The 139,059-nt window shown below is 49.4% G+C and overlaps 1 protein-coding gene across 1 annotated transcript; it reads right to left on the bottom strand.

Moving 5' to 3' along the window:
- Nucleotides 31,768-120,730, bottom strand: DENND5A (DENN domain containing 5A). The gene is given in 24 exon segments (XM_021062252.1): nt 31,768-32,714; nt 34,103-34,271; nt 34,828-34,951; nt 35,679-35,761; nt 36,580-36,761; nt 37,124-37,242; nt 37,894-38,039; nt 38,984-39,105; nt 42,307-42,435; nt 42,576-42,660; nt 44,429-44,513; nt 50,336-50,488; nt 53,964-54,095; nt 56,319-56,448; nt 57,065-57,215; nt 68,444-68,678; nt 69,193-69,408; nt 70,591-70,908; nt 77,052-77,239; nt 88,125-88,679; nt 88,682-88,778; nt 91,958-92,067; nt 93,223-93,294; nt 120,581-120,730. Coding segments are annotated over 24 exon segments (3,897 nt in total). The 5' UTR covers nt 120,693-120,730; the 3' UTR covers nt 31,768-32,530.

The following is a 139,059-nucleotide window of genomic DNA, read 5'->3' as shown; positions in this document are numbered from 1 at the left end:
GGGTCTGCGAGCAAGGCACCTTTACAAGGAAACACACCTACACAGGGGCACAGGTGACCAGAGCCGCCCCCCCAACCCCCAGCATCAGCCTCTCCCCAGGTAGCAGCAATTCCAAGGTGCGACAATCCACCGTACTCAGGGGTTTGCCTGTGCTTTGAGCTTCTCTGCATTTATTAAATTTTCCCTATGACTAGGTACATCCATACAGGTGTGTGTGTGTGTGTGTATACATTCCTTTGATAATCAGAAAAAAATAAACATCACAAAAAATCCCCACCGAGCTCAGGCACAAAACCTTATCTTCCTGGGGTCCACCGCCCTCCCCGGGCCCCCAGCCCCCTGCCCTCTCCGCTGCTGCCCCGCGGGGCTGGGACTGCCTCTTCGGGTCTTCATTGCTAGCGCCGCTGCTGTCTGCTGGAGAATCTGAGAAAATAAGAACTTTGCTGTGGTTGGTTTGTTTTTGTTTTTGTTTTGACCTCTTCATCCCCAGCGAAGGCAGGCAGGTTTTTTCTTTCCCTCCTCACTCTCGCCCCCTTTTGTTTGGTGCCAAGAGACACTCAGCTATTTCTAGTCCTAAGGGTGGTTTTACACATTTGTAAATCTTCACTAGGTGAACGGTTCTCTCCGTCTTTGTCTTTGTGTCCCTAACAGTGGCCATAAATTACCACCTTCTTTTCTCTCCGCTGCATTAAGCGTCATTGCTTTTGAAATGATCAAAGTTATTTTCCTTTAAAATCCAACCCAAAAGTGCCCACTGTGTGGCACAGACCATTTTGGCTCCAGTCAAAGCATCTAAATACACAAGGCTGCCCAGTCACCTCTCTAGGCGTCTTCTCCAGCCCCTTGTGCCGGGCAAGAAACCAGACACGCTATTCTTTGCCTTCACTGGTCCCCCGAGCTTATATTTTAGTAAGGATACAAAGTAGTTCTAAGACCCAATGTTTTTTTGCCTAAGAGAGTCAGTTTTTGTTGTGTTTCCTGGAAACGTTTACAGCTGGCACAGATCTCCAAAAATGTTCGGAATCCTATTTTGTTTGCCCTAACTTCCATACAGATGTGCTTTCAGCGGGTCAGCTCCTGGATTCCTGCGCAAACCTTTCTGACGCTTCCAATCAGTCAAGATGGTTAATAACTGGGAATTTCCATGGAGGGCTCCAGGGGAAATCTGTGCTCCAACGTCAGGGACCCGCTGCAGGAGGGGCTTGGCGGGCCCAGGGCCAGCGGCTGTCCGCCCTCTATTGTCCCCCTGAGGTCCCCGCATGGTTCCTGAACCTCCCTCTTCCCGCCCCAGGCTGAGAGGCCATGAACCAGACCGGAGGGGACAGGCAGCCCAGCCTGGCCGTCGCACTGGTGGGGGCCTGGGGCCCCAGGAAGACGGCGGAAGCGGAAACCACGTGCAGCTCAGGAGGACTCTGCGTTCGCTGCCCACCTCTCAGTGCCCCACTTTTTCGACTCTTCAGCAGCCTCTGGAAACTCCCTTTAGAAATGCTCTCTCCCTTGGCTCTTGTTTCCCTGCAGCAGGCAAGCTCCTGGTTGTCCTCCTAGCTCTCAGGAAATGCCTCCTCGGTCCTCTTCTGGGGATGCTCTTTCTACATCCTGGCCCTGATGCTCGCTCATTCCCGCGTTCCCGTGAGAGAAATCTCCAGCTCGGATCTCTCCTCTCAGCTTCAGTTCTCTGTATCCAGTTGTCTACTGGATGCCTCCAGCGTGAGCTCCCTCAGATCCAAGATGTTCAAGATGAGAGTTCCCTCTGCGGCACAAAGGGATCAGCAGCATCTCTGCAGCACCAGGATGCGGGTTCCATCCCCCATCCAGCACAGAGGGTTAAGAGGATCTGGTGTTGCTGCAGGATAGGTCACAACTGCTGCTCAGCTCTGATCCCCGGCCCCGGACTCCATATGCTGTGGGGCGGCCAAAAAAGCAAACAAACAAACAGATGTTCAAAGGGCAGTTCACCTTCTCCCTCGAACCCGCCCTTCTCGAGCGCTTCCGCGCTTATATAGAGAGGCCACCAGCATTCTGCAGACACAGCTCAGACACCTGCAGTCATCCCGACTCCACTGGCTCTCTTGGCACCAGAGTCAAACCCTCTCACGATCTCCCTAAACCGCTCTCCTCCTCCAGGCGGGCATCCAGAGCCCAGGGCCCAGCGTCCCTCACCTGGCCTGTTGCTCCTCGTGGGCGCGTCCTCATCCCCCTTTCAGTATCTTCCTCGGGGGCTGCCGGAGGAAGAGGCAAACCTCCTCCCAGCAAGCCCGGCCCCTTCAGGCTCAAGTGCAAACTCCCCTGCTGCAACCACTCTGCTGAACTGCTGGGCAAAATCTACTACAGCAAAACGGACAACCTCCTTCTACGCCTACGAGGAGCTACTTCATATGTTCACCCAAAGACACATGTAACACTGTCCATGACAGCTGTATTCACACTAGCACAGAACTGCAAATAACCCATACCGTCAACTAGACGGTGCAGGGAGTTCCCATCGTGCCTCAGTGGGAATGAATCCAACCAATATTCATGAGGATACAGGTTCGATCCCTGGCCTCGCTTAGTGGGTCTGGGATCCGGCGTTGCCATGAGCTCTGGTGTGGGTCTCGGACTTGGCTCAGATCCCGCATTGCTGTGGCTATGGTGTAGGTGGCTTCAATTCGACCCCTAGCCTGGGAACTTCCGTGTGCTGCAGGTGCAGCCCAGAAAAACACCATTCTCGCTAGTCAAAGGCCTTTGTGATCTGATCCCTTCCTGCCTTGGCAGCTTCTCCCCGCTGACCCCTCGCCCACAGGCCACGCTGATGCTCTCCAGCAACATCAGGCTACTGATACGAAGAGTCGGTGGTGTCCCCTCATCCTCGTTTCCTCTGCTCGTGCCTCTCCCACACCTGAGAGAGGGAGTGAGTCTCAAAATTGGAATAAACAAAGGGCAACGTCCTGATTAATAAATAAATACCACTGTCCGCCCCCCGCACAAGGGAAAAAGCTCTTGACAGCAGTGAGATGTGGGTGGAGGGGCCAGGGTCTGCAGGTCAGCAGGTCCTGAGGGCTAATCGGAAAGGGAAGCCCGTCCACTCTCGCGCACACACCCCGCAGGCGCTCCTCCCCAGACGGCCTTCGCATCTCCTGGAAAACCTTCCTGCCTCTCTGACCTGGAGGCAGTCCCACCTCAGGATTTCTGGGCTCTGGGCCAGTAGCTTCCTTATTATTTGCATTCTTTTTCCAAAATACAGATTTTAGTTTTATTTTTTAACTATATATATCTATATATATATCATAAAAATTACCATTTGAACCATTTTAAAGTGTACAGTTTAATGGCACTTAAAATTTACCATTTTATCATAAAATTTACCATTTTAACCATTTTAAAGTGTACAGTTTAATGGCATTGAGCACATTTACGAGTTTACTGCCCAAGTGTTGGCACTTCCTGTCACAGAGCTCACCCCGGAGCTAATCCTTGTGCAGATGCCGCAGGCAGGGAGGGACACCATGCATCTCAGGAGTGCCCCCCAGTGTCCTCCTTTCTTCTTGCTGCTGCCCCTGCCCCAGCTGCCAGTCTGGATTCTGTATTAGGATATGAGCTATTTGTGTTTGTCTGTTGTTTTTTGCTTCTTGGTCCCCTGCACCAGGGATCAGGTCTGAGCTGCAGCTGTGACCTAGGCCAGGCCAGGACTGAGCCTGCGTCCTGGGGCTTCAGAGACGCCGCTGGTCCCACTGGCCTGCAGAGCTAACCCCTGAACTTGTGTTCTTACTCTCATGGTAGCAAAGCCGTAGATACTGTCCAAAGAAAGGGAGGGAGAAGGACATCATAGAAGGATTTCGTTACAAAGGCAACTTATGAGAAGAAAATCCAAGATTTCTGAACAGCAGAAGAGCCATGGCCATAAAACTGGAAGAGAGAAGAATGCTGGAGGCTGAGAAACAAAGAACGTTGTTAAAGAGCTGCCCCGCCTCATAAACGCAGCAGGACTGGGTGATTTCACCGGAAAAATTCTAACAAACTGTTTTTTGAAAATTAAAGTGTGGTTGATTTACTACGTTATGTTAGTTTCTGGCGTTCGGCGAGGTGACTCGGTTACACACACACACGTTCCCCTTCGGTAACCGTGTGTTTTCCCGTCTGCGAGGCTGTTTCTGTTTTATAAAAAAGTTCATCTGTAGCATCTTGTTAGATCCACACATAAGCGATGTTCCTTGTGAAGACAACTTTTAAAGCATCACTAAAAATCATCCCAAAGAGAACTTGAAGAAGTAGGAATGTAACATATGCTCCTGGATAAGACACACAGCACCATAAAAACGCCAGTTCTCCATAACTTAATTTAAAACTTTAATGTGGTCTGGAGTTCCCATAGTGGCTCAGTGGTTAACAAACCCGACTAGCATCCATAAGAACGTGGGTTCGATCCCTGGCCTCGCTCAGCGGGTTAAGGATCCGGCGTTGGTGTGAGCTGTGGTGTAGGTCGCAGTCGTGGCTTGGATCCCGCGTGGCTATGGCTGTGGTGTAGGCTGGTGGCTACAGCTCCGATTTGACCCCTATCCTGGGAACCTCCATATGCCTTGGGTACAGCCCTAAAAAAAAAGACGGGGAAAAAAAAAAAAACCCAAAAAACAACAACAAAAAAAACTTTAATGTGATCCAAAGTCCCCCCCACAACTAAACTGATTCTCAAATTTACACAAAAAAGAAATGAGCAAGAATAGTGATTTAAAAGTATGAAAAAGGAGTTCCCATTGTGGCTCAGTGGGTTAAGAACCCGACGGTGTCTGTGAGGATGTGGGTTCAATCCCTGGCCTTACTCAGTGGGTTAAGGATCTGGCGTTGCCACGAGCTGCGGCATAGATCACAGATGCTGCCTCGGAGCCGGTGTTGCCATGGCTGTGGTGCAGGCCGGCAGCTGCAGCTCCAGTTCGACTCCGAGCCTGGGGACTCCCACATGCTGCGGGTGCAGCCGTGAAAAGAAAAAAGAAGTGTGACACGAGCAATGGCAGGCGAAGTTGAACGGTACTACTAGATAGGAAAAGATAGTACGAAGCCTTAGTAATCAGAGTGGGGAATGCTGGCTTATACACAGACAGACAGGCTCGTGCAGTAGAATATAATATCCAGAGATAGTTAGAAAGTCACGCAAAATACAATATAATAAAATTGACGTATCAAGCCACGGGGAAAAATACAGACCACAACTAAACGGGAGTGGAGCAGATGGGTAGCTGCTTAAACAAAAATGAAGTTGAATCCACTCCTCATGCCTCACTGAGTTAACTTCAGATGAATAAAAAATTTAGCTTTTTAAAAAACCTCAACAGTTCTAAAGGAAAACTGGGAAAATATCTTTACTCTTGCAGTAAGCATAAGTCTTTCTGTAGCCCCAAATCCAGAAGCCATGAAAGATTCCTAAGTTTAACCATACAAAGAAAGAGCGCTGATGCTTCAGAAACAGTGTAAGTCAAAGAATAAATAAATAATAAATTGTGAAGAATGTTTTCGCATCAGATCACAAAGGAGTCACCTCTTTCACAGGAAAACACCTCCAGCTGTCAGTAAGACCCACCTACCCAACAGAAAATGGGCCAAAGACCCGAGTTAAAAGAAGTATAAATGAATCTTAAGCCCACGAAACCGAAAGGACTGGAGTGGAGGTGGTTTCATTGCTGTAACCACCAGAGTAAAACCTAAAACTGAGTGAGGTCTGGATTCCTATCACTTTTGAAAATCATGGGAATTTCCAATGTGAGATTTTTCCATAGTTTATTTTCAGCCACAGAGTATAAGCACGTTTCTCCTGCTGCCTTAGAATTGTTGACACCGGATTATAGTCAGTTATCACCCTGAACCAGTTTAGGCTAAGCAGGTAACAGGTAACATCTGAATTCTTGTGGCCACATTTTTAACTATTGCCTAAAGCCGGTGGGAAGAGAAGGAGCAGCCCAAACACACACATACACACTTTGGTCGTTATTAAAATCATAGAAGATTGCCACTGTTAGTGATGCTGTAATCCTTTTCAATTAGCTCACAGAGGCCTATTAATAAGATGTGGCTGGTGATTCCTTGCAATCATCCATTTTGCAGTTTTATTGCCGGTAACTAGCTATACCCTTTTATTTATTAATAGCTCAACACAAGTCATTTTGTCAATTATCTCTTATTTCTGAAATATTGTTCATGTCAGTGCAATGAAAAAAAGAAAAGAAAGGAAAACGAAAATAGAACTCCTGTATCTTTTATCAAAACCTGGGCAGGATCTGTCATCAAAGCAGCAGGGACTTGACAATGACGTAAACACGGTCACAGAAAGCACAGCCCTTGCTTCCTCCTGCTACCGCCACACCAACGGGATGATGAGAGAGATCAGACAATGAACACAGATTATTTTCATCATTTAAAAAAGAGAAGAACTCGTTCATGTAAACGGTGGACCGTGAGACAGACCTGATGTTATCTGAGCGTCTCAGGCGAGTCGCGTCACCGGCTCAGAGTCCGTCGTCCCAAACGTCCACTGAGGGTGACCACGCCTGCCCTGCAGTGGTTTTGAGTCGTGGATGGGCTGACGTTTGTGGTGTTCGGAGCACAGGCTCTGGGGGAACGGGCACCCCGTGAAAGAGGCTCTCTCCCCACACACCGGTGGAGGAAGGACCCCTGGAAGCCAAGCCCGGCTGGTGCCCTGTGTCCTGGCGTCCTCTGTTGGGCTCTTCTGCAGCTGTGCCAGCGCACACGCTCTGGCCCCTGCTTGTCGGGAGAATCCTGGCTCTTAATCCACATGCCCAGAAACCGGGACTGGGGGAGACGAACTGGCTCTATGAGATCCCTGAAGGCTGTTCCCCTCATTATGTTTGTGAGGAGGTTTCAGTGCGGGAAACTGGAACGGCTGTGAAAGTATTTAACAGAGAAAACTGAGCACTTCGAAAACGTTTGGAAGAGCTGGAGGGGTGAGCGCTAAGCTGGACCTTCAGCAGCAATTCCCAGACCTAAGCCACCTGGGAAGCCACTGCCTCTGCACACTCTGGGCGCACCCGAGGAACGAATTCCTGCAGGTGAGCTTGAAAGGTCACTTGCTATCTACGTAACCTTGAACGGGTTACTCAAACCCTCGAGAATCAAGATGAAGACGCTGCCGTCACAGCAACTGCTTCTCGGTACCTGGAAATGGCTGTTGGACTTAGCTCCACAGTCTGGATCATGAGCAAACCCACGCGAACGAAGCCAGATACAGTTGGGAAGTGGCCTCCGCCTCCGTCCGCCTTCTCAAATCTTGAGCACGTACATTTCACGGGCAGGATGTAAGTCACATCCAGGGCCCCAGGGAGGCTGGAAGTTCTGTTGCAGCCGGGGTTTTTTGGCTTGTCAGACTATGCGGTGCAGAAAGGCACTGGAAAGACTTGGAAGTCAGTGCTAACGACCAAACAAGCAAATCCATCACAGGGAGGGTTACTGAGTTCCTGGGAAACTGGGAACTCAGTTCCCTGCCTACACCTGTTTGTGCTGCAGCGGCTCCGAGAGAAGGCAGGGCGTAAGCACACCGTGCTCACTGGAAAGTGAAGGCGCCACTCAAGCATCCCTCACCCATTATCTCCTCCTAACGATGCAGAGATGTTCACCCCTCATTTCACTCAGGGATCACCCCCACCCCCACCCCGAGCACGTGCTTTGGGAAACCGGCCCCATTCCCTCCCCCCACCCCTCACTGGTTTAGAGAAACCAGCACGTTCCAGCCTCTTGGCTGTGGTCCTTGGTACAAAGGCACGTCTCTCCCAAAAGAAGCGGCTTCAATCCACAGTCCTTCTCCACACAGCATCCGAACGGTGAGAGTAACTTACAACTTTTCTTCTTCAGCTGTCGACGTCTCTGCTGCTGCTTGTTCCTCGCCTACGCCGACATCCATTTCTCCTTTGTTGCCTTGCTCTGCGCCTTCTGTATACAGGCGTAACATGGAGGTTTATTCAGCCTGAGGAAGCAAGCGGATCCTGCCGTCTGCGAGTGTTAACGCCGGTGGGCCTGGAGGGCACTGGACGAAGAGAACTAAACCAGACATGGAGAGAGGAGGACCGCAGGAGCTCACACGCGTGTGCGGCCTGAACACCGAAAACAAAGCGAGTGGAGCGGCAGTTGCCAAGGGCAGCGACGAGGGGGGGGGGGGGGATGATGGTCAGAGGCCAGAGTCAGGGTTTCGCAGGATGCGTAAGGCCGGACATCGACGTGCAGCAGGACGCCTACAGTTAATTCTACGACATGCCGGAAATTTGCTTTTAAAAGTAGCTCTCAGGTGTTCTCACCACACACACACCTCAAAAACTTATGCCTAACAGAATAAAGGCAAACCACAGAACGGAAGAAATTACTGCAATATATACTACCAACTAATAGTCATATCCAGAATATACCAAGAACTAGTACAAGTCAATAGGAAAAAGATAGATAAATAAATACAAAAATGAGCAAGAAACTTAAATGGCTATTTAATACCAAAGGATATCCAAGTAGCAGATAACTTAAGAAGTACCATCAGTCACCATGGAAATGCAACGGAAGACCACAGTGAGAAACCACTGCACTCCTGCCAGAAGGGCTTACAAATAAAAAGATGGAGCAGGGAGGTGGCGTCCAGGACGCAGCGCAAAGAGCGCACTCGCGCCCCCTGCTGTTAGGAGTGAAAATTGGTGCCACTGCTGTGGAAAAGAGCTGGATATACGCTGCCTGCCAGCAGCTCCTCGCCCGCGGGTTTATTTCCAGCAGAAACGTTCGCACATTTTCAGCAAAATACTCCAAAGGAATGTCCTTAGTACCGTCACTCCTAACAGCCAAATACTGGGACTAGTCCAAACGACCGCCACCAGCAGAACAGATAAATAACTTCACACTCAACGGCAGAGTCATACTACTCAGAGTTGAAATGAACTTCAGCTACTTTTTCTAAAAGCATTAATTTCACAAGGTTAATTTTGAACAAAAAACACCATACACCAAAAAGGACAACGGTATGATTCCATTTGGTTTTAGCTAAAGAACCTAGGCCAGTGGTTCTCAGCAGCAGCACCTGATAACTTCTTAAGAAAATTCCAATACAGACCTACTGAATCAGAAACTCTGAAGTGAGCGCCAGCAATCTGTTTTAACAAATCTTCCGAAGTTCCCGTTGTGGCTCAGCAATAGCCGTGAGGATTCGGGTTTGGTCCCTGGCCTCGCTCAGTGGGTTAAGGATCCGGCGTTGCCGCGGTGCTGTAGGCCACAGAAGCGGCTCGGATCCTGCGCTGCTGTGGCTGTGGCGGAGGCTGGCAGCTGCAGCTCCGATTCAATCCCTAGCCTGGGACCCTCCGTATGCTGCGGGTGTGGCCCTAAAAAGGTGAAAAAACCCACCCCAAATCTTGCAGGTGAGGCTGATGTACACTAAAGCTTGAAAACAGTGGAAGTGAACTGTGGCGTCAGCAGTCCTGGTGACTGTCGCTGGGAGAAGAGGGAGTGGTGACCAGCGGGGCAGGAGGGGAGCAGCAGGAAACAGCAGCGCGCTATCCCCTGGCCGGGGGGGGGGAGTCATGCAAGAGTTTTCCGTTTCTGGAGAGCCACTGAGCTAAATGCACACTTGTGAGCTGTGCCCTTTGCTGTTTACCTGTCGGGTTTCATTTTAAAAACCTACTAGAAAAGAGCTAGATTACAAAACTGAGGAAATTGTCCAAAAATAAAAACAAAAAGACGGAAAAACAGGTAAGGGGTAAAACAAGGTACAGGACACACAGTGGCTCAGTAAGAGACATTCGGGAAAAGAAAACAGAAAAAGAAGGAGATGGAGACACCCACGGAATGACTGAGGAAAAAGCTTCCCGGGACGCGTCCCATGAACTTCCAAACGACTCGAAAGAGCCCCCACGTGCCTACAACGGATGAAAGAAAATATATATACACACATAGGCCATTTGTCATCAAAAACAAAAGAGATCCCACAAGCTTCCAGGAGGGAAAACAGGTCTCGAGAACAGGTCAGACTCCGGAGAGGCTTGGGACCTCCCAGTACCAACGCGGAAGCTAGGAGGCCTGAAGCAGCGCATTTCAAATCGAGAGAAAGGGCAGCTCCAATTAGATCCCTAGCCTGGGAACTCCATATGCTGCGGGCGCGGCCCTACAAGCAAAAAATAAAAAATAAAATAACGTAAAATTGAAAGTATTTCCAAGCTATTCGTCTGTGCTATTCCAAACTAGGAATCTGAGGACAGAGTAACACTCCCATGTGTAAGATCTCAAAAAGTGTACAGTCCACAACCGTACTTTCTGTGGCTGTCACTGGCAGAAGTGCAACAAGGACCACGCGAGGAAAGACGCAGGCGTGGGTACAGGGAAACAGTGTCTAACAGGGAAGCACAGTGACCAGAACCTCTGTACAGCGGGAAGCCCTGAGGCCCAGGGGGACAGTGAAAGGAAAGCCAGGACCACAGCAGCCCCACGAGCCCCCAGTCTAGCCTGGAGCAGCCCCGAGGGTCCAGGAGAGCTGCTCTAAGAGAGAAGTGCACTGACGATCTGGTGTAAACGAATGCCTTGAGAGATTTCTGACAACTTGCCGAGGATTTGGGTTGACCTGGTGATGAAGGCAAGGAAGCAAAACTACAGGGACGGCTCTGGAGTTCCACTCCGCTCCCGAGCTCCCAGGCCGCTGGTCAAGCCCGTGCTCGGCCCGCGTGAGTCTCGATTGCCTCCTCTCCCAGAACCTGGGTCCCGTCTGCTTCCCCCTCTCTCCGTTAGTACTGATCCTCCAGCACTTCCGAAAAACACCCTCCACGCTAAGGCCCGTCTCAGAGTTTGCTTTCTGGAAACACCAACCTGCAACAGAAGACAACTCCAGAAAAAAGGAAAACTGCGGTCAATAGCACCGACACACCTATAATGATGTTCACGCCACCTGCTCTGACCCCAACCGCCATATCCTTCTGCCAGGAGGACAGGAGAACAGGGAGGCGTGTGGGTGCCCTGGGAACACAGGAGGAAGGTGAGATCAATGCCCCATTTCCAGAACAAGAAATGAAGAGATGACACCAGAGGCGCAAGTGAACAAGTAGCAATTCTAGGCAGTTATTTAGAGGCACGGAGTAAATACCAAAATAATTAGCTTCATAGGAGGTGAAAGTGGTTGCCTCTGCTCCTGGGCAAAGAGGGAGGGTGGGTAGGGAACTGCTATTTTTCATAGCAAGTTTTATAGAATTATTTGACCCTTCCAACTATGAGCATGTCTAACTTTCATAAAAACATGGCTAAAATCAAAACATTAAGACTGGTTGTGTGATCAGGTGGCTTGACTGGTTTCTCCATACAAGATATTATTACACAGCCCCTCAAAATGATGCCAAGATAAATACTTATCAAAGCAGAAGGAAGCTCCTAAGGCCATGTCCGGTGGAAAAAGTGGACTTTAAGCTGAAGGGCACAGTAAATCGACTTTTAAAATTAGATACAGACGTGTATGTGTACACAGACAGAAGTCTGAGAGTATACACACCAAAATGTTTGAAGTTACTCTTCTACATGGTGTGGAGGGGGTACTTTTACTTCCCTGCCTTTGTTTACCTCCTAGCCAAGCCATCTGTGCACCTCCGTCTCCCAGCCTCTCAGTACTGTCCTTTCTTTCAACATTTAAATAAAAATGGCTGAAGCCTTCCTCCCGGGTACTATATATGTAAGCGTGTGTGTGCGTGTGCATGTGTGTCTGTGTGTGTGTGTGCATCTGTGTGTGTTTATGGAAGCGTGCACGTGTATGTATATGTGTGTGTGTGTGTATGCAATTCCAACACCCTCCCCCGACACTGGTGCACGTTTCCAGATGCCCCGTCCTCATGTTCACTGACTTCCTCTTCCTGCCCCCCTCAGTTGCCCTGGCCCCCCATTTCTGCAGCTGTTCCCTTCTCTGCCCCCAGTCAACACACACGTGGGACACTGTTCCCTTTCTGATTCCTCCGGCTATTATCTCACACAAGGCACTGCTGAGGGGCTGCAGCTCTGCGGGCAACGGTAGACCAACTTCGCCAGAGCATCCCCGTTCCACTGTGTCCTGGCTGACCCTGCTTCTAGGGGATCCTCACTGGACATTCTTCCTGACCCCTGCCTCTCACGGGGGGCGGGGTCCCCCACTTCTGCCCCTGGGCCCCATTCCTTCAGGTCCTTCAGTTTCCCATGCAGGGGAAAGGCCTCCCTCATGGAACATGCTTTCTCCAGCAGGAATATCCTGACCTTTCATATCCACAAGACCATGAAGAACCCTTTACAGAGTCACCTCTTCCAGCTGGAATGAGCAACCAGAGCCAATTCGTTCGTTTGTCTTTCCATTACATGTGCAGTGGCCATGCGTTCTCTATAATGACTCTTCTGCTTTTCTAATGAAATTATTTTCAGTTAGAGAAGCACCATGGGAGTTAGGAGTCCAGGCCATGAACAAGTGTAAACGTTCAGTCCCAGGAACCCAGCAACTGGCCGCGAGCTCCTGCTCCGCCAGCCTGAGGCGATGCCCTTTAGCGCAGCTTGGGCATGGGGCCATGGCAGGCCCGGAGGTGCACCAGGCTGCTGCGCCTCGTGTGGGCAGATCAGCAGCGGGATTGCAAGGAGACACGCGGCCAGTGCGGTCAAGGGAAGGGCCTTGCCCCCACTGACCGTGTCATCAGCCCAGGCCTCCCCAGAACCCTTCTCTGAGCCCTCTCTCCCAGCGGGTCCACTACTTTTCAGCTGTGGCAGGTTAGTCCACCTCCCTTGTGTCTCAGTTTCCTCATTTGTGACATGGGAACAATAATATCTGTAAGAACCAAAGGAGCAGTGCTCGTGAAGTGGTTGGAACGGTGCTTGCTCAGAGTCAGTGCTGCCCAGTGTTACCACCACCATTCCTGCCACCACGTCCACGGACTCCGCCCTTGACCAGGACGTCCTAGGGACGTGTCTCCCGGGGGAGAGCCTAGTGTGATCTAGCTCCGTTCTCCTCAAGCCAGCAGCCCCAGCATGGAACTCATGCCCACTGCCTACTTGATTAAAACTTTGGAGAGAAGAAACAGCCCAGCTGTTCTGCCCTGAAACCCACTTTGAGCTACTCTTTTATATGGTGCTAGGTAGGGATCTAACTTTATTTTGCACGTGGATATCCAGTTGTCCCAGAATATCTGTTAGAAAAAAAAAACGATTCACTCCCCATTGAATTATTTTGGCACCCCTGTTGACTACAGGGAGTTCCCTTCATGGCTCAGCGGTAACAAACACCACTAGTAACCATTAGGATGCAGGTTCAATCCCTGGCCTGGCTCATTGAGTTAAGGATCCGGCATTTCAGTGAGCTGTGGTCACAGAAGTGGCTCAGATCTGGCATTGCTGTGGCTGTGGCGTAGGCCAGCAGCTGCAACTCCAATTCCACCCCTACCCGGGGAACCTCCATATGCCGCAGGTGTGGTCTTAAAAAGCAAAAAAGAAAAGACAACTATATTCCATCAATCTATCCATTTAAGCTTATCCCAGTACCACAGTCTTCATTACTGGAGCTTTGAAGTAAGTTTCGAAATCAGGAAACTTGAGTCCTCTCCTTTTTTCTTCTTTTTCAAGCTTGGATTGGCTGTTCCGGGCCCCTTGAATTTCCATATGAATTTTAGGATCAATTTACCAATTCCTGTGAAATCAGATGGAATTTTGGTAGGAACTGCATTTAACTATAGATCAATTTAGGGAGCATTCCCATCTTACCAATTTGTTTTTCTTTCTTTCTTTTTTTTTTTTTTTTTTTTTTTTTTTTTTTTTTTTTTTAGGGCTGCACTTGCAGCATATGAAGGTTCCCAGGCTAGAGGTCCAATCGGAGCTGCAGCTGCCAGCCTACACCTCAGCCATGCCAGATCCAAGCTGTGTCTGCGACCTACACCACAGCTCACAGCAACGCTGGACCCTGAACCCATGGGGCGAGGCCAGTGATCAAACCCGCATCCTCGTGGATACTAGTTGGGTTTATAAGCAGCTGAGCCACAACAGGAACTCCCCATCGTACAAATATTGAGGCTTCTGATCCATGAACATGAATTCTATTTATTTACATCTTCTTTAACTCCCTTTAGTGACAATTGGCAGTTTTCAGGGTATACATTTTTGTTATACGTTCCTAAGAGTCTGATTTTTTGAAACTATTATAAATTATTTTATTAATTTTATTCTGTTCTGTTTATTGCTCTTGTAGAGGAATACAATTTATTTTTGTGTGCTGATCTCAAATCCTGCACCCGTGACAAGCTTATTAGTTCTCCTGGTTTTCAGTAGGTCATAAGGATTTTCTGTATACGAGACCGTGGCATCTGCAAATAGAGAAATGTTTACTTCGCCGCCCCAGCAGGAACGCCTGTCATTTCATTTTCTTGCTTAATGGCCATGGGCTTGTTTTAAAGGCATGTACTTGCTCGATCCTCTCAGCTTCAGCACACAGCAGCGGCACGAGGCTAAGGTGCGCATCTGACATGTGGGAAACCGAGGGACAGGAGGCACAGCGGCAGGCACGCGGTGCCACGGCGCTCAAAGCCCGCAGCCTCCGTGGCAGCAGCCCCGATGAAGGCCCGCCTTTGGAGGTGAGCAGCCTCTCCCCAGAGAAAGAAAGGACCACCCATGAGACGCCCCGCAGCCGTGAACTCGTGACGGGGGTCTGCTGCAAACAAGCCAGGCAGCAGTGTTAGTGCCGCTTTCTGACTGCTTCCTACTGCAGAGTTGCATAAACCCGTGTGGCCTCAGGATGCTAGAAGGTCCATAAGCTCAGCAAAGGGCACAACCTGGTGAGGTGCAGCTGTGGGCAGAGGTCATGTAATTCCCGCTCTTGCCAGAGTGACTCCAAATGCCAAACGGAAATAAAGAGGCACAAACACAAACCAGGAAGCTTCTCACAAAGTCTTACAAGATCTTGGCTACAGTTTCTCTACCGCAAAGCCTGAGCCTACTGTGCTCTGCGTTTTGTCTCGCGGGTGCAGCCTCACTGACAACAGTAACATCTTGGACCAAGGACATATAAGGCTCCAAAGAGCCCTCCGGCCCAGGAGGTCCCACAAGGCGGGGACGGTGCCGCCTGCCCCCAGGACAGAATTTACCAGGCAGAGCAGATCAGGAGCCAAGAGTTGGAACCAAGATGGAAAGGAGCATAGAGCCTGGCCCAGGAAGGCCGTGGCCCGGCTTTGGGGTCGCCTTTGAGCTCTCGGCAGCCAACCCTGCAGTTCCGAGGTTGCTGGAGCCGTTCCACACATGAAGCCTGAGTTAAAGGTCAGAGCCCACGATAAGCCTCGCTCGGAAGCTGAGATCGCTGTGACCCAAGCCTGAACAGACGTGTTCGGGGCCTGACCCAGGCGGAAGGAAAGGCAGAGCCAACCAGCAGGCAGGGAGGAACGGCGAGGTCCAGAGGTTCCCTCCGCAGCCGGGCGGCCTCCTGCCGGGTCAGGAGAGTAGAGGACGGTCCCAGAGCTCGAGGGCGGCCCCAGCTCCCACGCACACTTGCACCAGGCTGGGCTCCAGGCTGTGGAACACGCACCCCAAGGCCTAGGAGACAGGCGACAACCTTCCCCGCCCACATCAGTCGCCCCCAGGTCCTGTCATCCTGCCGGAGGCAACCCTGAGATCTGCCCTCCAACCTGCTGCCGCGGCCAAGCCACGCTCACCTCTCCTTTGGCCCCTGGCTGGAAGGTCCGTGTGCCTTCCTCCAAATGCCACACTGAGGTGTCACCCTCCCCCGCGAGACCTTTGCAGGACCTCTCAGGGCTCGATGGCAAAGACAAAACCCCTCCAGGTGGCCTCAGTGGAGCACAGCTGGGCTCCAGCAAGCGCTCCCCGCCAGCCTCTGCTCCAGCCGCAAGCCTGCCGGTGAGTCCTATGGGCTCCACGCACCTGCCCAGCACACACCTGGCAGGAGGTTGCTCCCTCCGCCCAGAAGTTTCTTCCCTCCCTCCCTCTGCGTCTGCCCAGTGAGCACCCGCCTTTAACCTCAGGGAAGTCCTGCTGGCCCCCTGACCAGGCCCAGCCCCTCCTGGAGGCTCATGGCATGTGGGTCTTCCCACAACTTTCACGGTTGCAGCCCGACCTCTGTGTGAGTTTAAAAATTAATAACTAGGAGTTCCCACCATGGCGCAGTGCTTAACGAATCCGACTAGGAACCATGAGGTTGCGGGTTCAATTCCTGCCCTTGCTCAGTGGGTTAACGATCCGGCGTTGTCGTGACCTGTGGTGTAGGTCGCAGATGCGGCTCGGATCCCGCATTGCTGTGGCTCTGGTGTAGGCCGGTGGCTACAGCTCCGATTAGACCCCTAGCCTGGGAACCTCCATATGCCGCGGGAGCGGCCCAAGAAATCGCAAAGAGACAAAAATAAATAAATAAATAAATGTCCTGACAAAAAAAAAAAAATTAGTAACTACCTCTGCAGCAGACCGCAAACTGCCTAGAGGCAAGAACTGTATGTATCTTAAAATCTTTTTATTATGGAAAGTTTCAAACACACCAAAGTAGAGAAACTGGCATAACGCACCTCACCCAGTTCACCAGTTAGAAACTCCAGGCCGAGCTGACCTCCTCTGTACTCCCGCCTCTCCCTTTACCTCGGTTACTTTGAAGGAATGCCCCTCGCTGTCTAGTATTTGCTCACAAGTGCTTTCTTTTCATTCCTTTTAGGGCTGCACCTGCAGCATATGAAGTTCCCAGGTGAGGGGTTGAATCGGAGCTGCAGCTGCCAGCCTACACCACAGCCACAGCCAACGCCAGATCCGGCCACGTCTGCGACCTGTGCCATAACTTGCAGCAACACCAGATCCTTAACTCACCGAGCAGGGCCAGAGATCAAATTCACATCCTCGCAGACACTGTGCCGGGTTCTTAACCTGCTGAGCCACAATGGAGACAGCCACGATTGCTTTCTCAGCGTCTAGAACAGCGGCTGGCACATAACTGAGACTCGCTAAGTTTTGTTGGATAAATGAATGGAAAAGTGAATGACACAATCTGTGTTGTTTTAAGGGTCAGAGGACTGGACACGCCGACCTACCCCACCGCCTGCGAAAAGACCTTTCCTCGGTGCAGGGTGGCCGCAGGCCCAGAGCCAGGGACTATCAGCAGAGACGATGCCCAGGATGAAGTCAAACCACAAAACGCCTAATCTGGGTCAGAACCCTTATTTCCTCCGAGATGGGTGTTCTGTTCACAACGAAAGGAAAACCACCCCAGGCCCTCACCGTGGAAGAGCACACCACGCACCTGAGATCACTCACACAGGACAACCCACTCCAAGGGGTATCTTAGCAAAATGACTCGACTTTAAAGCAAAGAAAAACTCCTCTGAGCATTTAGGCCAAAACAAACAAATAAATAAATAAAGGCATGTGACTTTAAAAAGAAATAAAGTGCTCACTAGACTTTTGACATAACGCCTCATGCCAGAGTGAGGCGTGTACTTCAGAAATCCAAAGGGAGAACATGTGAGCCAAGAACTTACGACCCAGCAAAACTGGCCCTCGGCTCTAACATGGAAGAACTCAGGGAGTAACATTCCTATGAGTCCTTCCTACGGAACTTATGAAGGAATAAGCATCAGACACCCGATGACTGAAGACCACGTGAGGTCACATGAGGAGCAGAAACATACAGTTGCTTCTAGAACTGACAACAGATGAGGTTGGAAGGTCGACCATTTAGTTTGCAATGGGTGCTGGCCATGGAGACGTGCCACTTACGGCTCCGTGGAGGCCAGCCGTGGGAGCACGGGGGAGGTGTCGCTGCGGCCAGGGGACCCACCAGAAGACACATGCCGAGGTGGGCCTGCCAGACACACCATCCCCCAAAGGCATGACTGCCTGGTGAGCAGGAGGTCCGCCCCACAAGGACAGTCAGGGACGGCTCTCCTGCAGGCCCGATGTTACAGAGGCGCCCACAGAGCCGGCTCCGAGACAGCCTGGAAATGATGGGCCCCCGGGAATGGAGGCCGCGGGGTGCAGCATCACCCCCAGGTGCCAGGAGGCCTTAAGCACCTTAAGCTTGCAAGGTCGGAAGGGCGGCCAAAGGAGCCTGGGCAGCACGGAGCTGCGAAAACGGTTCACAGAACATGAGGCCCCTGGGCGCCAAACAGCCCTCGGGGGGCTGCTTAACAGCCGCAACTAGAGTGAGGCCAAGACGGAGGAGCAGAGGGTGGTCATCTCAGCAGAAAGGCACGCTGCCTGGCTCAGGCCCCAGCTCTGAGCCAGCCCGGAGACCCAGAACCCACCGACCAAGAGAAGGCTGGTCCCGGGACCCAGTGACACACGTAGGGCATGAGGGTTCCTCCAGGAATCCAGAAGGAGCCCAGGCCACTTACCCAGGTGACTGTACACTGCAGAAAGGCAACGCCCAGGCATTGCAAGGACTGCTCGGCACAGGGCCTGAGCCGACACTCCCACAAAGACCCAAAGGGCCAGCGTGCCTCACCGCGACCCTCGTTAGAGTGGGGGCTTCCAGGGTCAGGCGGAGAGTCCCGGCGAAAGCCCAGGTGCAGTCCCCTGGGTCAACACCACCACCCAAGTACAGCACTCGACTCCCCTACCCCCCGAGTGGATGACTGGAGTTGACAGGCTGACAATCAGAGTGCGCCCACACTGAGCCCTCGGCCTGCCACCAGCACAGCCATAATGGAGAAAATCAGCAGAGGCCTCTGAAACTGCGCCCACCCTCTCCTGCCAATGCATTAAGTTAGAAAGAAAACAGTGGCTCGACTTATGGGGAGGAAGCTGGCAGACTGATGCCACCGCGAACGGCCTAGAGGATGCAGGGATGGTGGCCCCGTTATATGTCCATTTAATTCACCAGTCTGGGTCCTGGACAACCAGACGGACCCTGGAGAGTGACTGCAGAGGCCACCACAGTTCATCCAAGTAGGAGCCCTCGTGGGAGCTGCTGGGCTGGGTGCGCCGTCCCTGCTAGAGCAGCCTCGCCAGGCCTCGGATACAGAGTGTCCGCAGCCACTGGCGTGAACGTGGTTTTTCCATTTCAGCGGAAGGGAGGATCAGCAACAGTTCACGCGCACATGGAACGGACGATAACAGCTAGCTACACTTTCTCCCCAGGGTCACTTATCTCTCGCTTTCAGTCACAACAGAGAGAACTGGGCTGGGACGTCTCCTGCGGCACAGCGGGTTAGGAGCCCAGCATCATCACTGCCGCAGCTTAGCTCGCTGCTGTGGCACAGGTTCAGTCCCTGGCCTGGAACCTTCTACATGCCTCACAGCCCCCCAAACAAACAAACCAACCCAAAGAGATGTGAACCCTCTGAACATCCCACAGAATATCCCCCAGACCAGTCACAGTGACTGTGTCAGAAAAACAAGAAGTGGCTAGTTTATCAGAGACCTTAAGACACATGTGCCCCCAGGAGGTGGGCAACGCACCCTAGGAAGGCTCAGGGACCTACCTGCCACCTCAGTGAAGGTTTTAGGCGTCCAGTGGTCATGGCTGTGCCAGAATGTCCCCTTCAAACGAAGACAGACCAATGCCTCTTTCATCCTCTCCCACAACGAAGGAAGCGCAGCACCTGGACGCCTCTCTGGACTCTGGAAGCCACACATTCCGCACCAAGGAATCCTTCTCACAAAGCGCCAGCTCCTCTTTGGCGCCTGCAGCAGAAGAGGGCTCAATAAGAGGGGCAAGCTGCTAAACCAAGAGCCTGTCACTTGGGTCCTTGGGTCCAGCAGACTCTACAGTATGGATGTGACAGGGATGCGTCACGGCTGTCATCGGCAGCAGAGAATTAAGACACCTTTGCAGAAACGGCTCCCAGCGCGTGACTGGGCCCTGGTTTAAATGAAATGCCAGATGGTGAGAGCATCAGGTTAAATTCTTCGAGAACTCCTGCCATGAACTGAGTTTGAGCCATAAAGTCGATGCGGTCTGTAGTCCTTCTCTGTTTTGTTTGTTTGTTTGTTCTTTTTAGGGTCATGGCAGGTGGAGGTTCCCAGGCTGGGGGTCTAACTGGAGCGGTAGCCACCGGCCTACACCACAGCCACAGCCACGCCAGATCCGAGCTGCGTCTGCGACCTGCACCACAGCCCACGGCTGCACCGGATCCTTAACCCACTGAGCGAGGCCAGGGACCGAACCCGCATCGTCATGGATACTTGTCAGGCTCGTTACCACTGGGCCACACCAGGAACTCAGCGGTAGTCACTGGAAGCTGGAAACGGTGGCTGCATGACGATCACATTCGGGGGGTGCCCTGAAAGGCAGCGGGGAGCGAGGGAGGAACCCGCAGGGGAGCTGCCCCGGTCACGGAGCAGCGCTGTGTGCAGAGGCGAGCAGCGCCCTCCTCGCCGGGGTCAGGAGACAGGAAGGAAAGGATCTGGTTTCGGGAGACGCACGTGGGTGGACACGGGGGGGCCGGCAGGGTGAAGATTTCAGTGTCACACATCAGCACCCAGCACTGAAGAGAAGTGAACTAAGCAAATCAAACCTGAGCCACCCTGGAACTGGCCCGATAAGCATACGAATGGAGCGGGTCCCAAGACAGAAAGGGAGACTTCGCAGAGCCCAGCAGCACAGACTCCCACATACCTCATCCAGCCCTGCTGCCTTGGAGGGTCCCATCCGCCAGCAAGAAACCAACGCTGAGCCCCTGACACAAGGTTGTTCCTTGAGGAGCCCAAACAGCCGGGTGGGGGCAAATCGGCTAGTTCTATATACCGGGCGCCTTCCACCCCGGAAGGGCCAGCAGTCTGTCCTCACGGAGACACAAAGCTATCTGGAAACCAGTTTGCTTTTTCTGCCCACAGAACCTCGGCCAGCACCCATGTCCAGAAGCTTAGAGAACACCTGACCCTGAAGCGTGGAATCCCACCCAGCACGGCACACGGCCCGCACGCCCACTGCACAGAAAAGGAAGTTGGTGAGCGGGCCCAGGACGTTAGGGTTTTTACACATACACACAACCTCAAAGAGCACGGGGGTGGCGACTGAGGGGAGCGCCAGCTTAGTCATCTGCAGCAACTGTCTGTAAGGATGGGGTGCCATCCCTCAGGATCCAGTCTGCGCGATAAGTCAGAGATGTTCGTGTGGTGCTGTGTCCCTGAGGAGGAAGACGTGGCTCCAGGAACCGAGGAGCAGGAGTGGCCACACACACGGTCACGTGCTGCTTCCTGTTCCTGCAGCGCTGGGTCCTGCAGGGTCGGAAGCCCTGGTCTCCATAAGAGGCAGACTCTTGCCAGGGAACAAAGAACCCCATTCTGTGGGTCCTGGTGCATGGGACCACAGCCTCCGTCTGCCACCAGGGCACTTGGCACTCCCTGCGTCTGAGGATCAGCAGACAAGAAAGGAGTCACCATCTTGGCAGAGGAAAGTGAGCCTGAACAGCTGGAGGTGGTACCGCTGACTTTGCACGTGGGGGATGAGGCGAACACATGTGAGGAGAAATAGCTTCTTGGAGAACAGCTGATTCTAAGTTTAGGACAGAAGAGGAACCTGGGACATCTTGAAATGCCAAAAAGCAACCACTGGGGTTATGTCCAACAACTCAGGAGCCAACATGACGAGGCTCCCACCAACCAAGACGGGATAATAAAAATGACTGCAATGAAATGAAACCCATCAGATACGTTTCAATTAATGAGTTCATGATAATATTTTTAATAGCCATGTTCTGAGGAGAGCAGTGAACCAATCCAACTGATTATCTTAAAAGTTGAGTAAATAAAAGGAAGAATTAAGCACTTATTCTGCCTTTCCTACACAAACTCTCCTGAAAAATCAAATGCAAGAGGAGGCAGCATCTTCTCATAAATTATTCCATCTAACACATGAAAACAAAATATATATTAGAATATCCCCACTGAGACGGGATTAAGATAGAGTAGAAGGACTGGAGCTCACCTTCTCTCATAAAAGCAACAAAATTACAACTAACTGCCAAACAACCTTCAACCCAATAGACTGCAAACCATCAAAAAAGATATCCCACTCCAGGAGACAAAGAGGAGGCCACACTGAGATGGCGGGCGGGGGGGTGATTACGCGATGTAAGCAACCCCACCGCCGCCAGATGGGCGGCCCACAGACTGGAAAGTAACTGTATGGCAGAGTCTCACCCATGAGAGGAAGAGTTCTGAGCCCCACGTCAGCTTCCCACACCTGGGGGTCTGGCATTGGGCAGAGGAGCTCCCTGGAGCACCTGGGGTTGAGGGCCAGTGGGGGAGACGGAGACTCTACTCTTGAAAGGTACATACCCAGGTTTTCAGGTGCACTGGGTCCCAGGGCAAAGCTGAGGCTCCATAGGAATCTGGGTCGGACCTGACTGTGGTTTTTGTGGAATCTCTTGGGAAAACGAGTTGACTGTGGCTCATTGTGGAGGAAGGACACTAGAGGCAAAGGTCTCAGGAATATTCATCACAGTGTGTTCCTCTGGAGGTGGCCACTTTGGGAAAATCTTGCCCCACCCATTAGGGCTGAGAAGCCCAGGCCAAACAATAATCTGGGTGGGAACACAGCCCCACCCATCAGTAAACAACCTGCCTAAAGATCTCCCCACCCCAGGCACACAGCCACCTTTAATCTCACCCAGAGACAAAGCCCCAGTGGGCAGGCACCAGTCCCTCCCACCAGGAAACCTACAGCAAGCGCCTGTATCAACTTCAGCCACAAGGGGGCAGACATCAGAAGCAAGAGAGGCTACAACTCTATTGTCTGCAAAAAGGAGACCACACCAAAAATCTGTACAAAGTGAAAAGGCAGAGAACTATGACTCCAATAAAGGACCAAGAAAAAAAAAAACAATAAAAACATCTAAGTGATCTGGAGATTACCAACCTCCATGAAAAAGATTTTACACTGATGATAGTAAAGATCATTCAAGATCTTAGAAATAAACTGGAGGCAAAGATTTAAAAATTACAAGAAACACTGAGCAAAGAAATAGACGATTTAAGGATTAAGCAAGCAGTGATGCAAAATACAATAACTGAAGTAAAAAATTCACTAGAAGCAGCCAACATCAGAAAACAGAAGACAGAAGAATGAATAATTAAGGTGTGGTACAACTAGTGGAAATCACTGATATGAAATAGAAAAGAGAAAAAAAGATTGAAAAGAAACGAAGAGAGTCTCAGAGAACTCTGGGATAAAGTTAAACGCACCAACATCCATATTACCGGGGTGCCAGAAGGAGAAGAGAGAGAGAAGGGGACAGAAAAAATATTCCAAGAGATAATAGCTGAAAACTTCCCCAACATGGGGAAGGAACCATTCACTCAAATCCAGGAAGCACAACGTGTACCATACAAAATAAACCCAAGGAGGAACACCCCGAGACACATATTAATCAAACTGACCAAAATGAAAGACAAAGAGAAAATCTTGAAAGCAGCTAGGGAAAAGAAACAAGTAGCATACAAGGGAACCCCGATAAGGTTATCGGCAGATTTTTCAGCAGAAACTCTGCAGGCCAGAAGGGAGTGGCATGATTTACTTCACGTGATGCAAGGACAAAACCTCCAACCAAGATGACTCTACCCAGCAAGGCTCTCATGCAGATTTGAAGGAGAAATCAAAAGCTTTAGAGATGAGCAAAAGCCCAGAGAATTCAGCATCACTAAACCAGCTTTACAACAAATACTAAAGGAACTTCTCTATGTGGAAAACAAAAGGCCACAACTAGAGACAAAAACATGACAAATGACAAGGCTCATTGGTAAAGACACACATATAGTAAAGGTAGGAAATCATCCACATACAAATATGCCACCAAAGTCAGAAATCCTGAGAAGAGCAGGGTCCAGACGCAGGACACTGGGGAGGCATTTGCAATTAAGAGACCAACAATTTAAAACAATCTCCTATGTATACAAACTCCTATATCAAAACTTCAGGGTAACTGCAAACCAAAAACCTACAATAGGTACACACGCAAATAAGAAAAAGCAATCAAAATGCAACATTAAAGATAGTCATCAAATCGTAAGAGAACAAGAGAAGGGAAGGAAAAAGAGCAACAAAAACAAATCCAAAACACTTAATAAAATGGCAATAAGAACACACATATCAATACTTACCTTAAATGTAAATGGACTAAATGACCCAAACAAAAGACACAGGCTGGCTGAATGGATACAAAAACAAGACCCGTATATATGCTGTCTTCAAGAAACCCACTTCAGTTCTAGGGACACATACAAATTGAATGTGAGAGGATGGAAGAAAATATTCCACGCAAACGGAAATCAAAAGAAAAATGGAGTAGCAATGCTCATATCAACCAAAGAGACCTTAAAATAACAATTGTAAATATCTATGCACAGAACACAGGATCACCTCAATATATAAGGCAACTGCTAACAACTTTAAAAGGAGAAGTTGACAATAACACAATAAAGCGGGGGAATTTAACGTCCCACTTACAGCAATGGACAGATCATCCAGACAGAAAATCAACAAGGAAACACAGGCCCTAAATGAACCATTCGACCAGAGGACTTAACAGACATTTAGAGAACATTCCATCCAAAAGCAGCAGAATACACATTCTTGTCAAGTGCACATGGAACATTCTCTAGGATTGATCACATCCTGGGTCAAAAATCAAGCCTCGGTAACTTTAAGAAAATTGAAATCATACCTAGAATCTTTTCCGACTACAATGCTATATGACTAGAAATCAACAAGAAAAAAACTGCAAAAAACACAAACATGTGGAGACTAAACAACATGCTACTAAACAATCAGTGGATCACTGAAGAATCAAAGAGAAAATTAAAAAATACCTAGAAGCAAATGACAACATGGACACAACAATCCAAAACCTATGGGATGCAGCAAAAGAGGTTCTAAGAGGGAAGTTTATAGCAATACAAGCCTACCTGAGGAAATAAGAAAAAGCTCACACAACCTAACTTTACACCTAAAACAACTAGAGAGAGAAGAACAGACAAAACCCAAAGTCAGCAGAAGGAAAGAAATCACAAAGATCAGAGCACAAATCAATGAAATAGAAATGAAGAAAACCATAGAAAAGATCGATGAGACTCAAAGCTGGTTCTTTGAAAAGACCAACAAAATTAATAAACCCTTAGCCTGACTCATCAAGAACAAAAGAGAGGACTTGAATCGATAAAATCAGAAATGAAAAAGGAGAAGTACATCACAGAAATACAAAGGATCATAAGAGACTACTACAAGCAAGTACATGCCAATGAAATGTACAACCTAGAAGAAATGGACAAATTCTTAGAAAAGTACAATCTTCGAAGACTAAATCAAGATGAAATAGAAAAGATGAATGGACCAATCACAAGTACTGAAATTGAAACTGTGATTTTATAACTTGCAACAAACAAAAGTCCAGGATCAGATGGCTTCACAGGTGAATTCTATCAAACATTTAGAGAAGAGCTTACACCTATCCTTCTAAAACTCTTCCAAAAAATTGCAGAGGAAGGAACACTCCCAAACTCATTCTATGAGGCCACCGTCACACTAACCAGACCAAAACCAGATAGATACCACAAAAAAAAAAAAAAAAGAAAAGAAAATTACAGGCCAATATCCCTGATGAACATAGTGATAGCAAAAAGCTAACCAAATCCAGCAGTACATTAAAAGGACTGTACATCATGATCAAATGGGATTAATCCCAGGAATACAAGGATTCTTCAATATCCACAAATCAATCAATATGATACACCACATTAACAAACCATATGATCCTCTCAATAGAAACGCTTTTGACAAAATCCAACACCCAATTTCTGATAAAAACCTCCCGAAAGTGGGCATAGAGGGAACCTACCTCAACAAAATAAAGGCCATATATAACAAACCCACAGCAAACATCATTCTCAATGGTGAAAAGCTGAAAGAATTCCCGCTGAGATCAGGAACAAGACAAGGATGTCCGCTCTCACCACTGCTATTCAACATAGTTTTGGAAGTCCTAGCCATGGCAGTCAGAGAAGTAAAAGAGATAAAAGGAATCCAAATTGGAAATGAAGAAGTAAAACTATCACTATTTGCAGATGACATGATACTATACCTAGAGAACCCTAAAGACTCTACCAGAAAACTGTTAGAGCTCATCCATGAATTTGGCAAAGCTGCAGAATACAAAATTATTACACAGAAATAAACTGCATTTCTACATACTAACAATGAAAGAATAGAAAGAGAAATTAGGGAAACAACCCATTTACCATTGCATCAGAAAGAATAAAATACCTAGGAATAAACCTACCTCAAGAGACAAAAGACATGTACTCTGAAAACTATTAAGATGCTGATGAAAGAAATCAAAGATGACATAAACAGATGGAAAGACATACCATGCTCTTGGATTGGAAGAGTCAATATTATCAAAATGACTATACTACCCAAGGCAACCTACAGATTCAATGCAATCCCTATCAAATTGCCAAGGACATTTTTCACAGTACTGGAAGAAAAAGTTTGTTTGAAACACTAAAGACCCAGAATAGCCAAAGCCATCCTGAGAAAGAAAAATGGAGCTAGAGGAATCAGGCTCCTTGACTTCAGACTATACTACAAAGCTACAGTCATCAAAACAATATGGTACTGGAACAAAACAGAAATATACATCAGTGGAACAGGATAGACAGCCCAGAATTAAACCCAGGCACCTAGAGTCAATTACTCTGTGACAAAGGAGGCAAGAATATACAATGGAGAAAAGACAGTCCCTTCAAGAAGTGGTGCTGGGAAAACTGGACAGGTACATGTAAAAGAATGAATCTAGAACACTTCCTAACACCATATGCAAAAGTAAATTCCAAGTGGATTAAATGCCTGGATATAAGACCAGATACTATAAAACTCTTGGAGGAAAACATGGGCCGAATGCTCTCGGACATAAACCACAGCAATATCTTCTCAGATCCACCTCCTAGAGTAAAGACAATAAAAACAAAAATAAACAAATGGGACAGAATGGAGTTCCTGTCATGGCTCAGGAGTTAACCCAACTAGCATTCATGAGGCCACGGGTCAATCCCTGGCCTCACTAAGTGGGTTAAGGATCTGGTGTGCTATTAGCTGTGGTGTAGATCACAGAAACAGCTTGGATCCCACGCTGCTGTGGCTCTGGAAGAGGCCAGCGGCTACAGCTCCGATTGGACCTCTAGCCTGGGAACCTCCATATGCCACAAGGTGCAGCCCTAAAAAGACCCCCCCGCCAAAAAAGGGCAGAAGATCTAAACAGACAATTCTCCAAAGAAGACATACAGATGGCCAAAAAACATGAAAAGATGTTCAATACAGCTAATTATTAGAGAACTGCAAATCTACTATGAGGTACCACCTTACACCAGCCAGAACGGCCATCATCAAAAAGTCTACAAACAATAAATGCTGGAGAAGATGTGTGTGTGGAGAAAAGGGAACCCTATTACACTGCTGGTGGGATGTAAATTGGTGCAACCACTGTGGAAAACAGTATGGAGATTCCTCAGAAAACTAAAAATAGAATTACCATTTGATCCAGCAATCCCACTCCTGGGCATCTATCCAGAGAAAACCATGACTCAAAAAGATACATGTACCCCAATGTTCACTGCAGCACTATACACAATAGCCAAGACATGGAAGCAACCTCAATGTCCATCGACAGAGGAGTGGATAAAGAAGGTGTGGTACATAGACACAGTGGAATATTACTCAGCCATGAAAAGAAATGAAATAACGGCATTTGCAGCAACATGGATGGACCTAGAAATTATGCAAAGTGAAGTAGACAAACGTCATATGCTGTCACTTACATGTGAAATCTAAAAAAAGGATACAGTGACCTTTGCAGAACAGATACTGACTCACAGGCTGTGAAAAACTTAGTTACCAAAGGAGACAGGTTGCAGGGATGGGATAGGGATTTGGGATAGAAATACTATAAATCTGAGCTGTGATGATAGTTGTATAACTATAATAAAACTCATTGAGTTAAAAGCTAAAAGAAAAAAAAGAATTTCCCCACGTTGCAACCCCCAGAGAATTACTTACCGGATGCAGGCGTTGAGCACCAGTGGCTGCACCGATAAAAGTCAACAACAAGACCCAGCGGGCCTCCTGACTGACACGGAGCACACACACCTAGAGTCTCGTCGAGGGGTCCAACCTGAGGCGAATTGGGTGTCTGGATCCAGCTCCTGATTTGCAGGAGATCCAGAGAATACAGGAGCACGTTGAATTGCACCCCCAGAGCAAAATTAGCAAAATCCAGGCTATGGAAAAATACAGAGCAACTGGCCCAGGCTCCTCAACACACAAACTGTGAGGAAAAGCAAGGGTAGAGAAGACCCTTTGGATAAGAGACACAAGTGAAAAAGTAAAGCAGTAGGACTAAACTATACGGTGTAGGGACGCATCCTTGGGTGACAAACTCCAGAAGGCAATTTCTATAAAGGTCAAGGAATGGGGAGGAGGGAGATGGTGGGGTTGGGACGAAGAACGGGGAGCATGGAGGACGCTGGGGGGCTCGGAAAGCTCTCTTCCTGACCCACGTTGTGGGCCCGGGGTCGGTGGGGGGGGGGCCTCACTTCGTAGCAATTCACCAACTTCCCCTGCTTGCCTGTTTATTGGTCAGTCCCTGAAACCTGAGACTGAGGAGCGCGGGGTTAGCGCGAGAGCCACAGGCGAGGCAGGAAGGGCTGCTGGTGGCGCAAACGGAAAGCACCTGACTGCCCAGAGCTGCTGGAGAGGCAGCCGACTCGAGCGACTCAAACACGGAGCTGCTGACAGCGTCTGTTCTCTTGGATCCCACACCATTCCCAAAGGGATCTGCAGCGGATTATAAAACAAAACACAGTGAAAGTGAGACAGTCGCAGCACAAGCAGCTGTTAGAAGGAGCAGAGAAAGGCCTGGTTCCGGGAGCTTCCTGACTTATAAAACATGATTCACACTCACCTTCTCAGCAGCGTCTGCTGGGAAGAGTCTCCCCTGCTTCTGGTTGACCCAGGCCACCCGCACCCGCCACCAAAGTACTTGACCAATGCCGGTGTGGTGCATGCTTCCCCCTCCGCCAAGCCAAGCCAGGACCCGCTAGACTGTCTCACAGGCCAGGAGGGACGCTCACCTCTAACCGGCTCCAGCCCGGCTCAGGTAACGGGCATCCACAGCTGGAAGGTTAATGAAGACACGGCTCCCCTTGCTCCTCTGAGACCCACAGCCCCAACATGCGGAGTCCGACGAGCAGGCCACACGCTTTGGTGGTGAGTCCAGGCTGCGGGTGACTTGTTCAGGCCACATGCTGACCGGGGACCTGCAGTGGTGTCCCAGCCCAGCAGTCGTGCTCTGACCAGAGGCTTCCACTTCTCACGTCGGCCAAGGAGGGCCCAGCGCAGCAGGGACATCCTTGGCGGGTGTTCACGTGCACAAGGAATGCCCCAAGCGGTGGGGTGGCTTTGGTGTTCACGCCTGGAGCCGGTGTTCACTCATTCAGTCAGCCCACCTCTGCGGAGCGCCTGCAGGGCTCAGGGCCCCGGGCGCTGTCAGCCTTCCCCTTGCCCCTTGTCACTCACCTTGTGGGCAGGGCTGCACATCTGCCCTCCTTCCTGTCTCAGCCTCGACTCGAGCACGAGACTCGTGCCAGCCGCTCCCCCCCCCACCCCGGCAGACACCTTCACAACATCAGGCCTCTGGCCAGGCCGCCTGCTCCGCACGCGATACCCACTCCTCCGACAATCACCACCCTGAGCAGAACTCATCATGGTCCACACCCACGGGGTGTCACACTCCCCCCAGCACTGGGCTCTGAGCCCCCCGAGGAGTCTGCTCGCAGCCAGGAACCAGGCTGGGGTCGGACACAGCCACCGACATTTCTACACACCTGACCCTGTTCCCAGCGCACACTCGTCCACACGGCAACCCTGCGAGGCAGCCTGTGTTCTTGTTCTCACTTCCTCGACGGGTCAGCCAAGTCATGTGCCTGCTCTGGGTCTCAGCAGCAGGACACGGATTCAACCAAGGGACTTCGGCTCTACAGTTCCTGCCGATGAACCCATGCTTCCAGAGACACCTACTCAGTGCAAAACTCGCACGGTTCCTCCCTTATAAAACCTACACTCAGAATCAGCAAATAATCACAACAGCGGTGGTAAATGTTACAAAGAAAAATAAGCAGAATAAGGGATAGAAAGTGGCCGTATTTTACAGAGTTCAGGGGAAGTCTCTCTGAGGACATCTGAGCAGAGACCCAAACTCAAGGGAGCAGTACAAGACAAGAATAAAAAAGGAGTTCCTGCTGTGGCATAAGGATGAGGGTTCGATTCCCGGCCTCGCTCAGGGGGTTAAGGATCCAGCGTCGCCGCGAGCTGTAGTGTAGGTTGCAGACGTGGCTCGGATCCTGCGTTGCTGTGGCTGTGGTGCAGGCCGGTGGCTGCAGCTCCTAGCCTGGCAACCTCCACATGCCGCACCTGCTGCCTAAAAAGCAAAAAAGAAAGAAAGGAGTTGTACATGGAAAAGGCCCCGGCTTGGAGTGAGACAGCTGTGCAAATCACATACAGGACGTGCGGCGACAGGCAAGGACTTTCCTGCTCCAAGTGTCTGTGTCCTCGCCCAAAAACCGGGGACGATCCCAACGCACCAGAGCTGGGCGGTGAAGGGAGCCACGTCCTAGGTCTCCAACCTACGCCAGCCCCAGGGCACTGCCCACCCCCAGCCCTCACACAAGCCTGATGACGCCCGGCCCACTCGCACCCCCTGCTGGCAGGATGTGGCACAGCGGCCATTCCAGAGCCTCGGTCCCCCGCCCCCACCTCTTCCAAAAGCCTGACCTACGCACTGCCAGTCACAGGGTGGGGGGATGACAAGAGACCCCTCTGCCCTCTGGGAGCCCAGTCTAGAGAGCAAGTCCAACGTGAAGGCAGGCAACGACACCCCAAACAGGAGGTCCTAGGACCCAAGAAACGACGGGAGCCCGTGACACCAGAATTCGCCCATGACACCCAGAGGGTTAGCAGGTGACACCTAAGCACACTCTGAACAGTGAACAGAAGTGGACACAAGGGGAGGTCCTCCAGGCAGAGGGAACAGAAGATGCAAAATCCGGGAAGCATAAAAGAAGGCACTGGCCGGCCTGAAGCGCTGTGCTTGGTTGTGCCACACTTGTGGGGCTTCCTACCAAAGCGGCTTGATTGAAGAATAAAACCAAAGGAAGCTCGGGCGTTCTTGCTGTGGCACAGCAGAAGGAACCCGACTAGTATCCGTAAGGACTCGGGTTCGATCCCTGGCCTTGCTCAGTGGGTTCAAGGGTTGGGCGCTGCCATGAGCCGCAGCGTAGGTCGCAGATGCTGCTCAGATCCAGCGTTGCTGTGGGTGTGGTGCAGGCTGGCAGCTGCAGCTCCGATTAGACCCCTAGCTTGGGAACTTCTATATGCGGCAGGTGAGGCCCTACAAAGCAAAAAGAATCAGAACCAAAGAAAGCTGATTCCCAGGACCTCATACAGCTCGATCACCCACCATCCTGGGAAAAAACAAACTTCTCTCAAAAGAACCTTGTTCCACAGGAGCAGACAGGGTCTCACGCCCTGCGTTACCACAGAGGGTCAAGTGGCGGCCCGCCCTGCCCTGGTCAGGCGACAACCTCGGCAGCCCTGGCCAGTCTTCCCCTCTGTTTCTCAGCCCTCCTCTGAGCAGGGGAAATGAACCCTTGCCTGCATGCTCTGCACCCTGGAGACACGAGCCCCCCTCTGGGGCTGTCCTGGGTAGGGGTGGGGGGCGACACTACAGCCCAGTCCTCTCCCACAGCCAAACGGCACCCTCCGCCACCCACTGCTCAAGCCCTCGTGAAAGCCAGGGACCCACGCAGTTTTGTTTCAGGTGTTTTATTAAGTGGGCCATACTGCAGCTGGTTTCTAAGTTGCAAAACAACATAAATTTAACAATAATAACAGCCAGTTAGACTCTGACGAGCTTTTTCTTTCCGTAAAAAAAAGAAAAAAAGAAAAAGACTTAAAACATACAATGGAGGGTTAAATAAATAACATGTTAAAAAGAAAAAAGAAAAGGCAAAAGAAAGCCTGTGGAAACATGCATATGTTTACCTCCGTGGGCCGTGTGCCAAGAGGGACGCGACGTGCCACGACGGTCCCTCCCGCCGCCCGGCAAGACGCAGGCTGACTCGGGCGGCCCCGCCGAGGAACCCCGACGGGCCTGCTCAGCGCGCCTGTGTGGCCTGCGACAGCCAAACAGCCACAGCCATGTTAATATAGAAAACGGTGGTTTAAAAACAACGGGGAATGGCCTCGGCATCGTGGTGGGCGAGGACGTGGACGGCCCCGCAGGCGCCGCGGGCTCGGTCCAGGGAGGCCGCGGGCTCCACCACGGCGAGGGAGGGCCCGGCTTCAAAATAAGCCGCGCCGCCTCGGTCTCCCTCTGCTGATCTCCCTTTCACATGGAAGTGTGTGAAAAGCACATCGGCAAATAAACTCTAAAATAGATCATTTTCCCAAAAATCCTCTACGTGTCTGTTTACAGTGAGCGGACGTCCCAGGCCTGCACCTGCTCGGGGGGGGGCGGCAGGGGAGAGCCCCGGCACCCCCCCCCCGCCCTGCTGCCGGCAGCGCCGGCAGTCAGATATCGATGCCCTTGACCAAGGACGTCTCCAGCGTGATGTTGAACTCCTGCAGGGTCTGCAGCACGCGGATCAAGGAATTGACAAGCGTGTGGTCTTTGATGAGCGCCACGTCCTCATACATGTGTGCCGTGATGGGGCAGTCAGCCAGCAGGGCGATCCAGTGGTGCAGGAGGTGATCCCTGGCCGGGCGGGGTCGGTCCGGGGGGGTCAGATGGAAGCGGAAGGGAGACGTCAGTGTGAGGCCGAGGCCAAGGCGGGAACCTCCCCGTCACCCCTTGAACAAAGGCGGAGGCTGGAGAAGCAGGTGTCTCCCCACCGCCCCCTCCCCCTCCCCTGAGAGCACCTGGCACAGACACCCTTGCACGGCTCCGAAAGGCCCCCACCGAGGGTGCCCACACAGCCCAACCCAAAGAGGCACCGCCCGCTGCCACAGGGCTCACTCCACCTCTGCCTCCCCTGACCGCCAGCCGCCAGGTTGGGTCGGTACCACTCCCTCCACCCCAACAGCCCACCTCTCCCAGGGCAGCACGGCTCCTCCCCTGCCAGCAGCCACCACCAGACAAAGCGGTGCCCGCTGACATCCACACAGCACGCAGCACATGCCAGGCCTGTGGTAAGAGAGCCAACCTTCACGACGACCCTACGATATGGTCTGATCTACGATCCTCGTGCTTTTACCCATCACCCCCACGTTAACACGAAGACGAGGAGACTGAGGTGGACAGAGGCTGAGCAGCTCGTCCAAGAGCCCACGGCACGGAAGTGGCTGATCTGGACCTGGATCCAGAGTCTGGTTTTTGCCACCACACCGACTCCCTCCCTTCCACGGCCTCGATGAAAACCGCCTTGTCTGCCTGGGCTTCGGCCTCTCCCCTGACCCCCGAGAGAACCCCGAACGGCCTCGCCCCTCGGATGCGACAGTCGGTGAGGTCACGTCGCTCCCGTCGCGGTCCCGGATTAACACTCGGCTCCGCCCCAGCTCCTCAGGCCCATCCCTTCCCGAGCCTCCCACATTCCATCCACTCTTCCCAACCCCACGCCCTCTGCTCCCCTGGCCCCTCCGCTAGTGCTGCCTGCCTCGAGCCGCCTTCTCCTTCTACCGCCTGCTAAGGCTCCGCTCAAACACCGCGCCCTCCCCTTCTCCTCTGTTCTCAGCCGCCGCTGCGAACACGGACGTCTCCCAACCCCCAAGCCCTGCCTCGTGCTGCATTTACCTATAGGATGAGCGACCCTCTAAGCGCTAGACCCGTTTTATTCGGTCTACGTCCTCGCCTCCCACGAGGCCTGGCACATTCAGAGGTTTCCTCGAAGAGTGACCAGGGATCTACACGCTGCTCCGAACTTTGTCAGTGAGGTGCTTTTATCCCGTCCCATCAAAGCGCGGCCCCTCCTCCCCAGGGAGGCTTTCACCGCAGCCCCCACGGAGCCCCTGCAGACGCGGCAGGAAACTGAGGGCCTCTCTGGAAGCCTCACCTGCCGCGGGCACCCTGTCCTCAGCCAGTCCCGCCCCCTCCCACCCGGCCCCCAGCGCCACCTGCGAGGTGGGGTGCGCACGCGGTCGCAGTACCTGGCTCCCAGGCACACCAGCATCTGAAACTTGCCGTCCTTGCCGATGTTCCTCGGGGTGCTGTTGATGGCGGTGACAAAGCGGCAGAAGCTCCGGGCCCTCGTGTGCCAGTTCTCCTCTGGGACCAGTTCGTTCTGCTCCAAAGTCTCATAGTAGGTCTGTGCCTTTTCTGCAAAGAGGGAAAAGCTGGCCGGTGGCAAAGGCCTCAACACCGACCGCCCCGACTGCTGCGCGGGCAGTCGCCACAGGCGAGCACCTCCGTGACGGGAACCTGGGAATCCTTATGTCACAGCGACCCCAGGGTTCCCGCCTCTAGGTTTCACATTTCCTTAGGTGGCCCCTGACATAAAGACGGTCCTTTCTCTGCTCTGAAAATGAAACAAAGCTCTTGAGGGCAAAGCTTCGTGCCCAAAAACTCCGGTGGGAGCAGCACAGGGCCTGGACTGCAACGCCATCAATTGGCCTCTTGGACCCACGAGCAGGACGGGTGAGGCGTCGTGGCGAAGCTCACGTTACATAAAAGATGCCTACAAAGGACCCTTCCCGCCCAGGTCTCAGGAGGTCGGGGTGAAGGGTGGGACAGCTTCTGTTGTGACCTCCGAGAAGCCTGAGAGCCCCCGACCTGGCTCCTGCACCTCGGACGCTGCTGTCGGTGCCCACACTGGGTGGGGGATCCCACCACGGCCCCCCTGCATTGCCCACCCTCACACCCTAGCCCCACTCACCCAGGAAATCCCAGATGAAGACATTCTTGAAGAGCCGTGGCGATTTGAACCCATGCTGGAAAGCCTGCTCCAGGGCTGAGACGAGGCCACATTCCCCACAGAGCAACAGCGTCAGACTCCCCCGCTGCAGGAGCAAAGGGGAGTGTCAGCTCGGCCCCGTCCAGGTGCCCTCCCGCCACTGCACCCCGAGCCCACCACTCACACCCGAGAGGGCAGCAAGAGACAGGCAGGGACCTCGTCCAGTGCCCCCAGCACCTGGCAGGGCCTGGCTCAGAGCAGCTCTCAGTGAACAGCCTCTGAATGAAGAGACAATGGATCTGGGTCCCAACCAGGGACCAGAGCCCGTGTGGCCCTTGTTCAGGAGACCCAAACCAACTCAGAAGAGGACGGAAACAGGGAGCTCCCGAGGTGGCTCAGCAGAAACGAATCTGACTGGTATCCATGAGGATGCAGGTCCGATCCCTGGCCCTGCTCATCCGGCATTGCTGTGGTGTAGGTCACAGACGTGGCTCGGATCTGGTGTTGCTGTGGCTGTGGTGCAGGCCGGCCGCTGTAGCTCCAATTTGACCCCTAGCCTGGGAACCTCCACATGCCGCGGGTGCAGCCAGAAAAAAAAGAAGGAAGGAAGGAGGGAGAGAGGGAAAGGAAGGAAGGAAAGAAAGAAAGAAACACACCCTGCTCACTGGAGGCCTGGGACCCCGCTGAGTCAGCGGTGTGTAAGGAAAAGGGGGGAACCCTGGGCACGGCCCCCGAGGAAGGGTCTGCTTGACTGCCAACTGCACGAGGCACACGCTCTATGTGCCAGGCCACGAACAGCACGAGGCCCTGCGCTGGGGGGCACAGAGGCTCACCTCTTTCTCGGGCTTATGGAAGTGCTTCACGATGCCATTGACGGCCTCGCCGATGGACTCCTGGATCTGCCCAGTGTTCAGCTCTGATAAAAAAACCAACTGATCTCAGAGGAGGGCAGTGCTGAGCTTACGGAGCAAAAGACCGAGGACATGGAGACGCGGCCCCACCTGGACTGTGGGCAGCATGCCTTCTGCCTGCCCAACTCTGCTGAGCTTGCTTGTTTTAAAAGCTGGGGACTCCGAGTTCCCGTCGTGGCTCAGTGGCTAACGAATCCAATTACGAACCATGAGGTTGCAGGCTGGATCCCTGGCCTCCCTCAGGGGGTTAAGGATCCGGCGTTGCCGTGAGCTGTGGTGTAGGTTGCAGACGCGGTTCGGATCCCGCATTGCTGTGGCCCTGGTGTGGGCCGGTGGCTATAGTTCCGATTCGACCCCTAGCCTGGGAGCCTCCATATGCCGCGGGCGCAGCCCTGGAAAAGACAAAAATAAATAAGTAAATAAAAGCTTGGGACAAAATGCAAAAGCTATCCCCTCAGAGTTGTGTCTCTAAGGAATGCCGGTTAGGGTCACTCTCCACTTTGCCCTGGAACTTTCGGCAATGAAAAGAAGGCCAAGACTTGACGGTGAAACCCAGAAACCAGGAGGGGAGGGTCCAAAAGTTGCCCTCTCCTCTGTGGGCATCCACGGAGCACAGACCTCCCGGCTCAGCTCCCGGAGCTCTGCCCACCCCTTCCAGCCCGCCCAGGAGAGTGCCAAGTGCCCCCCGTGTCCCGAGAGGAGGGTGACACATGTCCCACCGGGTCCTGAGAGGAGAGTGACATGGGCCCGGGTGGCTGAGGAGGCCTGATCTGCCTCCCGTCTGGGCTCCCTGACATCAGCGCCCCCTCAGCCAGGCACTTACTGGGCTTGCTGTTGGGCGACACAGGCACGAGCCTCCGGATGACGCTGGGGGATGGCTGCAGGGGGGGCGTCCGGCACGGCCTCTCATCCACTTCCGGCTGGGACATGAGCAGCTCCCCAACAAGGACCCGCTCCAGGCTGCCGTCGTCCATGCCCTTCCCCAGCCACCGGCCACATGGGAACCTGAGTGTCAGCAGTGGCCTGTCAGAGTGGCCAGCTCCTCCGGCGTCCGTCCCCCTGCTGCTCAGCAGGAGCCATCCCCAAGCCACTCCCTGGGGACAGGGACCCCTCACCGCCCTGCCCACCATCCCACCTGCAACAGCAGCAGCGAGGCCCCTGGGGGGCTGGGCGGCCTGGAACCGCGTGGACGGGCGCCAGGCCTCATCGCGTGGAACTCGCGCCCACTCTTTTCAGGGCATGAGGCAGAACCAGACAGGAAGGTGCCTCCGCCCATCACAGCCTAAAGGTCTCCCTGAGAATCCTCCACACCTATGCATCAGCAAGTCCAGCCCCAGGCCCGAGGGCAGAGCTGAGCGAAGCCTTACTTGTAGGTGTGGCCGGTGACCCCGTTCCTGACCGTCACGTGCTCCACCAGCCACCGGGCGTACAGCCCGGCGTTGTCGTGGCCTATCTGCACCGTCGTGAGCTTCCCCAGGTTCTGGCACTGAGAGAAGAGCCCAAGAGAGGATGACGCAGGTCAGGGCGACAGGGGTGGGGCCCCTGCTGGCTCAGGGGGCCGGGGCCCCAGTGGTCACTGGGTACGACTGCGGTGCGGGTTCAATCCCTGGCCCGAGAACTTCCTCAAGCAGCAGGGCAGGAGGGAAGGTCAGGAGACGGTGGCACTCCTCAGAGGCACGGGTGGGACTGATGGCTGGCAACCTGGCCCCAGTACGAGCAGGGGCAGGGCACCCGGTCCCACGTGCTGCCGAGGCTGGCAGTACAGCACCACCTCAGGAGGCATGATGCTGAGAAAGGAGACCACACCTGCAGGGCCTGGCAGCAGCAGGCTCCAAAGGCCACGCGGCAGGCTGGGCTCTCCGTGAACACTTGGGCCATAGCTGCAAGAACCCTGGGGACCTCTCGACCCGCCGTGGACAGGGAGGCGGGCAGTGCAGACGGGTGTCTTCCCGCCAGGGACTACTCAGACGGGCAGGCGGGCGCCCCCTCCCCCGTCGGCCTCGGCTCTGGTCTCATCATCTCGGTGCAGGTCCAGCAGCCCAGCACTGCACAGACCCTGGCCTCGGGGCCACCCTCAGAAACCTGCCCTCCGCGGCTGCTGGAGCCCGGCCGGGGCTGCGGTCCGGGTCACACACACCTCGAAGGTCATCTCCAGCACGTTCCTGGGAATCTGCAGAATCTGTGTCTCCCCCAGTTCTCCCGAGATGCAGATCCACGGGTTGGCGGTGAACATGGAACCGCCCAGCTTCTTGCTCGGCACGATCAGGATGTGGTAAGGAATCACTGGTGAGGGGAAACCACAAAGGCACGGAGGGCTCAGGGCCCTGACCTGCCCCAGGGGTGCTCCCGGTCCAGGGCCTAGAGCAGCGGGCCCCGAGGACCCAGTCCCTGGCCAGCTGCGAATGTCAGCCGGTCTTCTCCTCAGTCTCACTCCTCTCAGGGTCGCCACCGAAACACCCAAACCCAAGGCAGCTGTCAGCTCAGAGCTAAGCAAGCCTGTTCCTTCAACGACATCACCAACTCAACCCTGCGCTGAACTGCTTTTCTGGGCACTTTTCTCGTGATCATCTCACGACTCTAACGACAGGCCAGGCAGGTGTCACAACGCATCTTCTGAGATGCTGAGAGGGCAACAGTTCCCCCCAGGTCTCCTCCATTTCAGCCCAGTGCTGCTTCGGCTAAAGCCCGACCCTTGCTCTGAGAGGGACGAGTCCATGCTGCTGGGGCAGACAATCAGCCGCAGGGCAAACCCAGACCCCGTCCCCGCACAGCATCTCTGGGCGCCGGAGAGACGAGACGCCAGGGGGCCTCCTCGGAGCGTTCTGAAGCCCCTTCCCAACTCTGCGGGCGGGAGACTGAGGCCCCCTGCAGGGCAGACACTGCTGGCAGACACATGAGGAGGGAGGGCAGGACGAGGCCTGGACCCAACCCGCCCGCTCTTTGCATCCCCGGGACCAGCCTGAAACCTGTGATGCTGCGCGATGCTCTCAGCCCCCAAGAGGGAGCGCGCCCCACAAAGCGTGCAGAGTGAGGCAGCCATGCCACCTGCTGCTGCTGCTTAGGCCTCAGAGCGGCTCCCAGGACCTCTGGGCCCACACGAGGCCGGGAGCTCCCTCCCCCAGAACAAGAGCAGGCAGCTCCAGGAGCAGCCCCGGAGGGCACGTGCACGCCGACTCTAACGGGGACGCCCCGGGCCTGCGGCGCTGGGGAAGCGTGGGGCTACTCACAGACGGTGGTGAAGACATTGGTGAAGCAGAAGTAATCCACGGCGCTGAAAGAGAGGAGGTGGTAGAGGAACTGCTCCTTCTCGTCGTCGCAGCGCAGGAAGGCATAGCGCTTGTACAGCTTCCTGCAGGAGGGAGGTGGCCGTCAGTCTCCGCCGAAAAAGAGCGAGAGGCCGGACTCTGCCGGCTCTGGAAGGAGGCCGCTGAGAGCACTTCAAGGCAAGCCCTGCAGAGGGGGCAGAGCCGGCACTCCGCCCGAGCGCTAGAGGGAGAGGGGCTGAAGCTCCCGCAGGAACCACGCTCTGCCTGTGTCCGAGGGCTGGACCTACTGTGATGTCAGCTGTCAGGACGCGGGCTGCGGACCCCTCAGGGATGCCGTGGGCACCGCCGGGGCGTGGTGCGTGGGGAGCAACGGCTGGTAGCAGGTCGGGGTCGGCACGCCTGCACCGCCAGTCTCGGGCCCCCAGCAGACCCGAGACCCGCAGGTCAGAGCACCCCTCTGAAAGTGAGCGGGAGCTGGGGACAGCTTCCAGGGAGAGGGACAGAGACTGGGGCTCCAGCAGGAAGAGCTGCAGGCCATCCCTTCCCTCGTCTGAAGCCTCCTCCAGTCCCACCTCGCCCGCTGCTCCTGCATCAGAGACCAGCCCCCTACTGGGCAGCGCAGGCCCCCTGCACCCACGGGGCCAGGCTCCCTCCCCAAGGAGCGAGGCCATGGAGGGCCGGATGCACAGGGAAGCCACACGGAGAACACAGGAAGGTCCCGTCCTGCCGGCCCAGACGGCCCTGGCCCTGCCCGAGAGCTCTGGGCCCCGGCAGACCAGGGCAGGGCCGCCCAGACGGCTGCTGAGACCCTTTCCACAGCTAATCCACCAGCCGAGGCCTCCTTTGCGCAGCTGCTACCCTTAAACACTGTAGCGGAGAATAAATCAGAAGAGGCTGCAGTAGAAGACGGCCCGCACCGAGCGGCCAGATGAAAAGCTCTCTCTGGGATTCAAAGAGCCATAAGCCAGAACGGGAGGGGCCTGAAGGACGCCACGGACTTAGACGGGGGTCGTCGAGGGGGACAGGGACAGAGCGGAAAAGCCCAGCTGGCTGGAGCTGCGGCTCTGAGAAGTGGTCCGTTCACGCGCTGGGAAGTTCCGCCAGGATCAATGACAGACCCTTGACACACAGGCGGAAGCACTGGCCATCGGCCCTCCAAGCGATGGATTTCTCCGAAGTGAAGGGAAGGCTGCGGCCAATTTCGAGAAGGGGCCTGAGGCGAAGCCCAGGCAGCGGCAGTGAGGGAGGGGCAGACAGAGCCGAGGCTGAGGACCGGGCACACGCAGGCGGGGTGCGGGGCTAGACAAGAGGTCATGCAGGATCCAAACTTTGACCCAGGTGGGCAGAAGGAGTGTGCGCTTCCTGCCGCCAAGGGAGCGAAGCTGACGATCGGACGCAGACCCAGGACGAGCACCCCGCCCAGCAGCGGGAGCAGGGCCACAAGGGAGAACCGACCAGGCCCTGAAAGGGCCAACAAAGCAGGAGGGTCTGAGGGGCTGGAGCTTCGTGCGAGCGAGCAGGGAGAGGGCGGAGCGAGGAGGACAGGCGGTGCCAAGTGCCCCCTTCCTCTCCCCGCGCCCGCCCCAAATGCCCCCTGTGGCAGCAAACCCTGCTCATTTTCCACTCACTGGAGAAGCGCGGGGGCAGACTCTCTCGTGAGAAGGTCTAGGCACTGAGTCAATTCTCAGCCTCTGTCCTCTAGCAAAACTATGGCTTAAAACAACAAACCAAACAGCGACCCCACGGCCTGTCCCTGGCTTGCTGCCGCCCAGGCCTTTAGGTTCACCGGCCACAGGCCTATCCGCTGCCCCTGCCTTCACAAAGCACCTGGGCCTGACCCCTCTCAGCCACCTGCAGCAGGAGACGCCCCCACAGCAGCAGGGTCGCGCCTGCCCCATCAGACCCTGGTGCCCACCCCGCCAGAGGCAGGCTGTGCCAGGACCACACCGGTCCTCTAGAACTTGGCACACAAACGATTCGCTTCCAAATGCCAGTTAAATGTTCACTGTTCTCTTTTAGTTGTTCCTTCAACTTCAAATTTTATTCTGAAGCCCTTTTGTCTCTAGAGGGAATCCAATGTAAGCACTTTAAGAACTGCCCTTGCATAACCTCTCAGAGTGAGCTCTCTAACCTTTCAAGGTTTTAAATCTGGTTTCTTGCTGTGGTTTAAACACACAACAAACAGTCTAAAAAACTACATTTTCACTTTGAATAAAAATAGATTCTGCAGGAGTTCCCGTTGTGGCTCAGTTGTTAACAAACCCAGCTAGTATCCATGAGGACACGGGTACAATCCCCGACCTCGCTCAGTCGGTTAAGGATCCAGTGTTGCCGGGAGCTGTAGTGTAGGTCACAGACTCGGCTCAAATCTGGTGTTGCTGTGGCTGTGGTGTAGGCTGGCAGCTGTAGCTCCGATTCGACCCCTGGCCTGGGAACCTCCATATGCCGTGGGGGCAGCCCTAAAAAGCAAAACAAAAGGTTCTGCAGATTTAGTCCATTATACAAATCTCCCCAAGGTTCACTCCCGTTGCATCATCCACAGGGGAGTCACATGATAAAGGGTATCGTGAAAAGATACCCAAGGAAACGAAAATCACAAGGGAACGTGCCCAACAGGCCTGCCGATGAAGAAAGAACCAAGCACGTTATACACGGAAAAAAAGCACAGAAGCCTCTAGGCTCACAGGCCACAGGCATAGCCTTGTCCCTGACTTCAGCAGTACAGGGGCCGGACCCTCTCAGCCCGCTCTCCGCCGGGGTAGCCCCTCCAGTGACTAAGGCCCGAGCAAACGCAAAGGACGTGAAATCGAGAGAGGGGACTGCGGTGGGAGGCGGGACATGCAGAGATATGCATCCGAGCTGGCCCCACGCTCAGGCGCGAACGGGACTTAACGGGACATCTCCGGGGGTCGTTTTCACTGTCCCATCCTTCTCCCCGCAAGACGGGAAGGAGACCAAGAAGATGCCCGTGAGGCGTACAAGTCGCGTGTGTGTCACAAGGAGAGAAGGACCCCCAGCTCGGAGGTGCCCACTGAGGGTCCACCCTTCTCACCACCTCTGTTCAGAAGGCTGTTGGGGGCACGCAGACGCAGAAGGCAGGGAGAACGGACGTAACATAAGCAGACACAGAAGAAGAAGAAATGCTGAGAAACGCTCAGCGGCTCCTTGAGCGTTGTCCCTGCATTGAGCAGTGGGGACAAACCCAACACCCCCTCCCCGTGGGGGTTGCCAGCCCCTCCGGCCACTCCCAGGAGCTGGCTCTACTCCAGGTGGAGTGGCCTTACTTGGTGAGCTCGTGGTCTGAGAGAAGCTGCTTCAGGTGTCTGGAAAGTAGCTTTTTTTCCATGGACAGCCGCACCCACGCTCTGGCTTTTCCCACGTCAGTCTTGATCTCCCCGATGTTCTGGATGTGCCTGAGCGGGGAGGGAAGAGGGAGGTGGAGGCGGGCAGAGGCGCCCACGGGGGAGACCCGAGCCCTCTGTTTAAAGGGGACACCTTGGCGACAACTGGAAACAGACTCTGAGGGGCTTATCACACCTGAGCCCCGCCTGACCTCATGTCCTGAATCAGGGACACTCTCAGGGGAGACATGGCTGAGCCGGCATCGGACTTCCTCCGCTCCGAATCAAGAAATATTCCTACGGCAAAAAAAAGGTGGTTAAGTCCAGAGATCTGACCCCCCAAACAGGGATGACCCTTCTCGTCTCAAATCACTAATTTCTACAGGAAGAGGCTGCTTGCTTTGGTAGCGCTTTCATCAGCCATTTCATGAATATTTATTAAGTACCTACTAGATATCAGACTTCATATTTTTATGCATGTTATCTCATTTAATTCTCTCACAACTTATGAGACAATCATGGAAAGTTATCACAAAGGAGGGAACTAAAATTCAGAAGAGTCAGCTGCCTCGCCCCAGTCACCCAAGTGGCAAAGCCAGGACTGGATGAAACGCAGATCCTCCGGCCCCTAACCCAGCATGTTCTCATCGTAAGTCACGGAAGCAGTGCTTCTACTTGGAGCTACTGCTCATGTCCTGCTTTTGCCTCAGAGAGCCCCAGGCCGTGCAAAGAACATGATCCAGAATGCTCAGCCCCCCTAGATCCTATGTCTTTCTAGCCTCGTGTCTGGCCCAGTGTTTAAAATTAGTTATTGTGGAGCTCCTGCCACGGCTCAGTGGAAACAAATCTGACTAGCATCCAAGAGAAAGCAGGTTCAATCCCTGGCCTTGCTCAGTGGGTTAAGGATCCGGCGTTGCTGTGAGCTGTGGTGAGGGTCGCAGACACGGCTCGGGTCCAGCATTGCTGTGGCTCTGGAGTAGGCCAGCAGCTGTAGCTCTGATTTGACCCCTAGCCTGGGCACCTCCATATGCCTCCAGTGTGGCCCTAAAAAGACAACAATAAATAAAATAAAATTAGTATCACCATCATTAGCTGCTGAGAACTTCTGGCCATGGTTTGTCCTTTGGCAATAACTTCTACAGCTTTTCCGAGAAGACTGCTCTCATACCCAGAAAGTAGACCAACAAACTCCTTAGAGAGTTTTGGTGCCTGGTTTTTAGCCAACTATTTCCCCCGTTTTCAGTGCCAGTTGAGATCAGCTAGTTCAAGGGCAAAGTTGACACTGAGTTCAGCCTACCTTTTCACTCACTTAAATCCATCTTTACCATGAGGATAAGAACATCCAGGAAAGGTAAAAAAAACTCCCTGGCAGAGAGAGGAGATGCTGCCGAGAAGCAGAAGGAGGAGGGACTGTCTGGAAGGGACACTGAGGACAGTGCAGTGAACAGACCCGGGGACCAGAGGCTCCTAGTCTGGCCTCCTTCTCCGTTCACTGTGTGGTCTCGAATAAATTCAATTCCTTTCTGGATCCCAGTTTCCTCCTCTTGTAAAATGAGGGCCGGACAAGATGAGCCCTGAGACCCCTGCCAACTCCGATATTTTTATTTAAAAAAAACGAAAACAAAAACCAGAAAGCAAGCGTACGGGGGTCATATACACCAGGCCTTGACTTTGAGGATTCCAAAGCTGGGCACTGACAAGCAGGCTCTCTGGACCGACACAGGATAGGTCATCTCAATGCCCATCTCAGAAGAAGAGCGTCTGCGCCAAGCACAGGGCATCCCAACTCATCTGAAACCCAAAGTCATTCCAGGACTGGGTTCCTGCTGATGTAAATCTCTCATCTCACTGATCAAAAGTCTCCAGAAACACATGATGGAAGCAAATCCCACGGCCTGGCACGCTCTGCGGCCCAGAGCCCTGCGGTGCAACATTTTCACAAGGAAAGGGGACAGCGCGAAGGCTTCACTGACCCGCGACAGTGACAGTCTGCGCAGACGCTGCCTTCAGGGGGCAGCGGGGCGCGCAGAGGGCGAGCGGTCCAGCGGCACAGAGACCGCCTTACCTGACGGGCCGACGCTTCCCGAGGCGAGTTTTCTCTGCTGGTTTTCCTGATAATGCAACAGGTGCGACCACAAGGCTGATTTCCCCTGGAACCAATGCAAGGAAGAAAGACCTCTCACTTTAGATTTCTGAGGGCACGGCATCCAGCCAACAGTCAGAGATCATTTGAACACACAGATGTGGGCTTTCGCTAAAAAGCATCTGTCCTGATTCTGATCTCAACCTTCCTGGACGCAGTGTACACAAACAGACACTCCCCCCCACTAAATCCAGGAGAAAGATAAAGAATGAAAGGGAACAGAACAAAGAAATGGGTCCTCCACGGAGAATAGGAAAGACGTGGCCAAAACAGACCCTGCCAATGGCCCACTGGGAAGGACGAAAGAAGCAAATGACCAATCAGTCTCTAAATGGTCTGCTGGCTAAAGGTCCGCTGGGCGAGCAGATGATGTGGCTTCTGCACAGAGGCGCTGAAACCCAGTCTACAAGACTCTATGACAGCTTCACATCCTGAAACATCTGAAGGTACGGCTGCCCCAGGGCCGCCACGGAGAGCAAGCCATCGCCAGGAGGATCTACTGCGGGCACTTGGAAAAGCTGCAGGAAAGGGGGCTGGCCCTTAGCTGCGAGCTGAGGCCCACCGAAGTCCACACAGCACAGCTGGGCATTTAAAAACCTAAGACACGCAGCTTCAACTGCTGGAGACACGCAGTGATCTGTCATTTCACCACGGTGCAATCTGAACAGCACGTTCGAGCCTGAAATAAGGGAACAACGTGCCTACAGCTAGTGGCCCAGCCGGCCGCCCAGCAACTGCTCTGTCTCTTTCTAGCGCACAGTGACGTTTGCCACAGGATATAAACTTTCTTTCAGATGCACGGGAGTTCTCTAGTGGCCCAGCAGGTTAAGGATGTGGGTTGTCACTGCAGCGGTTTCGGTTGATGCTGTGCGGCAGGCCTGCTCCCTGGCCCGGGAGCTTCCGCACGCCACAGGGGTGGCCAAAAAGTAAAAAGAAAACGAAAAGCAGATTCATGGTAAATCTTCCCATACAGTCAATAAAATATAAATGTAGTACACGTCTGATTTAGAAGTAGGATTTATTATGATCATTTATATTATGTGACTATTTTATGACGGAAGCTACAGAGCACGTCCTGGGGCTTGCTATGAACTAAGCACTGTGTTAAATTTTTAAAATACAGTGTTTTATTTAACGTTCCAAACAATCCTACAAGATCAGTAACCCTATCCTCGTGTTCTTTAGAAAAGAACAAACTGAGGGTCAGAAAAACGAAGTAACTTGTAGGAAAAGCACACGGCTAGGCAGGACAGTGCTGGGCCTCAGGTGCCGGAGGAGCTCGTGCTGGAACCATCGCCCTTCGAAGGGTGCCCTCCGCAGGCTCCTTCTGGAAGACAGTGTCTGAACTCCTAAAGTTACACTTTCTGAAGAAAATGTTAGGCTCTGCAATGAATGTGAGGATTTAAGGTCCCAGGATTTTCCCCAGGAGACTTTCAAGGATCTGTTTTATTTTTATCCACCAACTTGAGCTGTTTTGGGGGAAAAGAATTCAAGCATTTGAATGGGGAAAAAGACCCTCATCTATAGATCAGCAAACTCTTGACATAAACTTTCTGTATGTTTGGATTTCCTGTAAGATTAAACCAATGTAAAACCTCAATGACAGGTTTATAAAAAAAAAAAAGTTAAAACTAGAAAAGACTATTTCTTATTCACTGAAATACCAAATGTCTGAGAAAACACCTGGCCAACATCATCAGTGAGATTTACCCTCCTGTGCTGCTACCGACTGGTGCGGTAACACGGTGTACGTAGGAGACGCATGATGAGAGCTTAAAACATTCATGCTCTTGGAGTTCCCGTCGTGGCGCAGTGGACGCGAATCTGACTAGGAGCCATTAGGTTGAGGGTTCGATCCCTGGCCTTGCTCAGCGGGTCAAGGATCCGGTGTTGCCGTGAGCTGTGGTGTAGGTTGCAGACGTGGCTGGGGTCCTGCGTGGCTGTGGCTATGGCGTAGGCCAGCAGCTGTAGCTCCGATTCGACCCCTAGTCTGGGAACCTCCATATGCCGTAGGTGCTGTCCTAAAAAGCAAAAAAAAAAAATGCTCTTTGATTTAGAAATTCAACTTCTAGAAACCCATTCATCCATCCATTGACCGAAACCGCTGGAGCAGACTATCCCCAGAATCTAAGCAGATTAGGAAGGCAGCCGTCTGGATGTGACACAAGTTTGGCTGGTCACCGGAGTCCTTACATGCAGTGATGCCGCCAAAGGCAAGAGCGACACCAGGCCGCTGTGCCCGAGGCCGCCCGGGCACTCAGCCACTGCACTAGTGAGCAGGACAGCAAGGGCCAGGTGAGAGAGCAGCCGTGTGAGGCCTAGTGACAGGGCAAGGGGGGCGCTCTCGTTCAAGAGACGTGATTGTTCTTTTTCTTTGTTGGCAAAGGGGCTGATTGGGACTGCAAGATTCAGTACAGTCCGGCGAGCCATCTGGGAATGTGGCCACACGATTTACAGCACCAGATTCTCCAAGAATGTCACATGCATGAAAAATGAGAAACAATCCCTTTCACTAACCAGTCCTCAAATGGCAACAGTCAGAAAACCAGTGTGAAAAACCAAACCTCACCTCTAACTGTCACAAAACATACTAAAGAAGGAAGTCCACATCCTTGGGAAATGTCTCCAAAAGCCAGAGAGAGTGAGGAAAAGAGAGGCTCTTGTGAGCACCTGCTGCAGGCAGCCCTGCAGGCAGGCAGCTGACCTAGGAGGTTAGCAGCAAAGACTGCAGTTTGGGTTCTCCTTTGTTTTTTGAGGGTTTTTTGTCTTTTGAGGGCTGCACCTGCAGCATATGGAGGTTCCCAGGCTAGGGGTCTAATCGGAGATGTAGCTGCCGGCCTACACCACAGCCGAGCCACGTCTGAGACCTACACCACAGCTCACAGCAACGCTGGATCCTTAACTCACTAAGCCAGGCCAGGGATTGAACCTGCAACCTCATGGTTCCTAGTCGGATTCGTTTCCACTGCTCCACGACAGGAACTCTGCCCTGTGAATTCTTGAAGGATGTAGCTGCAAAGCCTCAGGGGACAGGTTAAAACATGTGATGATATGGTACTATTACTATTTATAATGCCTCACTAACTAACCCCATAAAGATTTTTATGGAGAATATTAAAAAGCTTGGGGGGGGGCATGCGTTTCACCAAAAAACTGAAAGACCTTAACTATATTGCCAGGCTTGCTAAGCCTGAAGGAAAATGATAAAATGAGTATGTATGTTCCACTCCTTTATTACAGAGAAAAGGAAAGAAACAGAAATTCTTCACGTCAGACCCAGCATAGTAATAGCTGTCACATGCTGCGTACCAACACGCTGAAACTTACTCTCACTGCATCTAATCACCATAACGACCCCGAAAGGCAGGTTTCATTAACTCTGTATTACAGATAAGGAAGATGAGACCTGAAATCACAAGTCATGTAAAGTCATCCACTGAAGCTAGGATGAAAATGCAAGTCCGGAGTTCCCACAGCAGAAATGAATCCGACTAGGAACCTTGAGGGTGCGGGTTTGATCCTGGCCTCGCTCAGTGGGTTAAGGATGCAGCATTGCCATGGGCTGTGGTGCAGGTCGCAGACATGGCTCAGATCTGGCGTTGCTGTGGCTCTGGCGTAGGCTGGCGGCTACAGCTCTGATTGGACCCCTAGCCTGGGAACCTCCATATGCTGCAGGTGTGGCCCTTAAAAGACAAAAAGACCAAAATAAATAAATAAACAAATAAATAAAATGCAAGTCCTTCTGAACCCAAAGCCCAAGGAGTTGCTACCATCCTGCAGCACTCCCAAAATTTTAGGGGTGTGATACACGATGATTAACATTCTTAAAAATCTGGGAGCTTCCTTGCAGTGTAGCAGGTTAAGGATCTAGTGCTGTCACCACAACAGCTTGGGTCACTGCTGTGGCGCAGGTTCAATCCCTGGCCCAGGAACTTGCACACGCCACAGGTGTGGCCAAAAAAAATCTGTAACCACAGTCTTGTCTATAATACTGAAAAATCAGAAATAACCCAAATGACCAAGGACTGATTCGTGCTGCAGATCTACACTGTGGCAACAGTAATTAAACCCGAGATTTCAGATGAAGAACACAAACATTCACAGAGAACCTCCCAGGCACCGGGCTTTACACAAATGACCTGACCACGTCCCCACCCGGATCCCACGGAGGTGAGTGCTTTCAAAACTCCACCACACACACGCGGAAACAGCTGAGGGGAGCTAGGCACCGCGTTCAGCCTCATAAACCTATCAACCGGGAATTAAAACCAGGACTCCCTGACTTAAAGTCTCGGCTCTGAAACACTCACTATGCTGTCACCTAAAGCTTCGTTAAGGACGTGCAAGAGGTATTTTGAGGGAGAAAAAACAGGTTCCTAGACATTATGCACAGTATGATCCCATTTGGATTTTTTAAAAAACAGCTTTACAGCTCACATAATTCGCGTCACCATAAAATTCACACTTACAAAGTGTACAATTTTCTGCACCAAAAACCTTTCTGGGGGGCGGGGGCTGCATGCCCTGGGCCAGAGAGCAAAGCCATACAGTTGCGACCTGCACCTTAACCACTGCACCACAAGGGAACTTCCAAAAAATCGGTTCTTTCGACTATTCACAGAGCCATGTACCTAATTTCAGATCCTTTCCAGTACCCCAAAAAGAAACCCCACTAGCGGGCACGCCTCGTCCCTCCTTCCTGCCGGCCCTCATCAACCTTCTGTCTACGGGTCTGCCTATTCCGGACATTTTACACAAGGGAGACCGTACACCAGGGGGTCTTCTGTGTCTGGCTCCTTCCACTTGGCGTGTCTTCGAGCCTCATCCTCACTGTACTGGGTCCTGCTTCACTCCTTCTACTGCTGAACATTTCACTATACGACTACACCGCATTTAGCATTTCTAGTCATCAGCTTACAGACACTTGGGTTGTTCCATGTTTTGGATATTGGGAGTAAGACGGCCAGAGGTAGGACCTGTTCCTCCATTTCTCTCGACCAGTAGCTAGCAGTGGACCTGCTGGGTCATATGGCGACTCTAACTCTTCAAGGAGCTGCCAGAGTCTTTTCTGAAGCAGCTGGACCACTTTACAGTCACATCAGCAATATCGGAAGGGTCTGATTTTCCACATCCTTACTAACACCTGTTATTGTCTTTTTTTTTTTTTTTGCCTTTTTCTAGGGCCGCTCCCACAGCAAATGGAGGTTCCAGGCTAGGGGTCTAATCAGAGCTGTAGTCACTGGCCTACACCACAGCCAGGGCAACGCGGGATCCGAGCCGCGTCTGCGATCTACACCACAGCTCACGGCAACGCCAGATCCTTAACCCACTGAGCAAGGCCAGGAATCAAACCCACAACCTCATGGCTCCCAGTCGGATTCGTTAACCATGGAGCCACGACGGGAACGCCGTACCTGTAATTGTCTTTTTTATTTTAGCTATCCTATTCGATGTGAAAAGCTATCTCATTCTGCTGGATTTGTCAGTTCGCAGCTGTACACGGAGCCACGTGCACAGAGAACGGCTCTGAAGGACTGATGAGGTGGATGCCGCTATGCTCATGAGAATGCAAACTCCGAGGGCAGGCATCTCGGTCTGTTTGTGCACTGAGGCATCTCAAGTGCCTATAAGAGTGCCTGGCACACTGCAGGCCCCAAGTACATATTTTCGGGATTCTTACATATATTCTCTAATTTTTCCATTAATTAAACTGCCTTTGAACACGTTTCAAGTCCTTTTCAAATGCAGAAAAGCCGGACAAGTGTGGGCAAGCTACTAAAGAAAAACGGAAAGGCAGCTGCTGAGCAGGGAGAGGCAGGCAGTCGCTACCTGCTTTACTTGTAGCCCGTGGCTCCATATGCGCTCCAGGAGGTCGCAGAGGCTGGCGATCAGCGTGTTCTCCTCCACTCCTGTGATGCTCACCTCCCCGTGCCCCAGCTCCACAGCCTCTCGCCCCATCTTCTCCACCAGCATCCTCTTGGTCTACAAGAAACCAGTCAGTGAGACCAGGCACCCACGGCGAGAGACACCACTCAGCTGCAGAGGCTGTGGCCGCCTGCACAGCCACCGCCGGACTCGGAGGGCAAGACGGGGTGGACCACAGCTCAGGTGTGTCTATGCCCTCCAGGCAGGTTACGGCAGAGCAGCTTCTCCAAAGGCTCAGCTGAGAAGAAGAGAACACAGAAACCGCGGCACGATGCTGGGCCAGCGACGTCACCACTCCAGATTCAGTCTTTCCATTTACGAGATGAAAACAGTTGAGTAAACCCTTTGATCAGGCTCCCCTCTGACATTATCGGCTTCTCACCGCTTAACTTATCGAACAATCCTTTCAGCATTTAATCCTGGAAATACATCTAAAGTACCTGTCAAGGGGATAAAAACTGAGAAGGAATAATTTGCTTTTAGGAGTTCCCATTGTGGCTCAGTGGTAATGAACCTGACTGGTATCTATGAGGATGCAGGTTCAATCCCTGGCCTCAGTCAGTGGGTTAAGGATCTGGTGTTGCCATGAACTGTGGTGTAGGTCACAGACGTGGCTCAGATCTCGAATTGCTGTGGCTGTGGTGAAGACTGGCAGCTGTAGCTCTGATTCGACCCGCAGCCTAGAAATTCCATACGCCTCAGGTGCAGTCCTAAAAAGCAAAAAAAAAAAAAGTAATTTTAGGTAAAAATTTTCACATGCTTATTGCAAAACAAAAACAAAAAAAACCACGCTGTATGATAAGAATTGCAGTTTTTACTACTGCGTGCCAGGACTTGTATTAAGCATTACCTTATCTCAATTAGGCCTAATAACTGAGGATATTACTATTTTTCCCAATTTACGATGAGGAAATTGAGGTCAGAGCACTTAAGTAACTTACCCAAACTCACAAAGCAAAGAAGTAGCAGATTTGGTCTCTGAATCTAAAGCTGCCTGAACACTAAATCCAAGTTCTTAAGTAAGATTTAACCTTGCTATAAATTTTGCGACAAAAATCTAAAGACCAAGGCAAAAAAAAAAAAAAAATCACCCCATATCTTACCTTTCAAAAGCAACAACTCCCACATTTTGACGAATTTCTTCCCAGTCTATTTTTAATGTTTTAATTGTAAAACAGATCTCACGTACAGACACCTATACGCACACGTGTGTGTGCTATTAGACTATCACAGCCATACCCAGGTTGGGAACCAACCTACCTCCCACCTACACCCCTGAAAAGCCTGGTGCCTTTTCAGATCGCCTTCCCGCTCTCGAAGTGATCACTCTTCTGACTCACACAATAAACTTACAGAAAAGCAAGAAAACGATCATCACATATATCTCATCCCTAAACAGTGCGGTTTAGTTTTGCCAGCGTATTTCCTTTCGTCATTTTCTTTTTCACTCAACGTCACGTTTGTCAAATGCATCCGCACTGACGACTACATCCGCGGTGCGCCTCCATCACTGCATCGCACTCCACTGCATAAACACACTATAACTGATTCTTTGTTCTCCTACTGACTGGCACTCAGGTTGATTCTGGTCGGGGGCTATTACAAGACTCCTATTGTCAACCTTCTTACACTTTTATCTCCTGGCTCCCATCGCAAAGGTTGCTCTGGGGAAAATACCCAGAATACTGGGGAGTCAATGCGTTCCTGATTTCCAAAGCAGCTGTACCAATTTTCACTTCTAACAGCTTCAGCGTCCCCTGCTGCTCCACAGGCCAGCCAACAGCGACAGCGTAAGGCCCACGCCTGCATGTCTTCGATCCGAAGACGCACACTTTCCCGCATGTTAGCAAACCTGCAGTGGGCATGACCTTCGTGGTCATGGCTGATCGGGCAGTGGACGTAAGGAAGTTGCCACTGCCCGGCCTGCACCTCAAAACTCGAGAAGCAAAGCCCAGCGAGAAGAGAGGAGCCCTCTTCCACCACAGTCAACACCGCCCATGCTCCTCGTGGCAGAAAAGACCACGCTGCCGGGAAAACCGTGGGCATCCAGGACCCGGACGAACCCACGCATTTTCTTTTAAATGCCTCAAGTCAAAATATCAGTACTGGTTTATCAACCTGACTTGTAACAGTTATAATTTCCTCTGCAAGAGAAAGTGTATTTGATTTCACTCTATAAATGAGGACCATTTAGAAATAAAAGGCAGGAAAATCTCCTTTTTCCACTGATGAACAAACAGGATGTAGGAAAAACCAAGTTTGTTCAATTCTCTTTAAAAGTATAGTGTACTGATTGGGTTGAAAGGCTATAATTTTTATTAGAAATTTAAAGTCATAACTAAAACATTAAAAATTAAGAGTGATTCTCTGGTGATCCAATCGCACTTTTGATATATACCCAGAAAAACTGAAACTGGGATCTCTTATCTCCGCACCCCAGGCTCACGGCAGCATTATTCCCAATGGCCCAGATCTGGACACCACCTCAGGAGCCCTGACAGATGAACCTGTGGTCAATCCACAGGACGGAACGTCACTCAGCCTTGAAAGAGGCGTCCCTGCCGTTCGCAGCGACACGGATGAACCTGGAGGACAAGACGCTCAGTGACACAAGCCACGCAGGGCACACAGCGCGTGACTCCACTCACATAAGGCATCTGACGTCGGCCAACAAACTCACTGCCGAGTCCCAAAGTGGAGAGAACAGAGTGGTGGCGGCTGGGGCTGGGGACAAAGGGGGCCCTGCGCTCAGGGGGCACGAAGTGTCAGGACTGACGGTGAGATGAGGACGATCCAGACAGCGAGACACTGCTCTTTGGCAGGACAGCGCAACGCAGGCTAGGCCGGGAGGGCAGACCTCACGGTGTGGTCTCACCACAAAATAAACACGCGAACAACACGAAAGAACACAAGGAGATGTTTGCCGTGACGGCGGTGGCGGCATCACCAGCGTGTGCACCCGTCCAACCGCCCCGAGACGCACGTGGGCACGTCGGAGCCCTCTGCACACCAGCTACACCCTAACGAAACTTTTAAAAATGACTACTCCTGTGGAAATGCAGAAAAACATCTGACAACAAGCTTACACTGAATACTACACTGGCACAGAGCAGGCACGCAGTGAATTCTCGCTTCTAGACATATGACATCAGTGGCCATCAGATTAAAATAAACAAAAACAGTTTCATGTTTAGGACTCATCTGCTGAAGACAATTCGACTACATTATTTAAGATACTCCTTAAATTTAATGATTTTAAATAAGTAATATAGAGGTCTAAAATTAAAACCACATCTGTCTCTCAGGTTTAAAGAATACATGTTAAGTTTACATCAAGCAAGTGTGCTTGCTCTCGTTAACGGTCTATTTCTTAAAAAACAAATACACCTAATTCCAAGGTCAGAGGCTCTGAACATCAGGAGGACCCCACTGTGTGCCTGGCATCTTCGCGCTCAGGGAAGAGCACGGGCGGCGCGAAGCCCCGCTCCCCCCTCGACGGCCGGGACGCGAGCGCAGGGGCGCCGGCACCCACCTTGTTGCGGCACTCCTTCAGCAGCCCCTCCACGAACTTCCAGTTGGTCTGGGCGATCACGGACGGGGAGAGGTTGGACAGTTTGGGCTGTCGGATGGTGCTGCCCATGTTCCTGGCTTCCTGGATGTACTTCTAAAGCAAAGGGGAAAAATCAGACGCTGCCCAGGCACACGGACCACGGGCAAGCAGTCCTGGTGGGCGTCTGAAGAGGGCGCTGCCACCCTGCACGTTCTCACGGCCTCTTTCTAGGCTCGGAGCCCCAAGTTGAACAGGCAACACTGTGTTATCTTAGGGGGAAAGTGAAATAAGGTGATAAATTAGTTCTTTTTCTTCTGATGTAAAGCCCTCCCTAACTACTGGAATTACCGTGGCTCTAACGTTACGTCATGTTTTTAACTACAACTCAGGCTGCACCACGTGTGAGCAGCTCTTAGGAGTAACCCATTCGGAGCTCAGAGCATCACTGAGAAAATCGCTTTGCCCACCCAGCTGGGAGGATTTGATTCCTCTGTTCAAAGACCCCCATGCTCGCTAACTCGGGCCTGGAAAGCATGTCTGCACACTCAGCACGAGTGCCGTTTCCGCTTTTCGACCATTTGCTGGTGGTTCCCCAAATCCTTGTTTAACAGAGAACCCACATCGATGCAGCAACCCGCACACTGAGCGCCTCTCAGGAGTCTAGTTCACGACCTACATCTCTCCCCCAACCTCCTCCTTCCCCAGATTCTCGCCGGCACGATTCCGTCCACTCCATTCTGGCCGCTCGTCTGCCCCCACTGACCCCCAGGCTTAGGCTGCAGTCACCGTGACCTGGGCTGCTGCCGCGTGCCTCCGCCCTGCCGGTACCTCCAGGACCTCCCTCCTAAGCACTGTCGGCCCACAGCCTCCGCCACACACCACCAGGCTTTGGACGCTGCACCTCCTCTGCTGCACTGCTCGCCTCTGTCTCCTCAAGGCTTAACTGCTGCTTCCCCCGAGCAGTTCTGTTTGAGATCACCCCGGAGACAACGGACCTCTGCTTCCTCTGATCAGTGATGAAACACCAGTGTGCCTCTCATGGGCCCTTTCGAGACTCTTCTACACAAGCCAGCTGTGTACCTGCCTTTGCTCCCTTAATAGACTAAGATTCCCTAAGGACAAAGCCGCCTCCTTGTCCTCCTTACATTTCGAAGTACTTCCTACAGTGATTCTGACCAAAACGTGCGCAATAAACAGGTGGGAGAGCCGGGGAAACGTGCGATACCCTGCATCCAACACCCATTATGCCACCTCACAGCAACTCTAAGCTAAACTGTACTCTCTAAACCCAGCAGCTACGAACTCATAACTGTACATGCAATTTTAATTTAACTCACTTAAAACATGGCAAAAGCAAAATATTTTCCCAATCACTGAGGTGCCAGACACATATGAAAACAACATGCTTTACTGGACTTTACTGGTATAAAAGGCAAACAGCAGAGCCTTTTCTCAAAAAGAAGTTGCTGAACTGTTTCTAAAGATGAAGCTCCATTTTCACAACTTCTCTGCAACTCAGTAAGGCAGGGTCTCCAACCTGAGGTTTATAACTAGCAACTTTACTGGTAAAAGTTACACCAGAACTAAGAAACTCAGCTTACAAGCAGTAAGGTCTCAGGTCAATTCAAGAATCTTCAATAATAAATTCCTTTGCTCCTCTGAGAAAAAAGTCAAGATCACGTATTTTAAAGTAAGATACAGGAGGCTCCCTGGTAGCCCAGCAGGTTAAGGATCCAGTGCTGTCACTACTGCAGCCTGGGTCACTACTGTGGCACAGGTTTGACCCTCGGCCTAGGAACTTCTTCATGCCTCAGGTGTGGCCAAAATTAATTAATTAAGATGCAGAAGAAATAGGAAAAAAGGCTCCCCTTCCCCAGGTTTAGAGATTCACAGCATTAACCCCAGTTCAGCTATTCCTCCTCCTCACTCGAACAAAACTGACTTCTTTACTACCGTACCACCACAAAAAGCCTCCAAAATTTTAAAAAGATTCCTCCCAAGTTTCGAACTCATCTTCTGAGGTCCCGGGTTCCCCTCCCGCTCCCCCGGCCCCGGGAGGAAGACGCCTGCACGAGCGACTACTGACAGGGCAGCGAAAGTTCTCTTCCAAGCACTGGCATCGCTCCGGAACAAGGCCGCACATCTGGCTCAGCCAGACGCTGCACGTCCTGGATCTGCCGTGACCTGGGCCCACACCAGCTACCAGGAACAAACCTATCAGTAACGCTCCTTGCTGGAGAGGACATTTGAATCAGATCAGAGGCCAAGGAAATGGGGACGAGAAGGGGGTGGAGCATGAAGACAGGGTCATTCCTGGTCACTCCCAAGGAGTCTGACCTCTCTCTGGTCATTGTCCAAACGCAGGTGCTCCGTGTGCTGCTTCTGCCGGTCTTTCCGCCTCCACTGGGCAGGGGCATTTCTTTTTGTCCACCTGGCGAGATCAAAGCCGACGATGAAGACTCTCCCGCTAAGAAGGAAGGTTAACTGACAGGAGGAAACTTAAAACGTCCAGAGACCAATGCTGGCCACGGGAAATCCCCACGAAGTCCCCAGAGGTGGCTCCAAAACTTGAAAAGCGCAGCTTAAAGATCAGTGACTGCGTAAGAGCGAGCTAACTCCTCAGCGAACAGAAACAGATGGATGTGATATTATATATACAATATATAGCACACAGTCTCAAACACCCACAGAAGCCCTGCTTTCAGATCTCTTCTCCCCCAGCTCTGCCTGGGCACTGACACACTCATCAGAAAAGTAACGAAGAAGAGCAGTCCCGCTAAGGGACCCACTTGCAATTCTGACTCCAACCACTTCGGCCACCACTTCCTGGAGACGGCGCTGGCTGGGCGCCCAGCCGCAGCCTGCCCTCCGAGGGCTGACACGTGGTGTCAGCCCAGTCTGCACGGCGGAGGCAGCTGACGACACGCTCTCACCTGTTCCCTTGTCCAAGCATGTGAACAACCTGGACAGGTCATGTCTTCTCCATTATCTGCTTTACAAAAGTCAGGGTCTCCTCCAGGTCCCGCACGACCCTCACCACCACGCTAGAGAGCTGCACGAGGGAGTCCCCGGGGTCGACTCACTTGTTGCTGGCTGGCCCAGTGGAGAGCACGTCCGACTGCAGCTTAGGGAAGAAGCCCGGCTCATACTTTCCTTGTCCGATCTTCATGTCCAGCAGGTGCGGGTGAACCGCAGTATGATCGATTTTTGCCAGTCGCAGCTCAATTGCCTTCTCTGGATGAGAATGAAAAAATAAAATATACTGTATTTTGGGTCATAAAACAAGTCTCAATAAACTCAAAATAACATAAATCTACAAAGTATGTCTGGTGACCACAATAATCAATAATAATGTCTTAAAACTGAATAACACACTTCTAAATAACCCAAGGGTGAAAAAAGGAAAATGAGAAAGTATTTTGAGCTGAATTAAAAGAAAACACAAAATATCAAAATTTGTGTGACATCATTAAAATATTACTTAAAAGATTTAGAGCTTTAGGAAAAAAGTCTCTAACAACCTTGGCTTCCACCTTAAGAAACTAGAAACAGAAGAGCGAATTAAATACCAACGAAGTACAAGAAAGGAAACAATAAAGGCCCGAGGAAACTCCATGAAACAGCAAACAGGCACTCCCGTTGTGGCTCAGCCGAAACGAATCCGACTAGGAACCATGAGGTTGAAGGTCTGATCCCTGGCCTCACTCAGTGGGTTAAGGATCTGGCGTTGCTATGGCTGTGGTGTAGGTCACAGACACCGCCCAGACCTGGTGTTGCTGTGGCTGTGGTGCAGGCCGGCAGCTGCAGCTCCAATTAGACCCCTAGCCTGGAAAACTCCATATGCCACAGGTGCGGCCCTAAAAAGCAAAAAAAAAAAAAAAAAAGCAAAAAAAAAAAAAGAAAGAAAGAAAGAAAAGAAAGAAACGGCAAACAGAAAATTAGTGAATCTGAAAACTGGTTCTTTCAAAAGATCAGCAAAAATGCTACCAGTCCTTCGGATAACAGATTTTTAAAAGACACAACCACCAACATCAGAAAAGAGGGGCGACGTTGCTAGAGAGCCTGCAGATATTACTAAGGGAGTATTACAGACAGCTTAGCGCCAACAAATGTGACAACAGATGAAAGTCACAAAGCTCACTCAAGGAAAAAGACAACCTGAATAGCCCTATAGCTAAGTTTTAAATTGAACCTATAGTCTAAAACCTTCCTACCATGAAAACTCCAGGCTCAGGTAGCTTCACTGATGAATTCTGCTAAACATTTGAAGAAGAAATAATATCACTTACACAAGACCTTCCAGGAAACTGAAGAGACTATTTCCCAACTTTTTCTATGAGGCCAGCATTACCCTGATACCAAATCAGAAGAAGATATTATAAGAAAATTATGAACCAAATCCCTCATGAAAATAGATGCAAAACTTCTAAACAAATTTTTAGGAAAGCAGATCCAGTAATAAAAATACATCATGATCAAATAGAGTTTATCTCAGGAATGCAAGAATGATTTACACATTCAAAAATCATGGAGTTCCCATCGTGGCTCAGCAATAACAAATCCAACTGATATCCATGAGGACATCAGTCAATCCCTGGCCTCGCTCAGTGGGTTAAGGATCTGGTGTTGCAGTGAGCAGTGGTATAGGTCACAGACGTGGCTCAGAGCTGGCGCTGCTGTGGCTGTGGGGTAGGCTGGCAGCTACAGCTCAGATTCAACCCCTAGCTTGGGAACTTCTGTATGCTGCAGGTGCAGTTCTAAAAAGACAAAACAAACAAACAAACAATGAATTCAATTCACCATAATAACAAACTAAAACTAAAGACCAAATAATTATCCCAAAGGAATCAAGAAAGCATTTCAAAAGACAACCCCCACATCTGATAAAAATTCCCAGCAAGCTACTAACAGAAACTAACATCCTCAGTGATGAAACCATGGCGGCAACACCACACTTAATGGCAAATCCTTTTCCCCAAAATCAGAAAGAAGACAGGCATGTCCACGCTCACCACTTCTATTTGCCATTGTACTAGATAGAGGCTCTAGCCAGAGCAAGAAAAAAGTAAAAGACATCAAGGCTGGAAAGGAAAAAGTAAAACTATCATTATTTGCAGGCAATAAGATTTGTATACGTAAAAAATATGAAAGAATATACAAAAAAACTACCAGTTTAGGATGGCCGTAGGGCAGATCAACACACAAAACTCTATTATATTTCCATACGTTAGCAATGCATAATGAGAAACTGAGGTGTGAAAATACCATTTACAATAGCAGTAAACATACGCAATACTCGGGAACAAATACGACTGAAGATATGCAAAACCTGTTCACTGAAAACTACGTGGCTCTGCTGAGAGAAACTAAAGGACTCAGTCGATGGAGAGACGCGCCATGTTCATTTATCAGAAGACTCAATAATGTCAAAACATCAGTTCTCCCTAAACTGGTCTATAGCTTCAAGGCAACCCAGACAAAAACTTCAGAAGGCTACCTGTAGATTGGCAAACTGATTCCAAATATATATGAAATTAAAAGGACTACACTACACAACACAAGAACAAAGTTAAAGGACTAACACTGCCTGACTTTAAGATTCAATCAAAGTTACAGTAAGCAAGACAGTGCAGAATTGGTGTAAATGCAGACTAACAGATCAATGAAACAGAACAAGAATCCAGAAACAGACTCATGTATAGAGATCACAGATATTTTCACAAGGGTGAAAAGACAATTTATTAGAGAGAGGACAGTCTTTTTAACGTCTGATTCTGGAACAGCTGGATACCCATACGGAAAAAAGAAACCTGGACCCTTAGCTTACACTACTTATCAACGTCAACTTGAAATGGGTCACAGACCTAAATATAAAGCTTAAAAGTTCCAAAACTTATAACTGCCTCCTGCAGCTCCACACCAAGAAAACGAACAGCCCCATCCAAAAATGGGCAGAAGATCTAAAGAGACAGTTCTCCAAAGAAGACGCACAGATGGCCAGAACACATGAAAAGATGGTCACCATCACTCAAGATCAGAGACATGCAAATCAAACCCACCATGAGGTACCACCTTACAGCAGCCAGAAGGGCCATCATCCAAAGGTCTACAAACAAGACGTGCTGGAGAGGGTGTGCAGAAAAGGGAACCCTATGACACTGCTGGTGGGAATGTAAATTGGTGCAACCACCATGGGAAACAGTATGGAGATGCCTCGGAAAACTAAAAATAGTACTACCATTTGATCCAGCAATCCCACTCCTGGGCATCTATCCAGAGAAAACCATGACTCGCAAAGACACATGTACTCCAATATTCACTGCAGCACTATACACAATAGCCAAGACATGGAAACAACCTCATTGTCCATCGACAGAGGAGTGGATCAAGAAGATGTGGTACACAGACAAAATGGAATATTACTCAGCCATTAAAAGGAACGAACTAATTGCATTTGCAGCAACATGGATGGACCTAGAAATTATCATGCTAAGTGAAGTCGGTCAGACAATGAGACACCAACATCAAAAGCCATCACTGACATGTGGACTCTGAAAAAAGGACACAGTGAACTTCTTTGCAGAACAGGGACTGACTCATAGACTTTGAAAAACTCATGGTTTCCAAAGGAGACAGGTTGGGGGGTGGGGGGATGCATTGAGGGTTTGGGATGGAAATGCTATAAAATTTGGTTGTGATGATTGTTGTACAACTATAAATGTAATAAAATTCATTGAGTAATAAAAAAAATTAGTGTAAAAAAATAAAAAATAAAAATAAGCTTAAAAGTAAAAACTTCCAAAAGAATATATATAGAAAAAAAATTTCTGTGACCTTTTGTCCATGAGTGCAGACAAAAAGAAAAAAAAAATTTAAGGGAATCCCCCGGTGGCTCAACGGGTTAAGAACTAAACGTAGTGGCCGTGAGGATGCGGGTTCTATCTTTGGCCTCACTTGGTGGGTTAAGGACCTGGCGTTGCCACAAGCTGTGGTGCAGGTCACAGATGTGGCTCAGGTCCAGTGCTGCCATGGCTTGGATTGGGCCCGTAGCCTGGGAACATCCACAGGGCATGGGTGCAGCTGTAAAAAAAAAAAAAAAAAAAAAAAAAAAAAAAAAAAATGAAGAACTGTTCTTTGAAAGAAACTACTACAAGAGCAAAAAGACAAGCCACAGAATAGGGGAAATACCTGCAAAGGACACATCTGATGAAAGACTTGTATCCAGAATACACAACGTTCCAAACTCAGCAATAAACAATTCAGTGCAAAACAGGCAAAAGACGTCCACAGGCACTTCACCCCCTTACATGCTGGAGGGTGAATAAGCAAATGAGAAAAGATCCGACGTCACCCGTCATTAGGAACATGCAAATCACAACCACAGTGAGATGCCACTGCACACCTACCAGAGGCGCCAACTGAAAAAGCTGAGCACACAGGATGTTGACAGCGACGTGGACAAACTCTTAACTTCAAACACTGCTGGAGGGAGCGTAAAACATGCAGCATTTGGAAAGACAATTTGGCAATTTCTTCAAAAGTCAACATACAAATACCATATGGGAGTGCAGTCACTCTACTCCTGAGTATTTACCCAAGGAAAAAGAAAACATGACACGAAAACTTAAACACAAATGTCCACACAGCTTACCTGCCCACCAACAGGTAACAAACAAACTATAGTAACAGTCACGCGACGGACGTTACATGAATGAATCTCAACATAGTTACCCTGACGACCAGGAGACTACAATAAAGACACACACGGTATGATTCCACTTCCACAAAACCGCAAAAATCCAAACTCCGTAATGACAGAGATCCTGTCGCAGCTGCCTGGCGACGCAGAGGGACAAGGAGGGATGGAGGGCGGAGCAGCGGCGAGTGTCCCTGACCTGCGCGCAACTGCCACGGGCTTTCGACATGCCGTGTACTGTACGTTAATTACGTTTCAAAAACTTTAAATAAAGAGGAAGAACAAAAAGAGCTGCTAATTCTCGCCTGGTATTTTCTAGACACACGTGAAGACATCGCAGCTTTGGGCCCGGCTGCGTGTCCCAGGTCAGGTCGCCTTCCCTGCTGCATTCACCTTGCTCCTCCCAGCCCGACTCTCATTCAGCAGAAACCTCACCAAGTTTCTCAAACGGGCCAGCGCCATTCTCGGCCCTCCAGATACAACGGTGAGCCAAAGGGAAAGCCCTACCTGAAACATTACTGAAAGGGCGGAGTTAAGGGCCATCAAGATCCCCTCTAAATGAAACACTGTAAAGCATCACCAAAAGAGCCCTTTGCATAGGTTCTTACCATTCTTCAATCACACTGATTCAAGAAGCTGAGGCGTCTATGCAGAATGGAGGGAGGCAGCTATGCTACTCCTTCAGGCTAGCAAGCCGAGGCCAGTGGCAAGAACCATGCGCTAACACACGGAGTGCACATTTCAGGGCACACCCAGGGGATGCAGCAACAGCGCACACCTGCACCCGGTGGATGCAGCAACAGCAGAGGGAGTCCCACGATTCCTGGGAGCAGAGCCTGAAGGGTCTCTATGACACCCATTTTTCTGAAATGAGTCATTGAAATGAGGGTTAGTTAACCCTCCTTCCATATCCCAAACGCCACATTCTAACAGGACCACAAGAATTCATGTCTTGGCCAAAAATGAGACCAGAGAAATTCAAATCAGTATTTGGTATCCAACAAACAGATTACAGAGCGGCTGAGAACTGACTGCCTCATCTCTTTGGGCACAAGGGCAAGGCCTCAAGTAACTACAGCCTCTCACTGTACAGCCTCTGGCTACAAGCAAACTCTTCCTCACAGTCCCACAAGCCATATGTCATCTTCAAGTATAACACAACATGAAAAGATTGGAGAGTCCTGACTTAAAGTGACAGTCAGTCTAGGAGATGTTGCTCTAAACCCACAATGCTTTTTTTTTTTTTTTTTTTTTTTGTCTTTTTAGGGCTGCCCCCACGGCATATGGAGGTTCCCAGGCTAGGGGTCAAATCGGAGCTACAGCTGCCCGCCTGCACCACAGCGACACCAGACACCAAACCCACTGAGGGAGGCCAGGGATCAAACCCACAACCTCATGGTTACAAGCTGGATTCGTTTCTGCTGTGCCATGACAGGCACTCCTCAACCCACAATCTCACAAACATCTCCATCGAGCTTCCCGGGCTGAAAGCCTTAGGCAGGGTTCAGGAATCTGAAACAGGGTGTGTTCCAGGAGGCAGGCAGGACAGTTAGAGCACTCTATGCACAAAGGCAGCATGTCCTGAGTCTCAGCCAAGGGCTGTGACCTTAATGAAAGGCTTGGAGCAAGAGCTGAAAGTCAAAGTCAGAAGGCTATCCAGTGTCAGGCTGAGGAAGCAGGCCATTGTCCAAAACTTGTACCATTTGTATCTTCAAAACCTAAAAAAGTACCTGGCACATTCATTCACTCAATACTTAGTGAGCACTTGGAGGAGGAGGATTAAGACGGTGGAATAGAAGGACTGGAGCTCAACTTCTCTCCTAAAAACAACAAAATTCACAACTAAAGGCTGAGCAATCTCCCCAAATGGACTGGAAAGCTTAAAAAAGATACCCTACTCCAGAAGAAAAAGAAGAGGCCACATCAAGAGGTAGGAGCAGCAATTTCGTGATATAAACAACCCCATACCTCCCGGGTGGGAAGCTCCACAGACTGAAAACTAACTGGTTCACAGAGAGAGACTCACCTACAGGAGTGAGAGTTCTAAGCCTCACATCAAACCCTCACATGCGGGGATCTGGTCCTGGGAGAAGGAGCCCCTGGAGCAGCTGGCATTGAAGGCCAGTGGGGCTTGTGCACGGGAGCTCCACGGGACTGGGGGAAACGGAGACCCCATTCTTAAAAGGCGCACACAGACTTTCACGTGCACTGGGTCCCAGGGCAGAGCGAGGTCTCCATAGGAACCTAGGTCAAACCTGACTGCAGTTCTTGGAGGACATCCTGGGAAAACAGGGGTGAATGTGGCTTGTTGTGAGGGAGGGACATGGAAGGCAAAGCTCTGGGAATATTCAGCAGCTGCCTTTCTCTGGAGGGGGCCATTTTGGGATAATCTGGTCCTACCCTTCAGTCAGTGCTGAGAAGCCCCAGGGCAAACACAATCCAGGTGGGATCACAGCCCTGCCCCTCAGCAAACAGGCTGCCTAAAGACCCCTCAGGCACACAGCTGCCTCTAATCCCATCCAGAGACTAAGCCCCACCCACCAGAGGGATAGGAATCAGCCCCACCTACCAGGGGGCAGGCATCAGCCCCTCCCATCAGGCAGCCTACAGCAAGCCCCCCACACTGACTCCAGCCACAAGGAGGGCAGACACCAGAAGTAAGAGAGGCTACAATTCTATTATCTGGAAAAAGGTCACCACACCAAAAACCTATACAAATGAAAAGACAGAGAACTATAACTCAGATGAAGGAGAAAGGAAAAACCCCAGAAAATCAGCTAGCGACGAGGAGAGTCTCAGCCTCCAGGAAAAAGACTGTAGATTGTTGATGCTGAAGATGATGCAAGACATTGGAAATAAACTGGAGGCAAAGATGGATAACTTATAGGACACACTGAGCAAAGAGATACAAGATACAAAACTTAAGCAAGAAGAGATGCAGAATACAATAACTGAAATAAAAAATTCATTAGAAGCAGCCAAGAGCAGAATACAGGAGGCAGAAGAACGAATAAGTGAGGTGGAAGACAGATCAGTGGAAATTATGGATGCAGAACAGAAAAGAGAAAGAAGATTGAAAACAAATGAAGAGAGTCTCAGGGAACTCTGGGACAACGTGAAACACACCAACATCTGTATTATAGGGGTGCCAGAAGGAGAAGAGAGAAGGGGACATAAAAAATATTCCAAGAGATAACAGCCAAAAACTTCCCTCACATGGGAAAGGAACCACTCACTCAAATCCAGGAAGCACAACGAGTACCATATAAAATAAACCCAAGGAGGAACACACCGAGGCACATATTAATAAAACTGACCAAAATTAAAGACAAAGAGAAAATCCTGAAAGCAGCTAGGGGAAAGAAACAATTAACACACAAGGGAACCCCCGATAAGGTTATCGGCAGATTTTCAGCGGAAACTCTGCAGGCCAGAAGGGAGTGGCATGATATACTTCACGTGATGCAAGGAAAAAACCTCCAACCAAGATGACTCTACCCAGCAAGGCTCTCCTTCAGATTTGAAGGAGAAATCAAAACCTTCACAGATAAGCAAAAGCTGAGAGAACTCAGCAACACTAAACCAGCCTTACAACAAATACTAAAGGAACTTCTCTAGGCAGAAAAGAAAAGAAAAGACAGCAGCAGGAAACAAAAATTCCACGAATGACAAGGCCCACCAGTAAAGGTATATATACACTAAAGATAAGAAATCATCCATGCAAGATTATACCACCAAAATCCAAAATCATGAGAAGAGGTGGGTACAAATGCAGGACACCGGAGATGCACTTGCAATTAAGAGAACAACAACTTAAAACAATCTCATACACATATAGACTCTTATATCAAAATTTCAGAATAACTGCATACCAAACATCTACAGTCGATACACAAACAAGGAATCTCTGAAGAAGAAATATATCTCATAGTCAATAAGTGCCTAATCCACCATGAAGGGGGTCATTTGACATCATTCTTGGAAGGCTGAAGTCTTCTCAGATCTGATTCTGATTTCCTCTCCATCAAAGAATTTATGATAATTATAATTAAATAATATAACTGTACAATTAAATAATACAGTTCTACAACTGTATTATTCATAACCATTTCTCTCCATGGTACAATGTAAGGTCTATAATGTCTTGTTTATCACATCACCTAGAATGGTGTAATGCCTATACTGAAGAATCAATAAGATGTAACAAATTGTGAGGACATATTTATATAGTTACTCTGTTTTTTAACCAATTCATGCATTTTATATTTTACTTATTTTCAGAGGGTGTATTATTTTTGTTATTCTTATCAGTTAAGTTATTCTTTTTATTACGCTATGTAAAATATTTAATGGTATATAAAGCCTTCTTCTTTATAAATTTTAGTTGCATAATATACACAATTTTAATATAATGCTAATTTTTAAAGAAAAATTGAAATGTAATAGAAAATACTAAATAGTAAAAATGAAAGCCATACAAAATGGGATAAAGTATAGAATAAATTTCCTATTTATCTCAGCATATTTTCCATTCCACTTCTCCAGAGGGAGTCACTTAATCTGTTTCTTAAGATCCATGATATAATAATCTATGTGAATGTAATTGTGTTTAAATATATGTATTTTATTCTGTAAAAGAAAACAAGTTGGGAGTTCCCATCATGGCTCAGTGGTTAATGAATCCGACTAGTATCCACGGGTATGCGGGTTCGATCCCTAGCCTTGCTCAGTGGGTTAAGGATCCGGCATTGCCATGAGTTGTGGTGCAGGTCGCAGACGCAGCTCGAATCCTGCGTTGCTGTGGCTCTGGCATAGGTTGGTGGCTATAGCTCCGATTCGACCCCTAGCCTGGGAACCTCCATATGCCGCAGGTTTTGCCCTAGAAAAGACAAAAAAAAAAAAAAAAGAAGAAGAAAACAAGTTGAATCAGTAATAGGTAAAGCCTGCTTTTTTAAATTTGACTCTGAGTAAAGAAGAGAATTAGACAATCTCAGAGTCTTATAAGACAAACTTGTTTTGTCCTACTTCAACATCTATTATTGAGAATTAAATGAAGTACACAGGTAGTTTAGAATAATACCTGTTCTAGAAGAGCTCCTGGTCTAGCTTTCAGTAAAAATTAACTGTATCTAACTGTGTATATATATAAATATATGTGTATATTTTCAATTTGGTGTAGAAAACACTATTTTATAGGTTCCCCATGCTTAATAAGTAAAGTGTCTTAAGTTCATGAATAATCAAAATTAATTCCTCCAACAAAAGCATATTACTGACTTCTAAAACACAAATATATTGGAATCGGAAAAAAATTTCTTTAAGCTCAGATGTAAGTAAAAGCAAATATTGAATTAGTATTTCATTTTAAATTTTTTATATTTATTCATCCAAATTAAATTAGTTTAAATTGGATGAATAAATACATAATTCCAGAACTTCTCCTTTTCCTTTTGTGTTCTGTCTTAAGATAACATTCCAAAATTTATTACTCAAGAAATACACAAATATAATACTGGTATTAATAAGAATATGTATAATTATCTGTGGTGATTGAATTTGAGTTATTTTTTTAAGTTAATTTCCTTGGATTAATATATATAATTTTGATACAAGCTCTCAGAGCAAGAGAATAAAGATCATGCGTTGTTAAAAAAATAATAAGTACATAAGTACTTATTAGCACTTACCATTATGTTGACCATGTAGCAGGTATTTATATTTAGTAAATGCATGAGCAAAATACACAAAAAGGCTGCAATGAGGACACTGACTGCCCTATAAGGAAGTGCATTTACTACTTAATCTGACACCTCAAGCTGAGACTGTTCTTTAGCTGAACGGATCGCTATGAGGCCTCTGTGAACAGAAAGACGTAGTTCATCCCGCAAGCAGCAAACAGCTTTTAACATCTCTAGGCGCAAAGGCACCGTATTAGAGGACTGGGGGTGACCCAGGAATAGTCCGTCTCTGTTCTTATACTGCTCCCTGATAACGAGAGCTCGAGAGAACAGAGGTCGGAAAGGAGGGGCAAGACGAAGCCCCGCAGGAGCTCACGGAAGAGTCGGCTCATCCGAGAGCGTCAGGGAAGGCCTCTCAGAGGGGGAGACACAGCAGCTGGGTCTTTGTCAGCTGCTTCGGGCTCACCCCTTCCTTCTTGCCAACAGAGTCTCAATGCAGGTCAGTGAGGGGCATCACACTCCGGACCACACTCCCGTTCACAGCCTCGCTTGCATTTTAGGGCGGCCACGTAACACGGCTACGGCCTCCGACACAAGGGAGGTTGCTGGGCGTTTCCGGGAAAGCTCTGGCTTTCTGATGGGAGAGAGAAAAGTACGACTGGCATCGACCTTCCCTCTGCTCTGCATGCGAACGAAAAAGGCCTCTTGTAACAAAGAGGCAACAAGCCTAAGTCCAAAGGTCCACCTGCGGAGGACGTGGAGAGAGAAGCCAGACTCTCCTTTCCTGACCACGCTGTCGAGCAGCTGAGCAACCAGGGAGAGTTTTGCACTTCTTGACAATCTGAGAGAAAAGGGGTCCGCTTATCTCAGGCGCTGCTGATTAGAATCTTGAGGACGCACAGCAGGACCCGTTCCTACCTGACACGGTGGTGAAGGATGAGAAGATGCTTGCCAGGCAGAAAAAGACAGGGGACAGCATTTCGGGGAGTGGGGACAACGGAGACACCAGGGAAAGACAGTGGGAAAGAAGCCGGCGGGGTCGGGAACAAGGACGCGAGAGGTGGGAGCGCGGCCGCCAGGCGGCTCACCTGCTTCGTCCCCGGTGGTGCACTTCTGGTACATGGACGTGCGCAGGGTGGGGGTCCGAACATTCAACAGCCTGATCTTGTCGACACGGGCGTCAAACACCCGGAGCACAGGATCTTTATCGTCATCGTCGTGACACATGATTTTGTTGTCGATGAAGGAAGCAAACATCTGGGTCTCCAGGAATCTCGAGAGGAAGGGCAGGTAGGGCTCCGGCTGATCTGACAGAAAAGACGCCTGGTGGGACCACAAGGAAAGAGAGGCATCAGCAGGGGAGAGGGGATGGCACGTCAGCCTACATCAGCCACGGCTACCACCCAAGGGATTCAGCAGCTCGTTTCTTCTCTGGAGCGTCCATGGTCTTGACGAAAAGCAAACCACAAAGTCTCTTCCTTTTTTTAAAAAAAAAAAAAAAAAAAAAAAAAGGCATGTAATTTCAGATGTCCTGAAACGTTGGCACACTGGCCCGAGCTTACTCAAGTAAGCTACGAGGGCACCAGGGTTCCCCGAATCCTGATGTCCAACCTGCTCGTGCATCTCTGCCCGAGAGAGCTCCCCAAGGTCAATCGCATGAGAGCAAGAACCAGCCCTCTGCTCTACAGCAACCAGCCCTTCTGTTTTACCACCACCGCAAGGACCATGAACGTGTGTCCAGCACATATCATGAAAGAAAAATTCATCTTCGTCACATCTTCAAGAGGGTCTGGCATGTTCTCATTTCTTGCCACCTCCCCAGCAGGATTGTACTCACTTTATCAAAGTTTTGCATCTGCTCCCTGTTGGTAAACCAGGACTCCTTATCCTGGCTGGGCTGAATGACAAACACCTCGTAATCGGCAAACATCTGAGTGAAACGATTTGCAAACACCTCCCGGATCTGAATGTTCAGCTGGTAAATCCTGAGCTCCTCCTCGTCGCACTGGACCTTGAGACTCTTGTTGCTGCTGGGGTCTTCGCGCACTTCCAGCTACAAGAAGAAACAACAGCTGGGAAGAGCTTTTCCTTTTGCCCCAAAGAAATGCAACTCACCCTCTCTTTCTCCAACGGTCACTGACGTTGCAGCAAATGGAGAAAACAGAGGCAGAAATGGGGAGGGCGGAAGGAGGGAGCTCTGACTCAGAAGAGACCGACCAGGGGCTGGGCGTCGAGCACGGGCAGTGCGGCGAGGGGGAGGTAAGCTCATCACAGGCGGACAAGCCTCCGCAGGAAAGGAGAGGGCACGAGCTCTCTCACGGGCCAGGGGCAAGAAGGAATCCGGGGTGTCAACGCGAAAACGATGATGCAGAGCAGAGCTCAGACTCCGGCTCTCCCTCGTCTCAGATTTCTCCCCACATCACTTTCCCTATCTTTCTCCCTAAAGATTTTCCTTCCTGGACTTTTTTAATCTCTTTAATCTCTGCTCTGAAGTGGATGTGATTTTCCTTTTTTAGGATCTGTTCTACTAAATAAGCCAGGAAAGTGAAAGGTTTCACACTTCACTAAAACAAACGGCCCAACGCAATCATTATCCCATTTTGCTCATATGGAATTTAAGAAAGTTATTTAACAGTAAGAATGGGGGGCGGTGAAGAGATGGGTAAGCAACTACAGAAAGCAGGTCGTCTCACTGAAGGAAGGAAGTGGAAAGCTAAGAAGCACGTCCCGGGACAAGCAGAGGACCAGAATCCAAGGGGACCAGGTTGTAGCCTCAGCTCAGCCACGGAGAAGCATGTATCCTCAGGCACAACACTCAGGCTCGCGAAGCCTCAGCTTCTTGTGCTACACGGGCGTCAGCAATCCTGCTCTATGTGCTTTGGTTTGCTGTGAAAGGCAATGGATCTGAAAGAGGTCTGAACACAGAGACTGGTACCATCAACGCTCCAGGTCTCCCTCTGCCAAGCGTGCAGGGAGAAGGACGGCAGCTTCTCCTCGATGCCCACGTGAGGCGCTTCCCCGATGCAGATTCAAGCAGCACTGACACCAGGACGATGTCCGCCAGAGCGAAAGCCAGCGTCTGGCACACAGAGCATGTGCCTCTCTACCCACAAACGTGCCTCGCCCTGGCCCTTTAGTAAGCAGGGCATCCCCTTAGGGCGAGGCTGAGGGCTAGGGTACGGGTGAGGGTGAGGGGTGAGGGTACGGCGAGGGCCATTATTATACAGCCTCTTACCTTCTCCAGGCTCACCCCAGTCCTCCTGACCAAGGCTTGAAGGCGGGCAATGGTTTCATTCTCCTTGAGGAGCTCGTAGGGTTGCAAAGGGGAGCCTGCGACGTTCCCGTTCCTCTTGTCGGAGACGAGCTCGGAGGCCCGGAGCCTCTTCAGCTTGGCGGCGCTCTCGCTGCAGGGAAGGTTTCCTTCGGGAGGGAGGCCAAAGGCCATGAGGATCTCCGACACCTCCTGGACAAACTCCAATTTGTTGGGAAACTGAGGCAAGTCCTCGGGCAGCTCAATGAAGTGGTTGTCAATGTCCACAAAGCAGAGGTTGGCCTGGCAGAGTCAAAACAGGACGCGGAGGGTGAGCACCTCCCCGTGGAGGGAGGAAGCCTGGGAGGGTAACGGACAAGGCGGGGAGCGGACGCCGCCCCCTGCCGCGTCTGGCTGTGGGGGTCTCGAGAAAGTTAGGTAACTAACTGTCTCCTCAGCCACGAAATGGAGATAAAGAGACAAAAACGCTAACCTTAAAAAATGATCCGGATTATACAATGACACAGGTGTTTAGCATCCAGCCCAAAATTCTCACATTCGGGAAATGCTCATGAAATATTTGTCGAATACAGGAATTCTTACAGTAGTAAAAAGAATCCTAGGAGTGTGCCAGAAAGTCTAAGTTCCACTCTCTCCCTGTAGGACCCTGAGCACCGCGACCCCTTTCTGAGCCAGGTCCTGATTTGTAAGATCTGAGAGCTGGTCTTGATGACTGCGCTCCCTCTTGGCGTTAGGACTGCTTCTGCGAGGATGGAGAGAAACAGCACTTTCCTGTACTGCTGGGGAGGCAGGTAATCTGAACTAAACGAAGAACCGCCTGGCAATACCTATCCTTATGTTACAGACAAAACTGACACAGAGAGGTTAAGTAACTTGTCCAAAGTCACACAGCTAATAAGTAGTAGAGCTGGAATTTGAACTTAGCTAGCCTAACTTCAGTCATACCCTCAAGCTCTCCTCTTCAGATGTCTTAAACATTTCTTGTTCAATTTAACTTAAATATTTTACAATTCTCGTCCCTGCTGGAATGTTCTTACAGTGCAGCTTTAAATTAGCAATGCCTTTTATTTTCGTGTATTTATCTTACAACCATGAACCTGTTCTAGCCAAAACAACTGTCAGTTCCTTCATCGTAATACATTATTAAATGCTTAAGAGTGTTTGTTGGAGTTCCTGTCATGGCTCAGTGGAAACGAATCTGACTAGCATCCATGAGGATGCAGGTTCGATCCCTGGACTTGCTCAGTGGCTTAAGGATCCGGCGTTACTGTGAGCTGTGGTGTAGGTCACAGATGCGGCCCGGATCTGGCATTATTGTGGCTGTGGTGTAGGCCGGCGGCTGTAGCTCCAATTCAACTCCTAGCCTGGGAACCTCCATATGCCGCAGGAGCAGCCCTAAAAAGCAAAAAAGGGGGGGGGAGGGGTTGTTAAAACAAGGATGATAGTATTACCTATGTCATAAGTCTGTTTTGAGGATTACAAGTCAGTTAATGTCTGTTACTATATAATAAATGTCAATTAACATTGCTGTTGCCACTGCGGAATGTGAAACTTCAACAAGTGAAAACATATGTATACAGTATTACTGGGTAGAAAAAGCCCGTAATGAAATATGCTAATAATTCTCTTATTTATTTGTAACTTTAATGTAAAAAGTTTTTTCAAAAAAACCCAGAACGGGACTTCCCGTTGTGGTGCAGTGGTTAACGAATCTGACAAGGAACCATGAGGCTGCAGGTTCGATCCCTGGCCTTGCTCAGTGGGTTAAGGATCCGGCGTTGCAGTAAGCTGTGGAGCAGGTTGCAGACGCGGCTCAGATCCCATGTTGCTGTGGCTGTGGTGTAGGCTGGTGGCTACAGCTCTGATTAGACCCCTAGCCTGGGAACCTCCATATGCCGCAGGAGCGGCCCTAGAAAAGGCAAAAAAAAAAAAAAAAGACAATGAAGTCAGGTTTTAAAAAAAAGAGAGAGAAGAAAAAGAGAATTAAAGAGAAAAGAGAATAAAGAGAATTAAATACATATACATAGTATAGCATGTATATGCATCTATACACTGTGTGTGTGTGCGCGCACGCCCGTAGCAAAGGGAATTAAATCTCCTAGTTGAGGTCGCCTGCTTCATAAGCCCTGTCCACACAGCTAACAGAACAAAGCTCCGTGAACCCCCAGAGGCACACAATGCAATCATTTATCCTCTTGGTTCTCTTCTCTTTAGAGGAAAAAAAAAAAAAAAAAAAAAAAAAAAAGTAGTTTGTCCAACAGGAAACACAGAAGCAACCAAATATAACTACATCCACTCAGCGATGCTTGGCTGGCTTTTTCCCAACCTACTGGCCAAAACCAGAATGTCTGTAAACAATTTGACGAACTCCAAGTGCGGTGTCCACACTCCGTAGGCATCCTGGTCAGCAGTGGCTAAGGAGAGACGAGCCACTGCTCAGGCTCACTTCAGAGATGGAGCCTGGAGCCTCTGAGATGACACGACGGGCCATTCTCACAGAGCTGAGCCACAGCGGGAGGGACGTGACAGCCAAGTGACAAGGAGGCCATTCGACTGCGAGGCTCATACGAGAGCCCCACGCTCTTCCCTCCCAGCACACAGAGGCTCTGGCAACAGAAGTCACTTGCGAACCGACTCAAACTCCTCATGCTCCCTTCTCCTCATCTGACAAGAGGCCAGCTCTGCACCACAGCTTGGGGTCAAGCAGCAGCCGGAAGCAGCACTGACTGCAAGGGCTGTTGCCCTCGGTTAACCCCCGCCTTGCCGCAGAGGGTCCAGGGCAGTGGTCACACGGGTATCCCAAAGCACAGTCTCCTAAAGCCCTTCCCAGCCCAGACTCCTAGCACCAAAGCCGCCTCGCTTGCTAGCCTATCTCCAAATTACTCACGGAAGGGGGAGCTCAAAGGTTTACTGGGGCGAAGCTATTGAAAAAGTATCCTGAGAAAGGAGGGGAAAAAATAGGGAAGAGAGGCCTTTCCTCGTGGCTCGCCGGGTTAAGGACCCAGTGTTGTCTCCTGTGGCTCTGGTTACAGCCATGGCATGGGTTCCATCTCTGACCCAGGAACTTCCACATGCCTTAGGCGTGGCCAAAAACAGTAAAAATAAGGAAAAAAGTAGGAAAGAAAGAAGGGCCCAAGATAGAAAGAAGTAACCCCTCTTCCCCTGATACAGCTGGAGACGAGCTAGCTCCTTCCTGCACTGAGACAATGAAACCCAACAGAGAAGCAGAGGACAAAGCAGCCTCACACAGGCGCCCGCACTCTCACTTGCTCAGGGCCAGCCGAGCTCATGCGTTGGTATAAAAAGAAACACAGGCCTTTTCACAGACTTCTGATGCCCTCACATGGGGCAGCAACCGATGAATTCCACTCTGGTGCTTAGGGAACGTACCCGCTCCACGCCTCGGGACCAAGTCCCTTTTAAAGCAGGTGTGCGCCCCCCACCCCTCTGATGGCCCGAGTGAACTGCCCAGCCTCTAAGCGTCCTTCCAGCAGCATAAAAGATCCCACAGGACGTCCACCAAAATGCCGAAAGCAGTTACCTCTGGGTGCTAAAATCTGAGGTAGTTTCCTTTCTACTCCTGTGCACTGTTAGATTTTACTATCATCACTTCGGAGCGTCCCAGAGGGTCCTCGAGACGTACGATCACTCTCCATTCACCACATGTGCCTTCCGTGGTGCTTCAGCCCGTGAGAAAGCCAACCTTTTCTCCCGGTCTAACGTGCTCCATAGGGTCTACACAGACTCGTATCCCACAGGTTATCTGCTCAAAGTCGAGGCAGGAAACGTCCAGCTACTTAACTATCCCCACCAGTATGCGACCTTCAGAAGGACAGGCTGGATGAAGGGAGACCCTGAAACCCTCCACTGCTCAGGAAGCACACACGGGTGTTCCTCGGCCCCGCTGTGGCCACTTCTTCTCAAGTAGGCCGACTGCAGAGCGGGCAGAGGCCTGAAGACACAGCAATGGCGAGTGAAATCTGGGGGTTCTCCCATAACCCATGGTTTCTCAGACAGTCCAGGTAGAAGACCGCTGGTGCTCACACGCTCACATACACAAAGCACGAAGGACGGTGCTGAGAGATCCTATAGGAAAGCAAACTTGCCCTAAGGACACAGAAAGCTGACGCCAAAGAAAATAAAATTGAGAAATCTGGAGTTCCTGTGGTGGCGCAGCGGAAACAAATCCAACCAGGAACCATGAGGTTGCGGGCTCGATCCCTGGCCTCGCTCAGTGGGTTAAGGATCCAGCATTGCCGTGAGCTGTGGTGCAGGTCGCAGACGCGGCTCAGGTCTGGCTGTGGTGCAGGATGGCAGCTGCAGCTCTGATCCTGGGAACTTCCAAATGCCATGCTGCGGCCCTAAAGAGACGAAAAACAAAGCAACAATGCAGTCAGTATTGCTAAGAGAGCCCTCTAAAACTGAGCCACGAGGCCAGTAAGGAAGTGTGACTTTTGCACAGTTCAGCCTGCAGAGAATCTGACCTTTTGACCTGATAAAGTCATCGGTTACTCTTGCCAGAAACGAATAATCAGACTTTCACCCTAAAATAATTCATGAACGTTACCCTCAAGTACCTTACGCTGCCTTAAGGACAAATGCTCTGACTCGCATCAGAGTCAATCACAACACTTCCCAGGCAACCTGACCGCGCTTTCAGGGCTACCTGAATCTGTGTCCCCTAACTGCAATTCCTAAGTCCCCAAATGAGCTCTTTTCTTTTTGTAGTCTCCAGTGCTTTTCAGTTAGTTAACATCATTTAGATCTTTTCTTATTTAGTTAGTCCTGCCCCATCCCAAATGGCACAAAGCTCTATATAACCAAAGGAGCAAAAGGGGTAGAAATGGAGGAAGCTACAAGGAATCAAAATCTTGATACCAAAACCAAAGGGGATGGAGAAAGAATGCATTTCACTATACCCTAAACACTACAAGTGGGGTCCACTCATCAGGCGTGCTCACCAAGGTGCTGCCCAACAAGCCGACAACCTGACTGCTGCTCAGATCCAGTCCCAAGAGAACACTGTCTCCCGTCCAGAGGTCCTCTGACTCACATTCCTCAGTTGCACATACAAATCTCCGCCCCCGCCCCCCCCCACAAATGCTGGTGGACGGATAAGACAGAGTTACACCGAGAGCATGCATGCACACCCAAAGTTTTCTTCCCAGGTCTTTCTACTGACTACAAATTCAGAGCAGGAAAGCCCACTTTCATACCAGACACAGTATGACCAAAAGAGACAGACCAGGCCTGCTGTAATTCTAGGAAAATAAAACACAAAACAATCTTATTTCTAGTGAGGCTTCAGATCCATTTTAGAATAAAGTAGGAAATAAGTAATGTATCTCGGGCAATCATGATAGTATTGAAGCAGCAGGAAAGAAGAGCAGGCCATCCTACCCTCACAGCAGACGAAAAGCACCCTCTCAGGGCCGCCTTTGTCTGGAGTGAGGTGAGCTCTCAAAGCGGGCTCAGTGCTGCAAGAATCACTACATCAGGTCAACTTTGACACAGCAACTGTGGCCTAGAAAAGAAAACCACCGATTTATAAATACATTTCTGGCTCCTAGTTATAAAATTACACAAAATTTCTTTAAACAACAGGAGATGGAAAGTATAGACGTAAAATACAATTTAAATATTTAGCTGGGTTTTTGTTTTGGGTTTTTGTGTGTGTGTGGTTTTTTGTTTTTTTGGGTTTTTTTTGGCTTTTTAGGGCTGTACCCATGCCATGTGAAGGTTCCCAGGCTAGGGGTTGAATCGGAGCTGCAGCAGCTGGCCTACACCACAGCCACAGCAACGCCAGATCCAAGCCACGTCTGTGACCTACACCACAGCTCACAGCAACGCTGGATCCTTAACCCACCGAGCGAGGCCAGGGAGCAAACCCAAAACCTCATGGTTCCTCATTGGCTTTGTTTCTGCTGAGCCACGATGGGAACTCCTATAACTGCTTTTTAATTAAATATTTTTTAATTTTTCTGAAGTATAGTTGATTTACAATGTTCTGTTAATTTCTTCTGTACAGTAAATGTATGATAACTATTGAGGTATTGAAGATACAAGAGATTCATTATGCTACTCTTCTGTGTAAATTTAAAGTTTTTACACAATAAAAATATTTTCTAATAAATGTATTAAAATACGTAAAATATCATGTTCAAAAAATGTTCATGAAAAAGACAATTCACAATGGTTTAAATACAGATATTACCACAGATGTATGTCAGGTGATAAAGGACACACCTGTGTTTCTGGAATCATAAATTGAGCTAAATGTTCATTGTTCTTACTTTTTTCCTGGAAAGTTATTTCTGTTTCCCAAAAATAAAAGAAACTCGATGATACCCTCCTGGCTCATCCCAGAGCCCTTCCCTCCCAAATCCTACTTCAGGGCGGTGGCACCGTCGCTCCAGTTCCCTCACCTCTTGAGGCAGCTCCAGCTTTGAGCGGTCATCCAGGCCATTGGAGTGCAAGCCCATCAGGTACGGCACAGGGGCGTCTAGGAAATGGAGGAGAGACGCCGGGAGGATGGGGACATAGACGTGCTGCCACTGGAAAGGAAACATGAGGGCCGTGATGGTCTCCGCCACTGCCATCAGCCGCTGGTAGTCTGTCAGGACACAGAACACACACACACCCCCGTCAAAAAATGATACGCTTGCTCCCCAGAGAGAAGTCAAACCCTTCCGTACAATTTCGCATTAGACAGCAAAGCTGCGCTCAGAGTTCGACTCCCGTGTGGGTGTCACAGAGACACCACGGAGATCTCAGTGGACCACAGGCTGAAATACAGCCCCCCCCCCACGATTTTATTATTAGGTCCTAGCTATTAATAAAATTAAAGGTAGAACTACCACAGAAATGTACATAGCACCTTGCTCTAAACACTAAACCAGGATGTTAGGTTAGATTCTCTTAAGCAGAAGGGGAGTGGGGAACTCGAACAAAAAGAAAAGGAAGGAGTTCCCGTGGTGGCGCAGTGGTTCACGAATCCGACGAGGAACCACGAGGTTACAGGTTCGATCCCTGGCCTCGCTCAGTGGGTTAAGGATCTGCCATTGCCATGAGCTGTGGTGTAGGCTGCAGACTCGGCTCGGATCCCGCATTGCTGTGGCTGTGGTGTAGACTGGCGGCTACAGCTCCGATTAGACCCCTAGCCTGGGAACCTCCACATGCCGCGGGTGCGGCCCTAGACAAGACCAGAAAGAAAAAGAAAAAGAAAAAGGAAGATTGATCTGGTCTCCCTTCAGCATGAATGCAAAAACCTCATTTTACCGCTCACATACATCTACATTCTATAAGGAGCTGATATGAACTTGGCCTTCCAAGATCAAGCCCGAAGAACCACCAGGCACAAAGAAGCTGGTTTTCCACACTAGCAGAGCCTGCCCTCCACGCGGCAACCTTTCCTAAACAGAAAGAACATGCAGGTGTCGTTTTAACACTGTGATAAAGGAGTTCCTGCTGTGGTGCAGCAGGTTAAGAATCTGACTTGGGTCGCCGCAGAGGTGCAAGTTCAACCCCTGGGCTGGTGCAGTCAGTTAAAGGATCCAGCGTGGCCACGGCTGCAGTGTAGGTCACAGCTGCAGCTCGAATTTAACCTCTGGCCAGGGAACAAAACAAAGCTTCCCCAGAACTTGAAAGACCCAGCAGACTAACTTTCATTGCTCAAAAGAGGTCACAAGCTGGGAGGGAAGGCTTGTGCTCAAGGTTGAGCTTTTCTTCAGAATGCAACTCTACATCTGTTTTGTTTTCATGTTTTTGTTTTGTTTTCTGGCCACAAGACATGTGGAAGTCCTGAGCCAGGGATCAAACCCACCACAGCAGCAACTCAAGCCACTGCAGTGACAATGCCAGATACTTAACCCCCTGAGTCATGCGGAAACTCCAAGACCTTTTTATTTTTCAAATGAGTAAAAAGTTGGAGTTCCCATTATGGCTCCATGGTAACAACCCGACTAGTATCCACGAGGATTCAGGGTCGATCCCTGGCCCCACGCAGGGGGTTAAGGATCCAGTGTGGCCATGAACTGTGGTGTAGGTCCCAGATGCGGCTCGGATCTGGCATTGCTGTAGCTGTGGTGTGTAGGCTGGCAGCTGCAGCTCCGATTTGACCCCTAGCCTGGGAACTTCCATATGCTGTAGGTGCAGCCCTGAAAAAACAAAGAGTAAAAAGCACAGCAGCAAGGCCAATAAAATGGATTGATTAAAATTGAAAATTTAAAAATTACTACTCACAAATGGTATAATGGTTTCATCCCCTTAAGGAAAAGGCAGGAACATAAATTTTAAAATCTTGAAATGGCTGATTTCAAATGAATTTTCACAAGGGGTAAATGGCTTTATGTACTAAAAACTCAGCCCACCATTTAAACAAATCACAACTTGGTTCACAAAAGACTTATAAGTAACAAAAAGCTTTCCAGAAAATGAAGAATGAGTAGGATGTGAGGAGACATTAGGCAGAAGTTTCAGTGAAGCATCCCTACATCTGCTCACCAGGGAATTTGGAGCAGCTTACCACCTTGTTCTTAAGCATGATCTGGAAATAGTTTTACTTTGCTTTTTTTTAACTAGTAACGCAAATAAATAAGAAGCTCATGACTAAAACGTCATCATCTCAAGCATTTTGATGCACTACAGTAAAGCGGCTCATGCTTCTTTGGGGAAAACTAAGGCATTCATAGATACATGATGTAAACAATCAGTGGATAAACTGAGCTCAGAGATTTAATCGCCAGTAATAATTTTTTAAAAATACACCTGGTTTAGCAGCAGGACAAAAAGAGCACAAGCATTTCACATTCACTAAAGATCAGGGGCAGACTGATAAGGACAGAGTTGTCCTTATTTTTCACTGTGCCCATAAAAAGCACTGTCATTCCCCATTAAAAACTAGTTGCTGAGGACTCTCTCCCCATTAAAGCAACAACAAAAATATTTCCCAAATAAAAAAAAAAAAAAGCCTATTTCAAGGATTATATTAGATAACTATATATTCTTTCAGAAAAAAATATTTAGTCCAACATGAAAGTAAGCAGCAACTGAACAACGAATTTAGACCATCACAAGTTCCAGCTTCAGCCTCTTTTATCTCTGGGGCACCTGCCCAACTTTATCTGCTTTCTGCTCTGGGAGTCCTCTAACGACTGCTACTATTAAGAAGCTACTACAATTATGGAGTTCCCGTCGTAGCTCAGAGGTTAACAAGGCCAACCAGCATCCATGAGGATTCAAGTTCAATCCATGGCCTCACTCAGTGGGTTACAGATCCAGCGCTGCTGTGAGCTGTGGTGTAGGCCGCAGATGTGGCTCAGATCTGGCATTGCTGGGGCTGTGGTGTAGGCCAGCAGCTGTGGCTCCGATTCAACCCCTGGCCTGGGAACCTCCATATGCCATGGATGCGCCCCCCCCCCAAAAAAAGAATTCTAAGTATTCTCCAGATGAGACCTCAATTTTTATATTTCCACCTCTTTTTGTAAATAATCCACTAGGAGCAGTAATCTTTTTTTAACCCTTTTTTTTTTTTTTTTTGTCTTTTGTTGTTGTAGTTATTGTTGCTATTTCTTGGGCCGCTCCCGCGGCATATGGAGGTTCCCAGGCTAGGGGTTGAATCGGAGCTGTAGCCACCGGCCTACGCCAGAGCCACAGCAACGCGGGATCCGAGCCGCGTCTGCAACCTACACCACAGCTCGCGGCAACGCCGGATCGTTAACCCACTGAGCAAGGGCAGGGATCGAACCCGCAACCTCATGGTTCCTAGTCGGATTCGTTAACCGCTGCGCCACGACGGGAACTCCTAGGAGCAGTAATCTTAAGAATCCAAGATATCATAAGAATTTACTTTAAAAATTCAAAATTAAGATGAATTGAAAGAATGTAAAGGCGTGGGCAAACCCTTCAAGTGACATTTAAGGCTGTAAGTCCAGTTTTACTGGATCCCCACACTGGCTCTTAAATGCATATTTTGAATAAATATTACACTGAATAATTCCTCCCTTCTCTTCCAGTGTATAAATGAGTACAGACACACCATTTCTGGATTTCTTTTTCAAAAGCAGGAAGCAGCACGGCCGTTTCAATCACGTGAAAACCAAAAGGCTTCTCCCTCCAAAATCAATAAATCAGGTGCCACTTCTTTATGCGGCTGGCACCCCAACAAGTCTGCTCAGAGACAAGGCCATCTCACAGCGGCTAACAGGCCTTCATCACGAGGCTTCCTGAGCACTGGGCCAAGTTACAGTGGGTCGGGGGTCAGAGCCTCTAACCATAAAACCGCACATGCTAAAGTATGAAGGAAGGAGCCTTCTCTGCTCCATAAAAGCAGGGTTTTTTAGGGGGAGGGGGCGCACCCGAGGTATGCGGAGGTTCCCAGGCTAGGGGTCAAACTGCCAGCTGCCCGCCTGCACCACAGCCACGGCAACATAGGATGCAAGCTGTGTCTGCCACCTGCACCACAGCTCACGGCAAGGCCGGATCCCCTACCCACTGAGCGAGGCCGGGGACTGACCCGCATCCTCACAGGTACTCATGCGATTCATTTCCACTGCGCCACAAAGGGAACTCTCCAAGCAGGTTTTTCAATAGCACAGACACCAAGTTCTGGTTTTCCTCACTCTTTAGGATAAATCTAATCCAGTAACTGAAACTCGACCCACTTATCTTTGCTGGAGTGGGTAACCTCATTTGCCCCAGAACGAAATCCCTAAAGAACTCCCTGTGGCGCACATCAAACTGGGGATTCTTAGAAACAAAACACTTGGGCGTGAGCGACAATCTCCTCTTTCAAGGCTAAGCTGCTTTCCATCTACGTGGTTCAGTTTTCCAGATAGTGCAAATCTGGGATTTTACGGCCTCTCCAGTTTACGTTGTGGATTTCTTTTTCCCTACATTTTTTATATTTTACAAAAGCAACAAGGCACCTTAAAGGATGGCCTAATAAACAATGCCTCGGGGATCTAGCAATCTGGTACCCACCAAGAATGTGAACTTCCTGGAGCCATAAGCAACAACACAAAACCCATTTCCACACCAGTACAAGCAATACAGCCAGTATCTCCTTCACCACTGCCTCCCTCTGTGCTTATCGCTCCCAAAAGGTGAAACCAATAAACAGGAAGCAGCTGATGTTCACCTGCATCCAAAGAGTTTTAACCCATCAAAATCAACTTGAGGAGTTCCCCTGTGGCACAGCATGTTAGATCCAGCACTGCCACTTCAGCAGCTCGGGTCTCTGCAGCATTGTGGGTTCAACCCAGCGTGGGTCTATCCCTGACCTGGGAACTTCCATAAGAGAGGCCAAAAAATAATAATAATAATCAAAAATCAACACTTTAGCCCCAGGCAGCTGCATGGGTTTTCTTACAGCTCCCATGCTGCTGTAATGAGCAATGACTTATAACAAAAGGAAATAATGCAAAGCATACGAGGAGTACTCCGAGAGGCGACCAGAGACAATAATAAGCAGCATATTCTTTTTTTTTTTTTTTCCCACACCCGCAAAGTTCCCTGGCCAGGTATCGAACCCGAACCACAGCCATGACAATGCTGAGTCCTTAGCTGCTAGGCCACCAGGGAACTCCAATCAGTACACTCTTAATGACTTCTCTCAGTGCAGAGAAAGACATTAGACTTGGGATCACTTTACAGATAAGTTCACTCCTAAAACAAACTACAGGGCAGCTCCTACAAACTAGAAACGAAATCATAAGCTGTACCTGCGAATTACACTTCTGTGAAAATCGTGTAAACAAGGATGCTCTCATACGCAGTCTTTGTTCTTAGGAAACAGCCTAATCTCTGTGTCCTGATAGCTCCAAGAAATACTACTAAATGAAAGAAGATATAAAAATGATTGGTGTGTTGGGGAGTTCCCATCGTGGCGCAGCGGAAACAAATCCAATAGTATCCATGAGGTTGCGGGTTCGATCCCTGGCCTCGCTCAGTGGGTTAAGGATCCGGCATTGCCATGAGCTGTGGTGTAGGTCACAGACTCGGCTTGGATCTGGCGTTGCTGTGGCTCTGGTGCAGGCCGGCAGCTGTAGCTACAATTAGACTCCTAGCCTGGGAACCTCCATATGCTGCAGGTGCGGCCCTAAAAATACAAAAAAAAAAAAAAGATTGGTGTGCTCCCATTTGTGTTGTTTATAAAAAGTATATATGCTGAATATGCATGTCCACGTCTGGAAGGAAACAGTGCTAAGTCGCACACATCATAATACTTTTACCATTTTGTAACATTTTAAATTTCTACCGTATGACTGAAATGCTTTTTTCTAAGTCTCACTTTAATATACCCTATATATGTCAAAACGTGGGCTTTTAGGTACGGCCCTAAAAAGATAAAAAAAGACAAAAAGGAGTTCCCGTTGTGGCTCAGTGGTTAACAAATCCAACTAGGAACCATGAGGTTGAGGGTTCGATCCCTGGCCTCACTCAGCGGGTTAAGGATCTGGCGTTGCCGTGAGCTGCGGTATAGGTTGCAGACATGGCTCGGATGCTGTATTGCTGTGGCTGTGGTGTAGGCCAGTGTCTACAGCTCCGATTCGACCCCTAGCCTGGGAACCTTCACATGCTGTGAGTGCGGCCCTAGAAAAGACCAAAAAACAAAAACAAAAAAATAAATAAAGACTTACAATTAATACTGTATAACACATTAAAAAGTGCACTACATAAAGGGGCATGAAAAAAATTACTTCACAAAAATAGGAGTCTACATCAAAACGAAAGGGAAACAGTCAATTCTCTCCACACTTTCTGCACATATTATTTATTTGTTTTTAAAAAACTATTCTTTTTTCTTTTGTCTTTTGTCTTTTTAGGGCTGCACCCAAGGCATATAGAGGTTCCCAGGCTAGGGGTTGAATCAGAGCTGTAGGTGCTGGCCTATACCACAGCCACAGCAGCACAGGATCCAAGTCGTGTCTGCAATCTACACCACAGCTCACAGCAATGCCAGACCCCTTAACCCACTGAGCGAGGCCAGGGATCCAACCTGCGTCCTCATGGATGCTGGTCAGATTTGTTTTCACTGAGCCACAAGGGGAACTCCACTATTATTTTCATTAGGGATGCACAAGAAACCTGATCCTCCTCTGTCCTGGTCTAAACCAGACAGATTTCACTATTAACCAGGTCTCTGTTTCAAAGTACAGCTGACCCTTGAACAATAGGGAGGCCGGGGATGCCTACCAGCTATGCCGTTGAAAACCCACGTGTAACGTTAGAGGTGGCCCTCTCTAGCCATGGTTCCACATCCAAGGATTCAACCAGCCATGGATCGCGGAGTCTTACAGTACATATTTATGGAAAAAAATCACACAAGTGGACCTGCACAGTTCAACCCTATGTAGTTCCAGGGTCAACTGCTTTGCCCAGCTCCAGTCAAGAAACGGTAACTAAGAAAACAACAAGACTGATACGAGGCTATACCTCACCCAGGGACGGAGGTCTGAAAGTTGTTCTTTTAAACTAGTTGCAAAGAGAAGCCCCAGAACCACGTTCAATCAACAGATGCTTTTTCTTTGGTCCATAGTGTTTGATAAGAACGTTGTTACCAATGTTTAAAAGTCAAAAATTTCTCCTTTAAAATCGGGGTCCTCACGAAAAATTGGAAGATCTACTAACATTAGGCCAGGATTTCCACAAAGAATTAACTGGAGCTAATTAGTGGGTGTCCACGGTTGGGTTTTTTTTAGTTTTTTGCACCTTTTAGGGCCACACCTGGAGGTTCCCAGGCTAGGGATCCAATCCAAGCTACAGCTGCTGGCCTACACCACAGCCACAGCAACGTGGGATCTGAGCCGTGTCTGCAACCTACGCTTCAGCTCACAGCAATGCCAGATCCCCAACCCACTGAGCGAAGCCAGGGATTGAACCCACATCCTCATGGATGCTAGTCAGATTTGTTTCTGTTGCGCCCAGACAGGAACTCCCAGTGGCTGTCCACTTGAGATGGACACTCTAGCTGTGCTCTTCAATTCACCATAGTCTCCACCGCTTCGCCTTCAAACCATCCCAGAATCTGACCATTTCGTACCCCTCTGCTGCTCCCTCCCTAGTCACAGACCATACACCTCTCACTTAGCTGACCTACTACAATGCCCTCCTTCCTGGACGCTGCTTTTCTTCATTCCCCATTTGGAGATATCCTCTTAATACAGCAGCTAGTGCTGCGGTTATCAGCATATGTTTTTCATTCATTCAACAAACATTTACTCAGACATTGCCATTATTCAGAATTTGCCTGTGCACCAAATTTGGGACAATTTTAGCATCAAAACAATTAATTCGGGTAATGGGCTAAATAACATATAAGTAAAATAAGAATCTCTGAGTCCACACAACAATAACTACACAAGGGAGAATGTACCGTCCTTACTCACAGTAGAATGCAACCATCACAGGATTGCGGATTCAGACTAGAGTCATTATTGGATGTTAAATCTATTAAGCAAAACTTTCAAGAGGAACAGTGTATTTCTAGAGTTTCAAAGTATCTCCTCGCACATTACTTCATGATAGCAAAGGGTAAAAATGCTAACTTTCCAGTTAAGAAACTCAACAGACGTCATTTCAACCAAGCGATCAAATTAACATTTTACCAAAAATGGAATTTCGTGTGGCCCCCATGACGATAAAAACAGACATTATGTTCCTTTTCACACCATACGCTGAGACAACCGAAATGTCATTTCTGTGATACTCCAGCCAAAAAGTTATCACCTGAATCTAATCACGAGGAAACATCAGACAGACCCAAACTGAAGGACACCCTACAAGACACCTTGCCTGGGAGCTTCAAAAACACCAGTCAGGAGAGACACAAGGTATTAACTACTAAAAGCAATGCATTTAGTACCTCTACAGGACTAGATCCAGGACCAGGAATTGTTTTTTAACTTGTCATTCACTTGTATGTGGAATCTCAAAAGCAAAACAAACTAGGGATTACAACAAAAAAGAAGCGGATTCACAGATAAAGAGAACAAACTAGCGGTTACCAAGGAGGAGTGGGAAGGAGCGAGGGCCAGGACAGGGCTGGGGATTAAGAGGCACAAACCATGTGAGAATAAAGAAGTCACAGAGATGGACTGTGCAACGCAGGGAATGGAGCCAGTATTCTAGAACGACTACACATGGAATACGACCTTTAAGAAGTGGGAGTCGCCATGCTGCAACCTGAAACGTATAGAACTCTGCACCTCAACTGTCCCTCGATCTTAAAAAAAATCTGTCCTGGTGGAGCTTATTAGATACGGCTGAAATCGGAATACTATCACTTTATCAGTGTTAGACTTCCTCCGTCTATTAATCATACTACGGTTGTGTGAAAAGAAAATGTTCTTACGAAGTAAAAGCTGAGGTAGAGACAGGAGCACGACTCTCAATGATTCGGTTATGTGCCCACACACACTGAGACACAGAGGGCGCAACAACACTGCAGGCCAAACGTGAACGGGGCGGAACTGCAGGAGCGCGAACACGAGTTCTTTGACCACTTCTTACAACTCTCTACAAGCTGGGGACTGTTACAAAACAAAAAATTCAACACTCTGAAGACCTCACGACGACGCACCTCGGAGTAGCAGTCTACAGTGGTCTACAGTGCTCTCTGCACAACCTGACCTGGGGGCTCTGGGACCCCCTGCCGGCACCCCCTCTCCCCCCACCCCCTACCTACTAGCCTGTGGGCTCTGGGACCCCCTGCATGGCACCCACCCCACCCCGGATCCCTCATTGCTCTTTAGCGCACCAAGCAACCTGCTGCCTAGAACCTTCTGGCTTCCTGCACCCTTGGCCTGGCATACATTTCCTGCAGACATTAACATGCGTCACTCAGAAAGGCCTAACCTGGAGTTCCTGCTGTGGCTCAGCAGTAACAAATTCCAATGGCATCCATGAAGATGCAGGTTCAATCCCTGGCCTCGCTCAGTGGGTTAAGGGTCCAGCATTGCCATGAGCTGTGGTCACAGACGTGGCTCAGATCTGGGGTGGCGGTGGCTGTGGCGTAGGCCAGCAGGTGCAGTTCCGATTAGACCCCTAGCCTGGGAACTTCCATATGACACACGTTCAACCCTTAAAAAAAAAAAGGAGTTCCCGTCGTGGCGCAGTGGTTAACAAAACCGACTGGGAACCATGAGCTTGCGGGTTCGGTCCCTGCCCTTGCTCAGTGGGTTAAGGATCTGGCGTTGCCGTGAGCTGTGGTGTAGGTTGCAGACACAGCTCGGATCCCACGTTGCTGTGGCTCTGGCATAGGCCGGTGGCTACAGCTCCGATTAGACCCCTAGCCGAGGAACCTCCACATGCTGTGGGAGCGGCCCAAGAAATAGCAAAAAGACAAAAATAAAACAAAACAAAACAAAACAAAAAAAACATATGTCTACCATGACGCCTTGAATTGACAGTTAAAAAGTTTGAAAAAAAAAGGAAAGACCTAACCTAATTAAAAGTTGGAATTTCCCTTCCCCCAGTACTATGCTCTTCCGTGTATTATTTCTCTCCACAGACCGTGTTGCCACCTTATATCCTAAATATTTTATTTATTTATGGAATCACCTCTTTCCCCACTGAAATACAAGTTCTATTACGGCAGAGATTTTTATCTATGTTTGTCCGCCACTGAATCTCTAGCCCCCAAAATGACTCCTAACAGACAGCAGACTCTCAGTAGATATGTCCTGAACGAATTCTAGGTACTTATTCAGCTCATTTAATAAACCTTTGTTTCCTTCTGCTCTGCTTCACTGTTTTGTTCAAATCTGCTGCTCACAATCGCCTAACCTTCATGTATAAAAACAACTCAGGGGAGTTCCCGTGGTGGCGCAGTGGTTAACGAATCCAACTAGGAACTTGAGGTGGCGGGTTCGGTCCCTGCCCTTGCTCAGTGGGTTAACGATCCGGCGTTGCCATGAGCTGTGGCGTCGGTTGCAGACGAGGCTCAGATCCCGCATTGCTGTGGCTCTGGCGCAGGCCGGGGGCTACAGCTCCGATTCGACCCCTCGCCTGGGAACCTCCATATGCCGTGGGAGCGGCCCAAGAAATAGCTAAAAAGGCAAAAAAAAAAAAAAAAAAAAAAAACTCAATTATAACAAACGACAGAAAAAAAGCAAAACATCCTCATCTTCTCAAATGTAATTTTTTCCAATACACGAAAAACGACCACTATCGTCAGCCTGAGAAGGAGCCCGAATAACCCTGCAGAACGACAAGCAGAGGTGATGGGACGTCTGTGTCCCAGCGGCCATCAGCTCCTGCCTCCTCCCAGAGCATCGATCAGAAGAGCCGTCAGGAGGCAGGTCCCTCCCAGACCGGCGCACGTGGCAGGAGGCCATGCGGAGAGCCCATCGCCGACGGCAGGCTCTCCCGTTGCTTCAGCCTGCGGCCCGGCACCTGCCCGCGAGAGAACCAGGAGCTGCCCCGCCTGCGGCAGCCCTGAGCCTCACCACCGGGCCGCTTCGGGCAGAAGCGGGCCCTACGCGCGCCCCGGGACTTACGCTGCGAGTAGAGCAGGATCTGAAACTCCAGCAGGGCGCAAGTGAAGAGCTGAAACACGTTCTCCACCCCCAGCAGCTCGAAGACCTCTCTGACAGGAAAGTCGAACAGGGGCAGCTCGCTGGTGCTCGGTCTCTGGCAGACGATGGGCGCGTAGACCCCGGAAAACTTCAAGGAGCGGCCGGGGGGCGGGAGCGGCACCTCGTAGAGGACGTTGTATATGTAGCTCTCCAGGGGCAGCGGGGGCGGCTGGGGCGACGTGACCGCCCGGTGCAGCTGCTCCAGGACGCTGCGACACGCCTTCATGAAGGCCATGGGCGTGATGAGGCAGATGCACTTGGAGACGTAGAGCGTGTCCCGGCTGATGTCGTAGGAGTTGAGGCGCTGCAGCTTGGTCCCAGGAGCGCCCCCGCCGTCCCGCAGGCCACTGTGGTCCTGGCCATCCGGGGGCGCGTGGAAGACGTCATACTCGGCATTGTGCATGTGGTAGAGCGTCTGCATCGCGCTGCAGATCTGCTTGCTCGTCACCTCCTCGTAAAACGTGAGGGCAAAGCCAAGGTCCGCGAGCCGTCCTCCCTTGTGATGATGAAGGCGTGAAACTGAGGCTCCCTGGGGTCGGCCTGGGTCTTGAACGCCAGCCCTTTGGGCATGCACAGCTGCAAGACAAGGGGGCACAAGTGGCGAGACGCTCCCCCGACCCTTCTCTCCGAACCCCAGCACAACCCGTTCACTGAACGAGCACCTACTGTGCCGGGGCTTTGGAACATCAAGACCAACACAGCAAAAATCAGCCCTAAAGAACGCCCAGGCGGAGTTCCTGTCGTGGCGCAGTGGTTAGCGAATCCACTAGGAGCCATGAGGTTGCGGGTTCGATCCCTGGCCTCGCTCAGTGGGTTGCCATGGGCTGTGGCGTAGGTCGCAGACGCAGCTCAGATCTGGCATGGCTGTGGCTGTGGTGTAGGCCAGCGGCTCCAGCTCAGCTTGGACCTAGCCTGGGAACCTCCATACACCTCGGGTGCAGTCCTAGAATCGACAGAAAGACAAAAAGAAAAAGAAAAGAAAAGAAAAGAACGCCCATGCCAAGACACACAAGTAACTAAAACCACGATGCATTTATCGAGGCTCCAACAAATGTACATAAAATGCCTGAGGAACACAGAATGAGCAACACAGTCTGGGACATCAGAAGAGGCTTCAGAGATAAGCTTTCCTAGAATTCACCAGGTAGACAAGAAAAAGAAGGGCATTTCCGAGGCACAAAGAAAATGCACAAAGGGAGTTCCCTTCATGGCTCGGCAGTTACCAAATCTGACCAGGATCCATGAGGTTTCGGGTTCTATTCCCAGCCTGGCTCAGCAGGTTAAGGATGTGGCATTGCTGTGAGCTGTGGTGTAGGTTGCAGACGTGGCTCGGATCTGGCTTTGCTGTGGTGTGGGCCAGCAGCTGGAGCTCCAATTCAGCCCTTAGCCTGGGAACTTCCATGTGCTGCAGGTATGGCCCTTAAAAAAAGGAAAAGAAAAAAGAAAATGCACAAAGGAGGTAAAAGAACTAAAGAGTTTTGGCAGGTGGTTAAGCATGACAGCATGTATTAGGAACTGATGCTAGAAATATATCTAAAACCAGACAGATGCAACTTCATACCTAAAAATAAAGCTTTTGACTCCATCAGCTCACAAGTTTCTGTCATCAATAAAACCTCTTTTCATAGGAAAAGAAAGGGGGTGTTGATTTCATATAAAGCAAGGAAATGACATAATCAGGATAAAGAATCCGTTTTCACTCTAATTCAGCTGGGTTATATAGAGAAACGTGGACCGCTCATCCAACCGACCTGAATCAATCAGTCCCCACTTCCCGCTCTCACACACACCGAGCTCCACACACGGACTGCCCGGAGGCCGGCTGAACAGCACAGTACGGTACATCCGTGAGCCTTGAGCGTGACTTCTCAAAGCCGAAGGGTTTCTGGGCTTTGCCGAAAGGAAATAAGCGCCAGACGAGGCGTCAAAAAACTTGGGGCTAAGACTCGGTGTCCTCGTTGCGAAGTGAGGACAACACGGTTCGCTGTGTCTGCTTCACAAGGTTCCCTCGGGCATCAAACAAGACCATCCTCGAAAAGTTACTAAACGTGGCTGGGAGCACAGTTCTGGGACGAGACGACGGTGTTTGTGAAGCTCAGCTGCTCCTCAGCCAGGGGGCCCTGAGCCCGTTACTCAGCCCGTCTGGATCTGAGTCTCCTCGGCTGTTAAGTATTGTGTGTCTGTGCCTGTGTGGGTTTATTTTTTTCTTTTTAGGGCCGCACATGAGGCATATGGAGGTCCCCAGGCTAGGGGTCAAATTGGAGCTGCAGCTGCCGGCCTGCACCACAGCCACAGCGACGCAGGATCTGAGCCGCATCTTAGACCTACACCACGGTTTGTTGGCAACAGGGGATCCTTAACCCACTGAGCAAGGCCAGGGACTGAACCTTCGGCCTCATGGACACTAGTCAGATTCTTAACCTGCTGGGCCACAAGAGGACCTCCTACGTATGTTTACTTAGTGCTGTCTACATCCGGGGTACTGTGGGGGATTAGACGAGTGAATTCATGTAAGGTACTCATCACAGTACCTAGTACCAAGTGAATACTCAATACAAGTTAGCTTAGTCATGGCAGCATTCTTCTATAGATTTAAAATGCTGCCCTAGGGAGCTCCCGTAGTGGTGCAGCAGAAACGAATCGGACTAGGAACCATAAGGTTGCAGGTTCGATCCCTGGCCTCGCTCAGTGGGTTGCAAGCTGTGGTGTAGGTCGCAGAGGGGGCTTGGATCCTGTGTTGCTGTGGCTGTGGCATAGGCCAACAGTTGTAGCTCAAATTCAAACCCCTAGCCTCCATATGCCATGGATGCAGCCCTGAAAAGCAAAAAAAAAAAAAAAAAAAAAAAAGATTAGAATTATAATAAAACAAAAATACCAATTTCTGCCATATTACTTAAATGTGTTCCATGTACCTCTTCTTTTTGGCATGCAGAAGTTCCCAGGCCAGGGATCGAACCTGAGCCATAGCAGTGATAACCCCAGATCCTTAACCTGCTGAGCCACCAGGGAACTCCTATACAACACAGATTAGGAGAAAACTGTTTTTTCCTTTTTTGGCCAAACCACAACACCCCTGGGCCAGGGACTAAATCCAAGCCACAGCTGTGACCTATGCCACAGATGCAGTAACACTGGATCCTTAACCCACTACACTGGGCTGGGGATCAAACCCACGCCACCTCAGAGACAACACCAGATCCTTAACCCACTGTGCCATAGTGGAAACTCCAGAGAAAACTGCTTTATATCATGTAATATCAATGCTATAAGCAGCCAATAGCTCAATCTCACTGAAAAAAAAAAGGTTCACTGACCCAAAACTACGTATTTGATTGCCTCAAAGAAACACGTTGTGATTTTGGAATATCCGATATAGTGATCAAAATGCAGAATCAGAGTCCCCACCATGGTGCCGTGGGTTACGAATCCAACAGCAGCACCTCGGCTCCCTGTGGAGGTGCTGGTTCAATCCTCAGCCTGGCACAATCAGTTAAAGGATCTGGCACTGATGCAACTGTAGCCTGAGTCACAGCCACAGCTTGGATTCAACCCCTTGCTCAGGAAATTCCATATGCGGCAAGTGCAGCCATTAAAAAAAAAAAAAAAAAAAGCAGAATCATGAACAATATGCACATAACCCCTTCTTCAAGGGTTACTGATATTTGGTGGAACCACTGCTACCCTAGTCTGAACTCACAATCCCACTGTAAGTTACTATATAAATTATCTCACACTTGTATCTAACGAATACTAACCATTCCCACTGCATCTTGGTCAAAGGGATTCCAGTCTACGTTCTCAGGATACCGGGCAAGGACCTTAGACTTGAATGTTCGTCTCAACGGTGTCTGCTCAAAATTTTCTCCTGCAACAAAAAGAATAAAGCAAATCATCTCCACAAAGTCCCTTGAAATCGCAGGGTTATGACTGTCTAAGCTTGGCTGTCCCGCAAGGTACAGAAACGAAGGCAAAGGGTTAGTACACAACCATCTAAGAAGAGGAAAAGCACAACGGTTATCAGGTCAGTAAAGAAGCTGAAACAGTTTAGCATGGTTAATGATGGATACTGCCAGCTAGCTACTTGGCCTCTTTAAACTGAAATTATTACTACAAACCCAATAGTTAATCTTCTTCAGGGAAGAGGGGAGAAAACACAAGGAAAGATAAAGAATTGTATCTTTTTTCCCCCAAAAGCCACATTTAGTTTGTTTAAAGTCAACTGATAACATCATAGAAGCATAAATTATTTTAAATTCAGAATAAAGTATGCATTTCTATGATGTCTGAAAAAAATACAAAGGGACTAAAAAATTCAGTAACATTAGGAACGTAGATTTCAAGGTAAATCTAAAGAGCTATTTTCTCAACTCAGAATCATCTGGAGAAGTTCCCATTGTGGATCAATGGGTTACGAACCCAACACAGTCTCCACAAAGATGCAGGTTCGATCCCTGGCCTCACTCAATAGGTTAAGTATCCAGAGTTGCCTAATGCTGAGGTGTAAGTCATACGACTCAGCTCTGGCTGCGGCATGGCTGCGGTGTGGCTGTGGCTATGGCATGGCTGTGGTGTGGCTGTAGCTGTGGCGTGGCTGTGGCTATGACGTGGCTGCGGCGTGGCTGCGGCATGGCTGTGGCTATGGCATGGCTGTGGCGTGGCTCTGGCTCTGGCTGTGATGTAGGCTGGTAGCTGCAGCTCTGATTCAACCCCCAGCCTGGGAACTTCCATATGCCACAGGTACAACCATAAAAAAAAAAAAAAAAAAAAAAAAACTTGAAATTTCTGAAATTCTCCTTTGTTTCCCCCTTCCCCTCCCTAAAAAACTTTAGCATATACTGAAATAAGAACACTGAAGTGAAAAGAGGAAAAATCAAAGAACCCACCACCTAGAAGAATACAAATATGAAAAATCTATTGGTAAAAAGGCATAAAAAGTTAGAAGGTTAAGGTGCAAAGTGCCACTGGAGAGACTTAAACGAGAGCCCCCAGAAAGCTTTGGGAGCCTCAACTTTGTTTTTACCTTCAGCTGTACTGGAAGTGAAAGGCCTGGCACCATCCCTGGCTTTAGAAGCCTGTATGTACTGGCATAACGCTACATGACAAATGAAATAACACAGTATTACAATAAAGCAGTGTCGTTCAAACTGTTTTGACTATTGCTCCAGCAAGAAACGAATTTACATCATGAAGCAATAAACACACACGACATGTATATATAAATTTAAACAATTTCACAAAGGAAATACTCACCTTTACGAAACAGGATGTCTTTGCATAATCTCTATCTCATTAAAACCCAAAATGCTAACTGCAAACCTTCTAACTGTCATGATTCACAGTTCGAAAAACATTCCACTGTAGTATAACGGGATGAAAAGCTCAACAGATACTAAATTACTATATAGTCACTAGCACTTTACCCAAAACTACACCACCCCAAACACTGCTTTTTCTCAGGAATTAGGCAGAAGGAGACAAATTAAATGCACCTAAATATTTCAAACAAATAAACTTCGTAGGAATTATGGGAAAACGTGGGCAACGTGAAAAAGGGCAACGCCGTTGAATTCTTTCCATTCGCACGAGTGAGCAGGTCACACAAGGGCCTGAGGGACCGCAGGATCACGAAGAACCGGATGAAACGCCTGTCCTCAGCCATCACACCGCCAACGTACAGGAGAAAGAACACACACAGGAGTTCCCATCGTGGCGCAGTGGTTAAGGAAGAGACTAGGAACCATGAGGTTGCAGGTTCGATCCCTGGCCTTGCTCAGTGGATTAAGGATCCAGTGTTGCCGTGGGCGGTGGTGTAGGTTGCAGACATGGCTCGGATCCCCCGTTGCTGTGGCTGTGGTGTAGGCTGGTGGCTCCAGCTCCGACTCGACCCCTAGCCTGGGGATCTCCACATGCCACAGGAGCGGCCCAAGAAATGGTATGAAAAACACACACACACACACACACACACACACACACACAACAACAGCCCCCCGGGGGCCCTCGTCTGGGAGGCGCCAGCCCACGAGCTCCAACCACTCCGAGCCCGCGCACAGGGCCCTGTCCACGCGTGCTGCGCATCGGATAAATTCTGTGCCAACTCGAGTTTTTCTAAGTTGGCTTGGAACCTAAACGGGCTGGGGGTCGTTAAGGAAGGTGCGACCCGCACCAACCCGGGGCTGGGATAAACCTCACGTCAGGTGACGCTTCACTCGGAATCGCCCGGTGGCATCTCAAGAGTCTCCAGAAAGGAGTTTATTACCAACTCTGAGGAACGTGTTCCAGAAACTAACACTGACCCGTCAGAAAGTTACTGCTTTTCTAATGAAAACTTTCGCTTTCATTTTCTCTCAGGTTTTCCTTCAGCAGCAGAAGCCCACTCACTCACAATTTCCAATGCCCAGCAAGATCCAACCGCCCTTCTGTTAGTAAAGCGAGTTTCACCATCTCAATTCCTCTCGCTTCCGATTCCTTCTTCCAAACTGATTTTTTGCAACTCTTTTCCAGCAAATTTCACCTCTCGAAATACATCCGATAGTCTTCACTAAAGAAGACAGGCGAAATCAGCAGGCGGCTGGTAATCTCGGCAGCGATGCAGCCCCGCGGCTGTGGAGAGCCCGTGCCAGGGCTCCGACGGGCACCCGCACAGCGCGGCCCCCGACGGCAAGCCTCGCCCACCGGGCAGCGGCTCAGCAGCAAGCCGCTGACACGAGATCTTGTCTAGAGTCGGCCATTCTCGGAAAGCGTGTTTAAACCACATCCAGTTCTGAGAAAAGATACCTATTCCTGCCTCTAAGCTGCTTGCGTCAGTTTGCTCAGGTCTTCCCAGGCAGGCTGGAAAGCCCCCGGGTAAAAACCGCCCGATGCGCGGACCGACCCCGAGTCAGGGCCCCGAGCCAGGGCCCCGAGGTAAGGCTGCAGAGGAGCCGACGTCCCAAGGTCCCTCTCAGACGTGAAGAGATTCAGAGCATGAAACGGGGCTATTTAAGGGGAGAGTTTGAAAGGGCCCTGAGCCAGAGGCGAACATACGGAGACTGCCTGCCGTGTAGACAGAAAGGAGGGCGCCCCGAACCACAGGGAGCCCAGGTCCGCTCCCCGTCCCCAGCACCCGATCCTCTCCCTGCTCCTTCCTTAACACCCGAGGAAGGAAATCTTGCTAGAAAAGGCACAACCCAGGGTCCCAGGCAGAAAAAGTCCTCTGCGTGCTCGACTGGACCAGCAAGCAGCAGCGAGCGACTCGGGGTTTTCGCCACGAGCGGAGAGGCAGCGCATCACGAAGGGGTGCCAGGGCCCCGAGAACAGGTCGTGTTCATCGCGGCCGCCCTAGGAAGGGTGTCAGGAGAGTAGCAGAGGTTGGAGATCACACACCTACGACCTTTTTATTAAAAACTCTCCATCCTTCTTCATTCACTGAGGGCTGAGTTTTTAGAGAATGAGCCGCAGAGACCCAGGGCGCTGACTCTAAAAACTACCTCCTGAAGCCTGTACACGCACCACAGGCCCTTTGATGCTCAACATTTAGGCCTTTGGAAATTCAAACAATATCCGGAATAGGACATCACAACCACAACTGTCCCAGAAACAACAACTAATACGGGCCCAGCACAACTGTCAGCAGATCTAGATCTCAGAACTAAAGCCCATTTCTAAGAGCAAATTAAAAATCGGTCCCCTAGGTATCAGTCTGTCTTCAGGAATCTGCCCCTGGAAAGCAGAGTTGAAATCACGACAGATTCTTTTGAAGCCTGCATGCCTTACAAGGACTTCTAACAGGTTCTTTGTTGACTTGTTCTGCTTTGGCCGAGCCAGAAACAAACTGACACTTGTCCTGCTGTTAGCCTGTTGGTACTAGCCTGATGTGAAGAACCCTGGATGAGGGAAGCTTATGCTGAGAAGCTTCAAAGGCACCTCTAAACTCCCTGAAAGGATTCAAAATTTTGTATAAAGACATTTGCATTTTTCTGGGGGGGAGAACACAATCTCCATCAGATCTCAAAGGCTCTCGTGACCCAAAAAAGTTAAAAACCACAGCTCCAAATGTCTCTCCTAACTTGAACAGAAATTATTTTGACCACTTAAAGGTTAACCTAAAAAGACAGGTTTTCTTACAGTCTAAATCAAAATGCATGTACAGTCTAAAAGTAATTGCTTTCCAGGTTTATGACGGCCCAATATAGGACATTATTTTCTCCTTTCTTACCATGAGAAGCCTATGTTGATTGTTTTACACATGCAGGTGAACAAGTTATAAAAGAAAAAAATAATAACATCCTTAAAACTCCTGTCTGAAGTTCTCTGTAAGGTCATCAGAAAATGTTCACCAAAATCTTGAAGTTGCACATTTATAAAATGTATTACATCTGTGGGAAACAGTGATAGTTTTAAAATGGGACAACAGCTATGAAAAGATAGGTCCCCAAACAGCAACATGAGAAACATCCAATACGGTCAAATCTTAAGCTGGTTTATGCTGAACCACACAAAGCTTCTCCAGAACACAGCATTAGCTTAGATTCAAGCAAAATAAAAGGAACTATCATTTCCTGGGAAGTTGTCTACGGGACACATTTCAGATTAGATACACCAAGTAAAAGGAAAATTTCAAATTTTCAATGTTGGTCATCAGAGTTGGGATACTCTAAAGGAGCTTTACATAAAATTTGAAGTTAAAAAAAAGAGAGCCAAGGAGATTTTTATATCTGGTCCCTTGGAGGAGGCAGGGAGGAGGATGTTAATATCTGTGAAACAGCAGCTGGAGACAAAACACCCTGACTCTGCCAACAGAGCGGTTGACATGCTGCACCTGTGTGACGGACGGTCTGCTTTCAGACACGGCAGAGGAACTCCTACGAGACCACTCTCCTGCAGAAAATTACCAACTCTGGACACAATGCTAAAAACAACTACCTGAAGGTCCTTGAGAATGAAAGGGGATACGGGGGCAATTCTTGGAAAAAGTTAACAGTGGACAAGCGACCCCTTTATACGGCTTTTGGCAGGGCAGGTCCCCATCCGTGCCATGAGAGGTGGCTAAAATTCAGATTAAAGATTCATCATCTGGAGTTCCCGTCGTGGCGCAGTGGTTAACGAATCCGACTAGGAACCATGAGGTTGCGGGTTCGATCCCTGCCTTGCTCAGTGGGTTAACGATCGGCGTTGCGTGAGCTGTGGTGTAGGTTGCAGACGCGGCTCGGATCTGCGTTGCTGTGGCTCTGGTGTATGCCGGTGCTACAGCTCCGATTCGACCCTAGCCTGGAACTCCATATGCCGGGAGGCCAAAAATAGCAACAACAAAAGACAAAAAGACAAAAGACAAAAAAGATTCATCATCTGGAGTTCCCGTCGTGGCCCAGCAGTTAACGAATCCGACTAGGAACCATGAGGTTGTGGGTTCGATCCCTGGCCTTGCTCGGTGCATTAAGGATCTGGTGTTGCTGTGAGCTGTGGTGTAGGTCACAGACGCAGCTCGGATCCAGTGTTGCTGTGGCTGTGACATAGGCTGGTGGCTTCAGCTCCGATTTGACCCCTAGCCTGGGAACCTCCATATGCCGCAGGAGCAGCCCTAGAAAAGGCAGAAAGACAAAAAAAAAAAAAAAAAAAAAATTCATCATCTTGCTAGCTTGAGGAATCAGAGGACTGACTTTAAAGCCATCACAACAGCTGGGAAGTGAGGGAGGGAAATTCAAGAGAGAGCCAAAAAGGGGGTGCCCCTAATTGCATATAAACTCTACACAAATCTCTGGCTAACCCCTGAACCACAGATCCCAAACAGCTGAGTTAGGGCTAAAAGAACTGAACCGAGGTTTAAGCTGCTGCTCACTGCAGGAGAATGGTTTAAGAAAGCAAACAAGATTCAGTGATCTTTGAAGGAAGGTGACAGAATCCAGAGTCTCTACAACTTACTGTACACAACGAATCAGCTCTGATTCGACCCCTAGCTGAGTGCAGCCCTAAAAAGAAAAAAACAAGCAAAAAAAGACGACATCACTCTATCTTTCCTTTCACAAACATTTCTGAAACTGCCCATAAGAACAGTATTACTACCAACTCACTCTTCGGTTTTGTTTTTTTCTTTTTTTGTTTTTGCTTTTTAGGGCCTCACCCTCAGCATATGGAGGTTCCCAGGCTAGGGGTCGAATGCGACCTACAGCTGCCGGCCTACGCCACAGCCACAGCAACGCTGGATCCAAGCCCTGTCTGCGACCTACACCACAGCTCACAGCAATGCCGGATCCTAAACTCACTGAGCGAGGCAGGGGATTGAACCCGCATCCTCATGGACACTACTGAGCCGCGACAGGAACTGCCACACTTTAATTTTTGGTACATGTTGAAACACCAGCTTGAGTTTTACTTTCAGCCACGTGCTGCCCCAGCATTTCAATTCCGCCTGTCTTCCAGATAATCCCCGGACCCTGGTGCAAATCAGAGCTCGTCTTTTCTCATCTCTGGCCAGTAAGAGAAGGGGACGCCAACTTCTAGATCAACACCGCTCTGACTTCTAGATGCCTACTGCACTACAGTCGGCGCTTTTTAGAGACAGCTTTACAAAAATACAGGAAAACGAGCAAGCAGAGTTCGGGCAGCTAAAGAAAACCCTCTTGCACCGCATGCATCATTCTCGCTCTCATCTCCTGCGCCCATCGAACGGAGGTACGGGGACCGCTCCTGCAGCGTGAAGGGAGAAGGCGAGGGCTCCTTCAGGCCACGTCACTGCGGGCCCAGGGCACTCAGGGGTCAGGTGCTCAGGCCTTCATCCAGCACGGCGGACAAGCCTCAGGGTCTCTCCTAAGGTACCGTCTAACCCAGGAAAGCTGTTTACCAGGCCCTTCAATGAAAGAGCAATGAAAACCACCTATTACGTGTTCCCCTGAGGCATACTTGTTCACTTTCTTTTTTTTAATGATTTTTTATTTTTGCCATTGTAGTTGGTTTACAGTGTTCTGTCAATTTTCTGTACAGCAAAGGGACCTGGTCACACATGCATATGCCTTCTTTTTCTCTCATTATCCTCCATCCCAGTCCATCACAGGTGACTGGGTAGAGTTCCCTGTGCTGCACAGCAGGACCTCACTGCTGATCCACTCCCAAAGCAACAGTTTGCATCTACTAACCCCAGACCCCCCGTCCCTCCCACTTCTCTCTCTCGACGTGTCAGGTAACTTCAGCCTCGTGTAAATGGCCATCCCTTCTACCGACGCCCTGCCTGCTGCCTGACAGCTTCCAGGCGCCGCGCTTCGTCCAGCGCATGAACCTAGCAGGCCCAGGTGGCCGAACGCCTCAGGCACCCAGTTTTAACAAGACCGAGGTTTGAGAACCTATCCAGATCGGACTACTCCAAACCTCCAGGCCACAGCCGAGACAGAGCTTCGGCAGCCGGGCAGCCATTGAAGACACTGCAGGACACCTGTCTGTTGAGCCAATGTCTTGACCTTAGATCTGCAACTTGCTCGGTTTCGTGAGGGAAGCGACACGCTGTCAAATTCACGGTTTTTCAGACCAGCCTAAGGAACTGAGCCCTGTGAGTTGGAAATACACATACTTTCCTAAGCAGAGTGAGGGCTTCCAGAAGCTCTATGTGTACCCAGGCACTTTCCTCCGGAGCTAAGCCCTTCGAAAACCCAGTTTAGGCAAATGCACTGGACTGGAATCTCTGAGTAAGAAGGAGCAGAGCCCAAACCTGCACAATGGTCCCCTTGATCAGCTCAATACCAATTTTTTTTTTTTAACATTCTTTTTCATACTCTTTACCATTACGTTTTTTTCCTCTCTTTTTTTTGCGGGGGGGGGGGTGCGCTGGCAGCATATGGAGGTTCCCAGGGTAGGGGTCTGATCAGAGCTTTAACTGCCAGCCTACATACGCCACAGCCACAGCAACACCAGATCCGAGCCACATCTGCGACCTACAGCACAGCTCACAGCAATGCCAGATCCTTAACCCACTGAGCGAGGCCAGGGACTGAACCTGCGTCCTCATGGATCCTAGTCAGATTCGTTTCCGCTGAGCCATTACGGGAACTCCCATTACAGTTTAAGAGATAATGAACAGAGTGTCCTGTGCTATACAGTAGGACTTGTTTATTTTACATACAGTAGTTGGTATCTGCTAATCCGAAATTCCTAATGTTCCCTCCCCCACCCTTTCCCCTTTGGTGACCATAAATTGGTTTTCTGTCTGCGAGTCTATTCCTGGTTTATAAATAAGTTCATTTGTGTCCTATTTTAGATTCCACACATAAGTGACATCTATGGTGTTTGTCCTTCTTTGTCTGATTTCACAGAGTATGAGAATCTCTAGACCCATCCATGCTGCTGCAAATGGCTTTATTTCATTCTTTTTGTGGCTGACTGGTATTCCACTGTACACATGCACCACATTCTCTCTATCCACGCACCTGTTGCTGCACGGTTAGGTTGCTTGCATGTCTTGGCTATTGTGAATAGTGCTGTCATGAACACGCAATACCAATTTCTGAAATAATCAGCCTAAATTAAGTGTTAGCAACAAGCCTAGAAGGCAGGAGAGAAAGTCAAGGTCCCACCTTGGCTACTAGCTGTAAGACCCTAAACAATTTACTGAGTCTGTGGGTCTCACTTTCCTGACCGTAAAGACAAAGAAACTAGTTAAGGATCAGCAAAGGTTTTCCAGCTTGATCGGTCCATGACTTAACGATTGCTAGGCCTAGAGTCAGCCTAAGCATGGAAGTTCTACCGTTCACACTGTGCCCTGAAGGCAGGCTTAGTGCAGGCTTCGTTCTCCCTCTGCTGGTTCTCCCTCCCCAGAATCCCACTGGAACAGTAGCATAGCTGGGGAGCCACAAACCTGCAAAATGAAAGTGAGAGAAATAGCAACAAAACGTTAGAAGCTGAAAAGCAGACGGAAGGGTGGTTGATGACAGTAGACTTAAGAAAGCTGACATAAAACCAAACTTGCTAAACGCCCAGGAACTTGTCACGTCAGATACTTACAGAAGCAGGGATTAAGATGGGGCTAAAAACAGAAGGACTGATTGAAAGTCCAAGAACCAGCTGGCCTCAGCTCATGAACAGATAAACAAAAGGTTGTGTAACTACACAATGGAACATTATTTGGCTATAAAAAGAAATGAAGGACTGTTACATGCTGCCACACAAACGCAACTTGAAAACATTATGCTAAGAGAAAGAAGCCAGACACAAAAGGCCACGTGTCGTATAATTTCACATATATGAAATGTCTAGAAAAGGCATATTCATAGAGGCAGAAAGTGCCTGCCAGTGGATTAGCTGCTAACAGGTATGCATTTTCTGTGGGAGACGATGGAGATGTTTTGGAACTGAGAGAGCGGTGGTTGCACAACACAGTAAATACACTAAAAACCACGAAAGTGTGCACTTTAAAACGGCACAGCTATGTTACACGAAGTTATATTTCAATTTTAAAAAGAGAGCCAGCTGGACCCCACTGCATCCCACCCTCTACCTCTCCCACTCCTTCTGGCCTCCTCCAACCCAAAGAAACCGAAGGTTGATTCTTCACAATGGATAATAAGAGAAAGAGTGGGTGCTGGCAATGAAAAGGTGCAGACTCCTGCTGTAACATAAAGAAGGCAGGTGGAGCGTGTCCATCTGTTCTTGATATAATATGACAAAAGCAGCACTTTACCTCTGTAGGCTTCCTCTCAAAAACCATAACCCCAGTCTGGTCATGAAGAAAAACATCACACCCATCCCAGCTGTGGGACATTCTACAAAACAGCTGACCAATATTCTTCAAAACCATCAAAGTCATCAAAAAGGAAGAAAGTCTGAGAGATTTTGTTACAGCTAAAAGGAACCTAAGGAGACATAAACTAATTACAATATGCCACCCTGAATGGAATGCTGGAACAGAAAGAGAGTTACACAAAACTAAGCAAATATGAGTAAAGTATAGTCAGTCCAGGAAGTCTAACAGCCAAATAACAGAAGCCCATAAAGAGAGAACAGAGAAAGTAAAGGGGAATATCTTATCAATAAAATAATTCAACAAAATTTCCCAGAAATGAAGGGAACAGATCCCCAAACGGAAAATGCTCTCCAAAGACCCAGCAGAGCAGATGAAAACAGACCCACAGTTTAACTAATACAAATAATGTGTCAATATCGGCTTCCTATTCGTGACAAGTGCAGCACAGGAATGTAAGGTGTTACTACCAGGGAAACTGAGTGTGGGATAGAGAGGGACTGCCAGTACTGTCTTCACAACTCTTCTGTAAACTTAAATCTATTCTACAAAGTTTATTTAAGAGGTTTTTAAAATTATATTCCATTTAAACAAAACAGCCAGAATAAGCAAAGGAAGGAAAGAGGAAGGTGATTTCTAGCTGCCTGCAGGGGGGGAATATGGACTTGATGGTACGTAAATTAAATCTCAATAAAGTTGTTTAAAAAAAAACAAAAAACAAAAGTGCCGAATTTAAAAGGTGCTCTGCCAAAACTAAGATTAACCAAGAAGGATGTACACAGGGTGTAGGAAACTGGACCTATCACATGAGAGCATCGCGAAGGGTGACTCCGAGAAAAAGTATTAGCTCTACAACAGGCCTGCCAAGCCAAGACCCAGCCTGACGGAGCTGGGATCCACACTGCGGACCAGGTTCTCAAAGCGACCTGTGAACCAAAAACGACGACAAGCCACCGCTTACTGTTACCCATTACAGGTCTCGTCCAAGGGACAAGCCACATCAGATTCACAAAAACAATCTTTCAGATACTGCGAATCTCAAAGAGAAGTGACAGGGAGACGAATGAAGATTATCACAGTTTTCCTAACTAGGTATGATCGTGTAGAAACAAAAGGAGAGAAAGTCACAGTTAAAGCACTCAAAAAGCCTAGTGAGGGAGTTCCCTGGTGCCTAGTGTTGGCGTTGTCACTGCTACGGCCTGAGAACTTCGGCATGCCATGGGCGAGGCCAGAAAAAAAGAAGCAGCAGCAGCAGCCTAGTGAATGTGACTTCAGAAGACATCCTGAAGACAGTGGTCCTTCAACTAATTCTGTGATTTGTATCATACCCACCACAAAAAAATAAGATGGCATATAAGAAAAATCATGTTAAAAATTTAAATCAGGAGTTCCTGTCATGGCTCAGTGGTTAACGAATCCAACTAGGAACCATGAGGTTGTGGGTTCGATCCCTGGCCTCGCTCAGTGGGTTAAGGATCTGGCACTGGCGTGAGCTGTGGTGCAGGTCGAAGATGTGGTTCGGATCTGGCGTTGCTGTGGCTCTGGCATAGGCCGGTGGCTACAGCTCCGATTAGACCCCTAGCCTGGGAACCTCCAGATGCCGTGGGTGCAGCCCTAGAAAAGACAAAAAAAAAAAAAAAAAAAATTTAAATCAAAAAACAAAAAAACACTAAAAGAAGCAAAGAAACGGATGTTCTTAAGTACCTATGACATAACTTTCCCGTAAACTGCAAAAATGATGGTTTGCTGACAATATATTTGTGAGCATAGTTGAAGTATAGTTGATTTACAATGTTTCAGATATACGACGAAGTGATTCAGTTGTACATACTACATACCACATATATATGTGTATAAATACATATTCTTTTTCATATTCTTTTCCATTATGGGTTATTATAAGATTCTGAATATAACCCCTTGTGCTTTACAGTAGGTGCTTGTTGTTTATCTGTTTTATATACAGTAGTGTGTATCTGTTAATCCCAAATTCCCAATTTATCCCTTCCTCCCTTTCCCTTTTGGTAACCATAAGTTTGTTTTCCATGTCTGGGAGTCTACTTTTGTTTTGTAAATAAATTCACCTGTATCACTTTTTTGGATTCCATATATAAGCAATAATGTATGTTATTTGTCTTTCTCTGCCTGACCTAACTTCACACAGAATGATAATCTGTAGGTCCATCCATGTTGCTGCAAATGGCATTATTTCATTCTTTTTTAGGGCTAAGTAATATTCCACTGTGTATATACACCACATCTTCTTTGTCCCTTCTCCTGTTCATGGACACTCAAGTTGTTTTCATGTCTTGGCTGTTGTGAATAGAGCACTTATGAACACTGGATTGCAAGTGTCTTTTCAAATTAGAGTTTTCTCCAGACATATGCCCAGGAGTGGGATGACAGGATCATATGGTAACTACTTTTGGTTTTTTTAGGAACCTTCATCTTATTCTCCATAGTGGTTGTACCAATTTACATTCCCATCAACAGTGTAGAAGGTTCCTTTTTCTCCACACCCTCTCTAGCAGTTATTATTTATAGACTTTCTGATGATGGCCTTTCTAACTGGCGTGATACTTCATTGTAGTTTTTGTTTGTTTGGGGTTGTTTTCTCTTTCAGCCGCACCCTTGGCATGTGGAAGTTCCTGGGCCAGGGATCAAACCCACGCCACAGCAGCAGCAACACTGGATCCTTAACCTGCTGTGCCACATGGGAACTTCCCCCACTGTAGTTTTTATTTGCATATTTCTAATAATTATTGATGTTGAACATTTTTTCATGTGCCTGTCGGCTATCTATACATCAAAAAGAGATTTTCTTAAACTAGGATTTAGAATGCTAAATTCCTAAATTAGTAATTCTATACTGCAATAACAAATGTCTTAACACTATTAAATAAGTACAAGGACATAGACTAGAAAAAAATTCCTATTTTTATGCACCAATTTAAAGGTGAACACTAGAAGACTACCATGTCATGTATTCCTTTTAAACCAAAGAAACATGTTATTAAAAGTTATACAGTATTAGCACAGTATTTGAAAACTGAAACGAATGAAACTTTAACTCAAAGCCAAAACCACTGTAGGAGTCCCAATGCATCACCTACAAGGGATTCGCATAGCTAATCGAGAGTAATGTGGCTATGAAAACAGCCATCACTCCCTGCCTTGTTCCTAAAAGCCTCCTGGGAGGAAAAGAATGTGAAATTCATCACCCAATACTACCTTATAGTGAAAAATCTACCAAGACTCTAGCCTTAGCGTCAGCATTGCTCTTCCTTCCCAAATCACCGTAAGTGAGGAAAGCAGGGGCTCTTCACAAAGAAAATTTTAAAACAATTTCCCCCTTCCTAGATTTCTGCTCACCCAATACGCCCATTCTCCATATTTTTGCAAAGATTTCCAAAGAAGAAAATACAGATCCTTTCCTTAAAGCTCTCACTGTCGAACTCATCTATGTATCTTCTTCAAATCGCAGAAAATTGGGAGTCCCCCTCTTGGCTCAGCAGAAACAAATCTAACTAGTATCCATGAAGTCTCAGGTTCAATCCCTGGCCTCATTCAGTGGGTTAAGGATCCTGCGTTGCTGTGGCTATGGCATAGGCTGGTGGCTACAGCTCCAACTCAACCCCTAGCCTGGGAACCTCCATATGCCGCAGGTGCAGCCCTAAAAAGACAAAAGAAAAAAAAAATAAAAAATTAAAAGCATTCCTCCACCAAAGGTCAGCTTCATGAACCCAAACCTCCCATTTTATCCACATCCGACCCCGCACACTTCCCCCTCTCTTTGCATGGTATGAAATGAGAAACCTTGAATTAAGCAAAGAAAAAACAGGAGTTCCCGTCGTGGCGCAGCAGAAATGAATCCGACTAGGAACCCTGAGGTTGCGGGTTCAACCCCTGGCCTTGCTCAGTGGGTTAGGGATCTGGCGTTGCCATGAGCTGTGGTGTAGGCTGCAGATGCAGCTTGGATCCAGCGTTGCTGTGGCTGTGGTGTAGACCAGCAGCTACAGCTCTGATTGGACCCCTAGCCTGGGAACCTCCATATGCCTCAGGTGTGGCCCTAGACAGACAAAAAGATGATATAAAAAGAAAGAAAAAAAAGAAAAAATGTATATACCACCTGGAATCTCTTGAGAACATTTTCACATAGTATGTTATTTCATTAGCTTCATCACAACCCTGAGGGATTTTACAGATAAGAAAACTGCCCCCCAAAAAAAAAGGAAAGAAAGAAAAAAAACTGGCTCAGAGGTAATGTCACCAACAGGCACACGGCAAAACGGGAGGAGAAACCCCTCCACTGACCCGCCCAATGTTCTTCACGACCACTGCACTAGAGAGAGTCTCTTGAACTTCAGAGTTGAGAGCAGTCAAGTACCACCTCGGAGTTCCTGTCATGGCGCAGCAGAAACGAATCCTCAGGAACCATGAGGTTGTGGGTTTGATCCCTGGTCTCACTTCTGATCCGGTGGGTTGAGGATCCTGCGTTGCTGTGAGCTGTGGTGTAGGCTGGCAGCTGTAGCTCCGATTAAACCATCAGCCTGGGAACCTCCATTTGGCATGGGTGTGCCCCCACCCCCGGGAAAAAAAAAAAAATCACAACACAGCAAGAGTGAGTCACACAAATTTTCTGGCTTCTCAATGCATATACAAGTTATGTTTCTACTATACCATCGTCTAGCGAGGTGTGCAATAGCATTATGTCTTAAAAAAGTACACATCTTAATTAAAAAATACTTCAGCAGTTCCCACTGTGGCTTAGCAGTAACAAACCTAACTAGCATCGATGACGACTCGGGTTCAATCCCTGGCCCCACTCAGTGGGTTAAGGGTCTGGCATAGCCGTCAGCTGTGCTGTAGGTCGCAGATGCGGCTCGGATCTGGCATGGCTGTGGCTGTGGCGAAGGCCAGAAGCTGTGATTCGCCCCCTAGCCTGGGACCCTCCATATGCCGCAGGTATGGCCCTAAAAAGACAAAAAAAAAAAAAAAAAAAAAAAAATCACTAATCACAGATAGCCATAAAAATATAACAATGAAAATACTGAAACATTGACTGAATTACCAAAATGTTACACAGAGACATGAAGTGAGCAAATACTATTGGAAAAATAAGAGCTGACAGACCTCAGTGCGGGGCTGACAGAAACCTCCACTTTGTAAAGATGCAACGTCTGTGAAGCCCAATAATGAGACTGCAATAAAGTGAGCCATGCCTGTCTTAGCCCCAAGTTGTATTTCTAATTACTACAAGGCAATCAGAAGTTATAATTGCCAATAACAGATCTTTGAAAATTTTTAAAACTCCAGTTATAATTTTATAAACGCGGGGGAGAAGGGCCGAATATGTAAGCTTTTTCTTACGTTTCACTATGAAAAATACAATGAATTTCCATGTATGCGTCACCCAGTTTCAACAAATATCAATGCCTGCCCAGTTTCACTTATGCTTGTACATCCCACAGCAAACTATCTTTTTTTTTTTTTTTTTTTTTTTTTGGCTTTTTGCTATTTCTTTGGGCCGCTCCTGCGGCATACGGAGGTTCCCAGGCTAGGGGTCTAATCAGAGCTGTAGCCACCGGCCTACACCAGAGCCACAGCAACACAGGATCCGAGCCGCGTCTGCAACCTACACCACAGCTCACGGCAACGCCAGATCCTTAACCCACTGAGCAAGGGCAGGGACTGAACCCGCAACCTCATGGTTCCTAGTCGGATTCGCTAACCACTGCGCCACGATGGGAACTCCAGCAAACTATCTTAAAGCAAATCCAGACATATTTTATATACAGTATTTCGATATGTATCTAAAAAATAAGATCTTTTTTCTTTTAACATAACCATACTACTAGTACCTCTAGAAAATCCTGATCCTTTTGCTTTTTTAGGCCTGCACCCGTGGCATATGAAGGGTTCCAGGCTAGGGGCTGAGTTGGAGCTGTAGCCACCGGCCTACACCACAGCCACAGCAATGTGGGATCTGAGCTGCATCCACGACCTACACCACAGCTCACAGCAACAACGGATCCTTAACCCACTGAGCGAGGCCAGGAATCAAACCCGCAACCTCATGGTTCCTAGCTGGATACGTTTCCCCTGATCCATGACAGGAACGCCATCTCATAAATGTTTGAAACTAGCTTTTCGATCACTGAGCGGACCTAGAGGTAGGTACTACATAATGGTTTTATTTTTTTTTTTTTTTTTTTTTTTTTTTTTTTGCTTTAAGGGTCGCACCTACAGCATATGGAGGTTCCCCAGGCTAGGGGTCTAATCAGAGCTGTAGCCACCAGCCTACACCACACCCACAGGCACACCAGATTCGAGCCGCATCTGTGACCTACACCACAGCTCACAGCAACACTGGATCCTTAACCCACTGAGCGAGGCCAGGGATCAAACTCGCAACCTCATGGTTCCTAGTTGGATTCATTTCCACTGTGGCACGACAAGAACTTCTGGTTTTAATAATTTTTTAAAAATTGTTTCCAAAAGTTTTTTCAATAGTTAAGAGCATGCGGAGGAAAAAAAGCAATTTCTCTACATTAATAAACCACAACCAAATGTGAGAAACCTCAGGTCCGGCGTAAGATCAAGAAAAAGAGAGGTTAGAGGTAGACATGACTCTCGAGACTGTTTTTCTTTTTTTTTTTTGGTCTTTTTTATGGCTGCTTCTGCCACCGTGGCATAGGGAGCCTGTCCACCCCATGCTACTAACCCTCCCTGAGTTCTTGCTGTGTCTCACGCTGCTCTAGGCTAAGTGCTACAGGGACATAAAAATTAGTCATTCAAAACCAACCCCTCTTGGAATTCACGAACACATCGGAGTAAAGCTGCACCTCACTCTCCAGGCACACGGGCCTCCCAAAGCTGAATGGGCATCTCATCCCGATGAGGCTGGGAAGGTGCTGCACCGAGTCCTGTGGTGTGGACACCACAGCAAAAGAAGCACAACAGGCGGATCTAGGCTCCAATACTAGTTCCGTGACACAGGGAATCTTAAGTAACCTGCCCAGGGCCCCCTGTCTATAAATCTGTTTCCTCATCTGTAATGTGGGGACAATAACACCTATTTCATAGACCTCTTGAGAGGACTGAGTGTGTAAATACATGCAAAGCACCCCGGACAAAACTGTAAGGAACACAAGAGGCAGAAAACAGCCATACATGCAAGAGTCACCTCTAAATCCTGAATCATGAAAACAAGACACCAAAATGCCCTGTGAATTCCCAAATGCTTCCCGAAAAGGAAGCCTCTACTGCATGAAAGTGACAACACATATCTGCTTCACAAAGATGAGTGCCAAGCGTAGCTGTGCCAGGAACACGGACATGTCCCTAAATCCAAATTCCAGGAGTTCCCGTCGTGGCGCAGTGGTTAACGAATCCGACTAGGAACCATGAGGTCGCGGGTTCGATCCCTGCCCTTGCTCAGTGGGTTAACGATCCGGCGTTGCCGTGAGCTGTGGTGTAGGTTGCAGATTCGGCTCGGATCCCGCGTTGCTGTGGCTCTGGCGTAGGCCAGGGGCTGCAGCTCCGATTCGACCCCTAGCCTGGGAACCTCCATATGCCCTGGGAGCGGCCCAAAAGAAATAGCAAAAAAAAAAAAAAAAAAAAAAAAAAATTCCAAGTCCCAGCTTCTAAGAAAGCACCAAGAGCCGCTTCTTCCCCAGAGCGCACAGGAGACTTCAGACCTGAGGAGGCTCCCGTCGGGTGACCCTCAGCGACAGAAATGAATTTTCTTCACCCTTAAGACCCTTTATGACAACAGTGATTTGGGTTTTTTTAACAGAGTTTCCTAAACCACTAAAATTTTACCATTTGGTACTAAATCACAGAAGAATGATTAGCATTTGTTTTAACAAATGTGTGTTAAAAGCATTATATCGTCACATCAAAGCCTTGTTGGGAGTTCCTGCCATGGCTCAGCAGTAATGAACCCAACTAGTATCCATGAGGACGCGGGTTCGATCCCTGGCCTCACTCAGTGGGTTAAGGATCTGGTGGTGGTGCAGCTATGGCGCAGGCCGGCAGCTGCAACTCCAATTGGACCCCTAGCCTGAGAACCTCCATATGCTGCAGGTACGCCCCCCCTAAAAAAAGCAAAACAAAAACAAAAACAAAAAACAAAGCCTTGTTGTACTTCAGCTGTAGAGGACAAGAAATGTTTCTCTTTCACTTCGCAGAATGCTGACAGATGGCATGGACAGATGCCGACACACCAGCGGAGCGCGCGCGCGCGCACACACACACACACTCACACACGCACGCACACAGGTCAGGGAGCTTTTTCAGGCAGTGCAGAATAGTGTTATAGGAGTCCCCACTGTGGTCCAGCAGGATCTGTGGCACCTTTGCAGCCCCTGGACGCAGGTTCAATCCCCAGCCTGGAACAGTGGGTTAAAGGATCGAGCACTGCCGAAGCTGTGGCCTCGGTAGCAAATGCAGCTCGGATCTGATCCCCGGCCTGGGAACTCCATATGCTGCAGGGTGGCCAAATAAGAACAAATGAAAAGAGCAGTGTTATAAGCACAGTGTTTATGGACGTTAGCACTGAGACTGCAGATCTAAATGTGAAAGGCAAAGCAATAAAGGCTTTAGAAGGAAACAGAATACCTCTGTGACCCTGCACTGCAGCAAAGGTAGCTTAACACAATACAAGACACTTGAAACATGGAGAAAACTGATAAAATGAACTATAACTAAAAATTTTGGCTCCTGAGTCATTTTTATCCTAAAATCCTACAGCACATCAGCACAAATCAACTGCACTTCAATTGAAAAAAAAAATCCTACGGCATCTTGAATAGCAAGTGTAGTAACAGTACAGAGCAAAGGCACTATCGGGTTCTTGCCGCCTTCGGGATTCCTTCCAGCTCTCCCTCTCTTCTTCAGCTTCTTGTTTACACTTGGAGAAATTCAAGACCCACCTTTTAGACCCTCTGCAGTGGGATGAATGGTATCCCCTCCAAAAAAATGTCCATATCTTAATCCCCAGCACCTGTGAATACTAGCTTATTTGAAAATACGACGTTATCACAGATTTTGAGATGAGGAGATCATCCTGAATTAGCTGAGTGGACTCTAAGTCCAAGGACGAGTATCCTTACAAGTCAGGCACGTGGAGAAGACACAGAGACGGTGAGGTGAGTGGTGTGGCTGGAAGCCAGGAAATGCTGGCAGCCGCCAGAAGCTGGGAGGGGCCAACAGTTATGCTCCCCAAGGGCCCCTGAAGGAATGCAGCCTGCTGACATCTTCACTTTGGACTCTGGTCTCCACAACAGAGAGGGAAAAATAATCAGTATTGTTTTAAGCCACCCGGTTGGTGGTAATCTGCTGCAGCCACCGAAGGAAACTAATACACCCTCCAAAACAGATTTTTTTACCCTTTACACCTGTAGCAAACTCACCAACTTTCCTAAACAAAAGAAATCTATAATTATCCTTCGAAAGCATCACTCCTACCCAGGATCTCTGAAAAAAGAGCAATAAGATAAATTATAAAAAGTTCCAAGTTTATCAGAACTATTACAAAATTTAGCTTTATAAATTAAAAATTCCAAAACAGGAGTTTCCACTGTGGCGCCATGGGTTAAGGATCCAGTGCTGCCACATCTATGGCACAGATCGCTGATGCAGCTCAGACTCCATTCCTGGTCCAAGAACTTCCATATACATGGAGGCAGCCAAACCAGGGTTAATTAATTAGTTTATAAGCAGCCTTTATCATTTCATAAATATAAATCTTTATCAAATACCCACTATGTAAAGCACCATCTTCTATCAAAGCTAAGATTTGCCTACCCAACTCTGGGACAAGAAAAATTTTTAACGTAGTTCTGGACTGTTTTAATTTTTATAATACAATGACCTATGGTTTTTATAATCAAGAAAAAAGGAAAAAAATTAATGCTTATCATCAAAGATTCTGGGGAAAACAAGAAAAGAGACACCTAACTTACTCAAAATGAAATCTCTGGTTTTCCTCAACAATATAACTGTAATTAATACCTATCTTCACAACACTGTTAGAGAGCCATTATTCTAAAACTACAAAAACAGAGAGAGAGAAGGATGGTGGAGACGACAACTGAGACAGGTACCAATTCTTCTGACGTTCGTGGAAAGTAACCCTAAAGTATTATGTTTGAAAACGAATGTAATTTGTTATGAATTAGGTTTATCCACTTAGAAATCGTGGCTTATGATTATCATTTCTAAATTATTTCCTTCTGTCTTCCTGACATTAAAAATCCTGAACATTTCTCAGTCGCCAAATCGTTTCATTACAAAGAATATGGTAAATCTTGGGAGTTCCCGTTGTGGCACAGTGGAAACGAATCCAACACGTATCCATGAGGACTCAGGTTCAATCCCTGGCCCTGCTCAGCGGGTTACAGCTCCAGCATTGCTGTGAGCTGTGGTGTAGGTCTCAGGTGAGGATCGGATCCTGAGTTGCTATGGCTGTGGTGTAGGCCAGCAGCTGTAGCTCCAACTCGATGCCTAGCCTGGGAGCTTCCATATGGCACAGGTACCGCCCTAAAAAGCAAAGCAAAAAAATATATACGGTAATGCCAGAATTCACAGCCACCGCCCAACAAAAAACCACCAAAAAATTGCAGGCTACACTGAGGGATTTCTAAGGTTAACACATGCAAACCTTTCTTTTTCTTTTCAAAGAAAACACAGCTCAGACAAAAAGTATAAAACATCCTGAAACAGCCACACAAAGAGAGCTTCTTAGAAATAAAGCCCCAGAAACTATTTGGTCCTAAAAAAAAAAAACCCACTTCCAGAACTGATAAGAGTGGGGAGACAAGAAACATATATATTTAAAGTAACAACAAGATTTAACTACAATTCAAAAAACAGCGCTTCTCCTCTGCATTGTGGAGAATGTGGCTGGGGACTGAATCACAGAGGCCGCTCCACAGCTCTGCTACTCAAGGAGCAGCACCGCTTCTGTCTTCCCAAATACACCGCCTTCAAAGAAAAACCTCATCAACGGTGGAAGAGCAGACAGAAGACCTGGATTCTAGCAGTTCTTTCTAACGTGCTGTGTGATAGTGGGGAAAAAACCGTATTTTCAAATGGGGCTGAAAATATTTTTTAAAACTTTATATATAAAGTCATTTACAAGTATTAATCATTACCATCTGTCAAAAGTGGTGGCTGGTCTATCTCAGACCAGCTCCGACCATTTTTGAATCTGCGACCACTGTAAACACATGTGCACTCCTGCTATGTTTTGCCAACTAGGAGCAGTTTAGAAAACAAGGAGTCCCAGGAGTTTCCTGATGACCAGCAGGCTCAGGAGGATCTGGCATTCTCACTGCCATGGCTCCAGGCGCTGCTGCAGCGCAGGTTCCATCCCTGGTTGGGGAACTTCCCCATGCCAAGTGTGTGGCCAAAAAACATTTTGAGAAAATAGAAAAGGAACCCCACACTCACAGATGAACGAAGTCAACAGGAGGAAGTGCCCACCTCTTCCCCCGCTCCAGGCCTCTCAGCGCCCCATGAAAACATCCTGGACCCATGCAGCCAGTTTAGCCCATTCAGGAGACAACAGACGGCCCCGCAAACTTCTGACCATCAGACCAACAAACAACGATGACAACATCACTAACCTGGCTCATCTCCGTGACAGGAACCTACGACAGGTCCCACGAACAGCAACCAAATAGCCGAAGCATAATAACCGAACACTCAGAGGCCTAAACCCTGGCTGTTCCTATCGAGCTTCCTGGAGCCATACCTGACCCCTCGGAAGCACACTGCACAGTCTGAGAGCGGGCCCGTGCCCTCGTCTTCCATCGTGACAGCACTCTTGACACTCGTAAACCCAGGCCAAGGCCCTACACACTCCAAACAAAAAACCAGCCATCACAAAACATCAGGAACATGGACCTTTGACCAGTATCTGCCTCACTTAATAACTTTTAAGAACTAAATCTAAAAATCTGGCAACGAGGAGTTCCCGCTGTGCTGCAATGGGATCGGCAGCATCTAGGGAGCACAGGGATGCAGGTTCGACCACTGGCCCAGCAGACTGGGTTTAGAATCTGGCACTGCCACAGCTGCAACTCAGGTCGCAACTGCAGCTCAGGTCTGATCCCTGGCGTGGGAATTCCATATGCCAAGCGGCAGCCAGAAAAGAAAAGAAAAGAAAAGGGCAACAAGAGCCTGAGTGTAATCGCTACATTCCATTAAGAACTCAAAGCTTCTAAACGGCAAGGCTTTCTCTCTTTTACTAGGTTCTATGCCACACCCAGCAGGTTCCTCAGGTGCACCTCAATTCCAGAGAGACCTCGAAGGGCACCTGACGGTAATTCAAACCCAGGGATGACAACAGGAATTGAGAAGCCAAGGCGACCCGAGTTAGCCCGAAAAACAAGCTTATAAAAGGAGATGAGACTGGAAACGGGTGTTGCAGAAGGAGGCCCTTGGCAAAGAAAACTATTTATCATCTAGGAAGGAAGGAAGGAAGGGCTGATCAGGGTCTAAGAGAATTAGTTTGGAGTTCCCTGCTGTGGCTTAGCAGGGTAAAGGACCTGCTGGGAGGATTCGGATTCAATCCCTGGCCTTGGAGTTCCCATCGTGGTGCACTGGTTAACAAACCCAACTAGCGTCCATGAGGAAGTGGTTCGATCCTTGGCCTCGCTCAGTGGGTTAAGGATCCAGCGTTGCTGCAAGTTGTGCCACAAGTCACAGATGCAGCTCAGATCCGGTGTTGCCATGGCTGTGGTGCAGGCCACAGCTGCCCCTCCAATTCAACCCCTGGCCCAGGGAACTTCCATGTGCTGCAGGTGTGGCCACAAAATAAAAAAAATAAGAGAGAATTTGGTTTAAGCACCAAACACTGCACCTCGGGATTTCCTCCTTAAAGGAGAGGAGCAGGGCCCACTGTCATCACCGTCACATCTACTTCCCTTCGACGGGGTCCTCCCCACCCCAGGGAGTGGGAAGTGGGACCTCTTGGGCTTAAGAACATCGCCTCTCCAACTAAATTTAGCATCTACAATTTTAAACCGCCTCGGGGCTTCTCTGTAATTGTTTTCTGGGTGTTGTCTCCACTCCTGACTCATTTATAAAATGAAACACAGGACCTCCTCAGGAAATCAGTTCCTCCTACCTTGACCTCTGAAAGTATCCACAGATGCCTGAGGTAAACTATCAGGATTTGAGTTTTGCTTCAGCTAGAAGTCTGAGCTTCAGAACAGAGATGCATTTATAAAATGAAAGAATCTGTACAGAATGGAATAGATTGGTAGAAGAAAATGAAAATTAAGGTGAGCTCATCTTGACTCCTTTTTGAAAATCGCTTGTCAAACTTTTTATACCCACTTCATCTTTGATGAGAGATAGCCTCTTTTCTTTAAGTAAGATATCCTTCTTACTCATCAGGAATATGCAAATCAAAACCACACTGAGATACCACTTCACACCCACTAGGAAGCCTCTGATCAAAAAGACAGTAAGTGCTGGTGAGGGGACAGAGAGTGGAACCTTCAAACACCGCTAGTGGGAATGTAAACCAGGGCAGCTGTTTTGGAAAACACTCTGCAACTTCTCAAAAGGTTAAACACAGAGATGCCCTATGACCCAGCCACTCTAGGTATGTACCTAAGAGAGCGGAAGAGCTGTCCACACACAAGCAGGTATGCAAACGTTCACAGCAGCAGTATCTATAACAACCGAAAGTGTAGAGATAACTCAAATGGCCATCAACTTATAAAATGTAGTTTCTTCAGACAATAAAACATTATTCATCCATAAAAAGAAAGGTTCAGGAATTCCCTCGTGGCACAGCACGCTAAAGATGCGGTGTTGGCACTGCAGCAGCCTGGGGCACTGCTGTGGTGAGGGTCTGAGTCCTAGCATGGGTACTTCTAAGTGCCAAGGATGCAGCCAAAAAAACCCCAAGACAAAACAATGTACCCATACATGCGACAACATAGATGAACCTTGAATACATGCTAAGCGAAAGAAGCCAATCACAAAAGATACATCATATGACGCCTTTACACGATTTCCAGAAGACAAATCCCTAAGGATCAAAACGGTCCTAGTTCTCAGTCAAGTTACTGCCCTCAAACGCTCTCCTTTCTCCAACTCATCAGCATCTGTTTTCACAAAATTATAATTACAATAATAAGAGTACCTTTCATTTTTATGAATGGTCTAGAAGGATCTAAATCAAAGTGCTACTTCTAGAGGACGAGATTACGGAGTTTTCCCGGTGTCTCAGATGGGAACGACAGTGGTGTGTGCACGCTGGTACTCATCTGCAGAGAAGACAATAAAAATAAAAGGTTTTGCCCCCCAGGGTGGGGGACAAGGGGGATTAGTGGCGGCCTAGGGCTGGGCCTTGGGGAATTGGAAGGAAATGGGAAGTGACTGCTCACGGGCATAGGTTTGGGGGAGTGACAGAAATGGCATAAAACTGACTGCAGTGGTAACTGCCCAGCTCTGTGAATATACTGAAACACTGAATTGCATACGCTAAATAGGAGAATCACAGCTCAATGAAGATGTTTTTGTGTAGGAGAGAAAGACAAAACATGTAAGTGATAATAAAGCAGATGGGGCAAAATCTAGAAAAAGGATGTACTGAAGTTCCTTGTAAAGTCATGTCAGTCTTTGGTGTGAAATTATATCAAAAGGAAAAGCTCTAAGAGTTCCCATCATGGCGAAGCAGAAACGAATCTGACTAGGAGCCATGAGGTTTCGGGTCCGATCCCTGGCCTTGCTCAGTGGGTGAAGGATCCAGCGTTGCCGCAAGCTGTGGTGTAGTGTGTTGAAGACACAGCTTGGATCTGGCATTGCTGTGGCTCTGACACAGGCCGGCAGCCATAGCTCTGATTAGACCCCTAGCCTGGGAATGTCCATATGCCGCGGGTGCAGCCCCAAAAAAGAAAAAAAAAAAAGGAAAAGCTTTAAAAAATGGCATCTCTCCATGATAATCACACATAGTATCCTTGCTTAACATAAACAGAAACCTACACTAGAAAAAACAGCCATGTCTGCTCCTGCCTCTACCAGGTAAGCATTTCTTCTGTCTCCCCTCTACTCATCAAACTACTGTAAAGCAACCAAAGCATCACTCAAGTAGCAGAAAAGACGAATGAAATGTGGAAAGGGAGACAAATGTTCTCCAACTTTCTCAGGGCCTCAGTTTCCTCATCTGTACAATCTCTAAGAGTGCTTCCACGTTTGACACTCGGTGATTCTGTTGTTCTAACCTCACTGCTCAGTACAGTTAAGGAAAAGTATGATCTGAGCTCAGGCCTTTCCTGGACAGTGAGCATTTTTTCTCTTCTCTAATGATGACATTAAGAAATGATTTCAGTGTATTATCAGTGTTCCAATGTAGGTTCATACAGGACCCTGGCCAGTTTCCCATCTATCTGCATCCCCAAGCCCTCTCTCCAATGCTTGGGAAGGCCCACCACTAAGAGCCTGGGGAAGCTGGAGTAGTGGGTGCATGGACCTAAGATGCTCACATCTCAATGCTGGGTGCAGGTCACTGCAGAGAAACTTACACGTTCCAAAGTAAGAAACAGGTTACAACCATTCTGGAACCTGAACTCTCAGGCAGAGATGGGAAAGTAAACTCAGGAAACCCACATCATGTAAGCCTTCTCCTGCAGTTCGGGCTGCTGCTGTGGCGGGGGTTCAGTCCCTGGCCTGAGAACTTCTGCATGCTGCAAGTGGGAGGGGGGAAGGGAGGGAGGGAATGAAAAGAAAAAGGGAAAATGAAGATACCCAGAACATCTACCCACCAAAGAGGCAGAAAGGGGATGGCACTCTACTGCCTCCCCACTTAGGATGGACCAACAATTACAAAAAATCAAAATCAAAAAAGTTTCTTCCAGGAGTTCGAGTTGTGGTGCTGTGGGTTAAGGATCTGCATTGCTGTGTGTAGGTTGCAGCTGTAGCTCATATTCGATTTGTGGCCCAGGAATTGCCATAGCCTGTAGGTACAGCCAGGGGAAAAAAAAAAAAAAAAGTTTCTTCCAGATTTGCTTATGTGCCTGACAAAAGCTAATAAGCAGATACCAATTCCTAAAGCTGGCTAGACTTCTGCTTCATTAATAGATTGTCTTCCTCTCCTTCCATCCAAAGCCTTCCTCAACTAACCGGAAAAGAAAACAAAATTAATTTTCATATCTTCCTCAGTTCCTTCCATAACAAGTAACTATGGAACTTGCCTAAAGGCTTGCATCTGGAAGAAGAGGTGAGAGGGAGAGACTGCTATAAAACTCAGTGATCTAAGTCTATATTCAACACAGCAAGCGCTATGCTTATTGCTGCAAATAGAAAAGAATTACTTTCTCCATAAAGCCAGAAGGAACACTAAGCATCTTTGATTTGCTTATTCTGGGTTCACCTGTTAAGAGCATAGACGCTTTCTAAGGTATATAACTTAATTTGCCTGAAGAGAACACAGACTCCTCAGTACCTCTCTAGAGAACTGGGTGCAATCCACAATTTCCTGTAGTTTCATTTACTGTGACATCATCAGTTTGGGACTCTAAGGCAGAGAGAAAATGCACCCTGGAGAGTCTCAAGACTGACCCGAATAGAGCCATTTGTACTCTGTTTTGTTTTACTCAAAAGATTCCCTCTGGGTAATCCAGATTCCCTTATCAACCCACCAGAAATGAAATGAAGGAAAAAAAGAAATCCTTCAATCAGTGCTGATTCTAACAAAGGCCATCTATTGAATAAAGGGTCTTGGCATTCCACGACTGCAACTACATTTAAAAAGACAGAAAAATACCCTTCTTTACACATTTTATACGGCTCCTCGCCTCCCCCCTTCCTTTATTCTCTCAATAAGCTTTCACAGGGATATAATTTGGCTTGCTGAAAAGCCAGATAATTAACAGATACTCACCAAAAGAAAATTAACAGTTTTGAGAGTCTACCTGAGGAGATACCTTTTATTTACATTCTCTCTTGTATCAATGAGGACCCCAGCAGAGTTATCTAACTCTGCACCCAGTCATAGAAACTCAGTAGCAGAGTGGGAATATTTAACTCTAAAACCCATGCTCTCACTAACAAATCATTTCCGGCCTCCACTCCCATGCTTTATCATTTGCACACTATTCTCTTAGTTTTGACAATCTAACGTCTATGTGATTTAACAGACACTCAGAAGTACAGCATAAAAATAACACTGGTCTATTCCACCAATTTGAAGGGGTTTTTGTTTGTTTGTTTATATTTTTACTGGTGAGACCTGTCCTGGTCTTTCTTAACATGTTAGTGTTTTCTAAAGACTCAGTCAAGCACTGAGATGCAGTTCAGTGTTGCAAGAGGAGCCCTGGATCAAAGTCAGGCATTTAACCAGCAAGACATAGGCCCTACTTTCCTGGGCCACATTTTCCTCTCTCAGATCCCTTCCAGTTTTTCAGTACCACAAACTGAATTTCAGCAACACCACCACAAAGTCACAAATTTAACAAATACGAAATACAGACGAAAAATTAACAGCTGTGTTATAAGATTTGAAGATCTAAAAAAGTGAACTTAAAGCTACCCCAACGAAAGGCCCAATTAATTGTATTACTGCTTCATGATTTTTTCTCCACCTGCTCTTACTTTGAAGAAATAGTGTATTTGCTCTGACCTTGGTAAAGGTCATCCATTTATCCCTTTTTAAAAAGATAGTCCATTTTGAAGTACGAATCTAATTTTTTTTCCTAAAGGACACTGAAATTTTTCTGTAGTAAGAAAAAAAAAAAAAAAAAACTGTCATCACTGAAGCAACGTAGAACCAGTCAACAGGATAACCACTTTCCCGAGAGAAACTTTCCCGGTTCGAGACACGTCACCTGGCAAGGAGCCCCTCGCACCGTATCAGGATGACACCGCAAACCCTCACCACAGAAACCTGCACACAAAAACTTTTCCACAACTGTCCCGACTCAAAGACTCGGACGACGGAGCAGCGGAGCCCGCGGGGCTTTCAGAGCCCCGACCCGGGAGCCGGTCACCTCCCGGACGGTACAGCTCCGGCCCTCTCGCGCCGGACGGGGCAGATCCGCCCGGGCGCGTCTCCACCCCGCCGCCACTTCCCCCTGAAGGGCGGCTGAAGCATCGCGGCGCGACCGCCCCTCATTCGCACACGGCGGCGGCCGCGTCCGCACAGAAGCTACTTCCACGGAGAAGGGCACGGCCCGGGGCTCGAGCCCTTCCCGCAACCAAGGGAGGCGCCAGCCTCCTCGCAGCGGCCCCGCTCGCTCCGTTACTCGGCGTCCCAGCCGCGGGCCGGCTCCGGGCTGGGCGGCGGCGTTGGAGGAACTGCCGTCGCGGCTTCTTGGGAAGAGGCCAGACGAACTCACCAAGTTTCTGCTTCGCTTTTTCAAAGTCTGGGTGGAACTTACGCTCCCCGGACGAGGCTGCCTTCCCCCCTCCCGCAGGCGTGTTCGAGACAAGCCTCCCTTTATTTCACCCCAAGTCACTGCGCCGTCACCAGACCGAACACCCGGCCCTGCCCTCCGGCTCCCCCGGGGGACCGGGCCCCGGCGCGGCGGGGCGCGGGGCCCCCTCTTTCGGCCTCCGCGGCTCCGGCCGACGCCCCCTCCGACCGCCCTCGCCCGGCTCCCGGGACAAAGCGGGGCGCGGGGGCCTCCCTGGGGGACCCGGCCGCGGCGACACTCACCCGACAGCTCGTCCGGCTCCAGCCCGGTCTCGGTGTCCAGCCCGCAGATGACAAAGTAGTCGGCGAAGCGACTGGGCGCCGAGCCCCCTCCGCCGCCGCCGCCGCCGCTCATGGCGCCGGGGCCGGGCCGGGCCGTGCGGAGCGCGGAGCCCCGGCACCCGGGCGCCCGGCCGCCCGCAGGCCGCCCCTCCCGCCGCCGCCGCCGCCGCCGCTACCGCGGCTCGGGCCGCCGCCCCCGGCCTTGGCCCGGTCCCCGCGGCCGCCGCGGCTGCCGTGACGGGGCAGGGGGGCGCCGGGCCGCCCCGCGCCGCATCCTGCACGCCTGGCCCTCCGCGCCGCCGCCGCCAGCCGAGAGCGAGCCCGGAGCGGGGCGGGGAGCGCCGAGGAGCCCCCGCGGCCCTTCCCGCCGCGCCTGCGCAGCGCCGTCGGGGAGGGGCGGGCGCCCGGCGGAAGGGATGACGTGATGCTCTTCGGGCCCCGCGGTCTCCGCAGCGCGGCGGGCGAGAGCCCGTGCGCCCGCACCCGCACCCCCCGGGGCTGCGACGCCTTCCGCGAGGCTGAGAAGCGGCGGGATGCGGGAAGCTTCCTGCAGAGCCAGGCCCCGCCTCCGCTCCCGCTGAGGTCCGGAGGTGTGCTGCCTAGCCCGGCCCGGTGCCCGGATGGCATCTCGGAAGCCCACCTCTCCCCAGCCCCAGGCTGCCGGCCTGGACCCCAGATAGCGCCTTCTCCCTGACCCCGCTCCTAGGCCCAGCTCCAGCTCCAGCTCCAGCTCCTAGGCCCAGCTCCTGGGAGAGCCGAGGACGCCCCCTGTTTTGGAAGAGGGGAGCAGCCTGCGCTGTATTTACCCTTGGCTTACGAGTGGGGAAACTAAGGCCCAGAAGGAAGCCAGGACTTTCCCCAAGGTTACTCAGTCTAAGAGACAAAGCCTGACTAGAATCCTGGGCCTGTGGCCAGCATCCCTTACCCCGACTCCAGCCTGGCCTTTTCTCTGCACCGCGCTGTCCCTTTTGCTGTCCTAGAGCGTCCAGAGGCCGCTGCCACTTGGGAGCTCTCCTTCTGCTTCTGAGAATTCCCACTTCCATCCCTGAGCCCATCCTCCTGGGGCGGGGGGTGGGGGGGTGGCGAGGAGAGAAACTTGCCTCCTGGTACTTGTGTCGGGCCCCTCCAATTTGTTTCTCACGGAAGCTAAGCAGGAAACTGGAGATCAGAATCCGAGAAGGCAGTATGTGGTGTGGTCACTAGCATGGGCTTTAGAAACAGCTCAGATTTGAGTCCTGACTCTCGTTTACTGTGTGACCTTGGGCCATCTCCAGGCGCCAGCAGCCGTGGCTCTTGTGAAGAAAACAAAAGGTAAATGTGAATACAGGTTCCGTGGTCAGAATAGTGCCTGGAGCTAGAAAGCGCTCAGTAGGTGGGAGCTGTTAGAGGACTATGCCAGCAAGAGATGTGTTCAGGGTTTGCTCTGGCTGGCAGGCTGCTGCCAAGGGCCTGAAAGGCAGCTGGCTTCCCCAAGGGCTGATCCTGAGCTCTTTCCTGGGTGCTCTCGTGGGTACTTCTCTCAGGTATTGGTTCCCACGGGGAGGGTGGCCCAGAGGTCACAGCCAACATCACTTGGAACCATAGCACCTGCGCCTCCATGTGTGTCACCTGCCTGAACGGGGCAGAGGAAAGTGCAGAAAAGGTAGCTTCACAAAGTGTGTTTAGGAGGACGCCTCCCCCATCTTGCCTGCTGGGGATGCAGAAACAGCGGACCGGCTCAGACAGCAAATGGTTACAAGGCACCGAAGAGGGGTATCTTTCCAGAGTGGGGAGGTCAGGGAAGGCACCCAGAAAAGGTATAATCTGACCTGGGTTCCAAAGGAGCAAAAGGAATTTCTCAAGTAAAAGGGGCAGGAAAAGATGTTTCAGGCAGCATCGCAACAACCGGGAGTGACAGGTTAAAATGCTCACATACAGAAGTTGGTACAGCCACTGTGGAGAACAGTATGGAGGTACCTTAGAAAACTATACGTAGAACTACCATATGAGCCAGCAACCCCACTCTTGGGCATGTATCTGGACAAAACTTTGTTTGAAAAAGACACATGCGCCCGCATGTTCATTGCAGCACTGTTCACAGTAGCCAACACAAGGAAACAACCCAGATGGCCATCGACAGATGATTGGATTAGGAAGAGGTGGTACTTATACTCAATGGAATACTATTCAGCCATAAAAAGAACAAAATAATGCCATTTGCAGCAACACGGATGGAACTAGAGACTCTCATACTGAGTGAAGTAAGTCAGAAAGAGAAAGACAAATACCCTATGATATCGCTTATATCTGGAATCTAATATACGGCACAAAGGAACCTTTCCACAAAAAAGAAAATCATGGACTTGGAGAACAGACTCGTAGTTGCCAAGGGGGAGGGGAGGGAATGGGATGGATTGGGAGCTTGAGGTTAACAGGTGCAGACTCTTGCCTTTGGAGTGGTAGGCAATGAAATCCTGCTGTGTAGCCCTGGGAACTCTGTCTAGTCACATATGATGGAGCACGATAATGTAAGAAAACAGAATCTATACATGTATGTGTGACTGGGTCACCGTGCTGTACAGTAGAAAATGGACAGAACACTGTACACCAGCTATAATGGAAAACAATAAAAATCACTATATATAAAAAAATAACATTCAATAGAGAACAAAAAAAATGCTTACGCACAGGCAGCAACAAGGCACTCATTTCTCTGAGAGAATTAAAAGGGAATGAAATCAGAGAAAGAGGAGAGGAACAAAGCAGGAAAGGCTACACCACCAGGCTAAAGAATGTATCCTGTGGCATGTGTGTGTCAGAGGACGGGGGCACTAAAGGAAGTGAAGCTAAGGAGTGACAAGACCTGATCACCTACATCTTTGGTCACTCTGGGAGTCATGCGGAAGGGACTTGAAAAAGACTTGAGTATCCTCGATTTGAAGCACAACAACTTTTTATCCCGTGTGTCCGGGGTGACCAGGTGCTAGGAGACCTCTCACACGAACTCAACTCATAAAACAGCTAGAAACAAAAGACTGTGTTAATCTGTCCTGGGAAATGTAACCGCTCAGAGGCCCAGAATACTCAACGGTAAAGTGAGCTCCTTCCCAGTAGGAAATATGTTTGGCAGAGTGATTGCTTCTTCAAGAGTCAGAGAAAAACCAAACAAAACACAGCGCTGGATGCTCTTAAGTTTTGTTTGAATCCTCACACCCACCCTTACCAGCTCTGTCAGCCGAGGCACATGGGGTAACGCCTCTGGAATGGGAATAATCATTCTTACCCTGCTCAAGAGTCATAAATTAATTTTGCAAATGAATGAAGAGAGGAATTTTAAATAGCTAAAACACTATACTCTTAATACGTGGCAACCTGGGGCATCCATCTCAGCACGAAGGACCTGGGAAGAGCAAGCCGACACCTGCGGGAAGGTAGATCCAGGAAAGGGCTTGAGGCAAAAGTGTGCCTGGAGGAGTTCCCTGGTGGCACAGTGGGTTAAGGATCCGGTGTTGTCACCGCTGTGGCTGGGGTGACTGCTGCGGCGCGGGTTCAGTCCCTGCCCCGGGGACTTCTGCATGCTGCAGGCGCAACAGCATCAACACAGAAAAGTGTGCCTAGAGTGGTCAGGCCACAGTAAGGTGACTAGGGTGCCCGGGAATGGTCAGGGCCAGCGGAGGGGGAGCAGATGGTAGAAGGCGTAATGGAGGTGGCCCCGGTTCACCAAAAAATTGTGTTTCCGTGCACGGTGTGTGGAATTATCCCTAGGAAGCAGCTGCCTGGTCAGGGACGTTTCCCGCGCCACTTGCAGTCAGACATGGGCCGTGGGCCTGGTTCTCGCCAGTAGAATAAGCGAAGGACTTTATGTGCGTCACCGCTCGCTTAGGGTATTGAGGAAGAAAAGGAGAATAATGAATTAAGTGATTAAGCAAAACTTTAAGGAGTTCCCGCTGGGGCGCAGCAGGATCAATGGCGTGCGTCTTGGGAGCTCTGGGATACAGATTCCATCGGAGGCCCGGCCGGCACAGGGCGTTAAGGATCCGACGTGGCCCAAGATTCGGCTTAGGTCACAACTGCCGCTTGCATCTGATCCCTGGCCGGGGAATTCTATATGCAGCAGGGGCCAAAAAAGGAAAATAAAATAAAATAAAAAGATATGATACGGAAGGCACTGTTTTAAGTGCTTTGTAAATATTAATTCTGCCGAGGACTTGTCCCTGAACTCAAGACGTGACTATCCAGTCGCCCTCTGGTCGTCTCCACCTGGAGCACTGAGCGGCCTCCCTGATTTACTCCAGGAGATGCTGCCCCCCCCACCCCGACAAGTTTTCCCCATTTCAGTAAATTGGCAACTTCAGACTTTTCTTTCACCTTGTGCCAGAAACCTCACACTCGTTCCTTTCTCAGTCTCTCCCCCCACCACCACACACACACACACACACACACACACACACACACTCCATGCCATATCCATGAGGAGTTCTCTTGGGGTTCATCAGGTGAAGGATCTGGTGTTGTCACTGCTGCAGCTCGGGTTGCTGCTGTGGCACGAGTTCGGTCCCTGGCCTGGAAACGTCCACATGCCACAGGTACGGCCAAAAAGAAAAAAAAGAAAGGAAAATTCTGTTGGTTCTGAGAATGTTAGCAATGAGTAAAGCATAGCACAGTTCCATCTACCCTTAACCTTTGTCTGGTTCAGAAAGTTATGAAAAGGAACTGAGAAAAGATCAGGCTAGGCGTTCTCATCGGGGCTCAGTGGGTTACAAGCCTGGGTAGTATCCATGAGGATGCGGATTCAATCCCTGGCCTCACTCCGTGGCTTAAGATCTGGTGTTGCTGTGAGCTGTGGCGTAGGTCACAGACGTGGTTCAGATCCCGCGTTGCTGTGGCTCTGGCGTAGGCTGGCAGCTAGATAGAACTGAAAATGTTTGTAATTAACTAAAAATTATCATACAGAAATTTATGCTAAAATAGCCCTTTTCAGTTAGTGTGAAAAGGATCAGTTCTCTGATACATTTTACTGTTGGGAATTTTCTGTATAACAAATACTGGTATTATAATGTGTTCTAGTAATAGTACAGGTTTCTGAAGTCAGGCACCCCATGTTCAAATCCCAACTTTAATCATTAAAAAATCTGTCATTTTAAGCAAATTTCTTCTACCTTTTTTCTTTCTTTTTTTTTGGGGGGGGGAGTCTTTTTAGGGCTTAACCCATGGCGTATGGAGGTTCCCAGGCTGGGGGTTGAATCAGAGCTACTGCTGCCAGCCTACACCACAGCCGCAGCAACACCGGATCCAAGCCAAATCTGGGACCTACACCACAGTTCACAGCAACACTGAATCCTTAACCCACTGACTGAGACCAGGGATCAAACCCCTGTCCTCGAGGATGCTAGTCAGGTTCGTCACCACTGAGCCACGACAGAAACTCCCATTTTAAGTAAATTTCTTATTTTATTTATTTTTTTGGTCTTTTTGTCTTTGTTGTTGTTGTTGTTGCTATTTCTTGGGCCGCTCCTGCGGCATATGGAGGTTCCCAGGCCAGGGGTCGAATCGGAGCTGTAGCCACCGGCCTACGCCAGAGCCACAGGAACACGGGATCTGAGCCGAATCTGCAACCTACACCACAGCTCACGGCAACGCCGGATCATTAACCCACTGAGCAAGGGCAGGGACCGAACCTTCAACCTCATGGTTCCTAGTCGGATTCGTTAACCACGGCGCCACGACGGGAACTCCCCTCACACGTCTTCTGTGTGAAGTAAATGAGGTGATACATGTGAAAAGAACGCCATCATCTGTGTAAAAAAGGAGAAAATAAAAGAAATACGTGCTTCATTCTTTGTTGTAAATGCATATAATACTATTTTTGGAAGAAGCAAAATTCTGTTAAAATTTATTGCTTCTAGGGAAGGAAACCAAGCACAAGGATCAGGATTAGAAGGGAAATGTTTCATTATACACTGTTTTGTATTTTTTGAGTTCCGAATCATAAGAATGTATTATCTACTCAAAAAATAAACAATATTAAAACTCTTAAAAATACCATGTCTGGAATTCCCTGGTGGCTCAGTGTATTAAGGATCCAGCATTGTTCTTGCTGTGGCGTGGGTTCAATCCCTGGCCCAGGAACTTTTGCATGCCAGGGCATGGCCAAAATAAAATAAAACATAATAAAATGCCACCCCTCCCTCCAGTCTCCGCTGCTCACACATCGAGATTTAGGTGCCAGATACACAGCTCTGGTGGTGCAACGCCCTGCCAGTCAGAATCCTTAGCAGGGTGCAAGCGCTTCCTAGTGTGACTGCCAAGGCTTTCTAGGACCCAGGCTCGACCTGCCCATCCTGCTAGCCTTCCAACAGCCCCTTCACACCGGCTACTTCCAGTCAAGCCCTACGACTACCTACTTTCCAAGCAGCCGCCCAGCTTGGGACCGAAGCACCCGTCCCCATCCCTCCCTCGGCACTGGGGAAAAGCCTGCAAGGGAGACTTCTTCGTGCATCCTCTTTACGCCTCGCCTGTCACCCCATGGCCTCTGATTCGTCTCTGCCAACACCTATACAACCTGAACCTGACATAAACCTAGACATTCAGGCCTGAGGTTGGCCCCCAATCTCGGCTTCCACCTCTGAAAAGGAGAAGGAGCTTTGTGGCTCCAAAAATCCCTGGGCCAGTGGCCTCTTCCTCCAAAAATACTTCACAAGCCAAGGCTTCCCTGCTGCCTCCTGTCAGACGGGGCCTGCCCCGAACACAAAGGGAAAAGCAGTGGAGGGACAGACAGACAGGGTCAGACAGACGGGGGGGGACCCTCACCCGCCTGACGTCCTCAAGGCAAGGAGGCTGGGCCAGGCCCCGGAAGCTGCCCACCTGTACAGTCTCGCCTGCGCCCCAGGAGGAGTTGCGGAAGAGAGGATGGGCCCAGGCTGGAACCCAGGCGAACACCGGGTGAATTGCCTTCCTTCCCTGCTGGCCGCTTTTCTTTTTTAGGGCCGAACCCAAGGTAAATGGAGGTTCCCAGGCTAGGGGTTGAATCGGAGCTGCAGCTGCCGGCCTGCACCACAGCCACAGTGACGCAGGATCTGAGCCGCATCTTAGACCTACACCGGATCTAAGCAGCATCTGCGACCTACAGCACAGCTCACAGCAACGCCAGATCTTTAACACACTGGGCAAGGCCAGGGATTGAAACCGCATCCTCGTGGTTCCTAGTCGGGTTCGTCAGCACTGAGCCACGACAGGAGCTCCCCTGCTGACCTGTTCAGGACCCTTCCACTGGGCCTCCTAGAGCCCTCTCCTTCTTATCACACTGGGTCTGGATACCAGCCACCCAGTTTCCTTCCTCCAAAGCAGCCAAGGTCAGCTACGCCTGCTTATGGGTTCAGAGGTAGCCTCTGCCTCTGCTAGCAAGAGCGCCTCCTCCACCGAGATGGGGCTCACCTTACCCAGCCGGAACCGGCCCACTCCCAGCTCACATACAGCAGTCAGGAGAAGTCAGCTGATGAACCACAGGTGCTCAAACCCTTCCTCCCCAAAGCTCACTGAAGGGGTCGAGATGTACAAACGGAAAGGGGAGTTGCTGCTGCGGCTCAGAGGAAACCAACCCGACTAGCACCCATGAGGATGCAGGTTCAATCCCTGGCCTCACTCAGTGGGTTAAAAGATCCAGCGTTGCCATGAGCTGTGGGTCATGGCGAAGGCCGGAAGCTATAGCTCTGATTCGACCCCTAGCCTGGAGAAAACCAAACAAACTGAGATGAACTGCACTGATCATACGGAAAAACCTAAGCTTCGTAATGTCGGCTTTCTTCCTTCCTTTTTTCTTTTTTCTTTCTTTCTTTCTTTTTTTTTTTTTTTTTTTTTTGGCCACACCCACAACATGTGGAAATTCCTGGGCCAGGGAATGAACCCCTGCCTCAGTAGCAACCCAAATCACTAACAATGCCAGATCCTTAACCCCCTGCACCACCAGGAAACCCCATATCCAGGCTTTCTTAGGATAAGACATGCAATGGAGTTACCCTCATGGCTCAGTGGTTAATGAACCCGACTAGTATCCATGAGGACTTGGGTTCAATTCCTGGCCTTGCACAATGGGCTAAGGATCCATCGTTGCCATGAGCTTTGGTGTAGGTCACAGACACGGCTCAGATCCCGTGCTGCTGTGGTGTAGGTCAGCAGCTGTAGCTTCTATTCGATCCCTAGCCTGGGAACCTCCACATGCCGAGAGAGCAGCCCTAAAAGAAAAAAAGGAAGCTGGGGATAGAGTGCCACACCCAGAGCCATCTGCAGCAGTCAGCTCTCTCTGCACACGGATCCATGGCCTGCAGTGCGCCCATCCCACAGGCCCCCAATCCCTCGCCCACAACCCACATGGAGCTTCTCATGTCTCTCAATGACATCTACCCCTAAACTGGTTGAAAATCAGACCCCGCCTTCAGCCACCATGACCCACGGCGATGAAGAAGCCCTGAAGGAGAGCCAGCCTCGGCAGCCTCCGGGCCCTGGGGCCTGGGGAAGTACGCGCTTGAGCAACAGGAAGAGCAGATGGCAGATCTGGGCCACAAGTGACGCAACTTCCCAGAAGTCGTGCGTGAGCCTGTGCACGCGTGTGTCTCTCTCCATGTCTGAGTTTCTTCATATGCGAGTGAGCGTTTGTGTGGGGTCGATGACGTATGTGGAGGCATTCTCCCTGTTAGACGAGTGTGTTTGTTGTGTAAATAATTGTGGGTGGCAGGTGTGTCCGAGGAGGCCGAGACGGGGCGGAAGGGCCAGACGAGATAGGCAGAGGGGTACCTTGGGCGCCTGACAAAACTGGGAGTCACTCCCCGAGGCGCCCCTCTGTCCTCCGCGGTTGAGAGCCTTGGGGCGTCTGAGCGGACGGCCTTATAAGCGCTGCCCTGGCCTTGTGAGCGTCCCCTCGCTGTTCCCATCAACACGCGGGCCAAGAGCTTCCTGGGAAAGGCCAGCCCGCCGGCGGGAGGGCCACGGAAGGCCCTTGGACCAAATCCCGAGGGGAGATATGTTTAACTGTGGCTGAGTTCTCACAGTGTTTTGGGGGCGTGTGTGGGATGGAATTATTATGTATCTCAATTGTGATAATGGTTACATAATTGTGTGTGTTTGTCAAAACCTATAGAACTGTACACTAAAATAAGCGACTATTACTGTGAATGATACCTTAATTTAAAAAAGGGGGAGTTCCTGTTATGGCGCAGTGGTTAACGAATCCGACTAGGAACCATGAGGTTACGGGTTCGATCCCTGCCCTTGCTCAGTGGGTTAACGATCCGGCGTTGCCGTGAGCTGTGGTGTAGGTCGCAGACGCAGCTCGGATCCCGCGTTGCTGTGGCTCTGGCATAGGCTGGTGGCTACAGCTCCGATTCGACCCCTAGCCTGGGAACCTCCCATATGCCGCAGGAGCGGCCCAAGAAATGGCAAAAAGACAAAAAATAAATAAATAAATAAATAATAAATAAATAAATAAAGGGAAAAAATCTGTACAACTGACAATTGAATATGTTAGTATTTTTTAGCTGGCTGTAAACAAAACCATAGTGTCACACTCTCACTTCCTTTTGAAAAATTATTATAGTTGATTTACAAGGTTCTGTCAATTTCTTCTGCACAGCAAAGCGACCCAGTCACACATTTACATACATTCTCTTTTTCACGTTATCCTTCACCACAAGTGACTACAGACAGTTCCCTGCGCTGCACAGCAGGAGCTCATTGCTTATCCACTCCCAATACAACAGTCTGCATCTACTAAGCCCCAACTCCCAGTCCTTCCCACTCCCTCCCCCTCCCCCTTGGCAACCACAAGTCTGTTCTCCAAGTCCATGACTGTCTTTTCGGTGGAAAGGTTCCTTTGTGCCGTATAATAGATTCCAGATATAAGTGATATCGTATGGTATTTGTCTTTCTCTTTCTGACTTACTTCACTTAGCTTGAGAGTCTCTAGTTCCACCCATGTTGCTGCGAATGGCATTATTTTGTTCTTTTTTGTGACTGAGTAGTATTCCATTGTGTGTGTGTGTGTGTGTGTGTGTGTGTGTGTGTGTGTGTGTGTATGACACAATCCATTCATGTGTCAATGGACATTTAGGTTGTTTCCACGTCTTGGCTCTGGCGAACAGCAGTGCAGTGAACATAGGGGGGCATGTATCTTTTTCAATGAAAGTTTTCTCTGGATATATGCCCAGGAGTGGGATTGCTGGGTCATATGGTAGTTCTATATTTAGTTTTCTGAGTTCTGTTCATTTCCACTGAGCCACAGTGGGAACTCCCCAATAGCTGCATCTCTGAAAGTCCTTTGCTGCTTTTCCACCCCAGGGGCCCTATAATTAGAAAGACGTGTGTGAAACAAACTGCACTGATAGTCAATTTTCACATCTTTTGTTAATAAAACATACATTAATCTGATGTTCGAACCTTTTAATTAATGCAAGTTACAGAGACACAAAGTTAATGTAATTCTACCCAAAAGCAAGGGAAAAGGAGGGGTATGGGTGTTTTGTTTGTTTGTTTGTTTGTTTGAAGCCTCTAGAGGCTTCTCCTAGATAAAAGCACTATCTCATCCCCTAGGAGGAAACTATCCAAAAGCCCCCGCCAAGGCAGTCTTCATGGGCCCCCAGGGACAAGGCGATATAAAAGGAGGAACTACAGGGTTTTGGGTTTTTTTTCTTTTTTGGCTGCCCTGAGGTTATTACAAGAATGTCGCATAACTAAGAATGTGCAAGGATCAGATATGAGCTGCAGTGGGGACCTAAGCCACAGCCGCAGCCACTAGGGATCCTTAACCCACTGTGCCGGGGCGGGGGGGGCGGGAATGGAACCTGCTTCCCAGGGCCGCATCCACAGCCGGAACTCCAGGAACTTCAGGTCCCGCTTCTCAGCCGAATGCCTCTGAGACGGCCTTCGGAGCTGTGCCTGGGCCACCCTCTGGCCTCTGCCCGACGCCTGCCTGCCGTCCTCGAGGTCCGCCACACTCGGGGCGCGAGTTCTGTTCGTGCCTCTGACCCCTGAGGACGCTGAGGATGACAGCAGGGCTGCCCTCACGCTTGCGCAGGCTGAGCGTTGCCCAAGACCCCATCCCCGGGCGTCCCTGTTAACCGATGCCGTTATTACGGTTTCCAACAGATGGCAGTGAAGCAGCCCCAGAAAGGAGCGCTTTTCCTCCCCACCTCGCAGTACCAGCTGCCAGTGGGGCCGCCTTTGTGTGCGCTGCCCGACCTTCTGGGAACCAGAGGGGCCTCAGGGAACTGGGAGGAGAACAGCAGCCGTGCTCGCTCTCTCGCCTTCATGGCTGCGCCCTGTCCCTCGGCCCCTGCTCCTCGCCTCCCAGCCTCTCTCTGCTGTTTACAAGGGCTCTGTGCTGGACACAGCAGTGGGAGTCCGTGTCCGTTCTGACCTCCTTCTATTACACCCAGGGGCACCTCCTTAGGTGTCACACCCATGCTCAGAGCTCTGTGTTCAGGAGGGCTCCTGCCATCATATATAAATACACACGATGCATATACACTTATATACTCATATACATACGTCATACATACATCATTTATATACATCACATATATATAATATATATATCTTAGGGCCGCATCTACAGCCTATGGAAGTTCCTGGGTAGGGGTTGAAGGGAGCTGCAGCTGCCAGCCTGCACCATAGCCACAGCCACACCAGATCTGAGCTGCATCAGCAACCTATGCTGCAGCTTGTGGCAAGCTGGATCCTTAACACACTGAGGCCAGGGATCAAACTGCATACACAAGGACACTGTGTCAGGTTCTTAACCCACTGAGCCGTAATGGGAACTCCCATCGGACAATTCTCAATGATGTTTTCTTTGAACTTGTGTCCTTCAGGTGAAGTCTGAGAGGATAAGGATGCATGCACGTGAGCAGGTGCTATATGAGCAACACGTACATCCGCTGTGCCTCGCTGCCTCACACCTGTACAGTGCCTGCAAGGCCCCATGGGCGGAGACCGGCAGTGCCTCTGTGGTGCATGGGAATTCGGCGAGACTCAAAGCCGGCACAGGCAAGCATGCTCTTTGGTACCTGCATGAGCAAGGGTGCTGGCTATCCTGACAAGGTGTGCTTTCTATCCAAGACAGAAATTGCTTCTAACACAGAAGGAGGCCGATAGCATTCCGAAAAACACACAAACTGAGGAACCACAGCATATTCTTAGTTACGTGACCTTCTTGCAGTAACCAGCGACTTGCTAAAAACGGTGAGATAGAGGGAAAGGGCAAAATGGGGCGACCCAGAGTTCCTTTTTTGCAGTACTTTCTTACTGTCAGTCGGTCAGAGGGGAAGGTTGGTAGAACGCGGGCTCATCAAGAAGACGGCAGAGCCGCTCTTGGCAGCATTTCCACTATTCATGTGAGAGTGAAATGGGTGTGCACATCCGAGCTTCGAGGCATAATTTTGATGATTACACAAGCAAGTAAACACTTCTATCTGCATTTAAAGTGGCCACTGCACAATATAAAGATAAAATTCAAGCTAATAATTTACAATTCTAATTTTTCTCTGCTTAGACCAACATTGACTAGAAAACGAAACACCACGACAAGTCGAGAAGGAAACCCTAGAAGGAAGGAAAGCTTTCACATGTCAGTACTTTTCCCGGCACTACCTTTTCCTGCTTTTCCCCTTTGGTTGAGGTCTGGTCTTACGTGAGTTCCAGACGCACCGCGTGGCAATCTGACATTTGCAAATACGGTATGAAAGAATCACCAGACAAGTCTAGTCACCATCTGTCTCATACAAAGTCACTGCCGGATCAGTGGCCATATTCCTTATGCTTATTTACTTTATACTGGGGGGTCCGTACCTCTTAATCCCCTTCACCTGTTTTGCCCCTCCAGCATATCGCTGAGTTTGTTTTCATTTTGTTTGTTCTAAAATACCATTTTTTAAATTATACAGGTAATCCACGCACTAGAGCACAAGGAAGAAAATAAACCCCGCACCCGCTACCCTCAGTGACAGCACCGCACCTCAGCACACGTTGTAGGCGACTTCTGTCCTGCCTAATGGCACGTGAGCTGGACCTGGTGTCTTGAGTGCAGACCCATAGCTGGGTGGGACTTCAGTGTAAATTCTGCCCACAGTTTATCTAATTACGTTTGGGAGCAGGACGCTGCTGAAAGGAATTCGGCAAACTTCCCTCTACATCCATTTAACTGTGATGATTTTAACTCTTTTTTTGCTTGTTTCTTTTTAAGGACGGCCCCTGTGGCATGCGGAGGTTCCCAGGCCAATCAGGTTGAACTGGAGCTGCAGCTGCCGGCCAAGGCCACAGCCACAGCCAAGCCAGATCTGAGCCACCTCTGTGCCCTACGCCACAGACTGCAGCAACACCGAATCCTTAACCCACATCCTCGGTGACACCATGTCGGATTCTTAACGCAATGATCCGCAAGGGGCGTGCCATCTTTATCATCTTGAATGTACTGTTTATTTAAAAATCTGCCTGATCCAATTAGTCTGCTTTGAGGATTAAACGTTGTTCAACGTGTCTTTCTTCCACAGTGATGGGGTGACTGTTTCTCTCAGGTGTCTGGTTATCTTGGTTCATAATCCCCTGCTCTCCGGCATTCGTTCCCTCTTCTGTTCATATGTATCCAGCAGAGGCTGAGGGCCCAGGCTCAAGGTCTCGTCCAATGGATTCAAGAGACAGGGTGGAATACAGTCCAGGGTAGAACGCCTCAGATACCACGTTCCTTTGGCTGCCGCTTTCTTAGGCCACTCTTCAGGTCAGGAATTGACCCAAAAACTCTTTGAAAGAAACCCCAAAGTAGGAGGTAGTCTCCTTAGTTTGATTCCTCAGTTCTGGATGGACTTGGGGGTGGAGAGACGTCCACTGCAGGCCTGCTCGCCCGTATCCATCAATCCGTCGCGCGCACAGCACTTTCGCTTGAGCCTGTGGTTTCCGGGGGCCGCAGGGAGTCTGGGCCCTTCCTTAAGGCGGAAAGAGGGGAGATGGAACTTCGGAACTTTCAGCCCACCGTCTCATTGCTCTCCGGCCTCTTGCATGGCTCTAGCTCGTAGTAATAGCACATGCACACACACACAGCGTTATTAAGGCTTTCATTCTCCCCAGGGGTTTCTCAGGATGCTTGTGCTCTTTCTGCCAGGGCTGCTTTTGGATAGGAAGCCAGCAGGCTGTGCCAGTTCACAATCTTGACAGACAACTGAAGTTTTTAAGGGATCACGCTGGCTGCTGTGTAGAAAATGGAGCTCAGAGACACAAGCCTGGCCAAGGCAGACAAATCGGGAATCAGTGAGCCACTCCTGGTCAGAGGGACGATGAGCTCCGACTAACGACAGTGCTAGCGGTAGAGATGAAAGAAGTAGTTGGATTCAAGGAGTTCCTGCTGTGGGTCAGCGGGTTAAGAAATGGACTTGTACCCATCCCTGGCCTCGCTCAGTGGGTGAAGGGTCTGGCGTTGCCGCGAGCTGTGGTGTAAGTTGAAGATGCAGCTCTGATTTGACCCCTGGCCTGAGAACTTCCATATGCCTCAGATGCAGCCCTAAAAAAAAAAGAAAGAAGAAAAAAAAGAAAATGGTTGTTCAAGGGTTCTGGAGTCACAATTAATAAGCTGTGTTGATGAGTTGAATTCAGGGCCAAGAAAAGCATCACGGGATAACGAATGGCTACTAAAATCTCGACGTATGAATGGAGCCCTCCCCCTCCTTTTTTTGCGTTTTGGGGCTACAGCTGTGGCATATGGAAGTCCCCGGGCTAGGGGCTGAATTGGAGCTGCAGCTGCCGGCCTAGAGCACAATTGGAGGGGGGCCATTTTTAGAGGAAGACCGCAGAAGAGCAAAGTTGGGGGCTCTCGATTTTAGACATTCAGCTCATTCTTATTGGGTAAAACAGAAATCCCAAATTGGGCCAGTTCCCACAAGGGGTCTTCTGCCGCCCTCCCCACCCACCCTCAGAATCAGGTCTCGTTCTGTGTCCCGCGCCGAGAGGCAGGCCAGGAGGTGGACTCCCGCCCGCTTCCTATCAGGGAGTCTGCGACAGTTAAGGGAGAGGACACGGTGTGTGTGAGCTCCGAGCTTTCTGCTCCCAGGGATCAGTCACTCCAGCTCCTGGCATTTCCAGCTTTCCATGTGCTTCTTAGCCAAGTAAACTCATCTCCCCTGCTGGAGTCCCCACCGTGGCTCAGCGGGTTAAGAACCCAACGTAATCTCCGTGGGGATGTGGGTTTAGTCCCTGGTCTCACTCATTGGGTTAAGGATCTGGTGTGGCCACAAGCTGCAGTGTAGGTCACAGAGGTGGCTCTGATCCTGTATTGCTGTGGCTGTGGTGCAGGCCGGCAGCTGCAGCTCCAGTTTGACCCCTTGTCTGAGAACATCCATGTGCCGCTGGTGCAGCCATGAAAAGAAGAAAAAAAAATTCATCTCCCCTTCCTACCAGTAGTCCAAGTTCTTTTAGTCTGGTGGGACTGTCATGAGATGCCCTGCTCTCCTCCGGCTGAGTGGTGACCCCTGGAATGTGAATGCTGAACGCCTAACTGCTCACAAGCCGCGAAGCTGCACCTACTCAGCCCACAGGCAGAGGCCTGACCGCGATCCTGTCACGAGGCCATTTCAGTATTTTTGGGTCCCAGTACCCAGAGGTACCCATGAATACCCTTTTGCTCAAGCTGGAGTTGGCTTTGTTGCTTGCCATCGACGAATCCTAATAATGCACTTTACAGAGCGCCAGGACACGAGGGCAGCCCACCCCAAATGCCCCGAGTCCACACCCACCACAGATGGTGTTTCTGCCCCACCCCCTTCCTCCCCACCCCCGCCCCCACCCCAGGCAAGCAGCCCTTTGTTTTCTCAGAACTTTCCCCAAAGGCTCTAAAACCTGCCAGGCTTCCGCTTTGCAAAGCAAATCCACGTGTAGGGCTTGCTCCAGGCAGCATTTTGACAGCTGCTAAGGAGTGTTTATTTCCATCTCCCAGACCTTTACTCACTGCGCTTTGAGATCTAGTCCCTCTAGTCCCGCTCCTCGAGTCTGAACCGACGCCTCCCTTCCCAACAAGCCTGGCTGGAACTTCTATCTAAAGATCACCAGTCTGTCATGCTGCTTCTCCACCCAAACCTGAGATGTGAGAAAGATGATTCAAGTGTCTCTCGGGTCTTAGATAGAATCTTAGTTTCTACACTCAAACGTCACTTAAAATCACTCCTGTAATGTTCTGGCTACAGCCAGGCCTGATGTTCCATGATGTATCAGTTAGCACCCTTCACGCATGACACGATGCAAAACCTCCCACCTATTACATACGTTTGTTGGGGGGCAGGCAGTGCACGTCCACGCCATGTGGAGGTTCCCAGGCCAGGGACCCAACTGGAGCGGCAGCAGCGACTGGAGCTGCTGTGGTGACAACACTGGACCCTCAGCCCGCTGAGCCACCAGGGAACACCCTTTCCTATTTTTTGTGTAGCCGTAAAGTATAAATTCTGACAATTACCCACATTACCAAGTACCTTACATAAAGAGGTACACAGACCACACAGTGACACAGGCATTTGCACCTTTGAGGCCACATGTATCTTTTTTTTTTTTTTGGATATGGGCCTAAAAGGACTCTTCTGAAGAGTCCTTTCATCTTAGAAATACCTGGTACAAAAACTAGAACCCAGGAGTCCCCATCGTGGTGCAGGGGAAATGAATCCGACTAGGAACCATGAGGTTGTAGGTTCAATCCCTGGCCTTGCTCAGTGGGTTAAGGATCCTGCGTTGCCGTGAGTTGTGCCGTAGATCACAGACGTGGCTCGGATCTGGTGTGGCTGACTCCTGCATAGGATGGCGGCTGATGCTCTGATTAGACCCCTAGCCTGGGAACCTTCACATGCTGCGGGTTCGGCCCTAAAAAGACAAAAAAAAAAAAAAAAAAATCCCCCAAACAAAACCCAAAACCCATAATATCAAGTCTGATGACCACTTCAAGTTAGTAAGGACTGTACTTTGTTTTGGTTTTGATACTGATTGATTGATTACAGATTGTCTTTTCAGGGCAGGGCCGTACCCAAGGCATACGGAAGTTCAGCAGCAAGCTCCCAGGCTAGGGGTCAACTCAGAGCTGCAGCTGCCGGCCTACACCACAGCCAGAGCAACTTGGGATCCGAGCCGAGTCTGTGACCTACACCACAGCTCACAGTAACACCAGATCCTTAACCCACTGAGCAAGGCCAGGGATCAAACCCACATCCTCATGGATACTAGTCAGGTTCCTTACCAGTGAGCCACGATGGGAACTCCTGTTTTGTTTTGCTTTGTCCCGCCCACAGCATATGCAAGTTCCTGGACCAGGGACTGAACTCATGCCACAACGGTGACTCCAGGCACAGCAGTAACACCGGCTCCCTAACCACCAGGCCATCAGGGAACTCCAAGTTTGTATATTTTAGACGGATAACTAGTCACATTTTAGCATTGTCTTTCCGAATCTTCATCATGGAATCAGACTGGAAGGTGGCCTTTTGCCTAGCATCATCTGACACTTCCTTCAGAAAAGGACCTCTTTCCTGGAAAACTAACAAGGCCCCAGGGAGACTGGAGTGTGCTGACTTAAGGCCATACCTACCTTTCACCTTTGAGCAAGCCCCACCCAAAGTGCTGATCTAGTCACCAGAAGCCAGCTGCTGTGGCTCGGTGGCTGTGGAGGTATGGGTTTGATGCAGTGGGTTAAAGGATCCAGGGTTGTCACAGCTGTGGCGAAGGCTGCAGCCGTGGCTCCAGTTCCACCCCTGGTCAGGCAACTTCCATGTGCCCCAACCACCAACAGGCCACTGAGAATTTAAAAGGATCCTCGACAGAGAAATCACAATCTACACTAAATCGCTAAGTAAATGTCTTACCTGTGCTTACCTCTACAACTGAAAAAAAATTTTGTCTTTATAAGCAGGAAGATGTTCCCTGACTAGGAACCTAGGGGTTGAATGGGAGGGAGCTGAAGCTGCTGGCCCACGGCACAGCCACAGCAGCAGCCTCGCCAGATCCGAGCCTCATCTGCGACCTGCACCACAGCTCACGGCAACGCCAGGTCCTTAGCCCGCTGAGCGAGGCCAGGGACAGAACCTGCATCCTCATGGATACTCATGGGGTTTGCTAACCACTGAGCCACAACGGGAATGCCTTCAATGCAAGTTTTTTAAATACAAATACTTGCATGAAATAAATCCCAAGTACTACATTTAAGTTTTTTCAGTACAATTTATTCTTACATTTATTAAGTGTCTTAGAAATATATCACACTCAAAGCAACAGAGCTCCAGAGAGGGGCCAATAACTCAGAGGGGAACAAGCTCACCTGGTGAGTCGACTGCTTGGCCTGCCGGCTCCCCCACCGCACGCACTTGCTTCTGCGGTTATTACCGAGTGACTGTCTTCGAGATGCGGCCGAAGCGCCATCTACAGCTGGCATCAGGCCAAGCGTGTAACCCTGGAGA

This window comes from Sus scrofa, chromosome 9, assembly GCF_000003025.6.
Source record: "Sus scrofa isolate TJ Tabasco breed Duroc chromosome 9, Sscrofa11.1, whole genome shotgun sequence".
Lineage (NCBI taxonomy): Eukaryota > Metazoa > Chordata > Mammalia > Artiodactyla > Suidae > Sus > Sus scrofa.
Note: the sequence above shows the minus strand (reverse complement) of the source record. Positions and strands in the feature narration are given on the sequence as shown.